The sequence below is a fragment of the Siphateles boraxobius genome, unplaced genomic scaffold (genome assembly GCF_051911475.1).
Source record: "Siphateles boraxobius isolate OS27281-9 unplaced genomic scaffold, OSU_SipBor_1 25, whole genome shotgun sequence".
NCBI lineage: Eukaryota > Metazoa > Chordata > Actinopteri > Cypriniformes > Leuciscidae > Siphateles > Siphateles boraxobius.
The window spans coordinates 15,920,241-16,064,419 of NW_027508866.1; the positions used below are offsets into that span (position 1 = coordinate 15,920,241).

Here is a 144,179-nt window from a genome sequence, read left to right on the forward strand (position 1 = left end):
AAGTGAAGTAAAAAGAATGATATTTGACTTTCAAATGTAGCGAAGTTAAAGTAAAAAGTTTCCAGAAAAAATAATAGGCTACTCAAGTAAACTAGAGATACTAAAAAAGCGTATTTAAGTACAGTAATCAAGTAAATGTACTTTGTTACTGTCCACCTCTGTCAATCCATCCATGTCTGTCTACTGTATCTATCCATCCATCCATCCATTCATGTCTGTCTATCTTTCTGTCAGTCAGTGGAAAAGTTAGCGTTAGTCGTGCATGAGAAGCTCAGGCAGGTCTACAGGGCATCCCCAGCTGCATGACGACAAGTCATGTCCAGCTCACACACACACACACACACACACACACACGGGGCGTCTGTAACGTTCATAATGTGTCAGCGATGGCAGGTTTCATATTGCAGTGCTGGTGGGAGGCGGTGAAGCGCGTGAACTGGTTCAAAAGTGTAGCAGGAGACAGACAGAACCAGCGCTGCTGCTGCACCAGATCCAGATCCAGCTGCAGCTGCGTGTGTAACTGGGCAGAGTTTCTTCACTACAACAAAGTTTGTCCAAAGGTAAGTTAAGGCGCCAACCAGAAATTCTACTTAGTAGCCTATTTAAAAATTTATTTACCACTGAATCGAATTCTGTTTTAAACTTCAAATGCTGCTATCGAAGTTGTTTTGGATGTCTTTATTAGGCTAATAACGAAATGTGATTATGATATCTGATATAGCCATGACTGGAATTATTTTAACCCCAATAATCGTTACAATAAAATGAACAATCGTTACAAATTTACAGTCATGCTCTTAGAAATGTAGCCTACTCGTTGTTCATGTTGGTTTCGGCATAGACTTTTGAAAATGCTTGTAATTCATGTAGGCTATGATTATAAAATTCTTAAGAGTAATCATCAAGTGATGAGGTAGGCCTTCTACAACTTTCCTTGCGCCTCAAATACAAATTATGAAAGCCTGTATGCATTTCCCCCCCAAAAATTTTTTTTTCAAAAATCAACAATGTTTTAGCTAAAAAGATCAAATCTCATTATTAGCTAAATTGCTTTAAAGCTTAGAAATATAAATAATGACACACACTAAAAATAGTCATAGTCAACAACGTTTTAACAATGATGTCATGAATCTAAGTGTGTTTTCCTGCTGCAGCGTGCTCACTGAAACGGCTGAGGCTGCATTGTTTGGACAGTGATTGACATCAGGTTACCGTAGTCTCTTTAAATTAATAAAGTGACTCAAAGCAGCCTTTACTCAATTATTTGGGAACAGAATCCCTAAGGGAATAAGTCAGAAAATGGGATATTGTGTTACGGGTAATTGTCCTGCTGGGTGGACTGATGAGGAGTGTGCTAAACTTTAATTCAGCCACTCATCTTAACATCATATCATGAAGATAAAAGGGAAACGCTTCCTTTTACAGTACGTTAACTTACGTGTACTTACAGTGTACTTACCTAAGAAAGTACTGGGTAATAATGCTTAATTTTACAGTGCGTTAACTTACTTGTACTTACCTAAGAAAGTACTGGGTAATATAAGGTAAGTACATGGGTTAGGATTAGGTTTAGGGGTAGGTTCAGGGTTAGTACCTAGTTATTACCCTGTTATTGTAATTACTATAATAAGTACATAGTATGTACATGGGGAACAGGACTGTAAAAGGAAGCATTACCGATAAAAGTTTAGTTAGCTTACTTCACACAAAGTGATACATGTATGGGAGTACACATATACACATATTGACTGTAGATGTCTATACTTCTATGACAATGCCCACTGTGGTTTTGTCAGTTTGATGTGTATGAATGAAGGAGGTTGTAATGCCATATGTGCTGTTGTCTCTAGAAACTAGAAACTTCCTGGAAACCATTTGGCATAGTTCTTGTTTGAATACTGAGCTGTCTTTTTTCAGTTCAGAATTAATGTGCATATACTGTATACTTTTAATGCAGTACATGCATTCCTTTGTTAGACATCAATAATGTCTGAATTATAGGTCTTATTCATACAAATTAAACCTCTAACTGACAGAGACGATTGGGATTTGGGATGATTGATGGAAAAGGTAGACACTAGACATCTGTCTGCTATAGCCTCAGGATTTGGGGAAGGGTGGACTGACATTGAGACAGAGTTCAGCATCGTCATACACATGCTCTGCATTAGTTAAGAAAAGACCTTTACCTCCCTTGTAGCCATTCATCCAATCAGTTTTTGTGGTCATTATACACTGAATTGAGTCTGCTGATATCCAGTTCACCAAATTAATCTGTCATGAATAATGTCCCAAATTGGTTCAGTAAATAAGGTTATTTTATTTTACATTGTTTGTGCTTTTTAATGCTCTCACAGGTCTCTGTGGAAGTTTAGCCATGGTGGTTTCTTCTGCATTGTACATCTTTAATCTGTTGGTCCTGGTTCAGACCCAATCTGAATCCCAGCAACCCAACATTCAACTCCGCCTAGCCGGTGATAAACGCAAGCATTACGAAGGTCGTCTAGAGGTCTTCTACAACAATGAATGGGGGACTGTCTGTGATGATGACTTCTCAATCGAAGCGGCTCATGTTGCGTGCAGGCAGCTTGGCTTCCTGGGCGCTGTGGCTTGGTCTCCATCTGCAAAGTTCGGACAAGGAGAAGGTAGGCAAGAATTACTCCAAAAACTCAGTCTGATCGCATATTATAAACGTATGGTCCATTGAAAGATCCACTACTTGCATATATTCTTGGATTACATTAGTAATCCATCATTTTTTAGTCATTAGTAGTAATTGATACCAATCAGACGAAAAAGTATGGAAACAAGATTCAACGTCAAGAGCAGACATAATCTCATCTCTCTGTCTAAAGAAACATGATTTGTTTCAATAAATCTGTCCAAAGATTGTAAATCAAACTCCAGAGTTCAGTGGGTGGTTATGATTGAGCCCTATGGAAGAATAACCACTGGCCTTCCACTTTTATTTCATTTTCCACTGAGTATGCAAAATCATATGCAGCATTTAATGCACAGTAAGAGGAAATCCTGGAAGGATAACTTTATATTGAAGCAATGGAAAATAGCTAAATCTAGACTGATTAGGTCGGTTAAAGATGGTTTACGAAGGAGGTTTTGCTGTGTCACTAGCAGCCTTTTTAAATTCATCATTTACTTAAAAGGTGCATGACATTTTTGAGAAATTTTAAAGAATGAATGGATACTGGGGCTTTTAAGCTTAAAAAAGCACCATAAAGGCATCATAAAAGTATTCATCTCAAGAACCCAATAAGTCCATTTCATGATGGAGTCATTCAGACTAGTTTTGTGAATCAGCAGATTCATTGAAAAGATCTAATTTAAAATAACTATTAATTTATCTTAGGCAGATGTCAAGATTTTAAGTGAACTTTTTAATGATTTTGGTCTGTTCATTGAACAAAGACTTTCAGAACACTTTAACAATATAGCACACAAGTTGTGTGAAGCACAACAAATGATTCCGTAATGGGGCTTTTTAATGATATTGTTTAAAAACTCACGTTTTGTGAAAGTCATACAGGTTTATAATTAGATCAGGTAGAATAAGAGAGTGAACTGTTCCTTTTAATGAATAGTTCACCAAAAAATGAACATTTTCCCTTAATCTACTCACCCTCATGCCATCCTAGGTGTATATGACTTTCTTCTTTCAGCTGAACACAATCATATCTATATTAAATAATATCCTGGCTCTTCCCAGCTTTGTAATGGCATTTAATAGTGTCCTAGTTTTGAAGCTCCAAAAAGCATCCATCCATCATAAAAGTAACCCATACGACTCCAGGGGGTTAATAAATAACTGAAGTGAAGCGATGGGTTTTTGTTTTTTATAGTCGGTGGTTTCCAGCAACGGCCACATGTGCGTTCAAGAGAGAGTCGAGTTCCGGTGGAAGGGTGACCTCTGACCCGATGTAGGACGTAGGCGCATCGTAAGCTTAGGAGAGAATTGATGAACGCGGAAGTGCGAAGTATAGAGCAGAGCAAAACAAAACGCTGGTCACGAATTAGTAGTCTAAAATGAGAAGTTTTAAAGAAAAACGTCTGAGGATTTCGATTTTAGAGAAGAGAAGCTATGTCATCATACGTCAGGTCAGAGATCACCCTTCCGCCAGAACTCGACTCTCTCATGAACGTGCGAACGGCCGTTGCCGAATGCCATTGATTATAGTTTATAAAGTTTTAAATATGGATAGTTTTCTTACAAAAACCGATCGCTTCGCTTCAGAAGGCCTTTATTAACCCACTGGAGTCGAATGGATTTTGAACATTTGCTGGTGATTGACAAAACCAACAATTGTTCTTTGTTCCACAGGTCGCATTTGGCTAGACAATGTCCATTGCACAGGAAGAGAAAAATCTTTAGCCGAATGCTCCTCGAATGGCTTTGGGATGTCGGACTGCAGGCACAGTGAGGATGTTGGGGTGGTGTGCAATCAGAAGCGCATTCCTGGCCACCGGTTCATCAGTACCATGAACAACAATGTTGAGGTACGTCGAATCCCTCTGGGCTCATGGAACATTATAATCATGGTACGGTAGTTTATTTACCTAACTGATGTTGACAGTGCTGAATCACTTGGATTTTACTGAAATGCAGTGCAGGTGTGAGTTCAGAGCTAATAAACTAAGCCTGTGGTAATTAGATTTGAAACAGACCAGATATGCCTTTGAAATGCCTTTTTAGGATGACAATATGCACCAAAGACCAAACTGTATCAACAAAACCACACTGTTTCCCATCAGAAGAATCAAGAATCCGTCCCAGAACCTTCCTCAAAAGCATTATTTCTTGGAGAAACAACCGTTGGCATATCCGGATATTCAGTTGAGTGGAGGTTCTGCTTCCCCCACTTTCCCTCATCATTTTATCTCTTGGATAAAGGGAAGTGAAGGTCTGCTACTACTGGTCACACATTCCTCTCCAAAGTTTGACGCGCTAGAATAGTTTTTTAGCATTCAATTCTCCTTTTATGACGTGCCAGCTGTCCACACACCCGTTTTCTTTGATGCAAAGGTCTGTGCCAGAATCATGATATTTGTATATTTGCCATGTTACTGTGGCAACCACAGTAAGCAGGTTTAAAGATGGACCTTTGAGAGCGATCAAAGAGCTCATGGTGTGCTTTTCCATTTCCACAACCCTGAGGTTTAATGACATTACCACATTGTGTGTCTCTCCCCTGATCCTTCCTGTCCCCGTGCCTCTCCCCCACTCTTTCGATGCCTTCTTTGGGAATGGCTGACTGATGGAAGGAATGAAAATAAAACAGAATCCCACCCGTCAAACTTGAATTCTTTAATTATGAGAAGCAAAAAGACTGCGTTGGTTAATAGTTTTCAATGAGGGACATTGTTGTTCTTGTCTGGCATTAAAAACACCAGCCGTCAGGTAGGGAACCTTCTCATATTTCCGGCTTTCAGAAGTCGTCATAGTTGGGTAAACTTATATAGTGGTGAATGGGATACGGCAACAAATATAACTTTTGTATTCCCATTTTCTCCAATAGCAACGACTTTCCAAAAGAGGGAAAAATTAAGGAAGATTGATTACAGCAGTCAGAAGAGAGAATGTCAAATTTGTCGTCACTCCCTCAGCTGTTGTATTAGAAAAATACAAAAATACTAATACTGGCCCACATCAGGACCATGTGGAATCCACATGTACCAGATGTGGGCCGGATCTGGGCCGGCACTATGTTGCTGTCTGGGGTGTTGTTAATCTGTTTTGTAATTTACCGCAAAGGTAATACATATAACACAAAGTGTGGCATTATAAATGTAAATAATTTTTTTTTTAGAATGAAAATATGAAAAACTTTGAGATGTTGATAACTGTGGAATCGTGTTTGTGAAAAAGGTTCCACTGGTGGTCACCTCAAATTTCTGTGATGTGACCAGTCAGGAGACAGTCTGTGAATGAATGTGAGAATTGGTAGGGGCTATCGTGACTTTTCCTGCGTCACATACCAGAACTCTGAGACACAGGCAGTCTCTGTGAACCTTGTATGAGTGGATTCTCAAACAGGGTGAACTGAACTGAGACAGACGCCCAGATTCCTCAGGCTTCCTTTCACAGCCAATGTTTTCATAAGCAAGAGTCCATCTTTTTGTGTATTTATTCTCATCAATGGACAATTTGATGTCAGAAATGACAAACAGTAGCAAAAACCTGCAGCCAAACAGTGCTAAATTCTTAGCGTGTCATGAGCAGTGGATTACGAGATCCTTCCACAAATATTATCCTTTGCCAAAACTGGAAAATTGCTAAATAAGGGTTTTTCTGTCAAATACATACAAACAACACTGTTTGAAAGTCTGTTTGCTTGTTTTATTTACCTTTCCTGGGTGTCAGCACAGCTAGCCAGTGTGTGCTCCACCCAGCAAGCATTACCTCTTAAAGGCCTTGTTTAAAGATCTAGGAGAAGATGACAGATAGAGAGTTTTACTCCGTTGCATCCAGCATGCTGCTATGATCATATTGGGTTATTATTTACATGTAAGGAGACACTCCATTACCCTAAAAACATGTATTGGTTAGCGTTAAACATGTAATGGTTTACCTTAAACATCAGTGTTAGCGTTATTTCAGAGCCCTAAGTGCAGTTCAGACAATATAGTTTACTAGCTGGGTTTAATGGCTTGTGAAACAGTTTAGAAAAGTCATTTAAAGACTGTTTAATTGGATGACCTCTAGCAAAAGCACAAAATACTTGATTTAATGAATGTCTTTCCAAGCTCATAGATTTATATTTTTCCTCAGAAGCACAGATATTTTTCACATTCACATTTTTGTGTTAATAAAGGCATTGGCTGAAATACTTCTCTAAAGACAACCACCCATAACAGTTTAAGAACATAGAAACATGCTAACAATCACTACTCGAGTGCGATCATTTCTTTTGGAATGATAAATCAAATATGTAACTGTTTATATCGTTTTCTTTTTCACAGTTTTCCCACTTGCCTCTGAAACATAAACAGATTTTATACTTACGACCACACGCTGCTGGACACTAATTTATTGTCTAAACTAATAAGAAAGACAAAAGGCAGGCTCTCAGAACAGACAGCAGGGGTAAAGGAATGAGTGAATGGTTTGTTTTGTATTCTTGTAAACATTTAGTGGAACAGAAGAACAGCTTATCGTAATCAAATGAATCGCCACCACACACAATCTGCCACAACACATGGAAACAATCGGGGTCCACAGAATGGTCACCAAAAGTTCAGAGCATGAAAGCTGTTTGCTTAGTTTGAGTAAATGGATTTGTTGCAATTAATCAGCTAATGATTATATAATTTATTTCCATGTTTGTCTATAGCAGATGTTTCCTACCAATACAAATTCACGTCCATGGCATATGCAGGACTAGCAGATGAAACCTCAGACAAAATTATGCAAACTATTCAAATTCATTAGATATTGAGTAGTACCTACTTTATTTTGTGGGGACAGTCAGCAGATGTTTAGCAGTCTTCAGGATAGAACATTGTAAGGTCATGTTCATAAGGCAAAAAGACAGGTCAGGACCTGAAGAAGATTTAATGCTTGTAATGGATTGCACTCTTCTTGTCATGGTGATTGATTTAAAAATATATAGGTCTATATATTCACCTACAGACAAAGCATGCTCTTAAGTCAACAAACCAGTGTTGATCTCAACCAGTTGTCTCAAGTACCTATAGTGAATCTACATGCTAAATGTAGCCTGAAGAGGTCAAAGTTCAGGATTTTCCACCAGGCTAAGAGGTGTTGGCTTTCTCTCACATTCCATTTTCAAACAAGAGTAGGAAACTCAAGCTTCTTCATGATTTCTAGACAATAAAAGCTGTGATATTCAAAACCAGGAAACCAGGATGTATAGGGAGGGTAGGTCAGTTGTGAGGTTAGGATGCCTTTAACATCAATTCTTTTGGAATAGCAAGCATAAGATGTACTGATTTAACTGAAATGGGTATCTTGAGAAAATCCTGAAACACACACCCTGAAAGCTCCTTACCAATGGTGTGTATTTGGGACCAGACTACATGTTTATCCAAACAAGGAATTTTGAATGATGTCAATTCACAATCTGACTTGCGATGCAGTCATAAATCACACCATGTGTGTTCATTTGCCCAGAGGAAAACTTGCCCCTTGACTGATCCTGATTTCTCCAAAGTTTATTTCTCCATATCTCACCTGATGGGGTTTGGGTTCCTTGCATGCCTTTGGCTCACTTGGCTGGGGTTTAAAAGACACTTTATTCAGAAATGTTATCAAATTGGCTGCACTGACATTGGATGAAAACAAAACTTGAACTGAATTGTGTTTTCTGCAGAGCAGCTTTATAGCTAAATTGACTTTGAATCGATGAATTTTTGCTACATTGATACTGCTATTGAACTGAGTTGAATCAACGTTGAACTGACTCAAGGTGAATCACAGCACTAATTGTCTTCGGTAAAGCCTCTTATAGCTGAACTGATGAACTTTACACAGTTTTTGAACTGAACTGAACCAACAACGCTGAATTGGCTTGAGTTGAATCACTACACAATTGTCTATTTAGAGCTATTTACAACAGAATTAGAATTTGTCTAATATTTGATGAAGTTTGCATCACTGCTTCTTGTATAAAGCACTATATAAATAAAGGTGACTTGACCTGACAATGGTAAGATTGGTGATTTTTGGAAAAAGTCATTATTTTGGCAATTCCATTTAGTGCCACTAGTGGCAAAGAAAATAGTCAAGACTCAAGAACGAGTCCAAATGCTCCTGAATCCATGACAAGACCATAAAAATATGGTTTTGGACTTGGAATTGAGTTATTTCAAGTCAAATCGATATTTCATGTATATTTATTTATTTATTTATTTGGTTAGTAGCAGTGTTGTAGTACTCAATATAGAAAGGGGAAACAACCAGTTAAATGATTGGTTTTCAGAGACATTAGTCAAATATACAGTTTATGGGTCATTCAAAAGTTTAAACAAAAATATTTGACCACAGAATATTGTCCAGTCAGAATTATGTACTCTATATAGTGACAAGATGTCTTGATGCATTGACTTTTAAGTGCATTTAGTTGTATTGCTGCCTTTAGTTTGTAATGTAAATGCTCATGCATTCTTCCTAAAACTCTTGTTGTCCCAGAACCCAATACTTTTTCTGACCAGTGTCTTTGTCCACAAACGGTTTAGATTTTCTCCCGTTTTTTTTGTGAAAAACCACCCTTGTGGGAAGGCTAAGCGAAGGTTGAACGTAAATATGCGTTTAGGGATCATGTTAAAATGGAGCGTTTCCTTGGAACCGACGTGTTCATGGGACCCCTTTGACCCTTTACTGCTCCCAAGAGTTCACCATTAGTTCTGTCATACTTTGTTTCTTGGTCACCCTCTCTTTTCTTTCATGCACAGATTCGTAAGTGGTGTCCTGACACAAAAATGACCCTGAAGACAAAAGACTGTCTGAAAATGGCATTCCTCGCAGACAGTTGTAGACAGGCTGGCTTTGCAGTGGTGGTGTGAATATGCGTTATGTGTTTGAGAGCGTCACTGATGACACATTGAGCTGTAGGAACTTCCTGCCTTTTTTTGGGGGGGGGGGGGGGGGGATTGTGTGTACATATGCTTGTCTTGTAACAGTAGAGAAAATCAAGATGTGTTTCATGTATCCCCTTTCTCTGGAATTACTTCAGCAAAACTCAATATATCAGCTGAATCCATCCATCCCTCACATTTTTCCCCCTTTATCCCTTTACTTCCTCAAAATGTGCCTAAATTCCTCTGTCCCCTTAAACGTTCACCACAAACCTGCACAATCAACAAGTATTTTCACTCCCAGTCCCTGGAACAGGCACGTGGAGGACCAACGTGAAACACGAGGCAGGAAGTGAATTAGAGAGGAGATTTTGACTACACGTCTGCACCAGACACCGTCACCTCTCTCTCGCCCACCTCGAGAAACCCTGCGGAGGAACATTAATGGCATGTAAATATTTTGATGTCTGGATTCCATTAATGTAAAAAGAAGGTGGTTCTGTCCCAGCTGGCACCTCAGTAACTGAGGAATGTCTGGATGACAAGGGGCTTCCTCCTCCTCATTTAGTCTTGCTGCTACCGTTTCCATCGCTTACATATGCTCTTATACGCAGTCAGATGTGGGAATGGTTTCTCACTTATTTGAATGACTGTAAGTGCGTATGTCTCAGACATACCGCTGTATATGAGCTGACAGACAGCATTTACAATCTCAAAGACCTCTTTGTTGGGTCTTATTACTACCAAAAAGCCACATGCCACGAAGGAAAGGTGACGTGATTTAATGAAATCTGTTTAGTCGTACACTTACTTTTAGATTATTAGCAGTGGGTTAGTCACTTCACAGTTCATTTAATCACTGTTGCATAAGCACTGTAGATGGCGAGGGGTTCGCTTCCCAAAGGAATGTACATATTGACAGAAAACGTATGCCTGTTTTGTTGTGTATAAAAGCACCTGTCAAATGTGAGAATGTAGATATCTGTAATGAGTCATGTTATTTGTGCATCTAATGAACATCTTTAAAAGGGGGTAGAACATTCGATAATCACCTTTAAAAGGTAGTGCTGTAGTGACATTTCAGAATAGGAAAAAATGCTTTGTATAAAAACACATTAGCTGCATCTGAAATCACATTCTGTCTAGTAGGTACTACATTTGATGAGCAACTTCCTTCACAGCTGTATGAAAAAAAAAGTTCTATATAATATGAATGTATGGAATGAATGAAATTTGGACCCACTACATTCGCCATGTTGTCATTGTCATGTGACTTAGTTCTTCAGTTGTGTCGTTTCACTGCCATTCACAAATCATCTTATGAATACTATGTATTCAGGCATACTACTCTTTTCAGATACTGTTTCTCACATACTATGTAGAGAAGTAGGCATAGTCAGATGCAGGGATTGAACAAATAGATTTGCTTTGACCTGAACTACAATGTTGATAGCTAATGGGTGTCTGGCACTAAATCAGTATTTTATTTATACTGTAATGTTTTTATTTATACAGTTTATTTATAAAGACATTTCATGTAAATTCAGTGTTTTACGGTGAAGGTCAAAGGGGGCAGTTTTCCTTTGAAACCTTAGATTTGAAGCCTTGATGGCTCCTGTCAAACTTGTCATGCTATCAGTCAGGGAGATTATAACATTGCCTTCATTGTTAGTCACTGCATGTCGGGCTTGGACCAGACATTCTTCAAGCTTCACAAGGCGCAAACTGTTGGTTCAAATGTTATGTACAGAGAAAATTCCCTGTTAGCTGATATTTTATCCCTTAAAAGGTGCTTGATATATCACCAAACTCCTGCATGGCATTTTGATTGGTAGGTTTACTACAGCTGGCGAAGGATTGTATATCTATATATAGATTTATAAACATTCCAACTGTATTTTTTTTATCAGTATGTTGAAAAAAACACAAATGTACCTGTCCTTCCATCGTAGATCAACCTCTGAAGTTTGACAAAGCCTGAGATTGATTAAGCAGGGCGTCTCTTTGGTGTAACAATGTGCTGTGGAAGGGTCTGGTTTATTTAGGCGGAGGTCACGCTATCGGGCAACAGGCGTGGACTCTTCCTCACATACGGCTGGATGACCCCGTCCCACACCCTCAGCTTCAACAGTCAGCTCTTTAGTTTCCTCCAGACTTCCAGGGCTTAAGAAAACAGGGATGTGTCTGACTTGAGAGCCCACTTCAACTCAACCCATTGGTCTGGCCTTTATATAGTAATATTTACATTTAACTCAGTTCTGCTCACTCTGCGTCTAGAGCATTTAAGTACATGTGAGGCCGCCACATTCCTTTGGTTTAATCCCGCTGGCCAACTTTCTCTCTCTCTTTTCTTTCATGCATACACATGCACATCAACACAAGCCTCAGTCTTCATCTTATATTTACTGTGGTCAGTTCAACATCCTGTAACCACCTCCTTGTTAATAGTACAACATTGCTGGTGGTTTTACACATCTAAAACATTCCTTTTAGTTGATATCACGGCAAACAGCCCTTGTGAGAACACGTGAGCTAGACAACACTGTAAAAAGTGATCACTTGACTTAAAGGGTTAGTTCACCCAAAAATGAAAATGATGTCATTAATGACTCACCCTCATGTCGCTCCAAGCCCGTAAGACCTCCGTTCATCTTCATCTAAGATATTTTAGATTTAGTCCGAGAGCTTTCTGTCCCTCCATTGAAAATGTATGAACGGTATACTGTCCTTGTCCAGAAAGGAAATAAAGACATCATCATAGTAGTCCATGTGACATCAGTGGGTTAGTTAGAATGTTTTGAAGCATCGGAAATACATTTTGGTCCAAAAATAACCAAAACTACGACTTTATTCAGCATTGTATTCTCTTCCGGTTCTGTTGTGAATCCGCGTTCACGAGTCCGCAATGACGCTGATGACGTAAGACACTGCTGACGTGTATCTGGTGCGTCCGTGTATTCGGGTTCAAATAAATATGGCTGGGCAAAAAAATGCAAGTCTTCCTCTGTGTGGAAATCCTTAGACATGTTTGTGAAGATTGTTTTGTTTCCAGCATGCGTCTCCCTCAGACTGTAAACGAAGCTCGGGCGCACCAGACACACGTCAGCAGCGTCTTACGTCAGCAGCGTCACTGAACGCGGATCCACAACAGAATCGGAAGACAATACAATGCTGAATAAAGTCCTAGTTTTTGTTATTTTTGGACCAAAATGTATTTCCGATGCTTCAAAACATTCTAACTAACCCACTGATGTCACATGGACTACTTTGATGATGTCTTTATTTCCTTTCTGGACAAGGACAGTATACCATAGATTTTCAATGGAGGGACAGAAAGCTCTCGGACTGAATCTAAAATATCTTAAACTGTGTTCTGAAGATGAACAGAGGTCTTACGGACTTTGAGCGACTTGGAGCGACATTTCATTTTTGGGTGAACTAACCCTTTAAGTAAATAAACTTCACCTGTAATTGAAAAGATTAAGTTATGTGGAATTGTCAAGTTCACATAATTAAATTTTTTCAATTACACATAATAATTTTAAGGCAACGGGTTTCCTCACTTTTTGTAAGTCAACTGATCACAGTGAAGGATGCTTTTGAATTATTATTTCTCCAAGCTATAACATTCCTGTAAATGAATGGATTGGATGATGGATGGATTGTTTCTTACTCTTCAGACTCTTGAAGAACGGGTGGAAGAAATCCGTATAAGACCTATATCGTCTCACCTCAAGCGCATCCCAGTCACAGAAGGCTATGTGGAACTGAAAGAACGGGGGAAATGGAGGCAGATCTGCGATGAGGAGTGGACCCCCTTTAACAGCCGAGTCGTCTGTGGAATGTACGGATTCCCCGGAGAGAAGAACTACAACAACAAAGTCTATAAGTAAGGATAAGTCCCCTCTGTTTTTGCTTTGTGTGTAAAATGGGCTTGAGCCAAACATGAATTAGAGGACATAATGAGAATTAAGTTTCATCTCCCTGTGAAAAAATATGAAAAGATTATTATGATACGAAAGAAGGTAAACACACAATTTCAAAAACATTGCTTGGAGAATTTAAGGTTTCCCCTAAAGTAACATTAACTTTGTAAAGTTACCATGCAAACATGCGCCAAGAGTTATTTCGTCCTCAGATGTGTGTGAACCCCTCCCGAAGTGAATCATGGCCAGATTGTTTCCCAACATAATTCTTGGCCATTTCCCATCTAGCAGAGAACATTGTGTTTCCTCTGTAACTCTGTGAAGAACATTTAACTGTAAAACTCCCTAAATTATAGTTTTGGTACCACATCTGTACACTAAAATACACTATTACATAAAAGTTTATAGCTAATGTCCTTATTTTTGTATACGTTTCCAAAAATGGAGCATTCCAGGAAATAAGCGTGTTCTGAATTTTTTTATTTTTATGTTTTCATGGGTTTATTTCTAAACTAAGCCATATACTAAAGAAAGTAATGACATGTGATATTTAAAGGTGAGGTATGTCTATGTTTGTTTGTTTTGGAATATTTCATAAAGATGCTGTGGTTAAGCCACTGGCAATGTGACCTCACTTTTCCTCAGTGGCAGTCCATGTATTTTAAGTAGGCCTATAATGTTATTCATGCCGTTGAGAAACCTATTTCACAATGAATAGGACACCCTATGGACATCATAAATTGCATTGCCTTACATCAGTCAGCGTATAGAACCAAAAAGAATATTGACACTTCAAAAAACACAAAAACAAAAGATTCTCACAAATTAAGCACTCTTGTGTTGAACCCAGAACATGCTGTACTCATTAAATGAATATTTAATGGCTTCCTAATCTGGAGGAAAGGAAACCTGCAGGCTTCACAGCTTGTTTGAATCCAGATTGCCTGATTTAGGATTTTCTCTGGACTGAAGAATCATGGGAAATGTCCTATTTTCTTGGGTTAGCACAACATTACTGCTACAGGCAATGTCTGATCACTATAATAATCCTAACAGATGTTCCTCTGAGTCATTGTTGTGATATCCTCCTAAACAAGAATGAATCACTGAAATATGTTTAATACTCCATAATTAATGATTATTTTATAGCACAAGTGAGGTTTCTCTGTGGCTTTGTTTTACAGATCACTGTCCATGCGTAAAAGAAAGAACTACTGGGGTTTCTCAGTGAACTGCACAGGAAATGAAGCCCACCTGTCCAGCTGTAAACTGGGAAAACCCCTGGGGCCCAAGAAGAATGGCACTTGTGGACGTGGCTTGCCTGTGGTGGTCAGCTGTGTGCCTGGAAGGGCTTTTGCCCCCTCATCCTCCACTGGGTTCCGCAAGGCCTACAGACCAGAGGTTGGTAGTGTAAAATTTGCATTTGCAGCTTTATGGTTTGAGAGGTTGTAGCTATTAGCACTGCTTGGCGCCAAAATAAGAAGTGATACATCTACAGAATCTTCTACAAATCTACAGTGTCATCAGCAATGGAAAAGTCATTTTTTAAAATGTATAATTTAGCGATCTCGTGTTTTGAGTGGCTGTACTAACTAGCACTGCTTTGCAACAAAGTAAGGAGTTATGCTGGAATAAAAATAGCTATAATCTACACTGTCATCATTAATAAGATCATGATTTTTTTTTTATTGTCTTTCATAAGGTGTTCTGGTAGCATTATTGAACTACTTTATAGTAGGCCTACTGTATATTACAGCCTTAGTGTTTGTAGAACATATCCAACCTGGAAAATAGTTATTCAATAGCTATGTTTCCATCTACCTATTTTTATGCAAATTTAACTCAGATATGCTCACTCTGCGTCTAGAGCATTTAGGTCCATGTGACGCCGCTGGCCAACTTTCTCTCTCTTTTCTTTCATGCACACACATGCACATCAACACATGCCAAAATTTAATTAGAAGCCTCAGTCTTCGTCTTATGTTTACTGCGGTCAGTTGAAACATATCAATTGAGGCGGATCATTTTTTATCTTATAAAAAAACATGCGCTTAAACTACGATGGAAACACATTTACCGAATAAATTCCTCAATGCGCATCAAAAAAGTCATGTGACTGCACGATAGGACATCATAACTGGACTAGACCAATCCCGTAGCACAGCATCTGAAATGCCTTTGCAAAGTCTGTCGTCAAAGTGGTTCGGTATAATTACATCCCATTACTGTCTTACACAACTTCGTTCCCAAACCGCAGCCATCCACCACTGAAAGCAAGATGATACAACCAGGTTTATTGCGTTTCATCTGCATAAGTAATTTATACGAAAAAGACCCACAGTGGCTTTTCCTACTGCAGTAAATTAAAAATTTCTTAGTGATATTTTGGCACCAGTTAATCAGGAAGGGACAATTTTGTTTTCTTCGTCTCACTGCATGGAAACGGTGCTTTATTCGCAAATGCTTTATGAGATATTCCAGTTTAGCGGATAAGTTAAATTCACAACTTTAGATGGAAACATAGCTATTGGCATGAACAACATTCAGAGCATAAAGTCAACATTAGCAGGCTCATGATTGTGGTGATAGCTATAGCGCTGTTTAGCAGTAAAGTAAGGAGTAAAAAATAGCTTTCCTAAGAATTTACACAGCATTGATATTATGAAGAAAAATTCACTTTGGAATCGGATTGTCTTCCATCAGCTGTTTCCCTGTAGCATTTTGTTCACAGACTTTTTGTTTGTACTTTTGCACACATGCAAATTAAATTAATTTTCCACTTTTTCCTTCTGTCTGTCTGTAGATGATTGTATGTTGAACTCTAGGGTTACACTCCCTCAGAGATGACTTGTGGTTGTGGAATGTTTGGCGAGTCTGTTTTTTCTCATCTATCGGCCTCTTGCTCACATTCCTGGAAAGAATCGCTTCTTCTTCCAATATCTTCCTGTGGATTATTATGTTCATTTAGCCTGGATGTCATAGAGACATTTGAAAAGTCATAATGTAGTACATTAAATCACGTTTCCTTTTGAATTAAAAGGAAATTACATAACATTCAAGCACGGCACCAGAGAGCTGAAGTGAGTGTGTTTATACTGGGGATGGGAAAAAAAATCAGGCTGAATCACGTGCATCAGATCCGTAGACGGAGAGAGCTAGACTGAACAAACACTGGTCACTGAGGTTGTCTGGATTGATCACCCCGCTAATTTACTCCCCGTCTGATTTCCCAGCAACCCCTGGTTCGTTTGCGGGGAGGTGCGAATATCGGTGAAGGGCGAGTGGAGGTGCTGAAGAATGGTATTTGGGGAACGGTCTGTGACGATAACTGGAACCTGAGGGCCGCTACAATCGTGTGTAGAGAGCTGGGCTTCGGGAGCGCCAAGGAGGCTCTCACTGGAGCGAAGTTAGGGCAAGGTTAGTATGTCTTCTCTTCCATAATATTATATCAGTGGTTCTAAAATGGTGGATCACGTGGAGGATTGGGAGTCGATCCTAAAACAAGCAGATTTTAGATTCCAAAGCATTTCGAATCAAAAGTCGAGTCCCATTACCTTGATTTCCAAACTACTACATGTCCCAGGAGAGCCTTAAGAATTAGTTGAGGGAATTTTTATTCATTCCATTGTCTCGATTGATTCAGTTCACCAAAATGACTCAGATTCGTTCACTGATTCATTTGGTGATTTTTTTACACCATTACACTAATAGGTGGTGATGAGTAAGTATCTTTTTGAGTATAATGTGTGATTCCTTTAATCATTCACTCAATAGATTCATTCAAAACCAGATTTGTTCAAATTTAAAATACAGAATGTATTCTTGGAATCTCCAAAAATTCTGAAAATCCGGATATAAATATAATGCATATATAATATAATGCATTCATAGCTTATATTTCACAACAGGCTCTCAGAAATCTCTAATATCTAAATTTTGGAAAGAAAATAATGATGTAAACCCATTAAGCAGGAAGCAACTATCAGTCAGTCACGCATTGTTATTTTCAAAACAACAGCATCTACGGCAGTCTCTGGCATTTACCAGAAATTCGTGGATCACCGTCCTTTATTACAGTGTCTTTGATCAGACGCTTGAGAGGCAGATGTGAAAATTTTTTGGCCAGGAGACTCATGCATAATGTAACATCTGTTCTCCAACTGCATGTGCAGATAGCTGCTCCTCAGCTGATGTTTGTATAGGTCCTTAGTTGATTTTAAAATCCATTTTCAGTGAATTTGCTGAGAGATAACATGAAATATTTACATGCAAGTTTGTTCACTTTTATTCCTATGCATATGCAAACACTGTAATTAAAGGGTTAGGTCAGCCAAAAATTCAGTCATTAATTACTCACCTTCTTGTTGTTCTAAACCCGTAAGACCTTCATTCATCTTCTGAACACAAATGAAGATATTTTTGATGAAATTCAAGAGATTTTTTACCACCCCATCGACTGCAACGTTATTACCACTTTCAAGGCCCAGAAAGTATGAGTATCACACCGACGTATGCGTGTGATGCTGAAGCAGGAGCCGGTCAATACCGAGCCTGCATTCTGACGTAGAAAGTTGCAGTGTGTTTACAATGTGAACAGCGTCAGAGACTTGAAACTCTGTAGGAAACATCCAACAGGGACAATATTTAGTGATGTATGGCAAAAATATCATTGAGAAAAGAATTCCAAGATGAGAACAATGCATTATTATTTGTCAAAGAGGGTTGTTTCAGGATTTATTGAATAATGCAGCCTACAAATTGTCAATCTTCAAATTTACTTCAGCCTTCATCTATGAAAACTACTTTAAAAAGGGTTCCCAAACTGTTTTGATTCTCGTTAAAATACATACTTCCCGATCAAATGTCTTTGTGTGGTATTTTAAGGCTGCATTTAGTCATGTTTTCAGAAATTGACAGTGAAGTTAACAACTCTTTGCTTATTCTAGTCTAAACAAATACAAAACTTCTGCAGCTATCCCAAAACATAATCTTAAAATCCATTTATGCACAGTTATTACTGTCATCAGATGTGGTCGGAAGAGAACATCAGATAAACAAAATTGTTTGCTTCATCTAATGAAAAAAAAAAAGTTTCATGTGACTCCAATGAGTGGCATTTGGTTCATAATTTTCAAGCTCCAAAGGGTGCTTTTGAGCAAGTCAATTCACCCTAGGTTACTTAAAGAATTGATTTGCATGAGTGCAATACATTTTTGTATTAAATGTGCAATATGTGTATCTGCTTGATTCTGCTTGGTCAGTAATTGTACCATTTAGTGGTCAAGTCTCAAGTCTAAAATGACTACCAAAAAATATATATATATGCTTTTTGTTATCTGTTGTTATGGACTATTTTAGCTGAAACTTTATCAAATTTTCCTTGTGCTTTTGACATATCATACTATAAAAATTATCCCGTAGGTTTCAGAACTCAAAACTTCCTTGTTAGTCCAAAAAAGCTTTTATTGTAATCAAGCCCAGCCCAGAGAACGACTCATTGTGGAATGTGCCTATAGATAGGTGAAAGACCGCCTCTGCAGAAGAAAATCATTGCATCTTTGGCCCCGCCCACTGGTGTGTTAGTGAGATGACGAGGAGAGAACAAAGATACAGGATCACTGGACTAAAAATAACATTAATTCCAAAGATCCTAATGCTAGGAATGTGTTTATTTATTTTTAACTATGTGAATGTCTCAGTTGAGCATTATTTATTTGTATTCAGTACATTTCACTGTGGATATTTGGTAAATCAGTCACAATTTCGGCACAGACTTTTTCAAAATGGACTCGATAGTAATGCGACAACATGTAAGTAAGTGTGTTCATTCTAATTCCTGATCTGTGACCAGTGATTTCTAATATGTAATGATTCATGTACAGTCAGATGGTCTTTGTCTATGTGTCAGTAAATCAAACCAGTGACTTAACGGTCAACTTCACATTGATGCTCTTAGTAGGTAAACTGTGATTAAATGATATGAAAGCGATCAAAGAGTGCGTCTTTACAATAGCTGGAGCTGTCAATCAAACAGCACAAGTTTATCAGTGTCTGAGTTCTGTACTCTTGCCACCGTTACAATCAATAAATCTCTTTTTTACATCATGTTTGCACTTTCTCACAGCAGACATGCCCCTTCAAACAGAGCGTTCAAATCGGAGGGCTAAAATCAGGGTTGGAAAAATGCCTCTTATTTCTAAATTGTGACAATTTTTGATGTAAAACAAATCATACTAACATTATAAATGCACCCCAGGAAACATTATAAAACAATAAAACAGTGCAGTTCATGTCCCCTTAAGATGATCCACAGATAAGACAATAAAATAATTTAAACTCAAATGTCCTGTCCATTAACACCCTATTTCATGTTTTCTTAGGAATGGGTCCGGTCCACATGAACGAGGTGGAGTGCTCTGGATTTGAGAAATCTCTCACTGACTGCTACTTCAATAATGATGCGCTGGGCTGCAGTCATGAGGAAGACGCTGCTGTACGCTGCAATTTACCTGCCATGGGTTTCCAGAAGAGGGTGAGGACTCTTAAACGTTTACTTCATATTCCGTCAATGTTCTAACAATAGTTAGAAATTCATGAATCAGAAAGGTTTTAAAGTGATGGATATTTTTGACTACAACAGATACGTCTAAGCGGAGGAAGAAACCCCTTAGAGGGACGTGTGGAAGTTCTCGCTGAGAAGAACGGTTCTCTTGTTTGGGGTACCGTTTGTAGTGAAAACTGGGGGATTATAGAGGCCATGGTGGTCTGCAGACAGCTGGGATTAGGCTTCGCCAACCATGCGTTTCAGGTAAATCTACATCACTCTCAAACCAAGCAGCTTTCTGTTGGTCAACACTTCAAAGTGTATGACAAACTTGAATCCATTGAATCCGTACACAAAATTCATGTTCACATGGAGTCCTTTCAAATTGTCCAGATTTCACACAAGAGAATTCATTGAACAATGGTAAATGTGACCGCAATTTGAGAGTTTTCCACACTCCAACCTTCTCATGAAGGTCCACCTTCAATAGTGTTTAACCATCAATATCCACACGGCATCGTTTGAGTCATCATGATTGGGTTCCATTGCATATGAGACTATTTTAGAGTGTTTGGTGTAGATGAAGAACTTTAATAAAGTCACACACCATGGCATGGAGCCAGTATGGCGTCCCCATTTCATCCACCAAAAGTTTGCTGGATGCCATAATCCTATTAAATCACATGTATTTAAAATCATAATTGAATGTGCATGTTAGATCACACAGACTTTCAAGATCTGAAATGGCAGGACTGGAGACAGATCATTAACAGCCCAGTGACAAACTCATGGTGATACAGGTCTGGAAACTATTATTGCATTAGAAACGCTATGGAAGGAATAGTTTGATGGGTGGTTTTATGAGTGGAAATTGGAAAACGCTTCTGCAGGGTAATGCCATGATTAAGTGTTATTATGATGATTGACTGAAATTTGCCACTAGCTGATGCATATGGCCGCATGTCAAGACATTATGGCCGTAATGGCTTCGACCTAGGGACACAAAGCAGTTAAATCTAATGTCACGCATTATCGTTCTTAGAGCATTCTAAAAAAAGGCTAGCGTTAATGATCAATGCAAGTTTATGCTTGTGTGGTGTTGATTTAACTGTTGCCCTGCTTAAAAATAAAAACCTTAAAGTAACACCAGGTAACTTTTGCTCTCGGGGTCCCCCTACAGTTGGGAAACAGTATTGTCCTCTACTACTGTCGTAAACTCTGTCATCGTGCATTTGTTGACAACCATGATAGCCCTAAACACTGTAGGAGGAGGTCACATGCAGGTGTTCTGCTTGCGTCGCGTGTGAAATGTCTTCATCCCAGGTACAGTGGCATATATTTCAGCATGTCATATGAATATAATTTCATGGGTTTTATTTTTTTTCAAACGACAAATGATCGCGATGATCACGTGCACAAGCCAGTGTCATTATAGTAGCCTAGTCTATTGGTTACCGTTTTACTGAATATATATGATACTTCAATGCAATGTTTGAGTGGTAGATAATAACCATATCGTCAATATTATAATATCAAGCTACCATAAATAAATCTGCAAATTTTACAAATCGATTGGCATTATAGCTTGAGGCAAGACAAATAATCATTACCTGATTCATGAAGATAAACGGAGGATAAGATAGCTTCCGTAACATAGTCAGGCAGACAAAAAAACACCCCAGACTACGGGGTGTCATTGGTTGTTGCGTTAAATGTTACCCAGATACAATAGTGCTATTTTCTGATTGGCTAACAACACCAGACGAACAACACCAGAGGTGACGCGCTTGAATTCATGCCTGTTCCACAGCGAGAGCGGCGTGGCCAGAGTTTTGGGCACTGCGGCATATTAAATATATTACAAATAGTTTTTCAGCGTGAGAAATACGTGTGGCGGGAGAGCATGACAAAAGACCGAAATTAGTGACTGTCACGCTCAATGCGTGACACTTGACAGCCCTGCGATTTTAAGGAAGTGGAGGTGGTGGTGGAAGTGCCATATATGCCGTAAAGCAGTAGAGTTTTGTAGTTCTCTTTGTTCGCCGGTTACTACCCGAAACCCGAAGTTTAAAAGTACGATTAAAAACGCTACAGACCAAGTTGTCATTCAACCTATTGTAAGTCGATGTACCATCACAAGAGACTTGGAAATATATTATGAAGGTTGAAAAGTTAGCTGGTGTTACTTTAAAGGGGTGGTTCAGAATTTTGAACATCGGACCTCATTTCCTAGTTCGCCTGGGTGTTATCCATCATTGAAGACAGTTTTCAAAAATGTTCATCCATTCCTTACAGTTGCATAGTTCGCCGGTGCTAGGCTTGCGTGAGTCAACGGTATCTGCTAGCCTGCCATTAAAAATAGTTTTACCCACTCCACAGTACACCAAAAGATAATACATTATAACGCCAGACTATCGATGTAAATGTCTGTTAAGAGAATAATGTTAGAAATCAAACTACTCTTTCATCTCAATGATCGCATTACATTACAGGAACTTGTTTCTCAGCAGCGGCGGAATTTTACTTGCTCCGGTTACTTGTACTGCACCGAAAAAACAGTTTTTAATGGCAGGCTAGCAGATACCATTGACTCGCGCTAGCCTAGCACCGGCAAACTATGCAACTGGAAGGACTGGATGAAAATTTTTGAAAACTGTCTCCACTGATAAATAACACCCAGGCTAACTTGGAAATGAGGTCCGATGTCCAAAATCCTAAACCACCCCTTTAAACCAGTTTAAACATTTTACTGGTCTTATTTGGTCTCCCAATCCAGTCAGACAGTCTATTTGCGGGTTCTAAAGGGTTTTTAGGCACATTTCAGTTGGGAGAACCCATCTAAATTAGCTAAGACCAGCTTAAACCAGCTTAGGCTGGTATAATTTTTTTATTTTGTAGCTAAATGTACTAGGTGAAGTTTGTCAACTACATACCTGCAAACTTAATCGCCGTTTTCTTGGTCAATTGGGTCATACGTGAATCGTGTAGAACCTGGGAGTTTTTTTTTTAGGGGGGGGGGGGTCTGGGGGGGGTGGTAGGCAAACGTAATGCAAGCGGAACGAAACTGCTCGTTATTAGTGAGATCTAGTGAGAAACATTCACATTTCTCCGTTATTAACGGATCAAACAGTACTGATGTGGAAACCAGGAAGAAACATTGTGCCATGAATTAACTATCCAGTGTCCACAGATCAGCAACATTCACCATGGATTAACTGTAGTAACACTAACTGCAACCATGGAAGTTTGGCAGGGATAGTAGGCTATAATGCCTTCAAGTAACATTATGTCGGTTTTATTTTGACATTATGAATACAATTGCTGCCCTCAAACTAATCTGAACTAAAATAAACATTTGTTTATAATTACTACAATATTACATTTCATTTTTTCCAAGGAGCTGTTTTGTTTTATATGCTCCTAAGAGTCAATTAGCTCCAGAATTGCTCAAAGTAAAAAAAATATCATACTTTATGATGTTAGTTTTAATTTAAAAAAAGAATGAAAAAAATGAAATCAAGGAAATGACCAAAAACCTAAAACCTGGTAAACAGTAATTTCTAACAACATAGGGCTATTTAGATAATCTGGTGAGCATGTTGTTTTAGGCTAATACACCTACAGCAAATTTCTGTTTAATAAAGCGCTCAGAAATGTGTCGTTTGCATATTAAAATCTCAAAAATTAAGATTTTTGGACCCCAATTAAGGATCATGTGACACTGAAGACTGGAGTAATGAGGCTGAAAATGCAGCTTTGATATCACAGGAAGAAATTACATTTTAAAATATATTAAAATAAAAAACATATTTTTAAATTGTAATAATATTTCACAATATTGCTGTTTTACTGTATTTTTGATCAAATAAATGCTGCTTTGATGAGCATACGAGACTTAAAAGCATACAAAAGAGATTTAAATTATGCATTAACTTAATAGTGAGGTTTGTACACTTTGACATGGTGTTGGTCACGTTTCCAGACTGTTACCAAAGCTCAGAAAGTGCAAGATACAACTTCCAGATGTCTGAGTGGCTATTAAACATGATTTGTCTGACAGTCTGTGACCGGTGGGTCTTTCCAGACAGCATGTGTGGAAGGTTTTCAACAATGCACATGGAAAGTCTGACAGAATGTGCCCACATTCCCCCTGCCCACGCTGGGAGTCCTGTAGGCTTATCTATCAGAGGAGGCTGTGACTCAGCCCTGGTCAGCCTAGGACACAACACATGGAAAACAGAACATAACACTGGATGATTTACTCATCACGAACATATGTTTGTGCAGTCATGAACACTGACAAAGACTTTCCCGATCTTGTGGGGTACGGGACGTCTTGTGTTTCAAACCTCTAAACTTATGCAACAGCTCTAATGAACAGCAATCTTGAGAGCAGATGCTCAGGAACATGCAGTCGTTCTGTAAAACGTGACTGAACAGCCCTCGTTTGGTGAGAAGGTGTAATTACACCCAGATATCCATCTTCAATATTCCGTTTCAAAACACTATCACGTTTCTTTCCGATGTCTTTTAAAAACAAAAAAATGCCTGAATCAATGACCAAATCAATTGTTTGTCAGTTCTTTTCAGTAAACTGATTGATTTGCCTCACAAACCGAACTGATTCTTTAACAAATTGCTTTCTTCCCTATTGTGACGTCATATCCGAGTGAAATGACTTCTCGAACAAGAAAAAATGTAGAGCGGGACTTGATTTTGTCCATGTTGAATTGATTGGATGGTCGGATGGTTGTGGTTTGCTATTGGTCAATATCATGTGAGTGACAGGTTGATCCCGCCCTTGCACCTGTAAACACATCATCAGAGAAGAGAAGAGATGCCATTGCAAGAGTAAGGGGAAGTTATTGTCATTGAAGATTATGAGGACACGAACATTCTTTTTTAATGTGATTTCATTGTGACTTTAAAATGAGAATGTGAATATATTGTGTGACTTAAATTTCCGCTATAATTCCTTTGATAATCTTACCGACTAATATTTATCACTTGTTTGTATAGGAGACGTGGTACTGGGCTGGAGATGCAAATGCAGACAATGTTGTGATGAGTGGGGTCAGATGCTCAGGAACTGAGATGAGTCTTCCTCAGTGTCTTCATCACGGCAAACACATCAACTGCCCGAAAGGAGGAGGACGCTTCGCCGCAGGGGTCTCCTGCTCTGATAGTGAGACAATCACTTCTTATTTTATTATCATTCTCTTAAGAATAGTGATTTAACTCCGTCTGTGTCGAGCTTGATGTAATAGTAGACTAAAAAGCAGCTCCAAAAGTAATTGTAGTTTCCCACAATGCAATGCACTCCACTTAACCTTTCATTTCCACTGTGAAAATTAATATTCAGTAATAAATTATTTGAAAATTGATGTTTAACACTTTCCCTGACACAGTTGCCAGCCACCACCAGCATTTTTCATAGTATAAAAAAATAATAATCATGGCCTCCAGAATATTTTGTTTTATGAATATCAGAACATATATCAAAAGAAATAAGTCTTTGATTTTAAACAAAAAAACATTTTATTATAGCTTCGTGCAGTATTTTTTATCAACACTTAAATGTGGGTAAGTTTCTTAAAAAATACTTCTGAGAGTGTAGCAGAAGAGAACACAAGCTTTAGGACATACTATCACGTCATACATCTTTAACAGTTGCTCCCCGATTGCTTACACGCATCCTGTCACACAAACTGCCCTGTCAATCATCCTGTCAAAGATAAAATCCTCCACATTTCATTTCCTACCGTATCGGAGAGAAATGCAGGAGCACTTTGATCTGCAGTCGCGGTCTTTCATGTGGAGAACTCCCCTTATATTAGGCTAATAATGATGTCAATGGCCAAACGGATCTTTATAAAAGTCCACATTGTTATTGCAGATAAAATATAACACGGATAACAATAAATAAATATTTTTCTATCAGGTTAAACTTTGTTTAGTCACTCAAACCTTCGCGCATATCCGCCATGTTTTGTAGTTTTTAACACTTTTTATTCATGTTTGTAGTTCCTCCTCCAAAGCGCAATGGGTTGTGGGCAATATTAGCCTTTAGAGTGAGCACGGATCCACACTTCGAAAATCCACCGGAAGTAGTCGACCATCTGGGGACTTATGGCATACTCTTTTCAACATACTATGCTTTGGGACACACTTATTTTAATCTTACATACTGTTTAGTATGGATAGTATGGACAGACGCAGGGTACTATGTGCATAAGCTTGTTTCTGCTTCTTCTCCTGTGTTTTGATCTGGAGATTAAGCACTCTTTCAAAAGTCAAAGTCAACAATGTGTTATAGCGCACCCAACAGTGAAAACACAGAAAGCAGTCAATGGCGGGGAAGTGTTGTTCTCATAAATGACAGAAAATTGCGTCAATGGTGGCATTTTTAAAAAATGTAATTTTGCTTTCATTTGTTCAAAATTTGTTGGTTGGTAAGATAAAAAAAAAAAAAAGAAATTAGTACTTTTATTCATCAAACATGCATTCAATTAATCAAAAGTGACAGTAAAGACATTTATGATCTTCCAAAAGATTTCTATTTCCAATAAATACTGTTATTCTGAACTTTCTAAAAAACAAAATTAGCTTTTTAAGAATAATCAAATAAATCCAGTCTTGGTGAGCATAAACGAAATCTTAAAAACCCCAATCTAAAAACATCTTACCGACCACAGACTTTTGAAAAGTAGTGTACTAACACTAAAATAGTGTACTACTGTGCCATATGTATTAAGCAGTATGCTAGTGTTCCATTCTGAACATGGCTAAACAGCTTTAATATGACAACTAAACAGCTTATATTTTGTGAAACTAAACATAAGATGCTAGATCTTCAGGACCAACTAAGCCCATCTGACCTGGTTGTCTAGACTGGTATGCATGTGGAATTTGCTCTGTCTGACCTCTGATCTCATCGCTCACAGCGGCTCCTGACCTGGTTCTAAATGCTCAGCTGGTGGAGCAGACCACCTATCTGGAGGACCGGCCCATGTACGCTCTAGAGTGCGCCCTAGAGGAGAACTGCCTGTCCAGCACAGCCAAAAAGAACGACCACAGCTCCTACCGCCGCCTGCTCCGATTCTCCTCCCAGATCCACAACGTCGGCCAAGCTGACTTCAGACCCAAAATGGGTTACCATGCCTGGACCTGGCACGAGTGTCACAGGCAAGTCCATAAACACCTTAGTAACCGACAAAGATACACACTAAGACTTCAACACATGATGCCAATACGGCGACGTTTAAAACTTCTAATCATTGTTTTGTTGTGTCTCTGCGTTCAGGCATTATCACAGCATGGAGGTTTTTACACATTATGACCTGCTGAGTCTGAACGGCACCAAGGTGGCGGAGGGTCACAAGGCCAGTTTCTGTCTAGAGGACACTCAATGTGACGAAGGTGAGAACTTCTTACGAGATGGTCCAAAAGCGCTAAAGTTACTCAGCACTAGTACAAAGGTGTGTTCACACCATGTCGTGATTACGGTAATTACAAGATTCTGACTTGTAAAAAGCGTTCACGTCCTCGTAGAACTGGTAATTACAACTTGTAAACTCTGAATTTTCAGAGAGTCTCTGACTTGTATCACATGACCACTGCAGATTGATAGTGTTGTAATAGAAAAACTTCAGTCTGAGTCCGAGGATGTGAACTGTTCTGAGTAGTCATGTGTTGTCGTCTCGTAATTACGTTTAATACAACATGGCGTGAATGCACCACAAGGCTTTTTTTTGATCCATCTGTTTTTATGAAATATCAAGTCGAGCCACATTTATTTATAGAGTAGGGGAGCACGGGGCACAACCTAACGCGAGGTTAAATGTAACGCGGACCTTTTACATAATTAGTCAGGATCAAGCGGGGTGTGTTTCCGCTCTTTTTCTCCTGCTGCCAGAAGACGATCTCCCGCGAATTTGTGGAAAGTTTTGATAAGATTTCGTGAAGATACTGGACAAAGAGTGTTTTGACACCATGCAAGTACATTTTTTCATCATAGGATTTTTTCGGTTTCTGAGTGTGGTGTGTACGTCACCAAATCTAACTTTATCTGACATTAATCACGGTCTTGTTGGCAATAACATGTAATTCAATTGCAATTACAATATTGATGATTTTATTTATTTATTTATTTATTTATTTATTTATTTATTTATTTATTGCAAAACTGTGCAGCCCTTTCCTATATCTCTATCCATGATATTGATCCATAACAGAATGATGATTGGATTAGGGATGGATGTATGGATATCTATCTATACAGATGCACAAACAATATCAAACTATACAGATACAATAGTACTGAATGATGTGTGTTTCACACAAGTGTTACAACTAACCCCTCTGTCTGTTACAATTAACCCCGCATACGGGGTAAGTTGTAACATTTCGACTTCTGTCACTTTTAGTGCAACTGTACGAAAATGGTAGGTCCTAGAAAAAGACTTTAAGTGTTCATTTGTAGCAGAGATGTGTATGTTGCTTGTGTAAAAAGAAAGATGAATCAAACTTAATTATTTTTTTAATAATTGAGCCAAAACCAAAATGTGTTAGGTTGTGCCCCGCTCTCCCCTACTTTATACATTACAGATTGTTTCAAAGCAGCTTCACAGCAATAAACAGAATCAATGATGCAAACGTCATCAAATTCAAATTCTGCTTTAAAGCTGCTCTAAAAAAGACAACAGTGTCATAAAGACAATTAAGGCGGTGTGTCCACCAAAGGCGGTGTGTCCACGCTAGACGCTCTGCTGAAAACGCCTAGCTGTGGGCGCTTGAGAGCGTTTTGGAAGCGCTGCGTTTTTTCAATTGAGACGCTTCGTTGCTATGATACAGAATATCCGCTGCACAGTTTACTTGTAACTGATTTCGTAGATAATTTGTTTCAAACTACAAATTTATTTTTCATCCATTTTGTTCGGTTAGCTCTGCTGTTGATGTCGTTGTTCAGAAAGAATGTTGTGACAGTTGGTCGTGTTGTATTTGTCCCGTCCCTCCTCCACTGTGATTGGACGGCTGTGTAAAAAGTAACAGTGATGAGCGCTGCGTTTTACCAAAAGTTGAACATTCTTCAACTCTGCGACCAGTAGAAAACGCAGAGTGCTCTGTGCTTCAGAGCAAAAACGCTCAGCACCTAGTTATGCTCATGGCGTTTAAAAAACGTGGCGCTCCCATTGAAAACAATTTGAAAAATACGCCAGCTGCGTGAAAAAACGCTTTGGTGGACACACGGCCTAGGTCAGTTCAGTGTTGATTCAGTTCAGTTCAATAACTGAAAAGTTCATCAATTATGAAACGAGTTCTATTCAGCCATAAACGGCTCTACAGAAGACGATAGTGTCGTTATTCAGCTTGAAGATCTAATTGGTTGTTTTCTTTGATCCAGGTATTCAGAAACGGTATCTTTGTGCCAACTTTGGTGAACAGGGCATCACTGTTGGCTGCTGGGACACCTACAGACATGACATTGATTGTCAGTGGATCGATATCACAGATGTGAAACCAGGAGACTATATTTTACAGGTACCGGTTTAACTGAAGTGAACTAAAAGTAAAAATCAGTTTTTTTTTTAACTAATATGACTCTGTCACACAGGTCGTAATCAATCCTAACTATGATGTAGCGGAATCGGATTATACCAACAATGTCATGAAGTGCAAGTGCCGCTATGATGGATACAGGATATGGACGTACAACTGTCATATAGGTGAGTTGGTTAGAAAAATACTGTATTGAATGTCTGCCAGAACAGTTTAACTCTTTCCCCGCCGTCGATGGAAATTTCCGTCATTTGTGAGACAACGCTACCCGCCATTGACGTAATTTTCCCGTTTTCACTGTTATACAGTAGGGGATGCTGACACATCTTCTGAAAGGGCACAGAATCTCCTGATCAAAACACTTGCGAAGAAGATGCATAAACAAGCGATATCGTATGTAATCATATGCATTTGTAAAATAATGCGATCACCAACATTAAACAGCATATAAATCAAAACGGCCTAATGTTACTGACTGAAATGTCGACCCAGGACGGGCTGCAGGACTGTGAAGCTGTGGGGGTGTTGATGGACTCGATCTACTCCATCTATGTTTAGATCAACGTTCTGAATCCCATCCAGATGTGCTTTGACAAAAACATGATTTTCTCAGCTTTTTTCTCAAAATGTTTTATTTTTATGAAACTTACCCATAATCAAGTGTTGATAAAAAAAAAGAATGCATGATATTTGATAATATTGCATGCTCAGATATTCAAACAACAAAAGTTTTCTGGGCGCCATCAAATTTTTGTGAAAATGGCGGTAGCTGGCAACTTTTTTTTTTATAAAAGCTTACGGGGAAAGAGTTAAAAGACGTTACAAGTTGTGATGGATGCTTTCGAACCAGTGACAAATCCAATTTCAGTCAACAAGGCTTGGTTACATCACCAGTTCCGACTTTGCCGCTAGAGTATGATGATCTCTGCGACCCCATAAACAGTGTCTGTATGGTTTTATCCTGATCTCGGATGAGTTTTATCTCTTATTATCTCTTATATAAGTCTCTTATTGGCCTGTTTAGCCAAGCCCTCCATAAAACAAGCAAAACAAGCCATGCAAATTAATAAAAGTACACATATCATACAGAATATTCCTATTTAATGGTATTAGATTATTTGTTAATTGCATTAATAGATTACACTTTCAATAAAACATTTGCATTTGTGTTTTTATGCATGTTTTTGTTACATTTACACTCGAAACAGTGAATTCATTTGCAAAGCAATCGGTTTAATTGATTCAAAGTTTCAAAAAGGTTTGTTTCTCCCATCAATAGTTAAAAGTAAATAATAATACCAGCTCCACCACTTTCCAGGTGGCTCGCGGAGTTCAGACATGGACGAATACCCTGGAATGAGCAACCAGTTGCACCTCAGATAGGAGACAGTGCGGAACGACAAAGGCTCTCATTGGAGGATGCTGCAGGCTGTCACTCAAGACTATTCAAATATGACTGACCACTAGAGAGACTCCAGTAGGCAGAGACCGCTGCTCTGTTACCCACCTCCAAATATAGACGCAGTCGCTAGGTTGAAGTACAGCTCATATATATCAATCTTGCTTTGTACAGAAACTATTTAAATTCTTAAAATGTACTGTACTTTTTTGCATTTCTGTGTTTAAGATGCTAGTTAAGTGTTGTAGTGGCTACAAACTTGTGCTTTAATGTTCGAACTTGGATCCTCCATAACGTTTTGATTCTTTGTGCATTACAACTTAAGGTAATCACAAAGCCTGCAGTTTCATGAACCTAACGCCACTTGCGGCTGTCAGACTCTTGTGGTTAATTCATCAAGCATGTCAAATAATTTATTGTGTTCAGTCAGGGATTATATTTTGTCAACTTTTATGTATGCAATGTGAAACTGTAAGAATTTATTGCAAATTTGTGAAACATCTACCCTCCGTTTTACGAGGGTACCTATGACCAGTTCAATGGTTTCCAAATATACTATGTGTTTATGGCTGAACAACACATTTGGTCAAACCATTGCATTGTTTTCTATAATTAAAGCAATTCATGTTTGTTACTTGGAGGATGGTGTTTTTTTATGTTAACCTGACAACCCATGTATTTCCAGTGCTAAAGTGTGGAAACAATTAGACTTGACACCAATCAAAAACCGTAACAACAAACATTTAATCAATATGTAAAAAACACGTTGAAGTATCAAACCATTTTAAAACATCATAGTGCAAATACAAATATAGTAACTGTAGAAACAAAATAACATGTAAATACAATTATTGATACACAGTGTGAATTTCTAATGATAACAGTCTGTTTGGACGTTATTTACAGTAATCATTAGATTCAATATTTTCAGGAAATCCAATCAAAACGCACTGATACTGATTCTGTCACATTCAACTCACCCTAAACAGCAACAGCATTTCACAAAAATAGCAAAAGAGCCTATTGGTAATTAAAATACGATTTAATGGGGGGGAAAAAATACTAAATTTTTTAAGCCTGGACTTGATGCTAAAAGATGCCAGACTTGTTACTATGGAGAAACAGAGCAAGAGAAAGCAAACAAGGCTGTTTTCCTGCTAAAAAAAAAAAAAAAAAAGAAAGGAAAAAAAAAGTAATTTGGGGAAAAACACTCACAAATGATCATTGAACTATTTCACTAAAATAGTAGAGAACTAAAAAAAAAAAAAAACACCTGGCAACTTGGAGACAACATATTTCATGCGTTTTAGTAGTAGTTGACAATGTCAGGAACATTTGTCATTTGAATGAATAAAAACAAGCCAGGAACTGGGGTAGATTTCTTCAGTTGAGGTCATTTCTTCAAGCCTCTGCTCAACCCCAGCGCTCTGGTCACCATCCTGCGAGCCACCTCTGTGTCAGTGCGGGGCCTTTCCTTCACCGGCTGAATGAACTCTAAGGGGACACAACATCATCATACTTGATAGTAATATACTGATTTTAACCATGCTCATTATGCGGATCAGTGTCATGATGTTTGTATCTATTCATTTTTAAAATACATACACGTTCAAAAAAAGCACAAGCGACATCTTTTATGATGAGATTATTTTTTTATTTCCAGATTAAAATTCATAGGTTTTTTTGTACCATGAAATGCAAGTCTGATGCAACCCATTTAAAAAAAGGCATTTTTCCCCCAAAAAATTCAGTTCTTTTGAAGTTTCTATTAATCAGAAAATCCTGAAAAAAATCATGGTTTTCCCAAAAATATTAGGCTGTATTCAACATTGATAATAATCAGAAATGTTTCTTGAACTGCAAATCATCATAATTATTAGACTGATCTCTGAAGGATCATGTGACACTGAAGACTGGAGAAATCATGCTGAAGATACAGCTTTGCATCACAGGAATAAATTACATTTTAATATACTGCATATTAAAATAGAAAACAATAATATTTCAAACATTACTGTTGATTTGTATTTTTGATTAAATAAATACATGGTCTTGGTGAGCATAAGAGACTTTCAAAATATAACAAATCATACCGACCCCAAACTTTTGAACAATTTTGTGTTTCACAACATAAAGGACAATTCCGGCCAAAAAAGAACCTGGGGTAAATAACACGGGTACCGAGTCGATCGTTCTCCGGGATGCGTTTTCGTGATAATCGAATGTACCCAGTTTTAACGTTAGTTTTAGTTTAACCAAAGATTAGCTCATAACGCTAGTGTATGGGGCATCGAATAAGTAAAAATAAAAATCGCTAGTTAATACCACTAACAAGGCTCAAAATAGCCCTACAGTAACATAGAAGCATAATGAGGGTCTCTACCTGCAAACCGAAGCATTGAGAACTTTGTAAGTGTACAGACAGTTTAATAAGGAGATACTTTATAAAGACAGTAAACTTCACATATACAGGCAGGAGCCAACTTTGGAAACCACGAACGGCGTGCTACGTGCTGGTCGATAGCTATGGTCACTTTGCTATGGTCGATAGTCACAGTTCAGCTCACGTAGCACGACGTTCCTGGTTCGACTGGTCGAGACATCCCAGCGAACGGTCGACTCGGTAACCATGTGTTATTTACTGTAGCCCTAGGTTCATTTTTGGCCGGAGTTGTCCTTAAAAATTAAAATTTCGTGAAATAGGTACAAAGGTTTTTTGTTTGTTTTTCTTGATCATGGACACACTAATATCTTCTAGCATAAAAATCACCATATTTCTGAAAGTTGTTTATTCAGTCTCTTAGCTTTCATACCTGCTCGTCTGGCTGCTTTCCACTTCGCTTTCTGACTCCCCTCTAGTAGCACGCGGGTTTTCAGAATCGGATGCTTAAGAGTGAGTGCCTGTGTGGCTGAAAAGAACCAAAAATGTGTCACTCAAACATAACAATACAAAGGATAATAATTCTTGACATATGAATGGAAAAAATACAGCCGAATGAAACAACACCTGCTGACTGACTGGAAAATATACCGAGAGCATGAGTGTTATCCACCCACTTGATCTTCATCCCCCCTTCACTGGAAACAGAAGTAGACCAGTGTCACATTTATGGATTTGTATTATTATTTCTCTCACATTATAAGGGTGACATATCACCTATAATCAGCAAAGGCATTAAGAAGGTCATCTGTTTTAAACAAGGCAGGGAAGTTGTAGATCTCAATGACGTGGCCGAACTCCTCTGGATCAAGCCAGATGTTTGTATAGGCTGGGAAATCATTGCAGGTGTTCAGTATGGTGATGTCCTCGCATTTGAGTTTGGCTTTGATCTGACCAAGACAGAATGAATGACAAAATGTGTGAAAACAAACAGAATAAAGATGATGGTAATTATGGTGAGAGATGCATTGGGTCTTTATGCAAATGACAAACCTCAAAGGGCCTGTTTACACCTGGTCACGTCATGTGTTGTTACTGATCGGATAGTTATCTGATTTGCTAAAACGGTTGCATTTACACTTGGTCACATAAATCGGTCCGCAAAACGAATATAAATCCAATACATTGAGTTCACTTCAATGTAAGAAACAGATATGAGCTGGATTTCAGACCGCAATAGGAGAGAAAGCGGCATCATATCTGTTCGCAATGCGTGTTGCAGTAGCGCTGTCAAATCTGGCTAACGGGAGCCCTATAACACTCTAACATGATTTTTTAAATATCTGGCTAACGGGAAGTTGTAGATCTCAATGACGTGGCCGAACTCCTCTGGATCAAGCCATATGTTTGCATAGGTGAGGAAATCATTGCAGGTGTTCAGTATGGTGATGTCCTCGCATTTGAGTTTGGCTTTGATCTGACCAAGAAATAGTAAAATTGAAAAAAATAATAAAAATAATAATAATAATAATAATAAAATATATATTTTTTTTTACTATTTTGGTAAAAGTATACATACAGTACTGGTCAAAAGTTTGTAAACATTCCTATTTTTAATGGTTTTGAAATATGTCTTTTATGCTTTTAAGCCTGCATTTATTTGATATAAAATACAGAAAAAAACAGTAATATTGTGAAATATTATTACAATTTAAAATAGTTAATGGTTTATAATTTCAATATACTTTAAAATAAAATGTATTTATGTGATGCAAAGCTGAATTATCATCAGCCAGTCTTGAGTGCAACATGATCCTTCAGAAATCATTCTAATATGCTGATTTATTATCAATGCTAGAAACAGTTGTGCTGCTTAATGTTTTTTTTGATAACCTGTGATTCTTTTTTCAGGATTCTTTGATGAATTAAATTTACAAAAAGAACAGAATTTGAATACACTACCGTTCAAAAGTTTGCGGTCAGTAATTTTTTTTTTTAAAGAAATGTATACTTTTCTTCAGCAAGGATGTGTAAAATTGATAAAAACTGATAATAAAGATCTATATAGTTAGAAAATATTTCTATTTTGAACTTTTTAACTTGTTTACACTTGTCCAGTTTCATCTGGAATGCATCTCAAGCCACCACTTGAAGTGGTTTGAGAGATATACAGTTTACATCTGATTGCATTAACATTAGAATGGGGCTAACAAATTCATGCAAGTACACACATGTTGTGAATTAGGTGGACATTTTTCATGAGAATTTGTGCTTTTAAATATGAATAATCCAAACAAGTATTAGTGTACGAGACGCATTAAGTTACAATACCTCAGAGAGCAAATATTCATCAAAGTGCTGTAGCTGGAGTGTCGCATCAGTGCGAAGGCCCGTGTTGTTGGCACAGTATTCATCTGCTTGGTCATCTAATGTTAAAGACGTGAAGAAAGACACAGTCTGGTCCCAGGCTGGAGGCCATGGAGAAGGCCCGGACCTTGAAAGCTGCACAAACTCCTGATCAGCCAGTGATTGGTCAGTGCTGTCCGCCTCTGTCTCCTTATTGGATGCAACAGCTTCCTTAGCAACGTCAGAGCTAGAATCCTCAGATGATTCCTCCAGATTCACCTTATGTCTCCTAGCGAGTGGAACATAAATAGCCTTTTCTGGCCGCCTGGCTCTTCTTCTGTTGCATTCGTCCTCCATTTCCCTGCCCCGACCGCTTGCTCGTTCATGGAAACTGCTCTCTGTATATCTATGATCCTCTTCTGGCAATCTGTCAGATGCACCACAATGATGAGACACCAAATCTCTGTGTGCACGTCACGTGACATTAGGTCTGGCAGCTTTACCTGAGGTCGGAATAGCATACTACGACTCTGCGGGCGCAGCCCTCACCCACAGAGAAGGTGCTGAGGTCGGGGAGATTGCCAGTGGTTTGGTGAATCAGGAAGCGAAGTCGGCTCGGGATAGGCGGGAAGAGTAGAACGCTACAATTGGGAAACATTAAAAGATAACAATATGGCAGATGTCTGTCTATAGATAGATAGATAAGACAGACAGACAGATAAGATAGATAGATAAATAGATAGATATGCACACAGTACTCTAATCATTACACCGATGATAAAATGTGTAGCCCATCTGAATTACATAGAAAATTGACTAACATACAATGCTATGTAGAAAGTCAGTCATCTAAAACAGCCACACAAACTAAGACTGATGAGAAAAAAAGGGAGACAACACAGACATGCACCAACATAAATTAGAAGGCTTATTAAAATACTCATGACCAGCCTTACAAGAATTAATAACATTTTATTTTAGTAACATGTTGTAGGTACTTTTCATAGAAAGTACTAGGTCTACAGATTGTACATTGGCGTAAAAGCATGGTATTGAAGAGCCATTAATGGTCTTAACTGTAAATATAGTGTTAACAAATGGCACAATTACAAGAATTATTATTATCATTATTAATAATAATTAATAATAGGACAAATACACATCTAGAGCTTTAACGTATGGACCTTCATGAACTATGGACCAAGCTAGCTAGTAAATTGAGAAGCACCTGACTGCAGCCTGCAGATTTGGGCGGGGGTGCACTTGGGGCCACAATGCATTTCATTGGTTAATGGCAAAGTGATGACGTCGATCGAGGCGGGGCCGCACCTGGCGCGGGGCTGCACGTCTCTACCCGTCAACATCTCTTCGTATTGGTTAGTTGCGCGAGATCATGATGTTGATTCTAGCGTGTTTTCATTTCCGCAGTTTATCGCTGCATGGTGAGTACAGGCAAGCTACTCTTTTTTTGTTCTAATTTTATTTACAATTTTTAATTCTGAAGTGGCGTTTAGTGTGATGTTAAAATGAAGTGGTGTAAAAATAAGATTGTGTAATTTTACTCACCATATCACACAAAATCATCGTAGGCCTAAGTACATATGTGTGTGTGTCCATATATAGTGTGGTTTTGGTGGGATTAGGGTATAGTGTTAAAACAAGGCCCTTAAAAAGAGATAGTGGCAAAACTGAACCAAGAGAAGAAAAATAGAATTTAAGAGTTAATAGTAACAATATACAAAGTTATATTGTAGGACATGAATAAATTGATTAAATGTATGTAAACCATTTTGTAATTATTGTTATTAATAAGTTATCATTTATTTAATTGAACATGAAACTACATTCAATAGTAATACAAATCCAACAAAACTCCTTGAAAGTAGGGCTTGTTTTATATATTGCATACTGTTGCTTATACTTATGCTGCTATACATTATACGCACTGTCCAATCCTTCTGCTGGAGGGGAACGGTCCTGTAGAGTTTAGCTCCAGCGCCAGTTAAACACACTTGAACCAGCCAATCAAGGTCTTACTAGACATAACTAGACACTTCCAGGCAGGTGTGTGGAGTCAAGTTGATCTAAACTCTGCAGGACAGTGGCCCTTCAGGAGTGAATTTGGACACCCCTGCACTAGAGTAATAAAATAATAAAACATGTTATACTAATTCTGATGTTCTATACTTCCTTCTCTTTGCAGATCATTGGCATTGTCATCCCCATTTATATTCCCTGTGTACCACTTTTGCTATTTTACTTTATACGATTTTTGTTTTGCTGTGTTAATTATTCTCTAACTCTTACTCTAGTCCTCCATCTCTCTCACCTATTTGTTGTTGTTGTTTACTTTATAACTCAGAGGCTCTTTTAAAAATGCACACAACTGTGTTAAGCAAGGGGGAGTGTGAGCAGAATTATGACGGCAGTAGTAAGTGCCCATTCTGCCAGTACACCAGCATGCCACAGCTGATGTATTACCACATCAAAAATCATTTTCTATCCTATCCTAATCTATTTATCCATCTATCTCTGTCTGCCTATCTATCTCTACCCGTCTGTCTGTGTCTGATAAACTGTATTACCTTCAAAACTTTCAGCTTGAAAACTACTTTGATCTTCAAACTGAAAACCTTCAAACTTCAAGCTTTTAAAACTATTTCAAACTTTTAGTATAGGCTTTGTCAAGCCAAATTAAAGTTTGTCTTGCAAGTTTATGTTGTTCATAAACAAAGTAAGTCTCTTAGGTACTTTACAGACAAAGCCAATAACACTCAAGCATATCTTGTCTAACATTTTGCTATAATATGTTTAAAATGTATAAAAAAGATATTCCTTGTATTCCTGTACATTCCTGGTGTTGTGAACTGGAGTGCATTTTCCAGACAATCTAGGCAAGAGTTCCAGGTGCCCTACTCGGTGACACTGTGCTTGCTCTGCACTGAAATATACAAGAGGAGTCCTGCATGGATTTTATTCCGAGAAGGAGGTTGAGTGCTATTTTTTCAATGATGGAGGGGAATTTCAGGCTGAGTAGAGTGTGTGTGAGTGTACGTGTGTGTGTGTGTGAGTGTACGTGTGTGTGTGTGTGTGTGTGTGTGTGTGTGTGTGTACGCGCGTGTATGTACGTACATGTGTGTGAGTGTACGTGTGTGTGTACGTGTGTGTGTGTGTATGTATGTACGGGTGTACAAATGTGTGTGTACGTACGCGCGCGCGCGTGTGTGTGTGTATGCATGTACGTATGTGTGTGTGCGTGCGCATGTACGTGCACGTACGTGTGTGTCTGTGTCGTGATTATCTATATGTGTGCACATCTCTTTACACATTTACTCTTGTTTTCAAATAAAAGTTATCACTGGTATGAGTTTGTTTTTTGAGTTGACATGCATTATATGGGATTGACAATGTACTGTATGTATTTGGTTTAACTTCAAATTCCTTTATTGGCATAAATGTTTTATAATAGCCTATATAATGTTTGTTTTATAATAGCCTACATAATGTATAACATTACTGTGCCACTAACCAATGAGAAGCGTGCAGCCCCGCCCTGATCGACGTCATCACTTTGCCACTAACCAATGAGAAGTGTTATGGGCGGGGCTGCGTAACCCCGCCCCGATCTGCAGGCTGCAGTCAGGTGCACTTGAGTAAATCAAGGTAGTTCATTTATGAACAAAATCTGTTCTGTTCTAAAGAAGATTGATATTAAGAAAAACCTGGCTTTCTGGCATTCAAAAAGACAACATAAATCATTAAGATCCTGGTGAAACGAAAACAACATCTGTAGAAGCATTTTCAATAGAAGAAAATGTAAGTTTGAAGTAAAGTTAAACAAATAAATAAATAAAACCTGAAAATGCTCCAGATATTTATAATATTAAATACTTAATATCCGTGTATGCTATGCAAGCAAAGAAATATGTTAATAAATAAATAATTGTAGTATTCAACTTTGCACGTGTGGGTTATAGGCAAGCTACCGAAATAATAAAATATCACGAGGGAAAATGTCCCAAGACCCTCCTAAAACCTAAAAAACTGCTTTCCTAATAATGTTGGTGAATATCATTCCCTTCATCAGATGTGTGATGAAGTTACCTTTTCAGCTCATTTTTCTGTTGAAATACGTCCAGCTCCTCAAGGACAGTATGGATAAACGCAGTCTCTTGTTTGGGGAGGAAACAGCCACTGGCGCCAGGAAGAGCCAGGGTGATGGAGGACGATCTCTATCCACAGAGACTAGATGCTTTCAGTCCGGATTTCATTACACTTAAGAAAAAAGAAACATAATAAAGAGCGGATCAGTTACTTAACGTTAAGTTACAGGTCAAACATCATGTAGCAGCTAACTTATAAGGTCGCTTACGTTCGTTGAGTCAAACTAAAGAGATCATTAATTCACCTAACGTTAAGTTACAACTGTACAGATCAAACTTAAAATGAAGGCACTTTAAACGTTATTGTATTGCTACTGGCTCAAGTATACGTAAAATACAAAAAAAACCTAAGTGTATTAGGGAAAGAGAATGATATAAACATCTGCTCGTGAATCTAACCGCGAAATTAAACTCATTTAACATTAGCAACTAGCTTAGCACACCAATCTCCTCCAATAATAACTAAGCGTTTCAAGACGAGACTGACTAATAACAAATAACAGTATGCCACCATTTAAAGAGACCTTTAAACACTATTAAATCCCAGTTAAAAACGACATCACAGGTCAGCCACAAACAGCCAAGTAATATGTAACACTGAATTCAACGGACACCTCTGACGTCATTAAGATTTTCGGTGTGAAGGCTTTTCGTCCCCTCTAGCGGTCAGGGGTGCAAAAACAATAGAGTTAATTTTTAAGTTACTATGAAATCAATTATTTTATAATGAAATATTGCAGTATTATTTTAAATGATTTTTTAAGTTCATGCACCCTCGTAATTTTTAAAGAAAATATCTTCCCTGATGACATGTTTACTGGCGTGAGGGCAGGGCAACCTTTCACTCACATGACATCACAGCAATAGCTAATCACAACCATCCAATCAATTCCCGATGGACAAAATCAAGTCCAGCTTAAGACTTTTTCTTGTTTTGTTTTTTTTCCAATTGAGAATATTATATAAACAAATAAGGAAGCAGTCACAGTAAAGAACAAATAAACAAAACAAAAAAAAGGTACAAAACAGGGGTATATATCAGAATAGATCACATATCAAAGGAAGAGATTGTTTTTAAAGCCTTCTTGTTACATGAGTTAAAGATAGTCCTGGACCTGCTTATGAAAGATCATTTAGCTGGGGTTTTGTTTTCAACATAATAATTGCAAAGTAATTAAAAAAATAATTTGAAGAAAACAATGTGGAATTAAGTTCCAGACAGAGGTTGGAATTTTGAGGTGTTTGACCTAATTCATTTTAAGAGTATTATTAAATGTACAAAAATCTAACATCGAGACCACAATTATGTTAAACAACTGATTTCTTGATATAATGTATTTCCCATACGATTGTCAATATTTATGATAACGTTTTCAAACATGGAGTTACTGAGCAGCGTATGACATGGCATTTTTTAATCAAAAGTAGTTCACATCTAAACATAAAAAATACATACTTTTCTTGTCCGAGAAGCAGTTTCACTCGGATATACGTCACTATAGAGAAGCCTTTCTTTATGCTAACTAACAAGGAATGTACCTCTGAATATAAAATAAATACAACTAAAATAAGTATTTGCAGACAATGGAATTTGTTCAAGAAAACACTATTTATTGTACGATACACAGTTTAAATAAGTGTCAAAAGATTTTCAAAAAAGACTATGATACAACACTGATAAAAAGATTTGCGCAAGAAACAGTTAGAGCTGACAGCAGTCTGAAATACAAGCTGGATATGCAATATTAAATGCAAACCATGCCTCTTAAGGATTTTATGGCATTTGTGTGTAATAAGGATTACATTGCAGACCCAAATAAAAGTACAGTAGTTCATTGGTAAATATAGTAAAATGTAGTGTTACAAAAGAAAACTATTTTTTTCAGAGGGGAATGGAACAATGTTATAAACTAAACTGATTATTACTTAAAATCATTAAATACAACAAATTGTAAATATCAGTCTCAAATATTCATGTACACATAACCAAAGTTTCTTCATGAATGTATTGACAGTTTTGACAAGCACATATTTGATCAGATTTCTCAATCAATTTTTTACTATGAGAACGCAGAGTCAACAACAATCCTAATAATCAAGATGCAACTGTTTTGAGACAGAACATTGTGCACTTAATCTATACTTCCCATTCAAGACAAGTATATACAGAAAACAGGAGACGGGAACAATGCAGAGAAATCAAATGCTGCAACAACAACAAAAAATTACATGGCACAACAGATTTAAAATAACTCAGATTAAGTAACACATTGGAAAGCTGCTAACTGAGGGAAAGCTGAATTGGAGAGTTTAAGATACATTATATAATCAGTCTCTCCCTCTGTCAAAAAAAAAAAAAAAAATTTTATGAATGATTCAACGGTCTGAAAATAAAGTTTTACTATCTACATTTAAAGCAATAGGGTTGTGATATCATGAGATGGAGAAGCAGGTTCTGAGTCCAGCAGGCCAATGATCTCGTTCCAAACATGATCCTGCAAGAAGAAATATAACATTGCATTATTTTAAGATTAACCAATGCACTTCCAAAAAATGGGATATCATAAAACAGAGTCCAGAAAAAAAAGTCTTAGTTCAGGTCAAAAAAGGACTTACCTTTGGTGTGTTTTATCTTGAACCAATACTTCTATCCTCAAAAATAGTGATCTCCACCTTTAAAAACTCAAGTTGAGGAAATAAAGTGCTGTAAAACTCTGAAAGGGTTTTTTTTCCCTGTGATACAGACATGGAAGTTGACTGGCTGCTCAGAAAATCGATGAAATATTCAGTTTTAGCAGCAAAAGACGTATAACTAAACTAAGGTTTTCCATGCCAAATAGTATTTGCATCAAACATTTCATTTCTTTTCCTCAAGCAAGACATCTTTATCTGATGTACACTACTGTTCAAAAGTTTGGGGTCAGTAAGATTTCGTAAAAGTCTCATGTTCACCATTTATTTGATCAAAAATACAATAAATACCGGAAAATTGTGAAATATTATTAATGTTTAAAATAACTGTTTTCTCTTTTAATATATTTTAAAATGTAATTTATTCAGTAGCCATCGTCACATGATCCTTCAGAAATCATTCTAATATGCTGATTTATTGCTCAAGAGTTCATATTTTGGTGGAAACGGTGATACTTTTTTCAAGATTCCTTGATAAATAAAAATTCCTTGTTTATTTGAAATTGAAATCTTTTGCAACATTATTAGTCCAAGGCAGTCACTTTTGATCAAACTAATCCATCCTTGCTAAATAAAAGTATTCATTTCTTACTGACCTCAAAATTTGAATGGTAGAGCAAGTTGCTAAATATTAAATGCTACCAGAATTCAATGACAATCCCACCAGGAAACAGAAAGACCTGCATGATGTTTCGATGTAGGAAAGGATACAACCCTGAGTCCCCTCTCTATAGGGTCAGTCAGGAGAAGCCCAAGGGGAGCAAAGATCTTCTCGTTCTGCTCCTGGATGTACTTGGCAATCTTTTTCAGCACCTGAACGAATTAGCATATTGTTGAAATCCATATCGACAATGTGATATTGATGATATCTACAGCCTACAAATCTATCGACTGACTTTCTCATAGTGGGTCTCCATGCAGAGGAAGATTGTGTACGCAGTGAGGCAGGCCAGACAGCCCTCCAGATATGACCGGCCGCCCAGCTTCTCCGCCTCTGCATAGAGATTATTCAGGGTCTGCATGGTCTCCTCAAACTGCTGCTTGTCAATCTGAGACGACAAAACAATGATCAGCATTCACACTCTGTGAGAGGTGTGAACAAGAAGTACAATCACAGCAGAACATTCAAATCTGCATTGAGAGAGCAGTTGTCATGTATAGTTAGGGAACAGCTTTTCAACCACACTGTATCATTATTTCTGGCTTACAATAACTCATATTATCACATAAGTACTGGGATAAAAGTTTGGATATAAACACTGATGTTTACGGTAGTGATCAAAAATAGAGTAAATCACATTTTGAAAGCAACTTGATGCTTCAAATAAAGATCAAATACATTGTTACACCAGTAGGTGGCGACAAGTGACTTAATGTATTTGTCAGTAGCTATGTTTCCATCCATCCATTTTTTTAATGTACATCTTAGGATATCGCATAATAATAAATAAAAAAAATGCTGGAGGGAAACGGCAAGATGCGCATAAATTCTGAAAAATGGGCATAAAACAATTATGCACTCAATGGAGGTGGATAAATGTTTTATTCGATAAGACGACAAGCTCATAAGCTACAATGCAAACCTAATAACCGAATAAATTCCTCAATGCAAAACAACAAAAACTCACGCAACTTTGCCTCAGTAGTGGATGTGATTGGATAACTAGTCTAAATAGTGGACTAATTTCATTGCACAGCATGTTGGTTTGGTCTGTTAAAATCATGTAGATTCACAAGGAGACTGTCTACATTAGTATTACACTGCCCATCGGCAAACCTCAAAAACAACTCATTTGAAGATTGGAGATGGTGGATTACAGTTGTCAGAATCAATCTGCCAATGCTTTGATATCATGATCTGTAAATACAGATTAATGGTTCCTTGTGTTTTGCTATGGATCTCTACACACCCTGCTCTCCAGCTCTGACGGGAACTTGGTCTGAAACTTGCAGATAGTGCCGGAAGCGTAGTCTCTCTGGATGAAAACCTTGGAAGCGACGGCTGCTTGCCGCAGGTCCTGCAAGCTGTGCGTCTGGACAGAAAACAAGAGGGTGGGTTGTTAAAAACACAGGAACTATTACATTTTAGCAGCCAAAGCTGAAAACTAAACTTACCTTTTCCATGTCAAAAGAATATGATTTCAATTTTATTTGTAAATATAGGTAAACTTTTTTCACCGAAGACATAGTTATCTTTAAAATACCATTTAAACGTTTTTGAAAGATATCTCTTATGCTCATCAAGCCTGCGTTTATTTGATCAAAAATACAGTAAAACATTAGTATTGTTTATTATTATTACAATTTCAGTTTTCTATTTGAATATATTTAAAAATGTAATTTATTCCTGTGATGACAAAGCTGAACTTTTTAGCATCATTACTCCAGTGGCACATGATCCTTCAGAAATTCTAATTTGATGCTAAAAATAACAATTCTTATTATTATCAAATTAATGAGCAATTAAAACCAGGAAATCATATCCATATACACAGAAACTACACACACAACGCCCTTATAGCACCATATTAAAATATGTTCAAATAACACGACTGAAATCTGACGACAACACGAAGCTCGCTATCAACATGACACCTGGTTTTATTTTTAAACGTGTATAGTGACAGTGAAACTGAGAATTTGAATTTTACGAAAGTTAATGATCGACGTAGAAATTGTCTTTGACGACCACTAGAGAAGCACTAACGTATCAAATAATGACGGTTTACAAAGACACGAATGTATTATCCGATTAGTCGGATGATAAAACGTTTATTATAACGTGTTATTTAAGACGTTAATCCTTGTTAGTGGACAAGAGGAAATTATAATAAAATATTGTTTTTATTAACATACCTCCGCCATGGTAGCTGCTGCTGCTCCTCTTCCTGTTACTCAACCTCCTGTCCTCCTCAAAATACAGTCCGGTAGGAACCTTTTGCTTTATTAATCAGTTCCGCTGCCACACCAATTCCCAACTAAGGGAGAGTTCCCCAAAAGTTTTGTTGCAATAAAAATATTATTAGCTCGTGTAGCAAAAGTAACACATTTTTTTTCATTCAAATTGGTCTACCTGCGCCTAGGATTTGAATTTGAGATCAATATAAAATGTTCAAATATAATTGTACAATAAAATTTTCAAATAGCTTTTATTTTATAATTTCTAAGACTGGAGTGATTTCTGACAGTGTTGTTAAAAAATAAGTATAGACCTAAATACATAACCATGAACCAACCTAAGATATAAGTTTAAAAGGCTACTTGATTGTTTACTTTTCTATAATATAAGCTATGATCCTCCTTTTATAAAAAATGTCTTTGTAATTTAGTTTTGCATGTAATTTAAATGTAAAACAGATGTTAGCTATCTCATCTAATGTTGTATTTGTTTGCCAGCAGGACACGTCCGAACATTTTGGAGAAGGGGACATTGTGTTCCTAAATAAGAAAGGAAACAGCCCAGTCCATCTTATTAAAAGTGAGCTGATGTTAATTCACGATAACACTCACTTTTATCACATTCATTTGTGATACTGAGCTATAGTAGAAAACTATATTAATGGCTAAAACAGTTATTTCCTTGTCTCCATCTGTCTTTTTACAACAGAGAAAAGTCTTTATGATTGAGAATACAAAGAATCACTCTTATTTTACAGCAGTGGTTCAGTCATCCTTGCATGATAAATGATTCATAAGGATCATTTATTCCTAAAGGTTCCCTTGGGACACCTGGGCCATTTTTCACCATCACTCAGTTCCTTTGAGACAGTATTGGATCATCTCACTTGTTGGAAATAAAAAAGCATGTGGCCTTAGAAAGTCTGTGAGATCTGTAAAACAATTTGTCAGATCATATTAGTAAAAATAGCATGTTGCCCATCTGAGGTTTTAATCTTATCAAGTTTATTGTATTGCACTTTATCTGCAGTTTATCAGCCAGGCAAAGGTGTTTGTTTAAAAGGTCGTTCGATTCACACGTGAGCTTTCTGAATTTAAAATGAGGGAACTCCAGCACATTAAGACCAGATTTGAAAAAAACATAAACTGTGTAGCATTTTGTTTTAAATCTATTTTGAATCTATCTATTTTGTTTTGGAATTCTTGCACCTCTATGTTATTTTAATTTAGTTAATTACAAGCTAGCATATTGCAAGTGATTGTCCTGTCCTATTTTGTCATAAATCCTTTAATCAGTGTGTAATTAATTTAATAATACGTTCAATATTAATTAAATATTAATTTATTTATGCTTTTATAATGTTACAAAAATCAACATTTACAGTATACACATCAAATTAATCAGGGTCAGTGTTATTTGAGTATAATCTATCTTTTAGTTTTTGTTAATATTTTTAATTATATTTTATATTTTCTGTTTTAATTTTAATTAACATGACTAAATAGTTTTGATTAAGTTTTAGTTTATTAGTTTTAGTTATTTTAATACATATTTTAAATGAAAATGAGAAATGTTGCTGTCATGATCACAGTGAATAAAGTCCACAGAAAAGAAGGTCAGATGAAGATTAATTAAAAAATAAAAGTATTTAATCAAACAAGCTCAGATAATCCGCAGGGTATGTACCAGTGTGTTCTAGTACAAACTCCAAACACAAATAATAACAACTCAGGCAGAGAAATAAGGGGCTAAAACTACTAGCAGGCTCTGTGCTATAATTACCATATAGTAACAGAGAGAGGTAAACATGAACAAAACACAGTAAATTAAGAATTTCAAACCAAAAGTCCATGATAGTGTTGCTTGACAAATAGTTGAATTGAAATAAGTTTATATCTATATATATATTTCAGTTAATGTTTGTTTATTTTATTTTATTCCAAGTAATGAAAATGTTTATGTTTTTAGTTATAACCCTGATCTGGATAAAATAATTTAGTTATTGGGTATTAACCAAATTTAAATGAGACAATACATCATCAATTCTACTTTCAAAGCGTGTTTTTGTTCTACCCTGATTCACTATGGTAAGCCTATTAAAAGTGAAAACATTATCATTTATGAATATTATCATTTATGAATAAAGCGTTTTCATCCAGTTAGTTGAAGAAAACAAAATCGTCACTTCCTGACAAACTGATCTCATGAAATGTCTCTCTATAGCAAGCATTGTAAAATGGAAGTTGTTACAATAGGAGAAGCCACGGCTATATTAATTTTTGTATAGCCTATAATAAATTACTTGGGTCTCAGGGTGTGGGGACGTTAGTATTAGTTAGTATTATACGAAACGCAATAAACCCGGTATTGCTTTCAATAAACATCTTGCTTTCAAAGGTGGATGCCTGCAACTAGATCGGTCCGCTGGTGGGTCTAGTTATGCCATCTCATCCACAAAGTCACATTAATTTTTTTTATGCGCATAGAGGAATTTATTTGGTAAATGTGTTTCCATCGTAGTTTATTCACACGTTTTCGTATCGGACAAAAAATGATCCGACTCACAGCTTGTGTCCCGTTATATCCGTAATAGAGAAAAGTTGCTCCAGCTACTTTAACACGTGTATGGTGTGGGAGTGGCATAGGTTAGTTGTCACAACGAGCCAGAACTGTTGACATGAAGCCAGCATGAAGCAGCTAAATCTCGAACCTCCGGGAATCGCCTGTTTAAAAAAAAAACAAAAAAAAAACGCTGAACACGGAGAGTCTGCTGACAAAAAGAGAAAGCGACATTCGTAATAAAACAAAAATCAACATCGGCTTGTCTTTTAACAGATGATGGCCAGATCTGAGGGATTTGAAATGTTGTGAACGCGACACGGAGATGGCGTTTTTTTTAGGCCTACTCAACAGTAAAGTTATTTTTTATTTCGAATTATTATTTAATAACCGGCTTTCGGTGCTGTGAAGTGAGCAGGTGTTTGCCACGTTTAACTAAATTGGAGAAATAACAGTTTTAAAATTGGATTTATCGACTACCATTCTGAACAAAAGTGTTAGCCCAAAACTATATGTAAGCCTATATCAAACTACAAATTAACACAATTCAGTCCTCAATCATTTCCTAGTGCTCTGCAACTTTATTTATCTTTCACCAATTCATTTTTCATGGGAACAGAAAATATGTTTATCTAGAGTGCTGTCTAAAATATCAGGAAAATATCTGATTCCTGCCAAGTCATGAGTGGAGACTTTCATAAATCTCTGAATGACTCCTATTTCTCCTTGCAATCTCTGAGATTCTTCCAACAGGTGGTCTCATTGGAGGGATATGTGGTCTGATACCACCAAAGATCTTCTCATGTGGAGTTTAGAGAGAAAAAAGGTGGGTGAACACATCCTAATGATAGATGTATTTTGGTGTAATTAAAACATCTTAACCCTCTGATCTTCTTGGGCTGACACTAGTGTTCTTTGGGGTCTCCAGAGTTCAGTTTACTCAACAAATGTTGAGTAAAGACATTAATAAACAGGGTAAAATTACATTTTAAAGTAAAAACAACAACAACTATTATTCTGTTACAAAATTACATGTTATTGTCTACCCCAGGCAACTAGGAATATGTGATTCATGCTTTTATCTCAACTCGTCTAGACTACTGTAATGCACTCTACGTTGGCGTTAACCAAACCTCCCTCACGCTTACAGTTAGTACAAAACTTGGCCGCTCGTCCTTTAACCGGAACTTGCAAGCATGAACACATTACACCAGTGCTGGCCTCGCTCCACTGGCTCCCGGTCCATTATAGAATACATTTTAAGATCTTATTGTTTGTTTTTAAGTCACTGAATGGGTTGGCACCTCATTGCATTTCAGACCTCTTAAAAGTCTACATAGACAGAAATGAAGTGGGTTGAGAGCCGTACAAAGTTTCATGCAGAGGTGGAAAGAGTAATAAAATATTCTACTCAAGTAAAAGTACTACTACTTCAATGAAATTTTACTTAAGTACAAGTAAAAGTACCGGTCTAAAAATCTACTCAAGTAAAAGTAAAAAGTAGCTCATTTAAAATTGACTCAGAGTAAAAGTTACTGAGTTACTTTTTTAACAGCGGGGGTGGGGTGGGGGACCCTCCCGTGTAGGGTTGTAATGGTATAAGATTTTCACAGTATGGTAACGTCTCAGAAAATATCACGGTTTACAGTATTAATCAATTGTTAAATAAACTGTATTATTAAATTATGGGTATTATTATTATTATCATCAGTTAAAATGACAGTTAAATTAATGAAAACAGGATTTTTTTTTGGTTGAACAAATGCTTTTATTATAACAAACTTGAAATAATTTGTTTGTTTATTAAAATTTCAATAAAACATGTCTAATCAATTAAATTTGATAATTAATAATGAATTAGATTAACAACTTATTTTTAACATTAATAATTTATTAAAATGTTTAAGAATAATATTGTCCTATGAAATGTATTTTATTCAGAAAATTAATGTTTCTTTTTATTAGGGGTGTAACGATATTCGAACCAAACCGAAGAACCGCGATACAGAACCCACGATTCGAATGGCGATACTCTCATGGCGTAGCGAACAAGCCCCGCCCTGCAAGCTACCCCGGCCCCGCCCAGCCCGGCTCATTGATTGGACCTGGAATCAGTGTTGCCAAGTCCGCTTATTATAAGCGTCTTTGGGCTTGTTTTTCTGTAAAGTCGCTTACAAATATTGGTAGTCGCGGGTCGCGTTTTTTTTTTGGGCTTGTTTCTAAAGTGTAGTTGCTTATTTGGGCTTGTTCTCAGCTCGTTGTCAAGCAGATATTTTCTATATGTTATTTAAACGTAGGAGTTTGTCTTGCCTGTTCCCTCTGTCTCTCCCCTTTCCCTATACACAGAGTTTTTTCCCCACCCACATCCTGCTTCTAATTGGCTCTGACCCAGATGGCAATAAGTACTGGCCAATCAGAGGCAGAGCAGGGCAATCGGTTTTTTTTCTGGTTAGGAAAACGTCAGTGAGTGACGTTTAAATGAAAATACGTGCGAGTCGCGACTGTCGCGACTGATGATGACTGGACTGTAGGAGAGTTTTTATATATAAATTATATTTTAGATATTATAGATATAGATATTATAGTTTAATATTGTTTAACCCTTTAACTGTCACTCCCCCTTTTATCGCATAGACATGAAAATCACTATTCAAACTTAAATGGTTGTAATTCAAGAATGCTTTCGAATATAGACCTATGGTTGGTCTTGTTTTAAAGAAGACATTTGCCAGATTAATGTTGAAATGAAGTATTATGAAGTTATGAAAGTGAAACAGAAAAAAAGTTATACAAGTTTGAGTTTATGAAAATGAACAATGTAAAAATATCATTATTTATATTTTATATAAAATATATATATTACAAAATATATTTTACTCTAAAACTGCCAGAAAATGTAAGCCAAAAATCTGAAGAAGTTGTGTTCCAAATTTTAGGTTGATATCTCAAAAAATGAGCTTTCAGTAAGATTTTATTTGGCCGCAGTACCAACATTTTTCACTAAATGGACAGCCAAGCTTCATCACAGAAGAAAAATAAACTACCGTGTGCACAGTTTTACAAAACTAGGCACAGTTTACCAATCTGTCCACATGGATGTAAATTGACAATCTGTACCCACAGTTTAAAACTATCTGTCACCACGGATTGTAACAGTAGCGGTAGCGCGGAGTAAACGCGAGTAAACGCGATCATCTCTTCCTCAGTTACAGAATAAACATGAATGGACACCTGAAGATATGTTGAAAAATACAGTATACTTACTGAAAGGCATCATAACTCGTGTAATCGCTCAATCAGTGTTTCATCAGCGCAAAGACGTCAATAAAACTGCATAGCTTGTCACTAGCATTATATTTACCTCAGCAGGCAAGTGATTAAGTGTCCACAACTTGTTGGTTCCTAGAGAAATGAACTCTTGCACTAAATAAATGCACAATATTATCCTATATATTATATTTTACTTAACCTGTTAATTATATCTTGATTATTTAAAGTACGTTTAAAATATCTTTAATGAAAATGTAAATTATTATATTTCAATAACAAATTAGAGTAAAGTTAATGCAAAAACTGACAAAGACACAATTTTCTCATTAAACCACTGTTTAATTTTTTTTTAGCTTTCTAAACCGAACCGAACCGAGACATCAAAACCGTGGGAAAACCGAACCGTCAGTTTTGTGTATCGTTACACCCCTACTTTTTATGATTTAATCCAAATATATTATCAAAAACGGTGGTAGGCTAATCAAATGTAAATTTAAACTTGTGTCCTTTTATTTTTTGGGGAAGCGCTGCAAAAAAAAGATTTACTAAATTAAACCATGGACAAAAAAAAATATTCCTATAAATAATGTTCAAATAAAATGTATTATTATTGTTATTATTATTATTATTTTGAGAAGTAGGCTACGTTCTACTGTATGCCTACAATAGTAATATATTTCTGTCATAATTTCTCCTAGTAAAACCGAACTTCTATTTTGACGGTTTGTGAAGACCTGTAATAGTGTATTTGACAATGGATTTTCTCAAATAAAATTATGAAAATGCTCATTAGGCGTTCTCTCAGAGCAGCTCTGGAAATGTTCATGTATTCATATCCTCAAATTGTTTGTGAGACGCTGAAAACACCATGAACGTCACGAGTACTTGAGTATGTAGTAGACAAACGCAGCTCAGCAGAACAAATAGGGTTAACTTATATATTTACTTGCAGTATTTTTGTGCTTAGCTTAATTATCCACAGATCATGTCGCGATTGGGTTTATTGCACAGTTCTACTTTCCATGTATTCATCCATCCATTATTTTGTATGTTTTACGTGACATCTGCATTAAGTGAATTCCATTTTCATGACTGGATTCTGGGATTCCCTTTGCATCACGTAAATCGGGACATACCTTTATCTGCAGGAGGGATGGTGTCCTATATCCTCTTTTTGCAGCCACTTTGCGTCCACATTTTTTGCAAATTGGATATCTATCCTCGAGGACAACCACGCTTTTTTTCTACTTTTCATACTGGCCATAATTCGCTTGGCGCTTAGCTTTCAGCTTCAGCTGGGTCTGCGTCACCTTTTTTGCGCGTTTGTTCGGGTTTGTTCTCCCGCCCTTCAATCAATTCAGTAGTTTCCGGAGTGTGTGATCCCCCCCCTTGTATTATTATTTTTTACTCAGTAACGGATATGATTTCAAATGTAGCGAAGTACAATACTTCAAAGAAAACGTACTTAAGTAAAAGTAAAAGTACAGATTTTAAAAACTACTTTAAAAAGTAGAAGTACACAAAAAAACTACTCAATTACGTAACGCGAGTAAATGTAATTCGTTACTTTCCACCTCTGGTTTCATGCCATTTGAACAAAGAGAATTATTTTTTTTTAAATCAGCAAACGTCTTTTGTGGGTAAAAAAAACCCCAATTACTAATTTGGCATCCCATAATAGCATGTCTGTTTTTATTCAACTATCACTTCATTATGTAGATTGTGAAATAATTCTGCTCTGTGTGGTTATGATAGCCACATGTAACTGCAGCAATGTGATAGAGAAAATGCACACACTGATGTTTGCAATGGCTGAAGTTAGTATTTGAGTAGAAATTCAGCATTAAAAGCAAACTAGATTCATTTCGAAAGCATCTGCATCCCAGTCCCAGAAACCGAGCCAAAAGTTGCAGATGCTTCATTGTAAACTTGTGTCTTTGTAGAAGAGGAGCCATCCAGCTTGCTTGGACCAACTTGACAAACACTTATAAATCAGGCTGTTGAACTTTTATAGAATTAGATCAGACATTTTACAGATGCACCACTGACACAGTCCATATACAGCCATCTTCACTTTCATTGTATTTGCCTGTTACACAAGAGCTTTTCAACCCAAACTGTTCGGATATCAGTTTTGCCATTGTTTCTTTTATAAATATATCTGACTGTATAGATTTGATTCATTTTTATTTCAGTTTTAGTTGTAGCTATTTTATCAGGGTAAATGGAAATGAGAAAGGCAACTGACTGAGATAAAGTAACTTTTTAAAATATTTTATTAAAGTAGCCTAAACTTTATTTTAATTTCAATACAAAATGCGTTTGTCTAGTTAGGCTACCCATAATAACCCTTTCACTCACACAACATATGAAGCAACAAAAATAAGATGAATAAATTTTGATTCATGCGCGTTTTAAGTGCGAAGAAGCTATAGCCATAACCTGCTCATTAAAAAGATTCGATTCAATAGAACGATTCGTTCGTGAATTGGGACAGTGATATTCAAGTTCTTTATATATAATAGGCTACTGGTATTAAGAGGGTGATCTATTGGCTATCTATTGCATTAAAACGACAAGCTAACTGTTGTATAATTTTGTTAATTCCGTTAGTCTGTTTTAGACGTTATAAGGGGTTAATAAAATAATTTATTTTCCTCTTGCCTGAAAAAAAATTGTCAGGCACGTTGAGCAATCTTCGCATTATGCTAAGCCGGCTGCATTCCTATTGGTTGTTTCGCCTTTCGCATTCATAACTGCTCTCCCGCTTCGCAAACGAACGGCAGCGCGCAACACTTCCATCAGGACTGAGGAGAACGAGGACGTCAAAGGAACCAGTTCATGCATAGATACTAGTGCAAATACATTCTTCTGAAATCTGAACAGTGGAACGCAGGTGGATATAATTGTTATCGATATTATACTTCTCCCTTGAGCCATGAAGAACCTTCTCCCCAAGCTGTGGGTCTTCATCGCTGCAGGTCTCTTCCTCCCTTTGCTCAATGCTGCCGAGTATGAGTACTACATCTCTACTACATCGGAAAGTTACCAGTGCATGGACATTCCCGAGGACCTGAGGTTGTGTTTTAACGTGGGTTACAATCAGATGCTGCTTCCAAATTTGCTGGAGCATGAAACTATAGCAGAGGTGAAGCAGCAAGCGGGCAGCTGGGTTCCTCTGGTGCACAAAGCCTGTCACCCCGGCACGCAAGTGTTCCTCTGCTCGCTCTTCGCCCCCGTGTGCCTCGAAAGACCCATATATCCGTGCCGCTGGCTTTGCGAGGCTGTCAGAGACAGTTGTACCCCTATTATGCAGTCGTTTGGGTTCCCTTGGCCTAAAATGCTCAACTGTGACAATTTTCCCGAGAGCGAGGTGTGCATCTCCATGAACAACACCAGCAGCGATGATATGAACAAATCCTCAGGTGTGCATTATACGTAGGCCTATTTGAATATATGTATATAGCCTATATATTTTGTCTAATATTCTTCCGAAACTATTGGGAATTTCTTTTGGCAGTGATGTTCCACAAAGAACCTCAGTGAGCAGTTTTTAAAAGAACATTTTAAAAAGCTACAGAACCTCTTTTATCACTATAAAGAACCTTTTGTGGAGTGTAACGATTATTGCATGAATGTTCAATTTTCTTCACGGAACCACAGATGCCAATGAAAAGAGCATACGATTTTTTTTTTATTTTTTTTTACATTTTGTTATTTTTCTACAACTATTCTAACATTTTAAAAAAATAGTATTATTAGAGAATCATGCTTCTGATGTGTTTGTGATGCATTTTAAACAAATACAGTTTCTAAAATGAGATTAATTTAGTAAGTTCTCACTCAACATACAATTAACATAGACTAAACTTAACATAGGATCATTTGAAAATGCTATATATATATATATAAAGAAATTGGCCAATACCACATCAATAATTATTTAAAGCCAATAACCGATATATTGGCTGATAAATCTAAATCCAAATTGTTAAATAATTTGAGGGCTGATTAAAAAATTAAAGTCTCACCATTAAAAGCCATTTCTTAAGCACAAAATAACAATGTTGTCATTATAATTTGATGTAGCCTATGACAGACCTGCACATGTTGCACTTATCTGTATTTTCCTTATTTAAAGTGATTTCAATCGATTCAAAACCGTCATGGTGAACAGTGTACATCTGAAGTGTCTCAGCTGAACGAAAAAATCCATTATTCATCGGCTTTATTATATCGGCCAAATTTTCTTATCGGCCGATACCATAACATTAAAAATGGACATGTCGGCAGATACGATATGGTGGCTGATATATCATGCATCCCTATTTTTAAGAGGTGTCAAAATCATAAGCTGCAGTGATAAAGAGGTTAATTGGATGGAAACAAAGAGGCTGATTTCTCTTGGTTTGTTATTTGGTCATTTGGAGACTCATAGTTCTTTTTCTCAAACTTATACACTTATAAACATAAACAAACTAACACATTGATGACGATGAATGTTTTTATTAAATGTTGTTAGGTTTCTGGTGTAAGATACTTTTACATTTACAAGCATTATTGCTTGCATATGGCAGGACATTTAGATTGAATCGTTTTTTTCTCCTTTTCTAGGTGTATGTCCACCATGTGACAATGAGATGAACTCAGACGCAATTCTGGAACACATGTGTGCCAGTGAATTTGGTAAAGAATCATTTATGTGTTGTATTAGTGTATAAAAAAGTTATGTAAAAAATATGAATACAATACATTCAAGATAAATAACATCTAAATGATAACCTCAATCAGTAAGATTTTCCTGTCAATTTGCTATAGTTAAAACATGAATTTATTGCCTTTGACTAGGAAAAACACCATGCAAGTAATATATGTTGTCTTTACCGACAAAAGAGAAATGAGAAAGTGGATGTGGCTGTATATTTTTCCTAACTACTATCAAGATGCTGATCTTACGGTTGAAAACAGACTACAAAGTCAAAAACTACTACTGTATGTTCATAACATTTTTGAAAATGAGGTATTTTATAGACTATCATGGAAATCTGGCTAAAACATATTGAAATACTTTTCAGATGTGAAGAGTTTTGGCATAGATCTTTACTAACATAACATGCACTGAAAACCAAATCTTTCTCCAAACACTTTAAAGCAGGCTGCTACTAATGCAAGTGATTTCAAAACACTTTATTGGCAAGAGCCTAATGACTTCAAGACACAAAATCTGATCGCCTGATTCCCACCATTGTGATTCCGTTCAGGTCCAGGGTTTTAGCCCACACATTTGTTTCCAATAATATTGTTGCCTGAAAAAAGTTTTTTTTCTAATATTACTGTCTGGATTTGCACTCTTTAAATCTATTTCTGAAACTTCTCTTGAAACTATTGTGTGTCCGGTATTGTTTACAGCTGAATTGGTCTTTTTTTGTTATTCCATTCCCGTTGTTTTGTTTTTAAATGCAACTTGACATGGTTAAACCTTCTTGTATATTTCATGTCTAGATTTTTTGTCGAACCACATATCCTTGACAGTGGATTATTAGATTTCGACCGCAAATGGAGATATTTTGGATTTATAAAAAGCATGTGATGTGGTCAGAATCCAGCAAGTCTCTTTTTTCAGGGTCTGAGATGTTGTCAAAGACAGGAAGCTTGCCGTTGGCAAGAATTTCACGGGACCTTTTATTTTTATGGCAAGCTATCAAGCACCGACCCAACAAAGGCTTTTTTCTAGTCATTATAGGATGACTGTATTTCAAGCCATGTGTCTCAACGCTGTAAAATGTGAAAATGAAAATGTGCAGCTGTTACCTTATTCAGGTAGCTATTTCTATCTGATCTGAAACTTAGCCTAAAAGTTACTTTTATTGTTTATAACCACATAAAGCACCTTTTTTAAAGTTTGTAAAGCACATTTTTACGTTACCTGTTTTTTTTTTCTACAGTGTGCTTGCGTTAAATGAATGCTTGTTTTATGTTGAAGGAATAACTGCAACACATAAATAACATTTGGAGAGATATCAATAGAAAACTTTATGTAGTTTGTATCGCTGGCTGTCTATTTTCTTTTTCCATCCACCGTACCAATGTGTTTAATGAAGTACATTCTCATTGATGAAAGTACACCATACAATGTGTTTTGTCAAAATAGAGCTCCAGGGAATAAGAACATTTCACAACTCACTGGATAATGGAGTGCCACACTCCTGCAGAGTTTATTTCTAAACCTGCTCCAACACATTCCTGTATACCTATAGTTTTCAAATAATCCTAAAGGACTTGATCCTGAAAGACAGGAGCTGAGTTTGACACCCTTGTTGTAGAGTTTAATAATTAGTACTTTAATATGATTCTGTTAGCCTGATTATGTGTTTGATTATGTTTAGTAGATGTTCTGTGTTTTTGGTAATGCTAAACATTTTTATCCACAATACATAAATGCAGAATGGGCAAATTCTGTCATAATGCCGTGTTTGAATAGCCAGTGATTTGAGGAGTGCCTCAGGGATCGGTTATACGACCCATTTAGTTTTAAAATTACTAACTGTAAAAGTTTAGGAGAAATTGTGCCATCTCTTTATTGATCTTGGTTGGATTTAAAATTTGATTCATACCCAAGAATCGTATCCTCACACATCCTGAACGATATTGCGATCACATGAACACATTGCACCATCCAGCTTTGCACAATTAGCACAGAATAGCATCTGAAAGACATAAACTAGAGAGTTCTTGGCTTAAAAACAGATGATGAAAAACAGCCAAGTGTTCAGCATCTCCATGGCAAAGAAATACAACAACGACCTTAAGCAAAAATACTTACAATTTTTCTATTTTCCATCAGTACTTGAATGTTTTAAATAAAGGTTTAAACTTGCTTAAGTGTTTTAGACATTACATAAATCTTAGATTTATTGATTATGCATTTAAACCTCCATAAACATTAATCACTTTTCTTTTTGTAGCAATCAAGGCGAAGATTAAGGAAGTCAAAATAGAGAACTTGGACCGAAAAATCATTCTACAGAAAAAGAGGAAGCATGTGAAGCTTGGAACTCTGACAAAGCAGGAACTAAAGAAGCTTGTTCTTTACCTGAAAAATGGAGCAGACTGTCCGTGTCAACAACTGGAAAACTTAGGGAGCACCTACTTAATCATGGGTCGTAGGGTGGGCACACAGTATATTTTGACAGGCATTCACAAGTGGGACAAATCTAGCAAAGAATTTAAGAAGGCCCTTAAAAAACTTAAAAGCCATAAATGTCCAACTTATGAGGCAGTGTTCAAGTGATTTTTGATAATTTGGTAACTAACCTTGTCATTATAGTATTAAAATACATTTTGCCTTACAGTATAGAAAGAAACCATTCCAACTAGTCAGTTTTATAAGAGTTTGCCTAATAAATGTCTGAATACATGCAAACAAGTGTAATTTAGTTCAAATTCAAAATGTTCTTGACCATTTCTAATCAATGCAAAATACAAAACAATATTCACAGTTATTTACATTTCATTATGCTGCAAGTCAGTTGAGTTTTGCTTTTGCAAACACTGCATTTCAATATATCTTGGCATTTTCAAGTTGGATTAATATCTATTCATACAATCTGTTAATAATGTTTGTGTTTTATAATATTCATCACAACTGTCAGTTATTACTAGCCTATTCAGTAAAATACATTATACATGCACCTTAAACAATAAAGCACTTTAAACTTTTTTGACAGTTTGTTTGGCTTGCATAGGATGCCAAAGTTAATCATGAAGTGTAAGGTATAGCATTTCTGAGGACTTGCACAATGCACTGTAATCATTCAACATTAAAACAGAAAATATTTTTAATATATTTGACTGCACTGGATTCTTTCTTAGATATTGTGCATTAGTGACTGCTGCTTTAAGGAGATATAAATCATTAATATATTAAAAAGACAAGTAGCAGTTGTGACCTGCCAAGTAGTCCAGATTTATAACAAAGCACATGCTGTGAAATAACTGCGTCATATTCACAACGAACTGAGATCAGATTATAGAAATATCAGACACCGCAAGTGTCCTGTTGTAAGCAAACAGCCAAAGTGTTTATCTTGTATAGACAGATCAGAGATATTTGTTTTGGATGGAGGGAGAGATTTAGAAATGTTTATCTCCCAGCTCTCCTGATGAAAGCTGGTATGAGCATTCGTACCATATGTGGACAGTTAATCATATATTTTTATGTCAAGGCCAAAATATATTGCAAATTATAAACGATAATAAATGATCTAAGAGGATTTTCTATAAATAAACAAACAAATAAATACTGTAAAAAAACAATGCTCTTGGAATTTAAACAATTTATGTAACCAAATTTTCACAGGCAACAACCTCCTTGTGCTTTCTGGAAAGAAAGTCAATCTAGACAGTTATTCCCAATTAATGGCTTAGAAAAGCAAAATAGAATATGCAAATCAAATGAAATCAAAAATTAAATGTTTTAGTCCATATTTTTTAAGGTCATCTATGCTAATGTAATTACTTCTGACAACTTTGACTTACACATTTCAAATTCACAGTCTTCATGGAAATTGGACCAAACATATTGATGACTCGTCTTGTACTACACAGTTTGGCCAATCAAATGCTTTCCAGAGAGAGAATGTCACTCCCCCTGATGACTAGCATGCCTACAAGTATACAAATCATGGTTAATGGCTGTGACGCAATCATGGTTATTCAAAGCTTTTTGATATACGTCAACTCAAGAAAAGAAAACTGCATGGTTTTTGACTGAGGACTTTTTCCCTGAGAAAACATTTGTGTTGTAATGCGTACCAATCAGTGTTCACCTTGATATGGTTTGAGAGCCCTTATTTGCTGCAGCTGAGCTGTGAAGCAGTAAGATCTGTTATCTACTATCATGGTCTAACATGCCTGGACTTCAAATAACCTAACTTTGCAGTAATGATGCATACTGCTCTTAAACAGTATCAAAATGCTCACTCACTTACATTCATCTGATTTCAGTTTACATTATTTCAGTAAAGCACTGCATATGTTATCAGAGGCATGCAGGATTCTAAGAAATTCAATGTCAGCAAATCAGAGCCGTTGAAAGATGTTGACCGGATACCTCTTGTAAGTGTAAGAGCACATTACTCTCAGTGATGCCATTGTGTAAATGTGTGCGTTTCATATTGCCTTTGGCACTACACTTGTTTACATTCCCAGCATCATAAAGTGTGCAACAGAGATAGCATTCAGATAGTGCAGGTGTTGACAACGTGCCTATGCCAATTAATCTGCCATGAAATCATTCTAGTCTGAACACACAGGTGCTGCTTTTAAAAAGCATAACACGGACATGTTTACGTGTGAAAAAATAAAGAGTGAAAAGCTTTTTAACTCGTAATTTCGCATATAATTATGCCTTTCTCATCATTTCACTTTTTATGTCATAATTATTACTTTTTTTTCTCAATTTACATAATTTCAATTTATGTCAATTACTTTTACGTTTTAATTAAGTTTTATCTCATTATTTTAACTTTTTGCCATAATTTAAATTTTTTAATCTCATAACTATGCCATCATTTTTGCATGACTTTTATGTGATGGAAATTGGCTTCTCAAAGAGTAAAATAAACTATTCAAAATTTTCAATTTTTATTGTGTGAACAATAAATAAATAAATAAATAAATAAATAAATAAATAAATAAATACAGTTGTAATCAAAATTATTTAACCCGCATTGCAAATCAGGTTTATTGGCAAAATGTACAGATATTCAGCTGTTTGCTATTAACAAATCAAACAATTATTTGAAATAGCTCAACACAACAAATGTTTCAAATGGTTCCCAAATTCAACAGCAGGTTCAGAAAAACCTTCGAGCGACTGGAAAAGACCTGCAGCAAGACTTGGTGGCAACTGACACTGAGGTTTCAGCTTGCACAGTAAGGCGCGTACTAAACGCATGCGGTTTCCATGCGTACACCACAACTGACCCAAAAATTTGGTCCCAATTTGCTCAAAGATCATATAAATAAGTCACTAGCGTTTTGGTATTTTGAGCGATGGAACAAAACTGGAACTTTTAAGCCCTGTGGATCAGCGGTATGTCTGGAGGAAGAAGAATGAAGCATTTGCTCGGTGATGCTCTGCAGCTGCTTTGCATCCTCTGGCACTGGAAACCTGCTGCGTGTGGAAGGCAAGATGGATTCATTGAAGTCTAAGGGAATTGTAGGAGAAAACGTATGCCGTCAGTGAGGAAGCTGAAGCTTGGGCGTCATTGGACCTTCCAACAGGACAATAATCATAAGCATATCTCAAAGGCTTGGTAGCAGAAGGTCTGGAAGATTCTACATTGGCCATGGCCCCATAAAAAATCTCTGGTGGGATTTGAAGAAGGCGGTTGGAGCACGCAAACCCAAGAATGTTACAGAACTGGTGGCCATTGCTCATGAGGAATAGGCTAAGATTCCTCTGAAACGCTGCCAGAAGCTGGTGCCTGGTCATACATCTCGTTTGCTGCAGGTCATAACAGCAAAGGGTGTTCTACTAAATACCAAAGATGCTTGTCATGAAGGGGTTGAATGACTTTGACTGCAGTAGTCATTAAAAGTTGCATTTTCAGTTGAATTTGGGGAATTTTAAACATTTGTTGTGTTGAGCTTAGCCAATTATTTTGTTTGATTTGTTCATTGCAAACAGCTGAATGTCTGTAAATTTTGCCAATAAACCTGATTTGCAATGGGGGTTGAATAATTTTGATTACAACTGTAAATAAAAAGTAATTTCCAATCAAGCTCTTTTTGTCAAATTATGCAAAAAAGGTGATTTTTTGGGGGGGTGTGTGTGTGTATCTGTGTATGTGTATTTAGGAGACATAAAATGCTTCAAACGGAGCTGACAAAAAATATATATATATATGTAATTTCTACCAAAATAATTTAAATCACAGAATGCTACATAATTTGAAATGAGTTTTTTCATGATTTAAAAAAAAAAAGACAATTCTCCAGTGATGGTTGTATATACCCTCTTGAATATTGTTACAAATGAATATAATAGTATTAATAACTTAAGTTAAATACAAGTTTTTGGACCTTCTAGAATGTCGTGTCCCATAGACTTGTAAGTGCCTTTTTGTGTGATTTTGTCTAAATTATTGTCTGTGGTAATCGACAGCATGCCAGAGATGTTGTCCATAGATCTTAACTTGCACTGAACCAGGAACATTCCTTTAAAACTGTTTAGTTACATTTGAGACCCCCACAACCTCGAGTTGAGTCAACCCATTATGAAATCATCTGCAGGGAACACGTTTCGAAAGAAAATCCATACATGGCAAGTGGCAAAAACCCGAGTGCGTGTAACCCCCAGGAGAAGTCGACCAATTCCAGCTCATGAAAAAGCATAGTGATGGTTTATCCAGGTTAAGCAAATAGCTGTGCTTTGTGCTCTGGGATGACATTGACTGCCAGACTCTATGGGATGATCATTAGAAGCAGCTGTTGGCTTTGCTGCTGCATATTTCCCAGCTTTATTGAATGAAAAAGACTTGCTCCTTTGCCTCCAGCCTTTAGAGGAGAAAAGAAGACTATTAAAAGCCATAAATAATATGATGCTCTCACAGGATAGCAACTAAGGTAAGATGGGCTCTACGGTAAACATACTTCCACATGGGGTTTGGGGGGAAGTTCTCAAACATACCAACTGCGAATTCTGCCAGATGGGATGCGTAGACTCTGAATATTGGTGCCATCATTGTTTCCAATTCAAAGTCCGCCAGTGTTATTGCGTGTTTATTTTAAGCAAGAATATTAGCATAAAAGTATCCAAACTGTGATCTGTTCGAGCAAAACCTCATCCATACAGATAAATCTGACTCACTTTGTTCAACTTCTCACAATTTTATCCAGGGCCGGCCAGAGGCATAAGCGAACTATAGCTGCATGCTTGGGGCCCCCTGGTACAATCGAGTTTAAATTCATATTATTATTATTTTTTTAGATGACTTAAACAAGTAAATGACATAAATGAAACATAAATGAAAGAATGAATATGAATTAATTAATGAATAATTCAAGACAAGAAAATTCTGATTTAATGATCAATATACCTGCCAACAACTGCTGCTGTGTCTGCCAGCGTTTAGGTCATGCGCATAATCTAGACACCTCGCGAGTGCATAGACAATTCGTGCGCAACTGCGCATAGTCACAGTATCGGTTTAAGTTGGAGAAAATAGCCGCAGGGGAACTTAACCTTCTAGGTGTAAGGGTAGCAGTTTGAATAAATAAAAAACATAGCAGTTTGAACTCTTCTCCACTTTATTATACCACACATCAGATCACTAACTCCAAAAACCCGCGACACTACAGTACCAAGTGCGCACGACCCAATCCTATCTACGGCAAGCCCCGAGGGGAAAAATAGATTGCATACACACATACAACGAGCGCCAGTACATCATTACCGGTATTATAGTAACAGACTTTGTTGGATTCTGTCATCTACAATCCAACAAAGTCTGTTACAATAATAATAATAAAAAAGATTTTGAGGACAGTTACACTGTATTGAGACAGTTGAGAAATAATAATAATATTTTTACAGTTTTCAACAATAATTGTCATCGTTGAACCCTTGCTCTTATTATGTTTCTGATTTCTCAGTTTTGTCATCATTTTAGCAAATAATTTATTTGATATGTTTTGAGACAGTTTGTTTTAAGAAGTCTCAAAGAGTGAGTAAAAGAGTAAAGTAAAAGTTAAAACTTTTTTAAGTAGGCATCTTTTTTTAAAGTATTTATTTTGTATTAATACATAACCTCACTGTATTCATTTATAAAGTATAATTATTGCATGACATTTGTGTCAATAATCGTCAAGCACAGGTGACTTTGCGTAGTGGGAGGGGGCCCCCAAATCAAATTCTGCTTAGGGCCCCCAAAAGGCTCGGACCGGCTCTGATTTTATCAAACAAATGGCCTTCCCGAGTTCTCCGGGTGGGAGTGAAGGAATGCTGTCTGATGTAGTATTTCTCAAAACTTTGGGTCCAAGAAATGTCCTAATAGAAGTAAATGACTCAAGAAGGGTTTATTTAGACATCTTCAAGAACATGATGTATCGATATTTGGTATTACTTCCCGATAATGTTCAGGGCTCAGACACACTCTCCCAGTTTAAATCTAGACTAAAGACACATCTGCAATTAGTTATAACAACTAAAAAATTGTTGAGATAACTTAAAGGAGCATTGCTTAGGTTCTGAAATTTCTAACCGTTACTGACATCAGTGGCCGTTAAAGAAACTGCAGCCAGTCTCATGCTCGTTCCCGGTGCGCACACTCGTAAACAATAAAAACAAAAACCACAAAAACAATAAAATAATATATTGCAAAATGGCCTGTAACTATGTCTTACCTTTGCAGTAAAAAGAAAGCCATCTCGGGTCTGTTTTTATACCCAGCGCTGACCGGAGCTCCCTCCAAGAATCCAAGAATCAAAAGCTGCTCCAATGTTGACTCTTGTCTTTGCCCGACGCCGGTCACTCTTCATCTTGGCCGCACTAGAAGAGGCTTTTTTTTTTTTAAATTACGAGGAGTTGCCGTGGGTGTCTGGATTGTACTGGAGGCTGGTCGCTTCTTTCCGTTCGCAGAGTCCATTTGATTCACGATACTGCTAGCGATTGCCGGATGTAAGCCCAAGTAGACGAGAACGCGCATGATGTCACATTTTGTGAATTTTCCCGCCAATTCGGACCCGACTCCTCCGCACACAATTGAGCCTACAGGCTGATAGAGGCAACCGTGGTTGACATTAAGGTGTCATTCTTTCTATTACATTATGGTTGGCTCATAAATGTACAAATGAAAACTCTATCTTAAAGATTTTTTTAAGTAAAAAGCTACGCAATGCTCCTTTAAATATCCAACTTAACTAACTAAAGTTAACCTCACTTAATATTTTAAGTCAAGCATGAACACATTTTTTTTAAAGTTGAAACAACACATTATTTATTTTTTAATGTTGAATTTTTAGTTGTGATAAATAATCACAGCAATTTTTTTTTTTTTTACAGTGTAGCCATTCACATGCATCTCATAACCTTGTACTCCAATTATATTAGATCAAATGCACATGGTTATCTTTGCTTCTTTTTGAACAGCCACAAATTCAATGCTGAATCAGATGCATTTAAATCTGGACAGCATGCATTTCAGTTTTAACATAACCAGGACAGATGATAACTGGCTTGGGTGTCATGGATCATGGATTTGGCAGAGATGGGAGTTGTAGACTTGATTTGCTCTTGCAAGTCTCGAGATACAGACCTGACCCCTACTGTGAGGGGAGAGCAGATTTTGGCAGGAGGGAAGGATTTCATAAATCAGCTGATGGCCTCTCATACCTCCGGGATATAAACACATCTTTTTCATATGTTTCGTTTATGACATTGACAAATTGAGAAAGGGTAAATCTGTGGAGTTGTATTACATTTAGCCACTAACAAGAGAAGTATAGATTTTCAGTTGAATACTTCATCTATTATTTTATTTCTTGCATTATTAGATTTGGTTTGGAGCCTGTCTGAGGAAAAGCTTCCTCCAGGATTTTTGCCCCCTCCTGATTTACCCATACTACAGTTTTGGCACTGCAAACTCCCTGATGATTGAGAGAGAAAAAAATACGGCTCTAAATCTCAAGTCCGTTCTTTCAACATGAGAAAATTATGAAAAACAGTTTGTTAACATTTATGACTGTCACTCAATAGGCACTCTTTTTTCCACAATCAAGGTCTGACCTTTATACTGAGACAGTTAGTGACTGTGATGCCTGTAGAAAGTATTATAAACATATCAACGCCTCAGAAGCGTCATATGACGTACGACAGCCGAATGTTTATCCAATGATAGGGTATATGTAAAACAATCAACTGATTTATGAAATACTCCACAGCTGCGTCCATCATCTCAATCCATGCACTTACACCAGATACCCAACAGAGGGAAGCACCTACTTTAATTTATTATTTTTTATGCAGCCTACCTGTTGAACTCTGCGACTTTGCAAAATGATGCTTTGTCAAATGTAAGGAAATGTTTTTGTATGAAGGTCTATAACAGATTTTGAGAAACAGGCTATTTTCAGGCTTATGCACTTGAACTTTATCATTTATATAATCTAATTATTGTAACGGGCATCTAAACAGGGTAAAAATAAAGAGGTAATATTGATCTATCTTTAAAAACGTGAGTTTATTTCAATATATTAAGACATACATATTCGATGGAGACATGAAGATGCTGCATATTAATGACCCTGATAAGAGACACTTCCAATCTGTTAATAGTCAAGCCTGCACATCTAATGAATCAATTCAATAAAGATACATTTATTTTCCTAATATGTCTGTGTTTAAAATTATTTAGATCACAGCCGTACTTTTTGCCAACTCTTTTACTGTGAATTCGGATATACTTCATTTGTTACATAGCCTACTGTTTTTTGCCTAAGTATGCGATTTCGGATGCAGTCCTAGAATAAATTAAAAGTAACGGTGGTTTTGGATTTTATACTGACACCTGTTGGCCTGGATGCATGAAGTTTGTTTGCAAACTGCCGCCCGTCTCAAACCGAAACTGTTTGTTTATATTTTGTTGTGTTACTTTTTTATCCGTTTTATCCTTCCATCTCCCTACATAATGAACATTGTTGGATTCAATCTCAACAGCACAATCAATAACAACTTGCTACAGAACATAAGCTTTGTAACGCATTTTAAATAACTCACGCGTTCTTCAAATGGTCAGCTCCTCACGGATTAACTGAATGACATTTCATTTTCTTTATTTGCACGTTGCCGATGTCTAGGGGAAGCAGCAGCCAATGAGCGCTCCGGGGGGCGGAGACTGAGCAGTCGACGAACATGGAGCTCACCGACACACAAAACACACACACACACACACACAGCACGCGCAGCATCACTTCACACACACTCTATGGACTGTATCAGCCCTCATCTGACCGTCTGTTCCGATCACCTGCATCGAGGATACAGTTTGGAATTACAAGTAAGCTTTAGTTCATTATGTTCATTATTTCTCATTCATCAAAATGCATGAACTTGCACAGGCGCAACTTTCTTAAATTTTTTTTAGTTTGAGTTTATTATTATCGTACTAGCCTCATACTAGCCTACTACTACGACTGCCATAATTACTACTAGCCTACTACAACTACTACTTACTATATACTAAATACGTTTTTAATGCTACTAAATCTAGAATGTCCTTATAAAGCTAAGCATTATTTTAACACCATAAATGTCAAGAAACTGATAAGGGGTCTTTATCTATATTGGATCACAAGTGTTGTTATTTTAAACAAATATGGTTTTATAAAATAATGTTTTTGGTTGCCTACATTAGGCTGTGTCAAATTGCTGAGTTCATATTTAAGTTGTAATTTTTAAGACATTAAGGCTACATGACCAAAAGTTCTGAATAATACAGGAATATACCTTTCATGTATAGAAACTAGAATATTGGTTTAATCTGGTTATTATGGCAATCATGTTTATGGTGCTTGCATAATCAGAATATGACCATATGTTTTCATTAATATCAGAATATTCTTGTTGATATAGCCTAAGTACAGTCACTGTCATCAATAGCATCATGATGCTGGTAATTTATCAACTGTCTTCTCCTCATCTCAGAAATGGTGGGTTTTGTAGGAATAATAAGAAAGCACCTGCTCTCCTGTGCCTCCTCTCAATTCTATATTTTTTCTCCTCACTTCATTCTCCATTATAATGTTCCAAATAATGGAAATTGCATTTTTTTCTCCCCTAACTTAAGGGAAATCAATATGTGGTTGTGGGGTACGCAAGGCAGGCAATCACTTTTCCACACTTGAAAGAAGAGCGTTATGCTCATCTGCTCAGGTCTTTGTTAGACGGAGCTTTTATTGACGTGATTAACTTTGACAGGAGAGACTCTGATAAGATCCATCTTTTCAGAAAACCACATCTGGCCAAATCATTCTTTCTAAAAAATTCTTATTAAATCTTATTCTTATCATTCTTATTAAAAAGCAAAATGCTTGCCTACTTTTTTCCTCTTGATCTTTTTTTTTTGTGTGTATTATATGTAGAATTAGAGTTATGTCAAGATCATTTGTAAGACATCTTTTAAGTTAGATTTCGGACATTTGGATTTCTAGACCGTCTTTGGAGTGACACCTGATGGATAGCTATGTATTGAGCAAGTTATTCACAGTTAGGTAAAGTCTCAAATACAGTATCTGATCAATCATGGTATATATACTTCCCAATTGATTTCTTAGCTGTTGTAATCCTAGTTGTAATCCTTCTAAATTAAAGGTTGAATTTCGGAGAAATTGCCAGTTGCTATTCTGAACTCCTTTTGACCCGCTGATTATCATTTAGAAGGGCTTTTGTAGTAACAGTTACTTCAGTTCAACCCATAATTCAGTGCTTTACTTTTGAGGAAGCAGATTATTATACAAATCTTTACTACAAAAATTCAATGCATAAGTGGGAATACATTTGTTTGCTTTTGAGAGAGGATAGATGGCTTTTTTGGGAAGTAATGATTGTGGAATATTGAGTGTAAAGTCATGGACTGCAGAATGCTGCAGGGTGTTATTTAGTTTTTGGGGGGCATCAGAGGGTCACAGACTTGCTTTCTGCCTGCAAACAATTTGTCTGTAATAGTTATGGGATACATAGTTGGTTTGAAGTTACCCCTAGGGTCAGGAAAAAGGGTTTGAAAACAACCATTATTTTATTTTTTATTCTTTTATCATTATTCAAATTTCAGTTGGCAATGCCCTTGAATCACAAATGAGCCCTAAGCAGTTGTTTGCTCAGATCTGGCCCCCCGAAGTTGAATCTAGAGCACCATAATATCTCCCATGACAACAATCTCAAAATGGATGTGAAGGAGTAAAGAGGCATCAGAGCATGTGAAAAACATGTAAACTGCAGAATTATAGGGTTGTTTGTTTTTTTAAAGCTGATTTTAAAGTAGGCCATTTTGTATGCCTTATTGTCTGTGTTCATACTTTTTTTTTATTATACAGTCTTAAAAATAAGGGTTCTTTATTGGCATCTGGTTCCATGAAGAACCTTTGAAGGTATCATGACATGGTTTTTCTTTGGGGTTCACTTATGTTAATATTTAACCCCTCTGTCTAATAATGATCCAGCTCCTTTAAGGCTGATCGCCAGTGGTGCAATAATATAAAACTATTTGTCAATGTTTTGCTCAAGAGGCAGTCATATGAAAATGTATTTGCCTGTGTGATGTCACCAATCCCACAAAATCCAAATGAGCTGTTTTTTGGTGCTCGGTTACAATGCTTTTTCTTATTATGAGGTGGGTGTTTTAATGAAACTTGCCGATGTTTTAATACAAAGATGTCAAAAGATCAAGAAAAATGTGATGATCCCTTTAACACGCAGGGAAACTTTTTATTGCACAAAAGGAACTTCAGACTAGAACATCAACAGCCTTTTGGAACCTTTATTTGTAAGAGTGTAGATACTTTCTAATTAATAAAAAATACACCTGCTGAATTTGTTAGTTCATCCAAAAAATGGAAAATTTGATCATCTTTCACTCACCCTCCAAACCTGAATGACTTTCTTTATTCTGCTCAACACAAAAGAAGATAGTTTAAAAATTTCTTTGTTCATTCAATGAAATTTAATGGGGTCCAATGTTATGCTGTTGGACCCCATTAAAGGGATAGATTTTTTTTCACCCAAAAATGAAAATTTGCTGTTAATTTACTCATCCTCAGGCCATCCAAGATGTAGGTGTGTTTTTGTCTTCAGTAGGTCAGTAAGGAAGATTTTTAGCTGAAACCGTAGTCCTTGGTGATTTACAAAATGTAAATCGATGGCTACCGTCACTTTAAGAGTAAAAAAAACCTATACAGGCAAAACAAAATTAATACAGGTGGCTCCTGATGATTCATTGAGGTCTTATGAAGTGCACAGATCAGTCTGTGCAAGAAACTGAACATTATTTACAACATTATTACCTGTCATCCACAGCCTCTGCACGTTCATGGGATAGTTCTCCCAAAAATGAAAATTTGCTGTTAATTACTGGCAAACGGTCCTGAGCGCGTTCACAGCAGTCTAGAGCGCAATCTTCCTGTTGCATAATGACGTATGCATGGAAGCTCAAACGTTGGGAATCTGTAAAAAGTCAATCTTCCCAATTGAGATCATGCAAGCGAACGCAATCACAATTTTTAATACAGGTTGCGGCATCCAGGATAAGCACAAGTACGTACCACTTTGATGAACAATACAACACGCTCATTGGGTGAACTATCCTTTTAACAAAACTAGCAGGAACACTCTTCAAAATATCTACTTTTGTGTTTCACAGAAGAAAGAAAGTAATAGAGGTTTGAATTTGAAATTATACAAGGATGAGTAAATGATGACATTTTGGATGAACTATCCCTTTAAGATCCCTGTCAGGTGCCAGGAGCTTTCCAAACGAGAGCATGGTTCAAATGGATGACCTCACCTCCTTGTGTCATTAAAATCTCTCCTTATTATGACCTACAATCATTTTGCAGTGTCTAGATTATTAAAGGTCAGTATTAAGTTGGCGTCAGATGGTCCCAGATCAGCACTAAAAAGATATCTTCTACAGTATGCCACTGCTTTCTCCTCCAGGCGTATATAGTTGTGAGTTGTTGCCTCTTTTGACATGGAGCAGTGCCAGATTTATCTCTTCTTTTGTCTGTCTCATTATACACCCCTCCTCTCCAACCTCCCTCTCCTTTTTCCAAAATCAAAATGTCACAGAATTCATCAGTTTGCACAAAGAATGTCACTCTACGATAAACCCAAAATGTCACAGCGATGAAATCTTGAATGATTGATGTCGGTGAGGTTATGAGTGTACACCGAATATTGTTTTATTATCCAATTAAGTGTTTATTTTCTCACTGTGATACTATTCAAAAGTTTGTGATAATGAGTTTAGGAAAGCAGAGATGGTCTCGCAAGACCTCAGACCTCATCTAGTTTGGAGTATTCCTAATGAATGTGTGAAACCAATAAAAATACTCACACTGATATTCCTCTACAGATGAAGTCTACGGAAGTGGATCCGGGGTTATTCACTGACAGCTACTGCAAAGTGTGCAGCGCTCAGCTTATCTCTGAGTCACAGAGAGTCGCCCACTATGAGGTGAGTAACACACACACTCACATTCACACAAAGCATAAACATTTACTGATAGCTGTTAATTTGATCCGCTGTCAATAGTTTTCTACGGTCTGCTGCGCACTTTCTAAAAGAGGGCAGATAAGTAGGCTAATTAGATTTTTGTAGCTAATATTCATATGCAATTAAAAAAGGGAATTTCAACCGCCATCAATCATAGTATGTAAATAAATTTTGTTTTTGATAATATCAAGCTAGAAATGTGAGGAGATTGATATAAAGCCCAGTGATGCCCCCATATGAAAAATCATAAATGAGATCAAAAGTGCATCTATATCTCAATTATTTCTCCCAGATAACAATGAGATTAAATGACAATCGACTGGAGATTTTGGTGCAAGTCTCCTCTTGATTTTTCTCTTGAGAAGTAGACTCTGGTAAGTTTGAATGGTAGTGTATATTTACATTTATACATAGAAATTAATTTGGTGGTCATTATTTATTTGCTAGGCTATGTTTAAATTATTTTAAATTTAAAGCACATTTAAATTAGTTATAGATCAACTGTGCTTTGGTAATAACCCCAATAAATCCACTTGAACCAGTACTGATGCAAGTCACGTGACAACCCAAATTGCCCTTTTTGCGTAAGCATATTAGTACATTTAAAAAGAAGTAATTGCTTTAGTTTATTTGCATCAGTTAACGCTTCGCTGATGCATAAACCACAGTGGGATGAGCCATTATCGGGACGCAAATGGATCACTAGAAGCTTTCTTTCTTCATAAAACTCTCCAGTTTTTTCCTCAGCAGCTCGCTATGGAGCCACATTATTGCTGGCAATTTCAGAGCTATTTCCAAGTCAGATAATTACATAGAATTGAATATCTGCATTTGTGATTTGTCAGCGGTTTGTCAGTGGTCAGTGAAATCTCAGTGGTTCTCTGAAACACCCAGCTGTTCCTCATTCGCTCCTTTCACCCAACACCATTTCACCAAACAACCTGAGGAATTAAATGTATAATGGCCTTTATATTGCACACCAATCATCCAGGCCCATGGGCCAGCTGGGGCTCCCTAATCTTGATATTTGATATGATATAGTTGTTTTCCCAAAATAGAGACTATTCTGCTTGAATACTAGCCCAGTGGTTTTTGTCTTTGCAGTCTTATCGGGTGCATCGGCCTGATTTGAAACCCAGAGAGTGGTTGATTTAGATGCATCATATTCTTTTTGCATCATATGTCATTACCTCAGCCATGAACAGATATTTCTTAATTATTGCCTCTTAAATTTGCATGTCGCTCTGGTCTCCTGAGGGAATGCAGCCATGTGGTCGACACTTGGGCTGGCTGAGAACCAGCTGTTAGCTTGTTATCCCAATCTAGAGTCTGGTCTCGTCTGTAATATAATGTCTCTCATGTTTAAATGATGAGGCTTTCAACATGAGAAGTTCAGGTTTTATCTGACCTTCTTGTTGCTTGGCTAGGTCATGCAGGACTGCTGTTGATTCATGGATCGGGGATGTTCTTGACTGAATGAAAGATTTCTAAAAGATATTTAGAGATTGCTATCACACTGGGTCACAGTTGTACAGGTAGATGAGGAATATGTTTCTTCAAACAAAGAGTTTGCGATTTTTATAACTTATTATCAGCATGATTAATAGGAGGTGACAGCAGTGACCACTCATTGTTTAAGTGGCTTTGGTTCTGAAAGAATTTTTTCCATTTATTTTCTCTTGCTGGTTTTACAGCTGCCAAAAAGATAGTTGCAACAAGACGGAAACCTTCACATACTCTAAATAAGCAACAATGGGTGCTTACTTATATAGAGGTTGTTTTTCTTGAATTTCCACAGCACACATTCATGGGGCAAAAGAAGAAACCATAAGACTTTGGGCTCAAACTTTGGAGTAGCTTAAATATCTATTGGTTTGATTTAATTTGAGGAGAACCAATTACCCACCCACCCTTTTCTCTCTCTCTACCTCTCTCTCTGTTCTTGTGGCTGTCTTTTCTTTTGTTCTATCTGTTTCATTGTTCACTGTTTGGGATTTTTAATCTGTTGTTTTCTAACTGACGTAGACTTCTTTTCAGCGTTATACCACTGTGTAACAAAGTTAGAAGTTGTGGGAAGGAGGATGCGGGAACCGGCGAACACTCAACAGACTTTGATACAAAAAATGAAACAAATACAAAACGAAAGTAAAAGACAGCAGCCCATCACAGACTGCTGTCACATATAACAAAATAAAACACAACATAAATCCTGGCGTCTCTCGTTCTTCACAGTCGTCGCTCCTCCTTTTATGCTTCCGCTCCTCCGTGAGAGACGAGACCGGTGCGTCGCCCAGGTGTCACTCATTATCAATCTCGCGCCATTCTCTCACGGCCCTCGGCCTCGTCCTGCTCGCCACACGCTGGTTTAAGTGTCAAGTGCAGCAAATGCGGCTCCACCAATCAGCATCAAGGACCGGAAATATCCTTTTTATAAATATCATTTGTATATAGTCTACTGTTCATAGTCATTTGTATACTTTGCTGCATTTTATTATGTCTTATTTGTTTGTTTTGTGTAGATCTGTCATATTATTTCATATGCTTCCTCATAAACTTGTTAAAAAAAGTATCAGTAAAATGTTTCAATTTCCTTATTATTTATGGGGCAATATGCAGTTTTTTATGGTAAAATATTGTTAAAATATGACAATAAGAAGTTTTTGTACAGGGAAAACTATGAAATATAAATTATAGAGGTATATTGGTTTAAAAATATTCAATTAACCAATACTCAATTCAATATTCAAATGTTCAATTAACCAAAAAATACAAATAAATAATAACTCAAATAGGCTGATATATATTAACTTTACATAATTTAATGGCATAAACAATTAGGTATGGAAAGTGCCATTCCAAAAAGAAAAGTTTGCAACAACTGTTTTTTACAGTATTTTTCCTTAAATTTCATTTTTACATTGTTACAGTGCTTATAAGCTGTTTTAGGTGGTAAGGAAGCTTGATAATGTCATTAGCAATGTTTTTATTTGAGTGTACAGTCACTGCTGGCATTTTTTTCTGACTTTTCTGATTGGTGCATCTTTCTTTGTGATTACTGTAATTTTTCAACTAAGCACATTCTACAAAAGCCTCGTGTTAGGTCTGTATTGGAAGGTTTGTATGTTATTGATAAAATTAATAAAAATGAGATAGAGTTACACTTACAAAACCCTTCACTTGTGCTCTAGCCATCAAATGTATCGTAGAACGTACTGCATGTTCCCCATTACGCCAGAGTAACACATCTGCTCAACAGCGCTTTTGCTTTTCTGTCTTTTTCCTCACAGAATTCAGAAAACAAACCCCTGAGTTGTAGGCTTGTTATTGTCAGCCGGTTGGTGCTATAATGAGGACGGTAGAAGTTTGCTGGAGACGAACGATGAGGCCGTGTGGTCATGCATTTAATGAGACTGATCCCAGTGTCGCCACCACCCCGCTGAGAAGAGCCTAGCTTACAAGAACAAACAAAGTCAACGCTATAGCCTTAGCAGCTTCGCTTATTATAAGAGAACAAACAGTTAGGATCAATGCCAAACATTTGTCAGAACCACCTAACTGGGGATGCTGTGGCATCTTTATGCAACCCGGGTAAATGCAGACACAATGTAAGTGATTCAGTTGATGTATTCAGTGTCAGATACCTAAAGCATTGCATCAAAGGGCTGAAATGATCAGATAAGCAAGAGGAGAAGGAACAGGTGGGGGAACGACTCAGGGCTGACTGATGGGATCAAGAGTATCCCAGGTCAATTAGCACCTCGCTGCTCTACATTGAAGCACCTCACAGTGGTGAAAATGTGCTCTAGCGAATGAGAACAGTGGAATATCAATGGATCAGACACAAGGTCTGCTTGACTAAATGCATAAAGTAGCATTTGCATAATGACTGAAACAGTTACTTTGAGGTTTAAATGGAACAGTGCAACCTAAAAAGTCATCATTTATTCCCCTCATGTCATTCTAAACCTGTATAAGCTTATTTCTTCTGTGGAACATAAATGGAGAAGTTAGCAGAAGATTCAAGCTGGTGTTATCCATAAAATCAAAATTAATATGAGTCTAAAAAGGTAACATTAAAGCATGTTGCGTCTTGAAGAAATGAACTGCTTATCTCAAGAAGCGTTTCAAATTACGTAATCAAATTGAAAATGTTACTAAATTTACTAAAAGTGTAAGTACAAAACACCATACATTTGAGGATACAAATATATACAGCTAAAAAAAATGAAAGGAAAAGAAAACATTTAGCAGAATGTTGTTTTCCATACAATTAAGTTGAATATGATCCAAAAAAGCATCATATTAGGGTTTTTCGAACTGGGATCTGGAGGAAATTTGAGGGGAAAAAGACTAAATGTTTTTTTTTAGGGCTCACAGTTTTTAGTTTCTAATAGACAATTCTTTAATTTCGTAAACAACACATTAAGTGGGTCTTTATACATGAGAACATACAGTGTATTTTATTTTATGAAGATATATCGAGTATGAGTTAATTGGACTACATTTATGATACTTTTATGCTGTTATTTTTGTCATTTACATTCATAAAAATTTCTTTAATGTCTGATGATTCATCTTTTTGCCTTTTAAATTTCCAAAAGTCCTTTGTCTTGCAGGCAACCTTACTGCAACAAACCGTTTTAGTTTATGGTGGCTTTTATGGAGATTCACTATTTTGGGGCAGATATCTCCCTGCTTGATAATGGATTGAAGAACCCTCTGTGAGAATGTCTCCTCTGGTGCCTTTTCACTGCTCATATGGTTGGGCATTCATCTGCTACACAACAATCAATACGGACCTTTATCCACCCACCAGAGTGATCATTCAGAGGGGCAGATCAAGCTTTGAGAAATGAAAGCAGTAGTCCATAATTTTGGTCCTGTAGCTCTGATGAGAATCGTTTGGGTCAGGTCTGACATTGCTTAGCTTGATAATCATTGGTGAGCTGTTTTTTGTCAACACTGGAATGAAACTGGCTACTTGTGAAACACTCTCTATCTCATTTTCTTGCAGAGTCGAAAGCATGCAAACAAAGTTCGCCTGTATTACATGTTACACCCAGTGGATGGTGGCTGCCCTGCAAAGAAACTTCGGACAGACAATGTAAGTGAAGAAATATGCCTACATATGGCTTTTTAATGTACATGCATTGGCACTTTGTTGCTATTTATGCTATTTGAATTTGTTAGATTGCAGGACAAAAAAGATACTAGCACCAATTCCAAGCCACTTTCCTTCAAAAAAATTGAAGTGGGCAGTTTCATTACTCCATTGAGGAACCCAGATGTAGCTACCAGGAAAACCAGTTTTATGTCCACAACATATTGATTGACATGGATGACCTGCTCGTCTAAGCCTATTACTTCTGCCCAGTCCCGCATTTCTCACATTTCAGGCTATCATTGGGGTTTAGTGATGTAGTGGATCTTTTAGAAGTACGAAGAATTACCCAATCCATTTTGTTACAACTTTCACATGACAAGCTGTCACTTCATGTCACACATGGCTTGTGAATGTCTGTGATTTGGACTGCTGAAGGTCTAGAGGTTTCATGACTGGTACAAACTAGTTGAGGTTTTGCTCATTTTGAATGGATATATTAGGCATATTTTTGCTAAATATGCAAAAAAAAAAATTTGTTCTTGAGTGACTTTTGAAGTGAATTACATTAAAAAAAAACATGCACAAATCTGTGACAGACTTACATGATTTGTTTCCTCTACAATACAATTAATTTTATTTTAAATAAAGACTTATTTTACAAAATTGTATTTATTTGTTGACAGGAACTTTTGCTTGTAGAACAAAGTCTGTTTCAGATTATAGTTTATTCAGGCCAACTCTGATTGACCTGAATATTGTTAATATAATATAATATAATATAATAATCTTAAACAATATTTGAGTCATGTCACACGAGTAGCCGTTCGATATCGCTCTATATAAGGATGGCTGTGATTCAGGCAGAGTGTCGTATGTAATCACAGCGTGCTGATATACAGCAATGTCGCATGGCTATGAGTGTTATATTGCGTTTATACAACGGCAGCACAAGTGTGTAAATTAAAAAGAAACTAGAGTGTCTTTAAAACCCTCCTTTGTACAGAACTACTTCCTTCAGCCACAGATTCAAATCTCAAGTTTACAGTTAGACATCAGTTAGAGCCTCCATTACTAATTCTAAAACGTCACTTTAGAGCTAGTAACGATGGAACACTGAGTCGCTTCATTGAAGCTCATTGTATTATGTAAAATAGAGTGTTATGAGAGAGAGAGATTAGGCCAATTCACACCACAAAGACATATGCCAACAAACAAGTTGGCCGTTTGATTTAGAATGTTATGAAATATAACTGTCATGTTCACACTGCCCCAGCAAACCCTAACCAACGCCGACAGGGGTAACACACTGATCTGACAAAACCCAACAAACGAGTTTGTTGCTGTTGGGCTGTGCGGTGTGAATTGGTATATAGACTAAGCTAGTGCATTACCTGCATCTAGCTGATATTTTTCAAGTCAATCTTATATTCATAATCACAAGATCAGTTTGAAAGTCTGCTGAGGAAAGCGATATCTTTGTCTTTTTCCTTTTAACTGTTAAGGGGATTTCCTACGACAGCGCTAGTCAATGCATTTGTAAGTTGCGTCTTATTGTTTACAACCTTGTTTCAGTCCCTTTTAAGTCTTTTGTTACTGATTCACTCATAAAGACAGTCTTGCTGCCATCTGATGGTGTAATAATGTAACTTTCACTGAAGTCGAAATCACAATCACTAACGGACCCTTTTTCAATACCAAATGCGGCATGCTATTTATATAAAATAATATTTATTGAAAAATAATACTTAACTAAACAACATTAGCCATCAAGTATAAGACATTTGTACAATAGGAAATAAACAAGCAACAGTTCAGTCAAAAGTACAAATGCAGCGCTAGTTATAGTACAAGATTTCAGTTAAAGGGGCATTCGGCAACTCTAGATATTTCTCCGCTGATTTTCACTTTTGTTGTCGCATGTTTTCTCAACGAGCTCCTCCTACAGCTGTGGGGCTTATATTTCACAACAATGTCGTAAAAAAAAACTCACTTGCGGCACCCTTCTCCCCCTTTCTACCGCTGCTCATGTGCATTTGTTATTATCGGAGCCGGCCAACTTTATCGTGTGGAGCTATGTCTACCGAGGTGGGTAGTACATCATACACATTGAGGGCAGCGTGTGTGTTTATGTCGAATTAAAATAAAGCAGTTCGTGTTTCTCGCTTGTTCTCGCTTCTCAAGAGACTTCCTTTTTCTAATATACCGGGACGTTAATCCACATGTTGCAAGGTTGGTTTTCCACCTAGGAACATTAGGGGGAGCGGGGAAAGTCACCATTCTCACCAGATCAGGTTATTAAACCATCCAAATGATTTCTAAACGGTTTTATTAAGCTGAAATAGTTGCCGAATGCCCCTTTAAATTAAAAATATAATGTTATGAAACGTAACTTTGCCCCTAATGAATTATATCTCATGTTTAAACACTATCTACATAAGAGCCAGCAGCATCTTCCCGAAGGCAGACCGAGATGACGCTGTTGTCTGCGTGTACATCAGCGCTGAGCGGCGGCTGACGGCCTGGAGCTCAATCTCCGAAAGCGTCTAAACAGATTGTAAAATAGGCACTATGATCTAAATGAGTTACATATTTGAGGTCTAAATAACTACATTCTCAGTTCTCACCTAAAATGACAACCGCCATGACAGTCGCCACAAGCAAGTGATACAAATGGTGAAACTGTTAAGGTGATACACAGGGCAACTTTTTGATCAATGTTGCTAGGCAATCTTGCCGAGCGATTGTTGCTTGGGATATATTACTCTCTGGATTGCCCAGCAACATTGCCCAAAAAGTTGCCCTGTGTATCATCACCTTTAAAGTGCTATTAGGAAAATATCGCACGACTGGAAAAGGCTCTCAGCCAATCAGATTCAAGAACCAGAAAGAACTGTTGTATAAAATATAATATAATATGACATAATATAAATGTAATATTTCATACGATTGACATACAGTCAGTCATTATTGGAGGACCACCATTATCAACCACTGTTATGGCATTTGAATTGGTCATATAGTTGAGATTAATATTCAAGAGACACAGTCATGGAGATCAGTTCAGAAAATATTACAAGCATTTTGAGGTAATGTTGGAAGCTGCTCCACATGGAAAAAGGGGTGTTGTAGGGTGCAGATGGCAAGACAGATTTTTCTTTTTTGTTTTGTAAAATGTAATCGTTGCTTGCACCTGTGTTTTACCCTAGTTCTTTCACCTTTTTTCATGTACTTAGCTCGACACTGTGACACATCCCCTGTGTGTGGTTGAATCAAGCTCAAGCTCAAGCCTAACTGTGTAGCTCTGGAAAACATTTGTGGTGACCTTTTCTTGAGATATATAAGCATAGCATTTTAACCTTGCTTACACTGAATTAGCATTAGATAAGAAGACTATTTTAATTCAAAATAACAAAATAAAGTGACACACTTATAAAGCTTCTATTGTATTTCTTTGGTTTATCTCACTCTAACTCATAATGTGAGTTAGAGACAGGTTTGTTTTCTCTTGTCACTGCCAGCAATATTAAAGAATTAGCTTGAAATTAAAAGAGATGCTTCTCTCCTGTGCAGACGTGATGAATGTTTCCAATCAAGGTCAATATCTAAATGGACATTGACGGTTTGAGCTGGAGATTGGTGAGGTCTTTTCCCTCGGGAGAGTAAATAAAGACATTATGGCGTGTCAGGAGAGGAATAACAAGAACAGAATGAGTGGACACCGATCAATGCCCCGTGAAGGGAAGACAGACCTCAGTTCAAGCTCAAGGGCTATAGAACAATTAAAGCTCAGAAAGTCAATCAGGTTCTCATTATTTAATGCTTAATGGAAAATTTCATGAAAGAAAAAAATTGCAGTTCACTCACCATCATGTCATTTTTCCGTGGAATAAAGGAAAAAATTTAGATTTAGATTTTTTTACCACAAATGACAGCTTATGGATTGTTTTAAGATACTTTTATGGTGCTTTTGGTATTTGTTGTTTTTTGGGGTCCTTTTTTAAGTTTGACAGACATGGTCACTATAAACTGTTGTTATATTGCAAAAATTGCATACCGATTCTTCAAACACTACTTTTGTATTATAAAAAATAACAGTATACAGGTTTGAAATGACATGATTGTTTGTAAAAATTACATAAATATTCCGTAAAGACTGGAATATTTCTTTACTAACCTCTGCTCTTAGTTTTTTATTTATTGCACGTCATTGACCAAGCAATTCCACTTTCTTAGTGCCCAGGATATTGACCATTGATTTATATATTGATCTGAAGAGCAGATGTACCTGTAAACAGTGAATAAAGCAATAGCTCAGCAGTAATGCTGGAGAGTAGCTAACGAAACTTATTGTGACACCAATTTTGATTTAGTGTGATTTAGGCTTATGTATGAAACAAAATTCACCGAATCGAGTCACTGTGAAGAAAATAAATGGCATTTTAGATGTTGTTTTTATTACAAAACATTTAGCTGCTGTCTACTGCTATGTTTTTTCTTGTATAATCACACACACACACACGCGTACACACACACACACACACGCGCACACACACACACACACACACACACACACACACACACACACACACACACACACACACACACACACACACACACACACACACACACACACACACACACACACACACACACACACACAGACAGACAGACAGACAGACAGACAGATAGATAGATAGATAGATAGATAGACAGACAGACAGACAGACAGACAGACAGACAGACAGACAGACAGACAGACAGACAAATAGATAGATAGATGGATAGATAGATAGATAGATAGATAGATAGATAGATAGATAGATAGATAGATAGATAGATAGATAGATAGATAGATAGATAGATAGATAGATAGATAGATAGATAGATAGATAGATACTTTTTCAAATAGTACTTTGACTGTACTTTAAACAACAATGAGCTTTTACCGAAAGTTTCAAAAATGTCAAATGTTAAGAGCCAAATTTCAGTCAAGATGAGAAACTCAGAGTGGTTACATCAGTGCAGGAATTCGAATATATGCTATACCGTTTTTAGAAGTTTTTAAATTACTTCTCCACAGCGCGACCCACATCTGCCAATTTGACAGACAAATTTCATATCTTCCTCTTAAAGTTATGATATAACACATTTGCTTCATAAATCATTCTGTTCTCCAGTATTATTAGCTGAAGATGATAAATGGTCCTGGTTAAAGGATATCAGAGTACATGTCTGTCTCTGTGTCGTCCCAGGGCAGTGCGGAGGGAGACGTGGACAAGAACAAGTGCTGCACGCTGTGCAATATGTCATTCACTTCAGCGGTGGTGGCCCAGTCACACTACCAGGGCAAGATCCATGCCAAGAGACTGAGGCTACTGCTGGGGGAACCACCTGCCATCACATCTAAAGGTAGGAGCTGGGGGTCTAAGATCAGCTCCACACTGACTAGATCACCATATTTATGAAGGCCAAGCTGTTCCTGGATCAGTATTCATGTTCAAATGAGTTTTACACCCATATGACGTCTTAAGCAGTCAGCGGGGAAGTGGCCTGTTTAGCCATGGACAGACTCTGAATATTAGATAATGAGGCAATTTGTTCTTGAGAATGAGTTCATTATTATTAATGCTCAAGTTATTATGCAAAACCCCCTTGTAATCGCAACGCAGTGCACTGAAAGCTACTTAGAAACCTTAACAACTGTTTAACAGTCTCACAGAGCCATTAATCGAACCCAACTGCATAGTAACGCACAGTTTCACAGAAGACCTTAGCAAGTGTATAGCAACCACCCACAACACCCCAGCAACAACATATCAATACAAAGTTTCTCAGATCTTAGCAACCGCATAGCAATACACTAAAAACTAATAGAGTGCAACAGTCGGGTTCCGGAAGTAAAAACTCCATTCATTTTCTCCATAAGGAAACTGATTTTGAATGATAACTTTTAAACCCTTAAAGACAGCCTTACTCTGAGCTACGAGGTTGCTCAGATGGTTATCCATGGTATTTGGCTGTCAGCCCGTATTATTTCAGCTTATTTTTTAAAATAATCGTGTTTAACAGTAGAATTGTTTTTAACAGTAAAAAACTACATTACCCATGATACTGTACAGAAAGTTGCACCAATCAGTGAGTCGAAAAAAGCAACATGTAGACAACAAGACTGATAGATAGATAGATAGATAGATAGATAGATAGATAGATAGATAGATAGATAGATAGATAGATAGATAGATAGACAGATATATAGATAGACATACAGACAGACAGACAAAAAGATAGACAGACAAAAAAGCAAGTAAAAAAAAAAAGCAGCGTGTGCCAAAAGGTCTCTTTAGCTCCGCCCACTCTCATGAAGCACTGCGAATGACAATCAAAAGTTTGTGGGGAAAAAAATGAATAATAATACAAGAATACTTCTGGATCTAGCACACACATTTTCAGAAAATGTAACAATAACTAAATTAATATTAAAGTTGACAAGTGAGTTTCACAAGTTTGCAGTATATCAGGACTCGGATGTCCTATTTTCCATTCACCCAAATGTGAGGGCATTAGGCATATCAGAGGTTTGTGTTCTCGAGACTGTTGCTTGTAGCATGTTTATGATAAGAGCAGGGACTTTAGCAGGAACAACACATCACTGACTCACTTAGCATGCATAATTTCGCGTGGCCAAGATACCTGAGGGTGCGAAATGACCCAAAAAAGAAAAAAATGGAAAGAGCTCAGAAAACAATCCAGAATGACTGCTGGATATGCAGAAACAGATGAAGTAGGAGTGTACTGCCATTTCTCATTGATAAAAGACAGGAATCTCTTGATGTTGTTGTGTTTTATCCAAAGTGTCCATCCCATGCAACACAGTATATCAGGTTAAATCCATTCACAAGACTTGATTTGACATTTTCTGCACAAAAAGTGAGCTTTGCCTGTTTAATCATCCACATCAGGTGGCAATCCTATGTCCAATCTCTTAGAAAGTAATAGTGCACCTCTCATCAACAAGTCTCATGATTTAATGTGATTTTATGTCCACAGCACAAATGGTGCGGGACGAGTTACGTGCATGCTGACTTTTTAAAGTGTTTGTTCAAATAGCAAGCCTCACTAAGCAACACCATTAAAAACTATTAGTACATAATAGGGTTCATGAAACTGTCCTTTTGTTGTTTGTTCAGCAGTTATAGTAGAGGCTCAGCATTATTCAGTTACATTTGGGCGGTTGCTATACGGCTGCTTCCGCCGTCATAAAGGTCTTACTACATGATGATGATTTTTCTGGTCGGAATTTGTTATGTTTTACATATGTGGCGAAAAATGCAAATTTTGAGGCAGTTATGTTTATTTTTGAAAACATGTTTCTAATAAGTAACTAGCATTTGGGGTTTGACTGTGTGGAGTTGACGTTGCATGACAAAACGTCCAAGTATATTTAACACAGACCTTACACTGAAACCCCCCATTTTAAAACCCTGTAGGAAAATCTCGAGGGAACCAGTGGAGAATTAGACTTCCGGGTTTTGACGTCACTCCTGCACCACTCTATAATGATAAGGTGTAGATGAAATGGTCATTGTCAAGGATGAGGATATCATTTTATTAAATTACCATTGAGCGTCATTGCCATTATCAAACCGGTCCACTGCAGATCTACACAATGTAGATCTGCAGTTAATTACTGTAACGCTAGTTTGAACAAGATATTATCAAAGCTACAAATGGTAACACATAAAATTGTTGATCTTTTGCACCTGCACCCCTTTCCCATAAACAGACATAATGTCATAAGAAACAGGTACAAAACCGTTCAAAAGCCAATAAGATTTTGCAATTGCGAGTTATAAAGTCTGAAGTGTGAGATATAAACTTGCAATTGCAAGTGAAAAAAATCAGAATTGCATGTTTTTTCTCGCAATTGCGAGTTTACATCTCGCAAATCTGACTTTTTTTCTTGCAATTCTGACTTTATTTCTTGCAATTGCGAGTTTACATCTCGCAAATCTGACTTTATTTCTTGCAATTCTGACTTTATTTCTTGCAATTGCGAGTTTGTATCACGCAATTCTGGGAAAAAAGTCAGAATTGTGAGATAAAAAGTCACAATTATCTTTCAAATTGTTTAATTCCATGGCGGAAACAAGCTTCCATACTGTTCTCTATTTGAATAATTTTAATGAATTTTCAGGATTATTACTCCAGTCTTCAGTGTCACATGATCCTTCAGATATCAGTCTAACTGATTTGCTGCTCAAGAAACATTTCTGACTATTATCAACGTTGGAAACAGTTGTGCTGCTTCATGAAACAGTGATGCATTTTTTCCCCCATGATTTTTGGATTTAAAATAGAAATGTCAAAAGAACAGCATTGAAGTTGAAATCTTTTGTAACATTATGTCTTTACTGTCGCATTTGATCAATACAATGTATAATTGCTGTATACATTTTTTAATTAGTTTGATTAGTACATCCAGAAAACATGTAAATGGCAGAGAAATGTTTAAATAATACGAAATTCTGCAGTTCTCATTCTCCATTTGTTATGCCGATAACATAATTAGCAATTTAAACATTTGTATATTAAATTGTGAAAAATTTAATTTTTCACTTGTGGTCTCAGACCACTGTTCATTGTCACTGTAGCGTTTCATATCACACTCTGATTATGTGTTATAATGAAAACAACCTTCCATTCAAACACCTCAGGGAACCTGAGACGGAAAGAAGAAGAAAAAAAGGGAAAAGAGTTATTTTGACACCTTCTATAAATACACCTGTAGAGCTGCCAGAATCTACCCAGATATCCATTTGAAAAACAGGAGAAGAGCCAAGACACCCCATTTGTGCCATCCACCGTTCCTATTTTCTACATGTTATGACACGGGATAGCTGTCAGTGTAGTCTTATGTTTACCGTTTACTATAACTGAGCATAATTAGCATCTTCTTAGCTTTTTAATAAAAATGCACTTCTTTAAAACAAACAGAGAAAACAGAAGCTTACACCTGCTAGTGCGAGACAAATGACCGCCCGTATGTTCATGAAACAAATTCATCATATTAGTGTCATGCGATTCAGAATGCACCTTATTAAGTTGCAGCCAGAGGGGACATTCTGTGTTTCTAATTTGCGGCCTTTACCCATGAAATATTTCAAACTGACATGAGACTGTGCCCTATGTCTTGACAGGTGAGACAGACCGCAAGCAAAAAATGTCAATAGAATCACATATGCATGTCTCCGAAATTCTAATATGCGTTATTAATGCTATCACACACCTGCTGTTGTTGCTCCGATATTAGTAAATAAAATGAGAAATGGATTTAACATTTTTAACTGTAATGCTGGCTGTTATCTTGTGTTGGTATGTTGCAAATGATTTAAACTACAAATATGTTTTGTTTATTTTTCTTTTGTTGCAAAAATGTCATCCCTGCAGGACTCTATTAATAAATAGTTTTATCAACAAATATACAGTATGTATATGTTATGTATATATACACAGTTGTGGTCACAGTATTGGCACCCCTGGTAAATGATCAAAGATGGCTATAAACATAAAACTGCATTGTTTATCCTTTTGATCTTGCATTCAAAAAATTGGCAAAAATCTAACCTTTCATTGAAGTAAAATAATTGATAGTAGGGGGGGAAATATAAAAACTATTAAAAAAATTAATGTTTTTCTTCAAAACACTTTGGCCATAATTATTGGCACCCTTTTATTAAATACTTTTTACAAACTCCTTTTGCCAAGATAACAGCTCTGAGTTTTCTCCTATAATGCCTGATGAGTTTGGAGATCAGAGACTATTCCTCCATACAGAATCTCTAATTATTATTAATAATTATTGCCCTGATGATGGAAATGGGGATTTTCAAATCTTGAACTATTTTCTTAAATACACTTTCTATTTTGTGATGCTCAACAATCTTTTGCTGCACATCAGAACTATATTCTTTGGTTTTACTCATTGTGATGGATGATTAAGGGAATTTGGCTTTTGTGTTTCCTCATATTTATACTCCTGTGAAACAAAAAGTCACAGCTAGACAATTTCATGTTTCTAGTCACCCTGGTGTGCTACACATTTTTAAATTTTAATGGTAATATACTTCAGAGATATTTTATAAATGTTCATAAATATTCTAGGGCTGTCAAAATTGTGGCCAGTGTGTTTTGGAGATTTTTTAAAATTTCTTATTGTGACTTACCCCGCAATTTCAATTCTTTTACTTCAATTAAAGGTTAGATTTTTGCTATTTTTTTTATATAAAAGATCATAAGGATAAACAATGCAGATTTATTTTTACAGCCATCTTTGATCATATTTACCAGGGATGCCAATAATTCTGACCACAATTGTGTATCTCCTGTATGAGTGCTAAGGCTCAGTTTCTCTCTCACTCATGGAGTTTTGTTAAAGGACAAGTTCGGTATTTTACACTTAAAGCCCTCTTTTAAGATCGTTTCTGATTAAATAGAACGGTTAAGATTGAAATGTGGATAAATGCTGCTGTCCCGAGAATTTTCAGTTTCTTTGGCACTGGAACAATCATTCATAAAACGCATTAAACTTTAGTTTACAAAGACGTGAAACTCACCGAGTGGTCTGGGGTGTTCACTGATATGCTCACACAGAAATCGCTGCAGATGCTTTCCAACAGGTTTTATCGTAGTTTTTGTCCAACTCCATTGACTTGTATTGGATGTTCTGTGAGGTACATTATTACGCCGCTGCTGGAAATGGAAATAGGGTTGTTTGTATTCTTTCTGTAGTTATGTAGTCGCGGTATCGTAGGCTACGCTATCCAAACATTGGCAAAGGTGCATTATCGCCACCAACTGGGCTGGAGTGGAAATGGGTCCACAGTTTTACAACGAATGGTAAAACACCTGTTGGAAAGCATCATTGGTAGCGATTTTTGTGTGAGCATATCAGTGAACACCCCAGTAAAATACCGAACTTGTCCTTTAACATAAATAGTCTTTATCTGTAGCCTGTTATTGAACAGAGCGCCAAGTATACTAAGTCTGTTTTGCCCTCTTGCAGAGGTGACAGCCAGTTCAGATCATATGGTGACTGAAGATTCCCCGGGAAGTCCTTCCGTACACGGCAGGCTCTCACACCGCTACTGCCAGATGTGCAAGGCCTGGTTCAACAACCCCGGCATGGCTAGACAGCACTATGAAGGCAAGAAGCACAAAAAAAATGCAGCCCAAGCTAACCTCCTCGCACAGCTGGGTAAAAGTCTGGAGGATGGAGATGAACTGAACGGTATGTTCTGAGAGGAACAGACAAAGCATGGATTTAAAGGGATCGTTCACCCAAAAGTGAAAATTCTGTCATCAGTTATTGTCCCTCATGTTGTTCCAAACATGGTTTTCTTCTATGGAACACAAAAGAATCTGGAGCTTTAAAAAGGATACAAAATACCATTCAACTATTTAAAAAGTGGCCTATGCCACTTTGTGTGCGCTATATTCCAAGTCTTTTGAAGCAATTCAATAGCTTTGTGTAATGAACCAATCAAAACAAAGGTTTTTTTAGTTGGATCTTTTTTTTTGTAAATCGTTGGGCTTAATTATTCGTTTACTGACTTACCTGGTCGGTAAATTTCCAGTTGAATTTTCAAAATTTCAGTCTGTTCATCACACAAAGCTATCGTATTACTTCAGAAGACTTGGAACATAGCGTGCAAGTCATATGCACCAGTTTTATGATTTGCACTCTTTTTAAGCTTAAAAGCTGAAATTGTATTTCATGTAAGGGTGACTTATTTTATTTTTCTGTGGAAGAATGAAATCCAACATTTTCATTCTGGGCTGAACTGTCTCTTTAAAAAAGTACATTCAACTGTAATGATGTTTGTTTTCATCAGTCTGTTGTAATGGCTCATGAATAACCCCGTCGTAAATGCCAACATTTAAGCACAGATATCATCTTAGCATTGACCATCCACTGTTTTACAGGTCTCAGTAGAGGCATTTTAATGGTCTTAGAGTCTTTTACCAAGCAGGCATTTCATTAACGATTTGCATTATTCAGCAGATAGCTAAAGAGTTTTCGTACGAGGCAGTTATCAATAGGTAATTAATGGCACGGCAAAGAGTCTCCCCGAGCACAAGATCTTTGCTCGCCAAACAAACCGTCAATGGCTGAAGTTGCAGACAGCAAAGCCACCTCGTTGGTGAGTTGACGCGCAGAGGGACGAGAACCATTTCGTGGGAGGTGTTTACCAGCTGCCATTTAGCCAAATGTTGGATTTAGATTCATATTGAAGTGTCCTGTCCCTCACGTCACGCTTGTGACTCATAAATATGACTCATTGCTGCAGTTTTCATTAAGGCTTCCCAGTACTGCACTCTCGGGATTGAAAACACTATTTTTGTGGCGTGCTTGTTATAGTGTGGTGAGTTTAAAATATTAGTCTTCTATAAACGTAGACTAGAATAGTATTTGACATGCTAGTTCTACTCACAAGCAATTGTCTGTTTTAAAGCCGTTAGTGGTGCTAACAGCAGGGGCCTGAATCAATACTAAATAATAACGGAATCCCATTTTATAGCGTTTCAATCTGACTTCCCACCTCACAGGAAGCCAGCAACTGATTTTTCGAGCTTCACATAAGCTTATAATTTACTGGTCTGTCCTAGTTAGAGGCGGAGAACAGATTTGGTGTAGGAAGACAGAGCTGTGGGAGGATACGGCTTATCAGTGTATTTCACGGCCCCTTCTGTTATGTTTTTAATCATTGCAAATCTGGACAATGCCGAAGAAAAGCTGAGGCAGTTTGGTTCCAAAGATGAGGGCAACGTAATCTACGGCTTTGATTGAATATAGATCTGTGGTAAATGGTATTGATGAGGCTCCTAGATGAGCCTCCATTCATTATCTGGCCTGATCGCTCAGATACTCGGATAAAGAAGATTCCTCTTGTTTAAACAGAGGAGGTTATTGCTTTGTGGCATGTGCAAGGGTCATGTGGCACATGCAAGGGTCATTTAACACCACCCATCTCCCCATAGTAAATCGCATCACGTGCTAAATGTTTCCACGTGTATAGGCATGCTCTTTAAATATATGAGTCATGTTTGGACATAAGCTTATTTTCATGTGTGATGGAGGCATATATATATATGATTTCATGCATAACCTGTTTACTGGAGCATGGATGCCTTCATTTTGTGCCTTTATATATGAATGAATGTCACAGAAACAAGTCCACGTGATATTTTATACCAAAAAACAAAAGAAATGGTTGTATATTTTATTATTACATTAATATTATATTTTCCATAAAGAAATGTATATCTATTTGTAGAACCATTAGGAATTTCTTTGCATTCTAACATTATTACTTTGATAATTAAGCATTTTTGTTTTAGTCTCATTAGTTGCAATGGTTATTTTCAATAGTATATATTGTAAGGATCTATAATTTAGGGTACATTTCAGATCATCCAAAAAGTGTAAATACAATATGCTTTCTCAATAAAACAATGATTGGTTTCAGTTTATATGTTTTATCAGTGTAACTTATCTGCTAGTTGGCAAGCTAAATCATAAAAAAAATCCCCATTTAAATATAATTACAAAGAAAAACTGTTTTAAATTGTTTAAAAATGATATGTTTCTGATATGTAAATAGTGTGAAAATGTCTTATTTTCTTTAATTTTAGAGTGAAATTTTACCAAGACCATTATGGTATTGCATTATGGTAATATATATATATATATTTTTTTTTAATTAATACCAATGTGCTTTATTCGGGCTGTATGCTAAGTTACCTCATGTAATTCATGTACTGTGAAGAGATGGCCATATGCTCATGATTCGAGCTGTCTGTTGGCGTTTGTCTAAATAAGTTATTATATTTACCCTGAGAGAAGGTCATTTGCTGTTGGTTTGTATGAAACAGCATAGTTAGTTCTAGTCTAATAGATGTGTATGTATTTATGTATGCTCTTAGGCCCGAAGCGGAGTCACACATGTGAGGTTTGCAGTGTTACGCTCAACTCCGTGGCACAATATCACGCACATCTGCAGGGCTCCAAACACCAGAACAAGTGAGTTTCAGCCATTGCATCTCATCTTGAACAAAAAAAAAAAAAAGACAAGAATCAAAGGTAAACCTGCAGTGAACCTCATAATGTTAATGTGACAGAAAATACATCTCTACAGTAATATCAAAACGCACATTTTATTAAAGCATAATAAGACTAGGCGAATAAGCTCGGCTAATGATTCAGTGACTCACTCATAACACTCAAAAAGACAATCACTGTAGCCAATCTGATGCCTCGATTGTAGTCTTGAGGTTTCTTCTGAGAACAAACATGTCACAATATTCTACATTTAAATAATTACTGAAATTACTGAGATGAAAGAATTTTTATCTCACAATTCAGACTTTTTTCTCAGAATTGTATGATATAAATTTGCAATTGCAAGTTATAAAGTAAACATTTCGATATATAAACTAACAATTGCGAGTTATAAAGTCAGAATTGCGTGATATAAAAAATTGAGTAATATAAACTCAGTCTTTTTTATCATAACTGGACATTATAACTCGCAATTGCGAGTTTATATCCTAATTATGAGAAAAAAGTCAGAATTGCAAGAAAAGAAGTCAGAATTGCGAGAAAAAAGTCAGAATTGCGAATTCTGAGAAGTAACCTCGCAATTGTAAGAAAAAAAAAGTGAGATAAAAAGTCCCAATTATCTTTTGTTTTATTATTTGATGGAAACAAGCTTCCATACCCGACACGTACACACAAAAAAAGGGACGAGGCCTAGCTGAGTTGCAATAGTAGTGTGTTGAAACTGGCGGTTATGGTAAGGGACGTGACATTTCTGAAAGACTCTCGAATGAGTTGATCAATTACAACACACTGTTCCAGCCAACCAATCAGAGCACCTTTTCGGATGGAGGGGCTTCATAGAGACGGGAACTAAACAGAGTGTTACAGACAGACTGGGAAAAGAGATGCTGCAATAATTCCTATTAGTATACCCCAAAAACAAAATCAAGACTTTGTAAAAGGGCATAATACTGTCAGTCCTCTTCAATTGCTGAGAAGCAAAATCTCCACCACGGAAAATGTTCAGCATTCAGAGACGTCATAATATTTGCATTACTGAATTGTGATTTTGGTCTTGGCTTGTATATATGTAACCATTTATAATACTGTTATTTTATTGTAGTACAAGCACTAGTATTCAAATCTAGTTACTATTGTTATTAATTATACTGACATGTATTCGTTGTAATGCGGACACTGTAAAATGCTACAATATGGAAGTGCTCGAAACCAGTACTCATAACAGCAGACACAAGGTGTTAACTTGCATTGTGTTCATGCGAGAGAAGTTAATGGAGTGTTGTATACACGATCAATATCTGCTCTGAATCAATATTCCGCCTGACTGGACCATGTCCTCGCGGTACCGTACAGGCCACAGTTTCCATGGGAAGGCTGCATCGGAGCAGGCAAGGCAAGGTCAGCGCATAGCGTGCTGGGATCCGTGGAATGTTAATTAGGTAGAGATGAAGGAGAAGGAACGTGAGATGCATGATGGGAACTGGCAGGCGTGTCCAAGCTGTCACAGAGTGGCACGCAGCGGAATTTTTCCACCCTCTCTCCTTGCGTGATGTGTTCATAAGCATGCAGAAGAAGAAGCTGCGATGAGCGTACACAAGGACGGCCCTCAACAAATGGGACCCTGAGGCACATTAAAGGAGCTAATGTTTTAATGCGGCTGAATCTTGAGAGAGAGGCTTTAGGGGAAAATAATACTTATCATCAACACTAATACTACTAAACTTTTTTATGTAGCTTCAGTCTTCATGTCGGTTACATTGTACTTAATGATTTGATCCATTGTAATTAAAATCATACACCCTATTGGTGTCCCTCAGGGTTCAATTTTAGGCCCCATTTTTTAGCATTTATATATTTCCCCTTGGATTGCTCTTAAGATCACTCAGGCTTAATTATCGATTCTATGCAGATAGTCAGATATATATATATATATATATATATATATATATATATATTTACTCTAAGTCTGGTAAAAACTTGGATATTATTATTATAAACAAACAAAAATAACCATGTCAACTGTTGTAGATTCATCTCAAAGACTCAAATCTTTTGAATCAATTCACACAAAAATGTATTGTTGGTTTAGTTATCTTTCTGCAGGTTAAACAGTCATGCTAGTTCATATTAGGGGACAAGTGACTGTTTTTCCATGTTATGATCGAGTCATTGAAACAATTCACCTGATTTGTTAAAACCGACTTTAAACATACACTATTGGTCAAATGTTTAGAAGAATTAAGATTTTTTCTGTTTGAAAAAAAGTCACTTATGCTGAACAAGGCTGCATTAATCTGATCAAAAATACAGTAAAAACAGTAGTATTTAATATATTAAAAATGCATTTTTTTCTGTGATGCAAAGGTGAATTTTCAGCATCATTACTCCAGTCTTCAGTGTCACACGATCCTTCAGAAATCATTCTAATATGATGATTTGCTGCTCAAAGAACATTTATTATTCTCAATGTTGAAAACAGTTGTAGTGTACGTTTCCACAAAAATGTTAAGCAGCAAAAACTGTTACAATATTTTATTAAAATGTTATCACATTACTTTTTAAGCATTACATTTTTCCTTGGATGTTGTCTCTTATACTTTATATATCTCTTATTTGTGACTACGGTTGGGAAAGCGATCACTCGTGCACGCAGGGCTTGAAATGGAAGCTTATGCGTATGTTCAGTAAGCATGTTTAGTCATGGGTGCTTAGACACTCCCTTTGAACTACTCACCTCAGTAAACACTGCTAAACAGATCAGGGGATTTGGTTGTTCGCCACCAACATTTCATGCTTTTTGTGTTGTCCCAGTTTGTTCATCTTTGAATCCCCATTCCATTAACCTTACAAACACATTTAAACTAATCATTTGACTGGGTGCAAGGAGTCACAAAAGGTCCGGAGGCCGGTGTCCGAATCTCTGGAACTCGGCTCAATTGAGCGTTTGCTGCCGGATTTGGAAATTCATTGGCGGATCAATGCGAGAACAATGAGTGTCGCTGCTGGAGTTCTGTTTGGGTCACTAATCACACACCCTTAATCAGTGTTAATGAAATTACTAATGAATGAAACTACTAATGAAAGTGTTTTTTTTTAGTTCACACAAAGCACATAAAAATACTGCAAGATGTTAACGTACAAACTATGCAAAACATAACTATTTTATGAGGTAGTGATTTTCTATGAATTTGTGGTTTGTACGGAAACTTATGATTTTTTAATTGGCCACCATTTCGCAAAACGTATAATAATTACTAATTGCCATGAGAGTGCATTGCTTAAACTGAAGCGTTTTTGTATAGCGGGTCAATTAGCTAAACAAAGCGAATCCAAGATTAAGCAGGTACACAAAATAATTTTTATCTTCACAAAATTATACACTGTAAAAAATTATATGATAAATAAGTTATGACTACATGTTTTTATATTACTTTAACTTATCACAATAACTTATAAGTTATACAAGATTCAACTCAAAGTCAGTTTAATGCAATCTAAGTTGAAATGACTTAAACATACAAGTTGATTGTACTTAATTTAAGGCAGCAACTTTTTTTTACAGTTTACAAACGCACAAGTGAACTTGAACTAAGTACTAGTCAGAATGTCACATTGTAAATATGCTAATAAATAAAATGTTAAGATTTTACAATATTATATTACATTAGTGTACTTAATGTATTTGATTGATGCATTGGTACATATTTAAATGTATAAAGCCTATAATGTTTAAATATTTGCTTACATTTTAAACTTTCTTGTACTCTAAAATGTTATTTTTGTTTACTAAAATTATCGGCTTTTGTTTAACCATTCTCGCCGAACGGTAAGGAATGGTTCCAGTTATATTTTTGAGCTTGGTTCAGGATGGCACGATTACAAAACATTCTCACCTATAGGCCGGATCGCCACAGAATGGAACGGTTAAAACCCCTTAACTGTCACGATCCCGTATACGGGATATCTAACTTTACTTCGCTATATTACTATTAAATCCTAATCTAATTACGACAAACTATGTATCGTTGGAAAGGTCTAAGACTTCTAAATAGATATTTTAGCGCTGTTTTTTTCTTACAAATTATGTTTGAACAGTAATATATGAATTTATGACAAGAGTGCGCCTCAAAAAATCGACGTCATTACAGGAGTTTCGGACCTTTGTCACAAAAAGTCGACGCACAGACTTTTAATAATTGAAACTTTGTTTTTTAATGCTAAAAGTTCATAATAAAACATAATCTAGTATTTGTCAATAAAAAAAGATAAAATTATATTTTAAAAAGTAAAGTAAGAAGTCCTCTAAAAAGTATAATATATATTATATATATATAGGTATCATTTGAAAGCTTACGAACTCAGAATTCCTCCTGTGAAAACCGTTTTGAAATTGGATGTTGCGTTACCATAGAAACGGTATTTTTTTATTAGGCCCCTCCCCTTTTGGGCATCATCTTTCATAATTTATTATCAAAACCTTTTCTAATATTGACAAAACACATATTGTCAGAAAGGTCTGAGTCTCAAGGTTCCATATTTAGTGACAGAAGTGATATTTGGATAGAAATTTATGAATTTGTTACAGCAGATTGCCATACAATTAAATTCAATGGAATGCAATGGCACCCGGTGGCTATTTTTGGTACTACGCCTAAACAAAATCTCATGGGAACTTCAATTTTTGTGATATCAACTTGAAATTTGGAACACAACTTGGTTAGATATATAGCTTTCATTTTATAGTAATTTTATAGTACAATTTTTTTTGTAAAATATTTATTTTAGATTAAAAATATATATTAATAAAGTATATTTGATTTACTGTAAATGATAACTTCCATAACTTTTTCATACTTTAATTTATTGAAGTGCTTTCACTTCAGTAATAATCTGCTGATTGTTTTCTTTAAAAAAAGACCAAACTTAGGTCTGTATTCCAAAGCATTCTTGAATTACCACCATTTAAGTTTGTATAGTGCATTTTAATGTCAATTATTAAAAGGGGGGTGACAGCTAAGATTAAGCAACAAAAAAACATTTTGGACCGACGGTAGAAAAGTGACTTTAGAAGGCTATTTAGCCAGTAAATTGGACTAAAAGTAATGATGAAAAATGTAATGCATGTCAAGGCGATAAATAAAAAATACAAATGACTAAAATGAAAAAGAATATATACATATATATAAAAAAACATTAAGTAAAGCAAAGGCATGACAGGCAAATCTGTTTCGATTTCCCTCTTAGCATGAAGAACAAATGAAGTTTTATGGAGCATCTCTACTCCTGAAACTGAGGATCATTCTGTGGAAGTCAAGGCAGGTTCTGCCCCTCCGTCTCAGACGAATGACAGCGATATCTGCTCATATTCTCTTGATCCATTGTGTTTATGACAGTGGTATGGACACTACCAGTGCAGATAGAGACATGTTGATAATGGATTACTATGAACCACAGTGCATTTTGCTAAATTAATAAAGGCATGTAGAATGGGCACAATTTTTGTTTTATTTAAATGTGTTGTGTTAAATAAATTATTTTGATTGTTATATTGTGTTTATATTTTAATTTAAATGTACATGTAAGAAATATACATTTTGTATTAGAGTGAAAATGTCAATCAAATATCCACTGAAGATGTATTATATTTCCTTGTTTTATTTTGTACATAAAATCTGAGGGAATTGTTATCTAATGATATTAAAATGAGACATTTTGAAGCTGAATTTAATCAGATTCACAAACGTAATGGACCGAAGTACAGTTTTAAGTCATCTTTCTTTGAAATCTTCATTATTTCAACAAGACTTTACAGTGATTTGTGTTGCTCTAAATGTTCAGCAAAAGCTTTTTCTTCTCAAAATGGATTGGAAATAAACTATTTACCCAAGAGATCTCTACAGGCATTATTGAGATGAAAAGGGTGATATTATATGCTGTCATGCTATACTTTACTGAGATGTTAGTGCTTTTCACAAAGGACTGATTTCCATTTGTGCACTGTTCCAATTAAAAGAGACACAATCTAATTAAATGACAACAACTTGAAAAAAGCATTATTTATTAAAATATTGCATCCTAGAGAATAAAACAGTTCTGACACAAATAAGTTGAGTGATTCTGTTTATTATGTTACAACATGAAGCTTGAATTCAAACATTATCAAGTTGAATGCTCGACTTAAGAGTGTTGTGATGCTAATTCACACTTATTTAGGAAGTGTTGTTTTTGTACTGGAATGACAGGCAAACAACAGAAGCCATGAAACTCCTATAAATCACAGCTCAGTGTTCCCCAAAGGCCTTTTTTCTTACAATGCTTTTCATTCTGCAAATGATGTATGTGTGGTAAGAAACCCCATAGGGCTTTAAAGATAAAAGGACCGACGTTTCATTCTTTAAAAATGAAATGGATTGCAAGTGATTCCCAACAGACAGTGGCTGGATCTCTGAAGGGCCCGGAGGATTTCCTTTGTATTACAGATCCGATGACTGTTCCCTGATTTCCTACTGTTGATGCTCAAAAAGCATCTCAAAATAACCATTTTAGCAGGTTTTATCATGCGATGAGGTAATCAGTTACTTAAATATTAAAACATGCAGCTTTGGTTAACAAAATAAGCCAGTTTAAACATTGTGGTTTAATGAAGTTGTTCTGTTGCAAACATATACAACGCAACTGTTCCATTTCTGTGCTCAGCTCATTATGCATCTCTGCACTACCATGATTGATTATTCAAATATATGCAAATAGCACAGCAAGGGCCACTGATAATGTATTCATAACTTTTACCTTTTAAATAATAGCATATAGAGTGGGTTTGCAAGAGAAAAATGTCATGTGACAGAAGCCAAAATTGTTCTGTCATATATGAATGAGCAATGGAATTGTGTAATTTTGCTGTAAACATGTTCTGTAATTGCGATTAAGAACAGTAGAGTAATCTTGCTGATTCCAGCACTTTTGCTCTTGCGATGTAAATAGTTTGTTCGGTTTCAGTGTTTACTCACATGACAGGAAGTCCAAACATCATCAAGCACCGTGTCGCATGATAATCAGATAATCCCAAAGGATTCATGTTTGTTCTGCTGCTTTTTCAAGTGTGTCTAGCTTTGATTTCTTGAGATGAACTGGCTGCCTCTTCAATTTCACCATTGCAAATTGCAATGGTAAAAAAACAAGTCACTAAATAGAGGGCCACTGTGTCATCATTTGTTACAAAGATCCGAGGGCACGCTTGTAAATTTGTTTGTTTTTACTCATTCCCGGAGAATTCCAGAGTTCTTTGAGGGTAAAATTCTTCCATATGTTGGCAGCTGTAAGCTGGACCGTTTCATTGGTTTGAGGGCTGTGGTTACTTTGTTTTCATTGGCTCTGAGTCAATTCAAAAGCTGAACTAGACTAACTGAAGAACGGACTGAAACAAAACGCCCATCAGGACTGATGGATGGAGGACGTTTTCACATATAAGGGACAGCTCACCCAAAAATAGTTTATTCACCCATGTGTTGTTCCAAACCTGAATGACTTTCTTTTCTCTGTGGAACATAAAAGAGGATACTGTATTTGGTGAGAATTTTTTGCATTGTTTCAGTGTTTTTTTATCCATACAGTGGAGGTAAAAAAAGAAAAAAGTCTGATTACAAACATCTTTCTTTTGTGTTCTGCAGAAGAAGGAATGTCAGGTTTGGAGCAACACAAGTGCGAGTAAAAGAATTTTAATTGTGGGTGAACAATCCCTTTAAAGAATTACAGACAGACAGACAGACAGATAGATAGACACACAGACAGACAGACAGACACAGACAGATAGATAGACAGACAGATAGATGTACAGATAGATAGTACAGACAGATATAGATAGACAGATAGATAGATATACACATACAGACAGATAGATAGATAGATAGAAAGATAGACGTACAGATAGATAAACAGACAGATAAATAGATAGACAAATAAATAGAGACGTAGATAAATAGATAAACAGATAGATAGATAGATAGATAGATAGATGTACAGACAGATATTTTATTATAAAAGCTTTTCATTAAAAAGGTACATTACATGAATACATAACATAACATACTACAGGTACTTTAAAACACAAAAGGTGCAATTCCTTTATTGTCCAGAAGGGGGAGTCACCTGCACAGTTTTGTACAAAATGACCTTGATATAGAGTCAATCTGCTTGATCTGTTTTACTTGACTGTACTAACATTACTGACATTTAAGTATACTTTAGATCTAACTATGAGAATATACTTGAAGGAAACTAGTCCCCAGGAATTACTTCATATTATCTCTGGAATATTTATTGTGATTTTTACCTTTCTAAAATGTGGTGTCATGAGCACACAAGTATGTAGCCTATGCAGCTTTACATTTTCATAAGTATTGATTTTCAATTACAAAAGGTGAAAAATAAGTTTGTAAGCAGCACTTTAAATATGATATGAGGACAGCACACCAGCTTCAGACTGAACTTTAATCAGCAGAACACATGACACAGTTTCAGTGTTTATCACGGCCTGGTGTGACCTACAGAGATCCATGCTGAGAGTAAACACAAGGGAGGGACACTTTTACCACAACATGCCTGTGTAAATGAAAACATTTAAAGAGGTTGTGAATTTTTTTTAAAGGACACCAGGTAATAGTTACTGAACAGAACTCAACAGTTATCATCAAGCAGCCTAAATATATTATTTATAAATATATTTTATTTCATAAACAGAACTAAGTAAATCAGACAGGATTAAGAGGATGAATAATATTCCCTCAAAGTCTATCTCTGAGGCATTTTTCCATCTTATACTGAAACACGTCAACATTTGGTCTGACATTTGATTTCCGAGGAATAGTTTAGTCCTCATGTGCATTGAGGACAGTCTGACCCCATGAAAGGATCTACTGTATTATATTTCTGTATCTACTGTATTATATTTCTGTATTATTGCATTTTATAAGTTTATATTTTGATAATATTGTGTCATTTGTGTCAGTCTATTGAAAATGTGATTAACCAGATTATTTATTTTAAATGAATTGGTCATACTTTATAATAGGCGTCTTTTATGTGCTTACATTAAAATGTATTTCATAAAACATGTACACTAGTTACACAATAAGTGCATTATATAAAATGATTAAATGTTATTGTAGTTAAAGACACTTAATATAAAATGGGACTGATGAATTTGAGTGTGTGAGTGTTCACTGTGACTCACACTGAACAGCACAGCCCACACACTGATGAAAAGATCACTAATAAATGACACAACTCTTGGCTGAAATTGAACTTCCCCTCTCTTATAAATCCACAACTGTTCATCTGGAATCTCTACGATTGTTTGCAGCAAGCAACAAGAAGAAAATACCCACTAAAACAACAACATCATCATCATCAACATATATTTAATAATAATAATAATAATCATTATACATTTAATGTATTATATTTAATCAGGTTAAATATAAATACTATAATATTAGTACATTATACAATAATAATAAATGATTTTAACAATAATAAACAACTTTATTTCTATTAATAATTATAATCTATTATCATTATTAATATTAAATACATACTATAAATTACATTTGATGCATATCAAATGTGTAAATATATATGCAATAATAAATATTGTAAAATAATAGACATTTATTTCTATTAATAACAAACAACAACCATAATCAACATAATAATAATGATTTCCATTACACGAGACTAGGTGTTAAAACTTCATGCTGATTTGTACTCGGCTTTCGCCAAGATAATCACCAACTAAGACGTAGCTTTACAGTAACCTATGCTTCTCCATCCATTTACGCTTCTTTCCTTCTGGTGACGTGAATCTCCTTCTGTCTGGTGTTAATACAGTGTATTGCGCGTCAGCACACACAACGGCTGCAACCACAGTGCGGTCCCCCCATAACAACCCTCTGGATTGAGCGGAGTAGGGAACATCTCTAGGGTCTTCAAGTGGGCACCTTCCGTCCTCAGTGTTTCGTCGACTAGCCCACGACACCTCAAGAGGGCTCGACAGTGACTCTGGCGTCCCAGAGTCACCCCCCTCCGTCCCCCACTCAACTCTGCCCAGCTTACTGACCTCTACATCCCTCCTGCTGCTGAGACCTAACCACAATCTCACAATCTCTCCGCAACCCAACCATACGCGCCAACCCGTTTGACTAAGGCTGTCGAGCCCCACTGGTGCGTAAATATGCAGTTTCAGTGGCAACGGTTCCGTATGGCATACCACCTACCGCAAAACACAATATCTGCCCAACCACCCGTCATTCACGCAATATACACAGGAACGTAATGACTGTAAATACTATACAACCTATACAAATAAACCAACAGACTCTTCAAGTTTTCAAGTAATCTACAAAACCGTAGCATGGCGGCCTGTACACAGCCGGCTAGAATCTTTCCGTCTCAACCACAGCCAGTTGCTGCTCCTTTCTGCTGCTTCAAAGAAGTTCTTTACTGTGCGACGCAACTCTTGACCACTGAATCCGACGTCTCTGAGGAACCGGGTTGTAGAGTGTGCCACAAAACCTTGACAACCCACTTCCACTGGATAAACCCGGACTCTCCATCCTCGCTGTTCTGCTTCAATGGCCAGATGAGCATACCGCAGTTTCTTCCTCTCATATGCCTCATCTACCGCATCCTCCCATGGCACTGTTAACTCTATCAGTTGAACACTGCGTGCTGATCCAGACCACAAAACAATACCTGGTCGTAGGTTAGTGGTGGCAATCTCAGGTGGAAAAATAAGCCGTTGATCAAGATCAGCCAGTATTTTCCAGTCCCTAGCAGCTTCCAGTTGTCCTGGGCGAGAATTGGTGTTAGCACCTTTTCTTGGTGGTTGCTCGCCTGGGCGGAGGAATATTTTCTTCTGTGTGTAATGTTTTGCTAGAACAGGCGGCAACTTATTGGTCATACTACGCTTGCCTTCCAATGCTAAAGCCAAACATCGCAATACTTGTTCATGGCGCCAAGTAAACCGACCTTGGCTAAGAGCCACCTTACATCCTGTCAAAATGTGCCTTAATGTGGCAGGTGATGAACACAAAGGACAAGAGGGATCCTCTCCATCCCAGAGGTTGAGGTTCTGCGGTGATGGGAGAACATCATATGTTGACCTAATAAGGAAACTGATCCTACTCTCTTCCATTGACCAAAGGTCTTGCCAGCCCATTTTGCGTTGTTCCACACTCTCCCATCTCATCCACTCTCCCTGCTTGGCCTGGGAAATGGCCTTTATACATCTCATTCTCTCCTCCTGCTTTCGCACCTCGTTGACTACCAGCTTCCTCCTTTGAGCTGGGCCTGCCTTGTGCCATTTAGGAGGAGCTAAACTCAGCCCAAAACCCCCTCTTCCATGCTGTACCTGTCCCACGATATCCCCAATTTGAAGGTCAGCCTTTGCCTCTACTACAGATTTCTTTGCTGACCACTTTCTACCAGTTTTTACCACAGGTTCTGCCTCCCTTACACATTTGTCTCGTGACTCTGCTAAAGTCATTTCCAGTCTGACCTTGGCGCACTTAAACTCCTCGGTTAAAGCAGAGACTGGCAGCTGCAATACTCCTGGAGCAGGGCTCGAATTTCGGTGCGGGATTGCGGGTATTGCGCATCATTTTAATCATTCCCGCAGGTCTTGTGTTTATAATGCGGGAAATTCCCGCAAACATTCATTCAATCTAGCATGTAGGCCTATGAGTGAATTTAACCTAACAGATTATAAGATCAAATCAGTCATTTTAAAACTTTCTGCGAGACGCATTTTCACAAACAGCGTGAGTGATTCTGCAAATGCCGCGTCTTCTCTCCCTCTCAAAATGTGTTGCACAAGGCAAGCCAATCGCGCTGCAGCTGCAGGCGGTGATTCTAGACTCTCGCGTTTCAGGAGTCGGGACATTTGATGGAAAGGTCACTTCAAATTCAAATTCAAAGTTTTATTGCCATTTGCACAGGTACGTTACAGTACAGGTACATTGGAATTCTTGTGCGTTTCTCAGAGTCAGGTTTTAGATTTAAAAAGAATACATATATACATATACACACACACACATCCTAAGGTAGAGCAAAGAGCAACAAAACATTTTAAAAAAAATGCAAAAACTGGATATAAATAACCTTCCTAAATAGATACACATTGTAATAAATAGTAATAATATTGCACGTAAAAAAGAGATACTCTGAATAGAATTAAATACTCTTACACTAATCATTACAGTGTTTAAAAACATGGAATGGGGTACTTTTTGCCCTCCTTAATGTCCTGTGCCACTAGCCTAACAGTGGCCGGAAAGAAGCTGTTAAACAGACGGGCCTTGTGGGTACTAAAGCTCACAGGCCTGCGGTGTCTCAGGTTATAGCCCGAGTCCACCCAATTAAACAAAGGATAAGCTGGGTGGTGTTTGTCCTTAAGGATGCTCTGTGCTTTCCTTCTACAGCGCTGGGTGTATATAGTGTCCATGGAGGGGAGGTTAGAGCCGATGACCCTCTCTGCAGTTTTAATGACCCGTTGCAGTGATTTCCTCTCAGCCAGGGTGGTGTTACCACACCACACTGTGATACCACTGGTGAGGATACTTTCAACAAGGCTTCTGTAGACATGGGTTAAAGGTTGACATTTAAGTCCGGCCTTCTTCAGTACTCTGATAAAATACAGCCTCTGCTGGGCTCTTTTCACTGTTGCCACAGTGTTTTTAGTCCAGCTGAGGTTTTCTGAAATATGAAGTCGAAGGAACTTATAGCTGTCAGTCCGCTCCACCTCAATCCCCTTAATGGTGAGAGGCTGTAGGAGGGGGGCTCTCCTCCTAAAATCCAGAATGAGTTCCTTTGTTTTATTGATGTTCAGAACGAGATCATTGTCCTCTCCATAGACAGTGACCTTGTGAACCATGTCCCTGTATGATGACTCATCACCCTCTCTGATGAGACCAAGGACAGTCGTATCATCTGCATACTTAATGATGATATTATTATTGTCCGAGTTGTTAACACAGTCATATGTGTACAGTGAAAAGAGTGTAGGGCTGAGGCAGCAGCCCTGTGGGGCTCCTGTGCTCACTGTAAGCTCAGCTGAGACATTCTTTCCCATCCTCACCACCTGTGGCCTGTCTGTGAGGAAATCTGTTATCCAATTACAAGTAGTCGTTGGTACTCCCAGTTCTGTCAGCTTACCGGTCAGCTTCATCGGCCGGATCGTATTAAAGGCGGAGCTGTAATCCAGAAACAATAGCCGTACATATGTGTTATGAGTGTCCAGGTGCTGCAGAATATAGTGAAGTGCCAGTGCCACCGCATCATCCACTGACCTATTCGAGCGGTAGGCAAACTGAAGAGGGTCTACTGTGTCTGGAACCACAGAATTGATATGTTGAAGGACCAGCCTCTCCATACACTTCATGGCAACCGATGTGAGCGCCACTGGTCTAAAATCATTCATTGTCATTGTGTTTGTTATTTTCGGAACCGGCACTATAATAGAGGACTTAAAAATACGTGGGACTGTTTCTTGGAGGAGTGTTAAAAATGTCCGTATACACCTCCGCCAGCTGTTCAGCACAAACTTTAAGAACTCTTGGGGCCACACCATCGGGTCCCACAGCCTTACGGGGGTTCACCTTCCTCAGAGCTTTAAGGACCTGTGAGTGCGTCACCTGCAGTACAGTCTCCTCTGAGTTATAGGGGACTTTTAAGGGTGTGTCTCTGTTGTTTTGGTCGAATCTGGCATAGAACTTGTTAAGGTTGTCAGGTAGAGAGGGATCTTGAGTCACAGTTCTATTTGCATCTTTCCTGTAATTGGTGACTGACTGGATTCCTTGCCACATCCTTCTGGTGTTATTTTCCCTATAACAGTTCTCGAGTCTCTGGGTATATGCCCTCTTGGCGGCCCTGATGGATTTTTGGAGCTCATATCTGGCATGCTTATACTCCATAATGTCTCCTGATTTAAAGCATGCCAGATATGAGCTTGAACTTGCACAATCGGGCCATTTCATCGTCACTAATGTTTATAATTTGTGCGTCTTTTTAAGTCTTACCCATTTAAACATTTAAGCGATTTTAAACCGTATAACAAACAGCTCGTGAGTAACAAAACTGAGTTATTTTTCGCGAATTATAGCGCATTAACGGTCAAAAGCACACAACATTGTCTTAATTCCGGTCTTGGGGAGTATCCTCTCAAACACAATCGGTTATGTCTTAAAAAAATAATACAAAAAGAAAATGCATGTGACACTATAATGAAAACAGTATGGGCCGTTCACGTTACGTCTTTTGCGCGCTCATCCTTTACTGAAACATCTTCGTCTTCATGGAGAACATGGCTCATGATTGCTTAGCAACAGGGAGCCCTTTTTAAAAGAGGAGAAAGTGGCGCGGACTGCGCTTTACACGCAACATGTGAACGTGGATCCATGCACTAGCTCTTAAAGTGAGAGTAGCCTAAAATGTGTCTGTCATTATTGTATATAAAGCAACAAAAGATATCATTAATTTTAAAGAATCAGGATTAATATCCTATGTATTCAAATTATACAGGACTAAAAGACTATTCCGTGTTATTTTACATTTGATTACTTTTTTCCGTTTCTGTAGTATTTCTGAATACTAGTGTTATTAGACCTAAACTTTTCTCTTTATTTCATGTATTTATTTGTGCTACTTTTTTCAATTTAATTCAAAGATTGAAATCAAGCTTTCTTTTGTTGTGTAAACTATAAAAAAATGACCCCAAAAACACAAATACAATGAGTGAGCAAACATTTAGCAAATCCCCCCAATAAGAATAACCTAAAGGGGGATTTCCCCTCTATTTTCCAAAACGAAATTCAGGCCCTGCTCCTTTACTATAAAGTCCCACTCTGCTGAGGCAGCGTGGAACTCCCAACCATTTCCTGATGTATGAACTTATTAATGCTTCCAGCTTATCCACTGTTGTCAAAGAAACCTCATACACAGTCAGTGGCCACAGCAACCTTGGCAGTAGACCAAACTGAAAGCACCAGAGTTTCAGTTTGCCTGGTAGAGCACAGCTGTTTATGCTCTTCAACCCTTCCACTGCTTGTCATCTAACTTCTCCCACTCGAACTGTGTCCTTTAGATCCCATCATACCATCTCCCTAGACTCTTCACTGGCTTCTGAGAAACTGTTGGTATTGCCTCACCATTAATGAAGAATGTTTTATCTACTACCTTGCCTTTAATTATTGAGATGCTCCTTGATTTAATAATAATCATAGTAATAACAATTATGCCTAAATATATTATATATTAATGTATTATATTTAATGAATGTTAAATATACATATATTAAATGTTTAAATATAAATACTATAATATTAATACATAATACTAATTTAACAATAATAAAACAACTTAATTTCTATTAATAATAATGATGTATTACATACTGATTTAGTACGTTATTAAATATATATCAAATGTGTAAATATAAACACAACAACAATAATAATAAATAAATAAACCTGTATTGTTGTTTACACAAGACTTTACTGCCCCAGTCACTGATGCTATACCTGAAAGCTTCCTTAGCTTCAAAACACTTCAATGTTGTTCAGTCTGTAAAAAAAAAAAAAAAATAAAGAAAAAAAAAAAGAAGCATTTTGAGTCAGACTCAATGAGACAGTTGGATTAGATTCAGGGTAATGTGATCCTTTGTTTGACCATAAATAAACCGCCATTGTTGTGATAATAGAGAGAGAAAAAAATCTGAGCTTTTAACTTCATTGAGTCCGCCCTTCAGTAAATATTAGTTTTGGTCCCTACACATAGTAAAACAGTGTTGCATTAGTGTCATAAAATAAAACACGATTGTGATGTGAGAAGTGTCCACTGTATACCAACAGACTTCTTGAAACCCGGTTAAAATTGGTATTTTTAGCTCATCTGATATTTATCCCTTTGCAAAAACAACTTCATATTTCTGACCCATAATGACATCCGCCTTTCAGAGCGCACAAACTGGATCAAACTAGAAGAAACTGGCTCTTACTGATGGATAACGGACTGTCAACATCAGAAAACACCCTTATCTCAGTGAACAGACATAATTAGTTCCATGACATCTGTGACTGCTGATTTAGCGTGAATCATTGGCTGAAACGATTTCTAGCATCAAAAAGTTTACTCACCATAAAACATTACTATCTCTTCGGGCCTAAGACTATTGTTAATATTTAATCTGGATTTAAGCCGTGTAATGAGTGGATCAGAATCATTCTTTCTTTTCATAAAGTCTTTTGAACAGTATACCAGCACATGATGTTTTGATGGTGGGGCAATCTGAATTTTATGCATATGAAATTTGGATTTTTAATGTTTATTGTTTCATGTTAGTTCACAGGGCATTAACTAATGTTATCAAATAAAACTTTATATATATATATATATTTATATAAAGTTATATATATATATAAACATTTTAGGTGCACAGTGCATCCTGTGTTGATGACGTCAAATTGTCGTGAGCTACTGGCGCTACCTGTTGCTATTTTTACCACAACACAACTCGGAAAATAAAATACTGATACGATTCCACATTGTGTGGTTTTCGGTTGTAATTTTCAGTCGAAGGGCAACAAGAGAAGCAATGTCTTCACTGCTATGCCATCCTGGCAGGATGTAAACATGCTGACGCTTGTCATGACAATGCAGCCACTGAAGGAGAAAGTTAAAGCTTATTCGCGGAGGAACCTGACGATTCGTCAGTTTCAATGCAGTCTGTAAAAGTGAGCCGTACCATGCAGTGGAAAAGCGGCATAAGTGTACAGTTATTGATGCAGCAACACAGACAATCGTCAGGTTCCTCCCCGAATAAGCTTGAAAGCAGCGAAGACTTAAATTGTTTCAGATGTTGCCCTTCAACTGAAAATTATACAAACTGTAATCTCTAACTTCCGCTAACTGTTTTACGCGCGTTCACGACAGACTGGCGTTCCAGCATATGGCGTAGGACGCAGGCATAGCGCAAATTCTGGTAACGAACACGGAAGTGCAGGGGATAGAGCAAAACAAAACACTGGTTGCTATATTAGAACTCTAAGGGGCCTTTCAGGGCGTTTTCACACCTGAAAGTCCGCACCAAGGTCCGAACCAAAGTCTTTGTATCTTGCTGCCGCAGTTTCTTTATCTTCAGGTGCAGGCATTGCTCTCCCGTCCTCTCATACCCTCTCTCTCTCTCATCCTCTCTGAAAATATTTGGAAACTGTCTGCATTTTTGTGCGTTTTTTCCAGTTGACTTCTTATGTCATCAGACCATAAAACCTCTTCTCCTCCTCTCCCCATGTGCTACCACGGCTCATTTTTCCTGCCACCACCTTTTTTTTCGGCTATGAGGGAACCACCGGAACTTCCTGTAAAAGGTCTGAAAGTCCGAACCATACAGAAATGCTTTCACACTAACCAAACCTTTGTTCAGTTTGATCCGGACCGAGACCTCTTTTCATCAGACCAAATTTCATCTGTTTGGTCCGGACCGTGAAAGGGCCCTCACACCTACCTTGTTTGGTCTGGATTTTCTGACTTTTCAGTTTGATCCAAATCAAAATTACAGGTGTGAAACCTCCCCCAGACCACGGTCCGGACCAAACAGACGGAATTTGGTCCTGTGAAAAGAGGTAGTCTCGGCCCGGATGAAACTGAACAAAAGTTTGGTTCGTTTCTAGTGTGAAAGCATTTTCTGTATGGTTCGACTTTCAGACCATTTACAGGAAGTTCCGGTGGATCTCGCGGGATTGCTTGCAGTCTTCTGCTTTCTTGCCGGCGACGATAAAATGTTCGCACAACGAGGACGTTCATTTGGCGAATTTGAACTAGCCTCGAGTATAGTTGGTGCTGCAGGTAGTAATGCTGTAATAATAACAGTATAGTGGCAATGATATGCGTCTGTTCATTCATTCTTGTCAAAGTTTTTTTGATTTTTTATTCTTGTCAAAGTTACCCGCTGAAATGACAACAGGCTGACGTCAGACGCACGTCCGTTTACAAACCAATCAATGTCTAGATGCAGCCCACATAGATGATGACGACAGGACGCAAGTATGTCATTAGTGCGCTTACATAATTGCAATATGAAACCAAACTAAAACTTACCGAATGTATAAAATGTATCAAAACATGAACTTCGGACCATGGTGCGGACTTTCAGGTGTGAAAACGCCCTCAAACGAACTTGGTTCTCACGAGAACTAGCATATTCTCTCCGGAGCGTCCTACTCTGGAACGCCAGTCTCTCGTAACGCACATACGACAGTTAGCGGAAGTTAGAGAATACAGTTTGTAAAGTTTTAAGTATGGATATTTTTCTTACACAAACACATCGCTTTGCTTCAGAAGGCCTTTATTAACCCCCCGGAGCCTTGTGGAGCACTTTTATGGACTTCAAACACGAAACGGCCATATACTGCCATTATAAAGCTTGGAAGAGCCAGGACATATTTTAATATAACTCTGATTGTATTTGTCTGAAAGAAGCATGTCATACCGACTTGAGGGTGAGTAAATCATGCGCTAATTTTCTTTTCTTTCTTTTTTTTTAACTATCCCTTTAACTCTACAATGAGTAAACCCACTTCATCAGCTAATTACTCTTCAACAGCGATGCCATATAAATAGAAAATATAGAAATATAGCTTAGCAAAAACTGAAGTTCAAACACAAAATTCTAAAGATGGATGCAGCTATCTGGCGCTTTAGGTCTTCTTTATGGAAGTCCACACTACACACATTTATTTTATTTACCAGAGCTTGACCAAAATTATTTTTCAAATGTTTTACATCACCCTATCATGATTAGCCTGAAACTGTTAAAAACTGAGTTTGATTTTCTACATTTAATGACATCCAAAAGGCTCCGAAAACCAATTACCCTGAAATGAGTGGATTTTGCCTGCGAATTTTCAAAGAGCAAGGGCATGCCACAGCACCTTATAGTTTTATAAGATTATAACTCAATACTTAATATAGACTGAAAAATAGGCTATGACCTACTTCAATGCTATTATAGGCTATTTTTGACATTTAATGTGATGTCACAAACTTCATCCTGAAGATAGGCCTACTCGTTCCATATTATAGGCTATGCTGTGAGATAATCTTCTTTCAATAATTGATTATAGTAGGCCAGCTACTGAGCTATTTTCTATAAACAAGTTGTGTACGGCTTTAACATGGAGTTAATGCATGACAAAATAGCCTACAGTCCTTTTGTTTAACTTACACTAAATTTAAAAGATGGAGCTAAACACTATTTTGAAACCACCCATTCACTGAACTAAATGCTCGTTTTAGCAATATAATAGACAGGCATATTTACACATTTACCTGACAGTGTTGACTCATAAAGTGGCAAGGGAAATAAATTTAAAAAAGGAATACTCATGAGATTATCAAAACAATTTTATTAAAACAATTTTTTTTAAAGTAGACTGTAACATCGCAATAGACATTGCTGACACAATCTCTTCATAATCAAATTTCGCCCGTGGCATCAGTCCATACTTCAGATGTTCTGCATGGTGCGTCAAGAAGGGTGTCTTCAGGCTCAAACTTCGTCGCTCTGGATCAGTTCTTTATTTTCACAGCACACCAACATGACTCTGGCAGGAGGACACCATCTCAAGTTCAGCACTAACTTACACCAGACTCCAGCATGTGTGCCGAGTCCTCACGGTCTTTTCATCTGTGCACACATGCACAGCTTCCCGAAGAAAACTTCCCTCAACGAAACTTCAACGACTGACGCGTCAGTCCAGTAATAAGCATAAATTTGTCCTTCTTGTCCTGCTGAAGAGCCATAAGCGCTTTGGAGATTCCCTCAGGATCCTGGTACAGCGTGAGGATGCTCCTGGCTCTCTCCATCGCCTTCAGGTCTCCTGCTTTCTCGAAGAGTTTCACCAAAACGTCCTGGTTGATGTTCTCGAAGATGTTCGGCGACGCTTTCTTGCGGTGCGCCGTGTCGAATTTGACGTCTCTGGCGGGACTGACGCGACGCGAGTCTGAAGACGCGTATAAAGACATGTTGTTGGATAGAAAAGACAGTTTTCGAGATGTCCTGTGTCTGTTAGCAGCGTTTATGCTCTCAGTGACTCCAGCATTGAACAGCCTTTTTTATAGGGGACTGACTGACTGAGCCAGAATTCCCTTTAGAGGTGACGTCACATGGACGGTTAGTGAACGCCCAACTTTAGCCTCTGTTCTCAGCTGGCGACGCGGTGAGGGAAACTGCTCTGAAGCAAAGATTAGCTTAAGAAGAACTCATTAACTGGCTTACTGTAAGCGAAATATTTCTTTTCATTTCAGCTCAACTTTGTTTAACAGATTTTCTATAGGCCTAGCTAAATTGGTTTATGACAGTAGGCTAAATTCTGCTACAGCCACAATGGAATAGCAATGTAGCCTATTTCCTCACAAGGATAACGTTAGTGCCACCAATGATGACATGCAGTTATTTATTTATTTGCAAGAATTTATAGTAGTATAATTCGGCCTACATATTAATATATCCTACTATAATTGTGTTATAATTTGTGTTGCTGCTGGGTAGATTTACTAACCAATTTAATTGTAGTCGGTTACGGAATCCAAATTATAGGCTTACATGACAAAAATTGTAGTTAGTAACGTAATCCATTACATTACAGGTTTAAAGTAATATATTTAATAGGAATATTGATGTAGGCCTTAAAATACAAAGAGAAGTCAAATATATTCCTTTTTTATATATATCATCAACAACATGAAGTGCATTAAATATTACATTGTCAGGGTTTCCCAAACTGGCATTCATGAAGGAACTGTAGGGGATTCGGGAGTTTAATGAAAAGCTATTAAGTAGCCTAGCCTATAATTAAATCATTAAAATGTAAAATTTAAATAATAGCCTACATTTTAAAATAAAAACAGATCAAAACAAAACACTACCCTACTAAAAAAGATAGAAAAATGTTATTTGTTATTAACCAACATTAGAGAACGTGAACCTAATTTTATTGATTATTATTATTTTTAATGACCTTTTATTACTGAGTGTCTATTTAGCTACATCAAATAGAGGTGCAGGTATGACATCAATTTGTAGGCCAAAACTCACGAGTTAGCATTTTAGCACTTCCTCCCGAAGTCTATGGGTTTTTTAAAATGGGATTTTGGCTAAATGGCTGAAATAAGGTCTGTGGTCAACACAAGCTCAAGACACTTTCACATTTTATTCTACAACACAAAATACATCACTTACCCAATTTTTTATGGTGTAATGTGTCTTGAAAAAGGCGGTAGCTAACAAATGGCAAAATGGGACTATAAAGACTGTCGAGGAGATTAAACGTCATCACAGCGAACAGGTAAACTCAGTCCACATCATTATGCGTATAATTGTGCTCTTATAAATTATTCTAACTCAAACGTTCTGGGAAAATGTTTTTTTAGATAAAAGAGTTGTCGGTATTAGTGATGGTGATGGTTGAAGTCGAGCGACCGTGGTGTAGTTATAGTTTATAGCAGGGGCGTCACTAGGATTTTTATTTTAGGGGGGCTAAGCCCCCAATGATGGTAGGCTATGTTTTTTTTTTATTATAAAAAAAAGGTAACACTTTAGTTTAGGATCTGATGCTTTAGGTAGGGTTTTATAATCACTGTGGTCCCAAATGTGAGGTAGGGCAGATAGGGGGGTTCTGGGTTTCCCCGAATACATTTTGATTTCTCTGATCTACATATTTTAAGATGTTTTTGAAGACCAAAAAAAATGGATAACAGGCAGCTGATTATTTTTCTCTCCTCATCAGCATCACACTCTTTTTCTCTTTGTTTTTCTCTTTTCCTGTCTCTTCCCCTCCTAAAGCTGAGCTTTGACTGATATAGGCTTTTCATTTTTTTCTGTCAGTGAAGAAAGTAACATAGGGTCAACTGATAGGTTGATTTTGCCTATGAATCATTTTCTCATTTATTTACTGAAAGCTACTAAAGCTAGGTAACTAAGTTTATTAAATGCATTCACAATATGTAGGCTACACATTCATTATTGCTCGTATATGCCTCAGGGCTCTAGACGGGGCTTTATAATCAAAGAGGTCCTAAATTTGAGGTTGGTAGGTAAAAAATTTTTTATTTCTCTGATATGTGCATTTCAAAACGTTTTTAATACCAAAAAAAGGATAAGAAATAGCTTTAAAACCATGTCAGTGGGCAGTAGATTATTTGTCAATACCTGCTCTTTCCTCATCTCCATCACTCTTTCTTTTTTTCTCAGTCTCTTCATCCCTTTCTCCTCCCCCCCTAAAGCTAAGCTTTTTTAATTTACTAAAGGCTACAATTTGTATTATATTCTCAATATGTACACATTCACTTTTAATCTTGTGCCTAACATGATGAAAACGGCTTTGTTAATGTTTCTTGTCCCCTCAGTAAATTATTACATTAGTCACGTATTTTTGAACTGAAAATAGGCCTAACTTATGTAACGTTATATATAGGCCTATTTTACGTTCAAAATGGCGGAATTAGACAAAACTACAGGTCCTTCTCAAAAAATTAGAATATTGTGATAAAGTTCATTATTTTCCATAATGTAATGATAAAAATTAAACTTTCATATATTTTAGATTGATTGAACACCAACTGAAATATTTCAGGTCTTTTATTGTTTTAATACTGATGATTTTGGCATACAGCTCATGAAAACCCAAAATTCCTATCTCAAAAAATTAGCATTAATGGTATTAAACATTAATTAATTTTTTTTTTTTTAGAAATGATCATTTAAAAGTGAAAAATTAGTTATGGAGAATCAATTATGAATAACTTATCGCCATTGTGAGAATAACATGTAATATAAAAAAAAATAGCAATAAAAAAGTAATATAATATAATTACAAGTACTAATTTTTTAAATCAGACTACGTAATCCAGATTACATGATGTAATCAATTACCAGCACAGTTTATATCTTAATATTATATAGGCTTCCTATTGTAAAAAAAAAGGAAAGATTAATAATGTCTAAACTGTAAACGATGAGAGTTATTATAATTATTAATGATTATCTAAATTATGGATAGGTTATGGAATACTCTAAAGAATATAAGCATAACTCAAGTTTTTACTTTTGAGAAGTTGTAAGCATCTCCAGTGTATTTTGTCATACTATCTGTTTTATTGATGATGAGGGGACACAGAGGGTGAGACCACTTGCGTAGTTCAGATGATTTCATCTGTACAAGTAACATTTAAATGTTTTATGTCATCTGGGAAGTACCTGCATGACATTCACCTTCAATTTTTTTGAAAATGACAAGTGTTGTTTAAAATTTCAGTGAAAACTTTAAATATTTTAGCACTTGTCTTCCTCCTGTAGGACATTACGTAGTAAACAAGCTGTTTCATTGGGCAGAATGCTAGATCTCATCGACGGTGCTGGTTTGGGAATGAAGAACAACATGCAACTCTCTCATTTTATGAGATAATGTTCAGAAATAAGAACTGATTGTTCTTTCCGCATGACAGTACTTGTTCCATGCGTGCATTATAGTGCATGTGCCATGAAACGAGTACACCATGCCATGAACGCATTTTAAGAAAGGCTTATATGAATTTAGGACCTTATAAATTAAAAAAAGTGTTAAAATGTATCAATTTGTAGTTAACAAAATAAAAATACAGTAAAAACCTGCTAATTGTAAGTGAAAAATTCTATATTTCAATTAGGCCTATACTTAATTTAACAATTAATTTGGGAGTATATCAAAGTGTAAAAAATGTTATTTTAAAAGACTTGTATGGTAAAAAACAAAATATATATGGCTGAAATTGTATTTATAATAAGTAAAATCAATGACAGTGTACAGTCACCAAAATAACCCTATATGGTCACCATATATATATAAATATTGTTCACCAATATACTGCATACGTATAGATACTGTGTATATATTTATATATCATATATATTCATGGAATTAATCTTAATTACAGTTTTAGAGGATTAAAATGACAGAATACGGATAGATATCATTCAATGTCTAAATGTAGTCGTCTAAAAAACTTTGATTAAATTGCTAAGTCTAAAGGAAGTCTTAAATTAAAAAAGCATTCTTTATAGCCTTTATTGGGTTGTTTGTTTTCAGTTACTATAAATTAACAAAAAAAATCAATCGTTGCACAATATTATTCCAGTTATGAATTACACCCTAACCGATGGATAAAAGAACAGCCTATTCCTGAAAAAAAGCAAAACAGCCTGTACTTTTGCTAGCTAGTGTAATCAAATTCCATAATCAGTGTTTGTATTTAGCTCCCACAAGCCACCAGTCATTTCTCTATGATGGGAAAGGGAAGGGTCTACTATAAATACATGTACATGCATATTTCAATGGCAAATGTGTGCTCTTACGCTGATACTCAACATTTCTGAGGAAACAGAACACATGAAGCTATTTTTATTATAGACTAGTGTGGTGCTATCGTCAGAGGGGAACAGCTGGGAACACTATCTGGGATCAAAGAAGGCCATTAGGTTCTTTATAGTGTAGTCTATTGGCTCCAGTAGTACAACAGTAGTGTAACATCCGGCGCTGAATGCACGTGCAAACTCAAAATTTTATATTCAAAGCAAAACTACATGATTAAAGTCATCTAAATTGTACTGCTCCTTCAATGAAAGGAAGGATCACGTCACATTGACTTCCCATTTGCACATACGCAACTGATTGTATTGTTAGAGGCTCTTATGTTGATTACAGTCTCAGTTATTCGCTGCTTATAATGTGGCTGACAACCATCAACAGGAGGACTCTGTTATGAAGCACGACAACAGTAACTAACAGTGACTCTCTGTTCTCTTCCTTTACATGCCTTTCCTCTACAGTCACCCATTAAGAAGTAGTCCTGGCTGGAAAAACTGTTTCTATGTCCATACCACATCCATTCTATTTTCAGACTTTTTTTGTATTCTTTTTTACTTTTAATTTAATTTTTATGCCCTCTTAGAAATAATAGCCTACATTTTGTGTCTACCTCACTTGGTTTAGCATAATTAAACACTGTCACAACACGGTCTGACTCATTCGAACTCGATGCGCACACAGGTAGTGGTTTGAGAACAGCGCTCTCTAGTGGCTGAAAATAGAGGGGTCACATTTACTGATATTTGTAGGTGATCGTCTCCTCTGACCGGGACTACTATCAAGTTTGTCTTTGACTTTTCAGACAATAAAGATAAGAATGAAACGGTCTCTTCTTTACTCCAGTTGATGCGTTTTCCAATCATCCTTTAGCATTTTCTCAGTACAAACGGGAGGTTTGCGAGCCTATGCAGCTCTCTTACGGTCTCTAGAATACGTTGGCATACAGAGGAGTTAATCGTCGACTCAGTGACTGCAAGGTGCCCCGGTCCTGTGGCTGCAAAACAAGACGCAAGTCAAGTAGTTTGGAAATGGCCATATAACCCTTCCCAGATTGATGGCAGCAACATAGCGTCTTTAAGATCATTGCTGGTGTCTTTCCTCCATGGCAGTGTTTTAACACACACCTGAAGGCTCCAGACCAGCAAAAACCTCTGCTTTTGTAGAGTTGATCACACTTGCTGATGATCAATAAATCGAAGACATTTGCTAATCAGCTCCTGACTGCTACTTATCCTCGTAATTCCTATGGAAGCTGTAAGGGTGCTAGTTTGTTGCACATAGCTTCTCCATTTTGGCCTAGTTTTTGTTAAAAAAAAAAAGAAAGAAAACGAGACACTGTGTAAATATGTCGTGTGTTGTTGTTCATTTGAAGTTATATTTTCCTAATTTTAAATCAGTCAAGAACCATGTGATTTTTTTTATGTCCTGATCCTATAGAATTGTCTATATTTTCACATGATTGTATATTTGAGTGAAACGGCTTCCCGGACATGAAAATAAAAGACCGGCACTTGATTATGACGTCATTTCCATCCAGAACTGCCGGGGGTCAAACACAAACAACGTAAACTCTATGCTCACTATGCGGAGACAGAACGCCAGTTTGCCAAGCAAATTATTTATGTATTATCGTGTGTTCTTGACGTGGGAGATGTGACTCACGCCATACAGTTTGGTTTTGCAACATCCATTCTCCAGATAATGCAGAAGCAGTACAGGCGAGTAACTTGAGCATGGGAAACTGCAGTCACGTGAGGACATGATCAATGTAAATAGGATTATTAATGCGATATTGCCATTAAAAAATTAAAAAACGTCTTGACAAATTACTTGTCCATGGAAAATCATGCTTTGTCTCTGGACACAAATACGAGAACACAAGTATATAAAAATTTATTTTTGCCTTCAGTTGAATCGACAAATGACTCGAACACTATAGTGAACAACAGTTTCTAAATAGAGTTGAATAAAAAAGAAAAACAAAAAGAAAAGAAAAAAGAAAAGAGAACACATTTGATAGGATTCTTTCAGCTGCTGTTGTTGCCATGGATTCCTGCTACGACTCAATATAAGAGGAACACAATGGAAAAGGAAAACGCAGGGTTTTGTGCTGATCAAGGTTAGGCTACTTCATCAAGAAAAGTCAGAATTAACCTTATCTACAAGCCCTGGCAAAAATTATGGAATCACCACACTTAGATGATGTACATCAACCTTTTTTAAAACTTTATAGCAAATAAATCAAAGATAAGACAAAATAAGTTTTGTTCAGTAGCTTAACATTCTGGCTTCATTAAACATACCTCACACATATTCAATTACATTTTTGGTAAAACTATTTTACAGAGTCATTGTTACGTCACATGTACCCACTACAGTATTAACAGTAAATTATGCATAATTAAGCAATTAACCCTAATCCTAAACCTATAGTAGGCTACATGTTGCTAATTAGCATTAGTCAGTACTTGATTGTTTAATTAAACTGTAACAAGGACACTATAAAATAAATTGTAACCAATTTTTTATTAATGGTATGGGGGTTCCACTAGAGGAAAAAAGTATGGAATCACTCAACGTTGAGGAAAAAATTAGATTCAAAGTTTTTGAAAACGATACTGTTATCGTCTCTGTGTAAACCACAAAAACACGAATTTGTGAAAACGGTTAGGCAACCTCATAAGGTCTATAGGCACATTGTTTCTTTACAAGGTGACATCGCCATGTCCTGGCCTGTCATGAATAATACAGCTTTTTTAAGTGGTTTTCGCGGATCCGTGTGACCGGGATCATTTTGACAATGTCTCAGTGCACACAAAAAACAGGAAGAAAAAACTTTTATCGTTTTTAGTACATCATTGTCATGTAAATGTAATAAAAGTGCTAATTACTTAGCAGTTAAAAGAACAGAAGAAAACAAGGTTAGAGTGGGCTAAATGAAACAAAGATGACTGCCTGAAGAAATCTAAATTTCCTGCTCATTATGAAATGGGGTTGCATGTCAGCAGTGACCTAATGGAAAGTTCGGATCATTTAACTGGATCTTTGAAAATAATCAAATCATATAATTTCATCAGAATATAATTAAAATGTTACATCTTAATAGCCAAATCCCCCAACACATCAACTTACGCTACGTGGATCACATTTAGAATACAAAAGAAAAGAAAAAAACTGCAAGACCAAGGCCACATAATGAGAAACAGAACTGACTAAGGCACTGCGTATCTGGGTCTTCAGGCTTTGTAGTCTTTTCGTTTACCTCACCTCCCGATCTGAGTCGATCGTTTGTCCCGTGACATCTTCATAAGATGAGCTATGCAGTCGGTACCGGATACAGAAATGATTAGTTCACCTCTCGAGTCTTCGTGTTCGGTCTTTTCTGTCACGTATCTGTATGTTGTTGTTATATGAAGATATCTTTGCATTATCAAAGTTATTTTCCTCATCATATGTATAAGGTTTGACGCATTACCAACTCTTAATTACCACATTTAATGTTATGGAAAAAATAACCTTAACCTCCTGAGACCCTGCGACCTCATATGAGGACATCACATTTTTGGTTGTGTGCAGCATAATACTTAATTCTGTGTAACTGAAACATGTTTTTCACAAACGAGACTTACACTGCCAGCTGGTGGGGTCAGAAGAGAAAAAAATTTCACATAAATAATTTAAAGATGGCGGAGAACACAGGTCACATGTCACGCAGCCACTCCAGACCAAAACGTCCGCAAGATAAAAAATCTAAAAACATTTCATTGTTGATTCTTGTTAAGTTATGCATAGAAGAGTTGTATGATTAAAATGGCATTCACATTTGACAAACTTTTGTAACAATAAAGATTTACTATGCTGCTAAAGTTGATGTCCACATATGAGGACAATGGGACTTAGCTTTGTTGAAATTGTATAAGATGTTAGCAAAAAAAAAAAAAAATTGTAGTTGCATTGAGCTTCGTGACGCACACTGGCTCACTCACTCGAGCGCGCGCACACACACACTCAACGGGGCTTCAGTTCACTCACGATCGCGCGCGCGCGCACACACACAGACACACACACATACACACACACACACTCTCTGTCTCTCTCTCTCTTGCTCGTCGCTCGCTCGCGACACACACACACACACAAACACACACACACACACACACACACACACACACACACACACACACACACACACACTCACTTTGCTCACTCACACACACACACACACACTCTCTCTCGCTCATTCACTCGCGATCGCGCGCGCACACACACACTCTCTCTTGCTCGATCGCGATCACACACACACACAGGATATGAATTGTTGATATCAACAATTCAATTGTTGATATCAACAATTACATTTTTGATATCAGCAATTTAATTATTGAAATCAACAATAGAATTCTTGATATCAACAATTGAATTATTGATATCAACAATTGAATTGATGATATCAAGAATTGATTTCTTACTAGTACAAATATAATTTTTGATATCAATAATTACATTGTTAGGCTACTAGTAAAAATGCGAATTCCTGATTTCAATAATTCAATTGTCACTAGTTTATGGCAAGCCGTTTTAGCTTAAATTGTACACAGCCTTACTCATCGTAATTACGTTTTTACTGGTAAGAATTCAATTAGAGAGCTCTACAATTCAATTCTTACTAGTAACAATTACGATTAGAGAGCTCTCTAATTCGATTTTTACTAGTAAGAATGTAATTGCAGAGCTCTTTAATTCAATTACAGAGCTCTGCAATTGCATTCTTACTAGTAAGAATTCAATTAGAGAGCTCTTTAATGCAATTCTTACTAGTAGGAATTCAATTAGAGAGCTCTACAATTCAATTCTTACTAGTAACAATTACAATTAGAGAGCTCTTTAATGCAATTATTACTAGTAAAAACTCATATTCATTAGATGCAAAACGGATTACACCCATTTCCTACTTTTCAAAATAAAAGTCATATTAGGCGTGGTTAGAAGTTTTATACATACATACATATAGGCCTTTGCATTCATATATATATATATATATATATTGCATTCGGCTACTGTTACATTATGAAGACTGTAACTAGGGTGACCAGACGTCACGAAAAATTCGGGACAAACCCGAAATCTATGCTGTTGCCCAGTCCGGCCCTAATTATCCCGCAAATTATATGGGATAAGCAGTGGCGTAACTTTGCTTTGAAAAGTGGTGGGGACACCGCACAACTCGTTTTGCTATTTTGTTTATTTAATTAATAACCGAATTTACTAGGGGACTGAGTTCACTCTTAAAAATAAAGGTTCCAAAATAGGGGTCATAGAAGAACCATTTTGGTTCCCAAGAAACCTTTTAGTGAATCGTTCTAAAAAAAAACATTTTTTGAGATGATTTGGCCGATCATTCCACCTAGTGTCAGTTCAGAAATTCAAAAGTAAATTTTTTATTAACTTTGAGAAAGGTTTGTGTAAGATAAATAATCATTCTGTTAAATTTAATGTAATGGTTCTTTATCTGCATCATTGACTCCATAAAGAACCATTTTGTTCAACAAAAGTTTATTTATAGTGGAAAAAGGTTCTTTAGATTATTAATATGTTCAAAAAATGGTTCTTTTTAGAACGATTCACTAAAAGGTTTTTTGGGAACCAAAATGGTTCTTCTATGACCCCTATTTTGGAATCTTTATTTTTAAGAGTGTTCAGAGTTGGAAATACACTTAATTTTCACTTTGATGTAGGCCTACATACATGCATGTATCACATTCACAAATATGTCTATAAGCAAAACGTAACATTCAAAACACATCTTTGGTACCATTAGCCTAATAAATATATCAAAATACGCAAGATCAATATATACGCCAGATGAATAAACATGAGGCACGATTATCATAATGAGATGGCACTGAATAGTGAGCTCTCTTTTCCAATTATTACTTGTAAGAATTACAATTAGAGAGCTCTACAATTGAATTGTTACTAGTAAGAATTACAATTAGAGAGCTCTCTAATCGAATTGTTACTAGTAAGAACACAATTACAGAGCTCTCTAATTGTAATTCTTACTAGTAACAATTCAATTAGAGAGCTCTGCAATTGAGTTGTTACTAGTAAGAATTGGATTAGAGAGCTCTCTAATTCAGTTTTTACTAGTAACAATTGCATTAGAGAGCTCTCTAATTGAATTCTTACTAGTAAGAATGCAATTGCAGAGCTCTGTAATTGAATTAAAGAGCTCTGCAATTACATTCTTACTAGTAAAATTGAATTAGAGAGCTCTCTAATTGTAATTGTTACTAGTAAAATTGAATTAGAGAGCTCTCTAATTGAATTCTTACTAGTAAAAACGTAATTACGACGAGTAAGGCGGTGTACAATTTAAGCTAAAACGGCTTGCCATATTGCAGAGCTCTCTAATTTAATTACAGAGCTCTGCAATTATACATATCTTTAATTTGTTTTTTTACTAGTAACAATTCAATTATAGAGCTCTGTAATTAAAAATGAATGGAAGTCAATGGAGACATATGACTAGTAATAATTGAATTAGAGAGCTCTCCAATTGTATTTTTACTAGTAAAAATGTAATTACGACGAGTAAGGCTGTGTACAATTTAAGCTAAAACGGCTTGCCATAGTTTTTACTATAAGAATTGTATTTCTGATATGTGAAATTGGAATTTCAACTAGTAAAAAATCAATTCTTGATATCAACAATTGATTTTGAATGGCAGCCTATGGAGACTTTTCACAAGTGAAAATACAATTACAGATATCAAGAATTATAGTTTTTACTAGTTGAAATTCAGTTGCTGATATCAAGAATTATAATTTTAACTAGTGAAAATTTAATTGTGGATATCAAGAATTAGCATTGTTACTAGTGGAAATGTAATTTCTGATATCAAAAATTGCCATTGTTACTAGTGGAAATCTAATTCCTGATATCAATAACTATTATTTTAACTAGTGAAAATTGAATTGTTGATATCAAGAATTCATATCCTGAAAATGAATAAAAGTTAAAACGGCTTGCCATAAACCCCAAAAAGCTAGAATAAATTTAAATGTACGCCAAACCAAAACTCAGGTCTCAGGAGGATAAAGTTAAGATAGACCCACTGTCCTTTCATGAGGACATCATTTTATGCAAAAACTACTTCCTGTACAAAAACAAATTTTAGTTATTATACTTATTAGGTCCTACTTATACCAAATAGCAAGAAAAATTATAAAATGCACACCAGGCAAACTCTAGGGTCTCAGGAGGTTAATGACAGGAATTTAAAAAAGTATAAATTGTAAGAAATAAAAAATGACTTGAAACCAGAAACGCATAATGTGAACTGTAAGAGTTGACTACGCGCTTGTTTGGAAAAAGTTTGGGAATTATTTCTGTTTTCAATTCAGCGGTCATATCACGTGACAAAAGACCGAACGACTCTTGGGAGGTGAACTACCGGTAATCATTTCTACACTAATGCAAGTGAGACAGCAGGTGGAGCTGTTTACACGTTTTTCTCGTATGAAATGCTCAGATCAGGCTTGATTGTTTGAAGTACTGTAAATTACACCATGCTTTTTCTGCTAAGCATTTTTTGGACTCTTTATTAATTAAATGTAATTGTGTGCGCACCATATAATCTGCATGAAACAGCAACAGTGTGACGATATTCTAAAAATTTGCACACAAAAGCATGATCTCATTCTTAAAACATTTTTAAAAGCTTCATCAAAGTCAAGCTACAGCCTTAAAATTAAAGTACACCTTTAAAATTTGTTCAGTAATAGTCAAATAAAAAAGTCGGGCACTAGATAATGCAGAGGGATGGAATTTAATGCTACATTTAATGCTATACAAGTCAAACTCTTAGAATATGGTTCTATTGTAAGATACACCAGAAACAAACAGCCATGCTGTAGGATGAGCTTTCAGAAGGATTCTTAAGACAACAGCCTTGACAAAGACAGTCCAAGATAAAGAGAATTAAATCACAAAGAACAGCCAAAAGTAGCCACGCCAGTATGTGTGGGTGGTCAATAATGCTCTGCAAACCCTTTACGCCACAATGGGCAATTGCAAGAATCCAACTGTTTAGCTGCTGAGCACACACACACACACACATATCAAATAGAAACCAACCTTCTTTTGACAAAAAGTAACGTGCACAGAATCCAGTCATTCAAAAATAAAAACAGGAAAATATATATATTTACACTGTCGTTCTAAAGTTTGGGGCCAGTGTGATTGTTATTTTATTTAGCAAAGATGCATTAAATTGATCAAAAGGGACGGTAAACACATATATGTTACAAAAGATTTCTAATAAATGCTGTTGTACAAGAACTTTATATATCGTCGAAGAATCCTAAAAGATGATGCATCATGGTTTCCACAAAAATATTAAGCAGCACAACCGTTTTCAACATTAATGCTCAAGAAACATTTATTTTTATCATCAAAGCAGCATATTAAACGGATTTTTGAAGGATCACGTGACACTGAAGAAATATTGCGGAAAATTCAGCTTTGAAACGCAGGAATGAATTACAAATCTTAAAATAAAGAGTTATTTTCAATTGTAATGTTACAATATTACTGTATTTTCATCAAATAAATGCAGTCTAAAAGAGACTTCTTTTAAAACATTAAAAAGTCTTACTGCAAGCTTTTGAACAGTAGTATATTTATATACTGTATCCCATATGTGCTTTCAAATGATAAACTTCCTGCAGTTATTATACACTCACAGGATGAATTATTTAAAGGTGCGGTCAGCAATTTCAGAAAGGGTAGCAATAGCGAGCTAGCTTTGAAAGCATAAGCTCCCACCCTCCCTTCAGAGCGTCTCCAAAGCCACACCTCCTCCAAAACATGAAGAACTGTAAAAGGCAGCGGCTGTTTGTGGCTCTCGGTGATTGTCTGTCTACAACTCTGCATAGCCTTATGAAATGAGTATGACGTGTGCGTGGAGGTATGGAAATGCAAGGTGACAGGCAGACCGAATGCAATGATTGGACATCTTTTGGTCCTCCTGACACTTCAACTTCTATTATTGATTGCTATCAGGATGTGAAGAGAGTTTCAACCAGTATAACAAAAATTAAAAAAAAATGCCTACCCTACCTATAAGATGCTTAAGTTGTACATACAGTAAACAAAGATCAGTTGAATAACATTGGAAAGCACAGAACATCCTTAGGGACACACACCACCCAGCTTATGCTCTGTTTAAGTGGGTGGACACAGAGTACAATCTGAGACACCGCAGGCCTGTGAGCATCAGCACTCACAAGGCCCGTCTGTTTAATAGCTACTTTCCAGCCACTGTTAGATTAGTGGCACAGGACATTAAGGAGGGTAAGAAGTACCCCAATTCCATGTTTTTAATCCAGGTGCATTATCATTGTTATAACTTGTGCAATATTCTTAATCTATTTTATCTTTTAATAAGTGTACTTATTTAAATTATAAAGTATTTGTACATAGTTTCTTTTTTTTGTTGCACTTTTAAAATGTTTGCTGCACCTTACTCTCCCTTAAAATTTTATTTAAAAAAAGCTGACTCTGAGAAACGCACAAGAATTCCAATGTACCTGTACTGTAACGTACCTGCAAATGGCAATAAACTTAAACTTAATGTACACTGAACAAAATTATAAATGCTACACTTTTGTTTTTGCCCCCATTTTTCATGAGCTGAACTCAAAGATCTAAGACTTTTTCTATGTACAAAAAGGCCTATTTCTCTCAAATATTGTTCACAAATCTGTGTTAGTGAGCACTCCTCCTTTGCCGAGATAATCCATCCACCTCACAGGTGTGGCATATCAAGATGCTGATTAGACAGCATTATTATTGCACAGGTGTGCTTTAGGCTGGCCACAATTAAAGACCACTCTAAAATGTGCAGTTTTATCACACAGCACAATGCCACAGATGTCACTAGTTTTGAGGGAGCGTGCAATTTGCATACTGACTGCAGGAATGTCCAACAGAGCTGTTTTCCCGTTAATTAAATGTTCATTTCTCTACCATAAGCTGTCTCCAAAGAGAATTTGGCAGTACATCCAAACGGCCTCACAACCGCAGACCACGTGTAACCACACCAACCCAGGATCTCCACATCCAGTATCTTCACCTCCAAGATCATCTGAGACCAGCCACCCTGACAGCTGCTGCAACAATCGGTTTGCATAACCAAAGAAATTCTGCACAAACTCTCAGAAACCGTCTCAGGGAAGCTCATCTGCATGCTCGTCGTCCTCATCGGGGTCTCGACCTGACTGTAGTTCGTCGTCGTAAACCGACTGGAGTGGGCAAATGCTCACATTCGATGGTGTCTGGCACTTTGGAGAGGTGTTCTCTTCGCGGATGAATGGTATGGGCAGGCGTATATGGTCAACGAACACAGGTGCATTTTATTGATGGCATTTTGAATGTACACAATTCCCGAAAGCTGAAAACATCCCAGTTCTTGCATGGCCAGGATACTCACCGGACATGTCAGCCATTGAGCATGTTTGGGATGCTCTGGATCGGCGAATACGACAGCGTGTTCCAGGTCCTGCCAATATCCAGCAACTTCGCACAGCCATTGAAGAGGAGTGGACCAACATTCCACAGGCCACAATCAACAACCTAATCAGATGCAAAGGAGATGTGTTGCACTGCGTGAGGCAAATGGTGGTCACAATGAATGGTTGACTGACTGACTGACTGGTTTTCGGACCCCCCAATACAGTAAAAACTACACATTTTAGAGTGGCCTTTTATTGTGGCCAGCCTAAGGCGCACCTGTGCAATAATCATGCTGTCTAATCAGCATCTTGATATGCCACACCTGTGAGGTGGATGGATTATCTCGGTAGGCCTTTTGTGTACATTGAAAAAGTCTTAGATCTTTGAGGTCAGCTCATGAAAAATGGAGGCAAAAACAAAAGTGTTGCGGTTATAATTTTGTTAAGTGTAGATTGAATGTAACCAGTTTTTAATAATATCGCTCTAATATGTGGACGTCTTCTCTCACTTCCTGAAATGTTTCTTCTATTCAATTCTTCTACTAGCTTACCACCATTGTGGGTTGTATTGTTTTACTCATCTTCCTGTAAATTGGGGGAACTAATGTGGGCAGTATTGAATGTTACCACATTACATGACCATGTCCTTTACAGTAGCAAAAGAGAAAATGTTTGTGTTTACTTTTTCTTGATTTACTGAAGAGAACACAAGTGATGCTCGCCTCCACAATGCTAGGGAGAACTGTGGACAGACATGAAAGCTGGAAAAGATTTTTAAAAGCATCCGTTGTCATCAGATTACAAAGGCATTATTACAGATAAATGATCCCTCAGATTAAATACTGCACATGATGACTGTATTTCATCTATTGGATTAGATAATCTCATTTCTCATTGAGCATAATGGATGAGACTGGCTTATATTAAATAAGCCAGTTTGTTGTTAGTACAATAGCATCTATACAGGGACAATGTGCTTTCAGAGGATTATTAAAAAATGAGCTTGTGAAGCCAATCACATCAACGACAAAAACAAAAACAAACAAAAAAACAGCAATCCTGATAGTAACTAGCTTGGATAACCACTCCAATCCAACTACATACAGAAAGCGATTTAGGGCCCAAGCCTTGAAAAGTCGGCTATCGCGCGATAGTCTTGCTTTTTTCTTATCAGTGCAAAAGAAACTCAAAATACTCTGTTAATTTTGATCTTACATATTAAGTGTTGTACATCATTAGATCCTGATAAGTGTCTTTTTTTTGTGGATACTCACAATAAAAACAAAGTGTTGTGCTTTTCGCAAAATAAAGAAAAATAAACATGATGCGCGTTTTGCTTTTACTCTGTGAGTGAAGTCCATTCTGAAACGCGTCCGAAGATTAACTGTAACTTAGGGGTTACTTGTCATACAGGCACGAGTGTTTTTCCATAATGAAGCTTGAACTCTCTTCTTTTAAATGAATTAATTTATATAAAAAAAACAAATATTCTCAGTTTATGTAATCTGTATGAAAAGAGAAAGATGTCAGTATTTTTCTTTCCAGCTCATTATACTGTGAAGTGTGACCCTGCCCCTGCAACACCTCACAATTTAATAAGAGGGCGCTCTCCACTTGAGATACTCGCTTGAGTTTCTTACAGTCCCCCCGCAGTAGCAGTTCTGACTTATTTGGGGCCCTAGGTGAAATAAGACATTCTGATTGGTTGATAACTTCTGGCAACATTAAATCCTGTATCCATCTTATTTTGGAACACTGAATGAACCTATTTTATCTGAATGTGCAAGACTTTCAATTCATTAACTGCTATAGACAAACAACTTGAAGAAAAACAAAAGGCATTAAAAGGTAAAACTATTTGTGCTACAAGCCAGTGCGTTTCATTATAATAAATAATAATACTATAAAAAATAAGACTACAAATAACAGTTTGCAATATCAAACAGTATAACAGACTTTCATCAATGCACAAATCAGTTGTGGTAAACAGAAGCTCAAGCATTTTTGTTTAATGTGCGAGAACTAATGAGGTTCATTCTCGTGTTACACAGCATGTTTGAGCTTCCGCAAGAACCAATAAGGTTCTCGCATGTCAAGCAGGTTCGGTTGAGCTTCTGTTTATGTTCACTGATCATCAATGTTTATGTGAATAGAAGACTAAATTCAATCTGTTCATCATATAAAGCGAACGAGTCTCTTCAGAAAATTTGGACTAAACCACTCAATTCATATGATTAGTTTTACAAACTTTTTGAAGCGTCAAAGTGGTAATTGCATGGCTGCCAATGGAGGAACAATCACTCAGATTTAATTAAAAAGTCTTGAATAAGTTTAAACTATCCCTTTAAAACTCATCTTTGATAATCCAAGACATACATTTTTTTTTTTTAAACAACTGAAAATTTCTTCATCCCTTAAAATAGCCTCGCTTCATTTAGTATACGCGGACCATGAATATGCAAACTAGTCCCTGCCTCCACTCACTCACACCACCTGATCCACCTGGCCGACAGTAGTAAACGCTACACAATGCCTAGCAAATGGAAATATTGGTTTAATTCAATTATATATTTTTGAACCAGAAATTAAAGCATTTTAAAACATCACAATAAAAACTTGATTTCACCCCAGGGGGCCTTTAAATAACGCTCATATTCACAAGCATTTAAGAGAAATCAACAGGATGGATGTACAGATCAATGTCACTCACCCTTTGTAATAAAGAATAAATTCAACTGCTACATCAGGATCATCATCATTATACATCATCGATGATGATCTCACCCTCCTGATGCTATGCAAATGAAGGAAAGAGGAAAATGACCTAATTAACTGAATTTCTTTATACTAGAAACTGCTCAAATGAAGGTCAAAAAGGTCTGTGAAGAAAACTTGCTGTATGAATGACTGTAATTGTGTAATCCTTCAGAGAGAGTAACGGGAAAGCTCGTTTTTGACAGGACTGCTGAACAAATAGACTGGATTGCATAATATTAAGCAATCCAGTAAAAATGTATCTGATAACCTCCCCACATTCAGCAGCAGACTCCGTCTACGTACATTTTCGATCCAGAAAGGTGTGGTAGTACTTTATAGGCTCAGTTACACTTAAATAATACATTATCATATTTATGTTGGTTTTCAACCTCACATGAAGAGAGCTTTATTAAGTACTAATTAAAAACTGTGTATAATTACAATCATATTTGGGTTGAGCAGTTACAACTAATAACTAGTTATCTAATTTATTGTAAAGTCATGCGAGTGGTTTGTTTTTCCTGCAGGATTTTCAATGTATGCTCCACGTGATCTGCTGACTGATAATGGAAAACTGACATTCATCCCTTTAGCACTTCTTGAAATTATTCAGGTTGGTCGGGAACGAGCAGGCTTTAAAATGGCATTGAATATGTGAATAGAAATATTCTGTGGTGCAACAAATACTATTTCAAGGGCCTGCTTCAGTTCAAGGCCCTTCAATAAAACAAAAGCATGCTTTTATTTTGTGTTCAGCTGCATCCTTCACATGAATCTAGTCTAAAAACACCATTCAACAAGACCTTCGGATTTGAAAACTGAGGTTTTCAAATAACAAAACCCATGTTCAGGGTATAACACAACATGGACGGACTATTTTATGTTGCTGCCGATGATTAATATTAATGCATAGATGTATTATCAAGCTTTTCGATATTTTATTAACTACGACTAAATATAAATGTTTTCAAAAAATACATCTTACTGCACTGTAAAAAGCGATCAGTTGACAACTTAAAAAAGAGGGGAAACCAGTTGCAATAAAATTAAGTAAAAAAACTTTATGCGTAATTGAACAAATTAAGTTATGTGAACTTGACAATTCCACAACTTATTTTTTTCAATTGCGCATGGTTTATTTACTAAATTAAGGTTACCGGTTTCCTCACTTTTTTAAGGCAAGTCAACTTACCACTTTTTACATTTATATACCAATAACATTAATATTTTGAATTAGCATTTATATTTTCAATTTTAATTCTTGTGTCAATTGCTTGTCAATTATTCGTTTTATAAATCTATATTTTTATTTAGCTTCATTTTTATTCCAGTTTTAGTTATTTTAGTGCTTCAACTTAAACCATTTTTTTATTTTAGTTAAGTGCCAAGGCAACACTTATTTTATTATTACTTGAGCAAGTTTTTCATCTAATGTTTATATTTTAGCTTTATTTCAATTAACGAAAAAGGATTTCGTTTGGAAAAAAGTTTTAGCCAACAATGTCTTAGTGTGCATTCAAGTTTTACACAATCTCAGCCTTAATCGGCATGTGCTTGTGTGTTGGCTGTGTTCAGACAGGTAACTGCACCTCAAGCAGAGAATGTTGAAAATGTGAGTGTCGTAATCATAGGAAACCTTGACGAGCACAGACATGGATAAAGAAGAGAAAATGACAAAGGGAGTCTCACAAAACACTAGTTTGCCATCAATCAGGAGCTCAAATTGTAAAAGCAGATGCAGTAAGAAGAATCTGGAAAGACAATTCAACGCAGACAAATAAAGAAACAACACCAGGTTTTTTTCCCCCAACATTTTTTGTATTTCATTTTACTTTCATTTTTAATGGAGCGATACATCAACATAATTCGAGATTTATAGAGGCCTCGCAATACAAGTACTTGACACAAACTCCTCCTTGCCCTCTTTTAATAGCTATTAAGAAAAAAAAGATCTTAAACATTTTTAGTAGATTCTGCAAGATATGTTTGGAATTTGCAACAGAAGCCCTCCTATAACGGGGTCAGTGGTCCGAACGCCCCAATTCCTCTCCCGTATGAAACAAAACCCTGCCCCTTCCACCCCAAACCCCTGACTGTCTCACACCAGACATCCCCTTTTAAATTAAACATGAAGGAAACTAAAACTAAATAGTTTGCAGAGGCTCATAACATAAAACAAAGACTTGAAGAGACAAACACTTAAAAAGAGGACTCGAAAAGGTGGTCATGGGGTCATGATGATCTTTTGGTACCTGTTTAAGGATGTAGGCCTCCCTCATATCGGTTTTATGTCGCAAAGAGTAAAGCGTTAACAGGTGTTTTTTTTGTCTTTTCTTTACATGACTGCATCGCCGATTTGAGCACCCACCTCTTAAGCGAATGCATAGGCAATGATCATATACAATCAGCAGTAGTTTTTTGTCAATGATCAAAAGCCATATATTACATTAAAACACTGATTTTTCTTTGGATGAAATTTACTTTAAATACAGTTATGTTAACATGTAGGTTTACGCTAGTCAAGTCTCGTATTACGATGCGCCATGAAAACGGAGTATTGCGCAAGGCATACAGAACCTGAACTGCTTGCAGCGTTAAATTAAGCAAAAAATGTGCGAGCGACTGCCTCAATGCCTGCACATAGAACTCTCGCTATAATTATTAGCATGGCACATGACCTCAAACGTTTAGCGTACAGGAAGTCAGAGTCTTTGCGCAGCGAAATCTCCATTCGCCGGATTTTATGCAATGATAACGGTACAGTGTAGAAAAGGAAAAAAAAAAGCAGAAAACAAAAGGTCTGAAAAGACGATGTGGTAAACAGTTCTTGCAAAACCTGTCCTTCTCAAAACACTCAGTATAGTAAAAGCAATCAAAATAACATTGTTTTACTTTAGGTAAAAGCAAAAGATGAGGCTTTAGTCAATCATATGCGTGGAAAATGGTCCACTAGAGAATACAGGCGTTTAGAAGAGCGTTCTGCTCAGCTCGCTGAAGATACTTACAAGTTTGTTGATGCAAACCTTTATAGGTACAAAAATTAGACAAATTGAAAAACAATTAAATAGGGTTTAATGTTAAAAACATCCAACTGGTGGGCTACAATGGTTTTGTAGAAACAGAAAATAAAAAAAGGCAAGCGAGACTTTTCGGTTTAACTTATTTCATTTAGCCGAAATGAGACAGGATGTAAGGCATGTATGCTCCTTTTTCTGAGATGCTTAACGTTTCACCTCATCCAATCACATTTAACATATACATTATGGGCGGCAAGAAAAATGTGTGTAAAATCATGGCAGTTAAACCGTGCCTTTTACCACTATGGTTCTAACAAAATGCATCTAAAAGTGTTCGAAATTATGGCAGAGGCCGATAAAAGCGTGACTGACTACGAATCGAAGGGAAAAACTAAAGAAAAAAAACAAGCTCCTCCAACCATCTTGCGAGATGGCTTTTGCTTTTTTCGCCTTATTGATTACAAATCAGTATAGTAATTTCAGTTATGAACAGGAAAAAGAAAACAAATGAAACGAAGTAAACATTACATTTGGTTGAGGGAACACTTGAATGTACATGTACATATAAATGTGTCAACACTTGTTATTAATGCACTCCCCATAGCTATAATTGGCATTATGAAGTTATTTTTTCACATCGTTTCAATAAAACTTTTTTTTTGTTTTGCATCAACAATTATCATACTTGCTTTGGGTATTCACAAATAAGCATTCTATAGAATTATGCCGGCCAAAAAATTCCTTTGCCAAGCGCACAAACAACGATAACGTAATTCTGCCGAGCAAGTCTTGGTTTAAAAAAAAAAGAAAAAAAAAAGTCTGTAATGTCTATAAATCTAATTTATAAACGTAAATTTACAAAATGGATTTTTTTTTGTGTTTGTTTTTTTTAAACTACTGAATCTAAGATGACCTTACACCACCCCAATGCTATGTCTATATATATATATTCTGTTTATGTACACATGTAATATTCATCACGTATGTATTCATTCATCTTAATTTTTCCACCATTACAGATCTTACATTTCTTATCATCTATATCAATAAATAAATAAGAACCATGGTTTGTTTTTCACTACGCCCTCTTCATGGTATTGTGCGAGTCTCCCCAAAATGGTCCTGGAGAGTTTTGCATGTAGGGGGCATCACCTCTACCAAAAAGAGAAAGAATGAGAGGAAAACAGAGGGAAAACGAAAAAAAAAGAGAGACAAAAAGGAAAGGATGAGGGAGAGCGCTAGGTAGCTTCTGGGTTACTACGCCTGTGCGTTGGTGCCGTTCTTGTCGGGGGAATTGGCTGCGTTGATGGAGTTGGCAGTGCCGTCTGGCTGCACGCTGTCCCTGCGCGGAGGCATTCGCTCGTTTATCCGGTCCAGTCCACGTGCTTCTTCGAAGCTTTGGATCTTGTGTTGAGGGTTGAAGCCTTGGATGGCTGGAAGTATGGAAGAACGAAGTTAGATAATGCTTATGAAGTGACATACAACAATGACAATGTGTGCTTTCGTTTTAGGCATTACTGGTATCCTTGTGCATATTACCGAGTCAGTTTACAGATTACACTAGCTTTAAGATTAAATAAGCTGCGTTCATACCCCATGTCGTCATTACATCATCAACACCATCAATGCCAAAATTAATCTTTAGGGGACTGGTGGTACAGCGATCATGTGGTACAAGTCGGATCTCTCAGAAAAAGAAAAAAGTCTACAAGTTGTAATTACAAGTTTTAAAATGACCTGAACACTTTTTACAAGTCGGCATCTCGTAATTACGGGAATTATGACATGGGGTGATTGCACCGTAAGATTTGAGACTAGATTTTCAAAACATCCCAAATGGGCTGTACAGTTATCTTTCAAACTGATAAAAATTATTGGAAATTAAACTGAAATTGCGATATGGGTTTTTAAAATGTAAATGCTGCGATTGAATTAAATAAATGTACGATGTGTTTCAGAGTGAAGTGTGTCTTTCACATGCAAACAGCTCAGTTCACAGGAAATGCCACACAAATTTGGCTCTGAGCTTGGGTTGCTTATAACGTGCATTTGGGAACGCAACATGCACCAGCCATCTTACCAAATTTGTAATGAGAAGCGCTTATAAACCAGCTATGCAGGCTTCCTACGGTTTTCCGCCAAAATAAAAGCTTGGTGGTTAAATGTTTGAAAATGAAGTAAGGGATAAATACTATTGTAATTTTACAGTGATAAATCACAATAGCAACATTCATTATTTTGGTTAAAAAAATTTTTTTGTAATAATAATAATAATAATAATTATTACTACTACTATTTTATATGCACAGCAAACCTGGAGCTTTAAAAAAAAAAAAACTTTGCAATTAATTGCAATTAGTCTAAGCATGCAGTCCTACATTAACTTATTAGACATGAACATTTCCAGTCACTAAAGTCGCATGACTACTAAGAGAGGGCTGTTCTTCCCCAAAAAGTACCCAAAAAAGGTTGATGAAAAAGCTAAAACCAAGCATGAAAAACGTTGAGGGCATACAGTAAGGATACGACTAGTTCAGATAGCATTCACCAGAAAAAAGCTGATGTACCCACGTCAAGCCTGACATTAAAGGCAAAAACAGGCCTAGATTTGAGTTGAGTTTATCTGTGAGTTCTTTGGTCAGGAAGTGAAACTGATAAAAACAAAGATTCAGTCTCATGCTGTGGTCTGCTCACACCCCTGCCTCTGGCTTCCCCCTTTAAACAGCTGTGACTGAAGCGCTGGCGTTCACAATTGAGAGACTTTTTGAAACGTCCTCTCTCAACGGGCAGATCTACCAAAGTTTATCCTGGGACAAAGAGATAGTTTACCCAAAAATAGAAATACAGTCATCATTTGTGTAATTTTTATCCGTTTTGTGGCGCAGAAATTACATGTCACCTTTAAATGCAAAAAAAGACGAAATGCAACAAAACAACACAAAGGAACAACAAACAAATATCTCAACGTGCAAATCAAACTAAATTGCTAGCTTTATAAGTAACAAGCATGTGAACTACATACTCACAAATAAATAATGATATTTGTGACTACAAAAGGACGAAATGCACACGAACGACAGACAGTAAATCACAGGGGGAGGGTAACAGACAGACAACACTAAGAAGGTTTCACAGATGTCTTGCATACCTTGTGCTTCCTCTGCTTCTATGGTGGCTGTGTAAGCATGAGTAGTAGTGCCATGCCCAAAACGAACGGGGAAAGAAAGTGAGTCAAGTTATCAATGCAATCACAAGTACATTCAAACCCCCTCCCTGTTGCCCATTCATTCATCTTCCCCTCCCAACATCAGCCCAAACGCTTCACATGCCAAAGGAAGAAACCTAAAAGCGGTTAGTTTAGCTGCGTCATCCAGAACATAAACAGATTTCAAAACTAGTTTTTACTTGGTGAGGTTTGTTTTTGAGAATCCATGCTTTTGAACCTGAGACGCAAGGCCTTCTGAACGACTCTTGACATGGACAGAGTCTATTTTTACAGCTGAAGGTATACAATAGCCAAACAAGGAGAGGCTTTCGCCGTAAATACGCCATGCACTGTCCTGTATATGTATGGAGACAGTTTATTTGTGGCCTTCACAGGAAGATGAGAGACGAGGCAGCTTTGAGCGATGTGTTGTTTTATTTCTATTTTCAGCTTCTGAAGAATCCTTTTATTTACATCCCCTCCCCCAGTGCACCATCTACACGTTACAATCACAAGGCGGTGTTGTATTATATTGTGCCTTGACGTTTGACCAATAGAGCAAGGCCTTTCAAAATGAAATGCCATAGACTCCTAAATATGAAGAGTCTTTCAGTGCATTTTCCACTAATAAATACCCTTTTATACTATGACTGCATGGAAAATATTTTTCTTTTTCTTTGATATATATTGTGAAATGAAATGAAAACAATTTCACCAGATGACTTGAATAGATCTATTTGAAAAGAACGAATCATTCAAAAATGATTTAGGTTATTTTGTAGGGGAGATGATAATCTGCATAGAAAATAAATTACATGTAGGGATGCGATGCAATATTCTGTTAGCCATGATGGTTTTGAATTGCTTTAAAATATGATTTAAATGACTTAAAGGAAAATACAGTTAAGTGCAAAATGTGCAGCGCAAGTCTGTCATATGGGCAACATAAAATTATAATGAGAACATTATAATTATGTGCTTGGGACATGGCTTTTAATGGCGAGACTTGTTTTTGTAATCAGGCTCTCAAAAATTAAATGCATTTGAATTTAGATTTATCGGCTTTCAAATATAAAGAATTATCGGTATCGGCCAAAATTTTAACATCTGTGCATCCCTAATTACATGCATAGATCAATACAACAGAACAAAAATACAAATGTTTTATATTTTTCAGTTAAGTCTAACTATTCATATACAGAAATTGAATCAAATGTAAATTACACTACATAGTCTAACAAATATTAATTATATTTAATTTATACATTGAGGCTACAAAAGTGATTTTCCCTGTCTTTGTTTGATTAACAGCAGCCGGTTTATTCGGATGCTGTCTTCAATATAATGGTACACTTCCGTTTTCTTTTTCAATTGTTTACGTTTACACTGCGTTTACAAGGACAGTCGCCAAGTAGGGTATTTTGACGTGTATGTGTCTGTTTAAGCACAAAAAGACGAGAAAGAGACCTGAATTCTGTGTTTGCATGCTGTCTGCGCACAGAAAACAATGCACAAGCTCCAAATTGAATTCTTTTTCACGTGTTCTTGTGCTTATTCGTTTTAAACTCATTTGAATGTATAAACTGAGGCCTTAAATAGCCTCATACTTTCACTCTGTGATGGTTAAACTTTAAAATTCATATGCAAATCACATACATTCTGAACCAGGCGGGGCTGGTGCGTACGGATCACGGATCAACTACGATCCCAACATACTTGACACCACACATCCTGCCATGTGACAGCACTTATTTGAAAAAATATTTTTTAAAGTCTATGCTTTAGAAAACAAAACCATTTAAAATGAGCAGTTTTGGCAGAAAGGTGGCCTAGGAGTTTCATAGGAGTGCAGTGCTCAGACATGTTAAGCTATTGTGCCCATATGGGAAGCAAGCCAATTTATTCACCCTAACAAACAAAAGTGTTTTGAGCATGTGAAATTAGTCACTGTGATATCAGTGTGTTTCCAAGTGAGTGAGTGGTGTTTAGCACATTGCTATGATGTTTCTAGGAAGGGCAACTAGTTTCATCAAAAATAAACCTGACCATGTTAATGTGGCTGTGAGTAGGAGGGCAGCAGGATGCAGCAGGCTGGTGAGTTTTTACATTAAAGGCCAGGAGAGGAAGCGTGGCACACCGACAGGCGCTGGCTAAATTGGGTCATATTGCGTCATAGTCATAAGCTCACAGGAGCCCCTCTCACTGTGAAAGCATCACCCGCAGCAGCTCCTTGGCACTCGCTATGATCTCAGCGGTGCTTGGAAGTTTTTTAGGTCCCTGTCAGGGCAGGAAATCTGAAACGTGTTGATTGAAATCCCCTTCACGACCAAACCCTTCTAAAATCTTCCCCCTCTCTAAACGATATCACTTTCGATGATGGGTGTGTTGCACCGTGAGAGAGGCAGAGCTGCCGGGCAAGGCGGTGACAGCAACAGGGTGAGAGAGAGTTATAGACAGAAAGACTGAGAAAGAAAGAGCGTAACAGGAGCAGGGGGTTGGTGGAGAGCCGGTTACACCCTCCACAACACCCCTCAATAAGGCCAGGAGCAAGACTTACCGCTCTGTAGAGTCTGTCTGCCTCCTGAAAGGACACCCAGAGGCAACGTCCCAGTAGGGGTCAAGCCCTTTAACTGCAACACACTCTCGTTCTCCTCTCTGAAAATACAGATTTTCTGTATTTACATCAATTACTAATAAAAGGGTTCACAAAGACAAAGGGTTTTGAAATGTGCAAAGCTCTCATTGTATTCACCAAGGTTTCATGTGGACTTTAATTATTTATTTATGAAAATTGTATAAGGTATTAATGGTATTAATTCATCGACTCGAAATTGTCATGTGGTCCAACCAGTAAAAATAAATAAATAAAAATTAAGACTTATTGACCATGACACAGTCATGAGTTTTTCCAAATAAATAAAAAAATTTCCCTAATTTTTACAGAACACACTGTAAAAATGCTACAGTAAAAACATGTTCATTGATCAAATGTAAGTTAGCTTACCATAAATAGTGAAAAACTGTAAACGGTTTAACATCGCATTATGCGTAATTTTAATGTAAAAAAAAAAGGATATTCTCTACTCAACTTTCAGAATTCTCTACTTAACATCACATTTGATGAAAGTGTTTTATAAATGATTTTGTTTCTGCTTATTTTTGTTGTCAGTAATCTACATTTAGTGTGCTTATGTACATTTATTTTAGATTTTATTACATACATTTTGTTATTTAGTTATTAAAGGGGTAGTTCACCCAAAAATGAAAATTCTGTCAGTATTTACTCGCCCTCATGTTGTTCCAACCCCGTAAGACCTTCGTTCATCTTCGGAACACGAATTAAGATATTTTTGATGAAATCTGAGAGCTGGATCACTCCCGTATAGACTTCTTAAGGGATTGAATCTTGCCAGCGCCGAAAAGTTATTAAAGACATTGTTAAAATAGTCAATCTTAAGTTTATCAAACGACGAGAGTACTTTTTGTGCGCAAAAACAAACAAAAATAACGACTTTATTTCAACTATTAATTTCCTTCTCTGTGGGCCTCGAGTCAGTTCACTAGTATAACAGGTTAAGCTTCTGTTGTTGTACGTCACACGCATCACCCACATGACCAGCGTCGGCCAATAGTGAGCCTACGTGTGACGTAGCTCTACGCTATTACACTACGTTAACTGACTATAGGCCCACAGAGAAGGAAATGAATAGTTGAAATAAAGTCGTTATTTTTGTTTGTTTTTGCGAACAAAAAGTATTCTCGTCGCTTGATAAACTTAAGATTGAGCCACTGTAGTCACTTGGACTAATTTAACGATGTCTTTAATAACTTTTCGGGGCTGGCAAGTTTCAATCCCTTAGAAGCCTATGGAGGAGTATGGAGGAGTGATCCAGCTCTCAGATTTCATCAAAAATATCTTAATTCATGTTCAGAAGATGAACGAAGGTCTTACGAGATTGGAACAACATGAGGGTGAGTAAATACTGACAGAATTTTCATTTTTGGGTGAACTATCCCTTTAATTGCATTATTTTATTTTACCGTTTTACTGCGTTTTACCCTGATGGTGTTTTGTCTTTGTGTGTGTGACCCTGTACAGCATCTACAGCACACCCCTCACATTTCAGCAAAAAATTTAGTATATCTTCTCAACGGACAATCCTATAGAAATTAAACTTGGATAGATTTTTAGAGTAGTCAATGTGCTGCTTGTATATTGTATATTTACTGTCCTCTGAAAATAACTCAACATACAGTCATTATTGTCAAAATAGCTGGCAACAAAAGAGAGTACACCTTAAGTGAACATGTCAAAACTGTCCAAAGTGTCAAATTTTGTGTGAGCACCATTTGTTATCTAGCACTGCCTTAATTCTCCTAGGCATGGAGTTCACCAGAGCTGCACAGGTTGTTGCTGGGATCCTCTTCCACTCCTCCATAATAACATCACGGAGTTGCTGGATGTTAGACACATGGTGCTTCTCCACCTTCAGCTTGAGGACGCCCCACAGGTGCTCAATAGGGTTCAGGTCTGGAGACATACTTGGCCACTCCATCACCTTCAGCTTCCTCAGCAAGGCAGTTGTCATCTTGGCGGTGTGTTTGGGGTCGTTATGCCGTTCGGCCCAATTTCTGAAGGGAGCGCATCATGTTCTGCTTCAGAATGTCACAGTATGTGTTGGAATCCATGTTTCCCTAATTGAAGTTTCCCCAGTACCAGCAGCACTCATGCAGCCCCAGACCATGATGCTACCACCACCATACTCGACTGTAGGCCAGACACAATGTTCTTGGTACTCCTTACCAGGGCATCGCCACACATTCTGGACACCATCTACGGCCATGCAAACCGACTTGTTGCAGTTTGCGGTGTATGGTCTGAGCACTAACAAGCTGACCTTCCACTTCTGCAACCTCTCAACTATGCTGGCAGCACTTATGTGTCTGTTTCTTGACGCCAGCTTCTGCACCTGACGCACAGCACGAGGACTCGACTTCTTTGATTGATCCTCGCGAGGCCTGTTCCGAGTGGAACCCGTATTGGAAAACCTCTGTATGACCCTGGCCTGTACTGTAACTTAATTTCAGGGTGTAATTAATCTTCTTATAGCGTAGGCCATCTTTGTGGAGAGCAACAATTCTAATTCTCAAACCCTTCGAGAGTTATTTGCCATGAGGTGCCATGTTGAAAATCCAGTGGTCAGTATGAGAGAATTGTACTCAAAGCACAAATTTTTAACTGCTCTAATAAAAGATACACAAATTAATATGGTCCTGTCAAGGAGACAAAAACATGAACATGATCAATAGGACATGTGGCTTTGCATGGTTAAACGACGTACAGCTATTATCACTTAGGGTGTACTCACTTTTATTGCCAGGTATTTTGACAATAATGACTGTATGTTGAGTTATTTTCAGAGGACAGTAAATATATACTACTATTTAAGAAGCACATTGACTACTCTAAAATATATCCAACTTTAATTTCCATAGTATTGTCCCTTGAGAAGATATACTAAAATGTTTGCTGAAATGTGAGGTATGATATTGAACTGACCATGTTTTATGGTCAGGTTGCTACAATGAACCAATTCATCATGAGGTTTTATATTGTGCCACCTGTATTATTGTTGTGGTTATCAGTGTTTTTTTAAGGCAAAAATACAGATTTTAGTAGTTAAAGTAGGTATGTATTAAATAATATATATATATATACAGGCATCATGTAAAGCTGGAAACAGTCACAGTATTTTTTTTTCTGGCAATCACAGCTGCAAGTTTTTTTTTTGCTGTTAGTATAACAGGATATATTTTACAGTGGGAAACATCTCTGTTGTGCAGAAAGGAGTGTGTCCGTGTCAAATTCCTGGCCATGAGGGATTTGTATGTGAAGTGTGTATATTCACCTAAGAACAGAGAAAACTCTGGCCATCTTGCCAATGGCACGAATCTTATTTCGGATCACCTCCTTGCGGACTGCCGGGGTGCCACCTGCCACAAACGGGGAGGGATAGAGGAAAACAAAAATAGAGAGAAAGAAGGTTAGAGTCCAGTTTCATTGATAGCACATGGGGACAAATTTGCTTTATATCCGTCTACTTAAAATTAGTTCATAAAATTTACAAGACAAAGTTTTATCCAGAAAAAAATTTATAAAGTAAAGAGGTAAATAAACATCATTACCTGCAAAGTGCAAGCTAGTCCTAAATTGATGGCTAGAGTCATAAATACTGCAGATAAAATGAGGCATTACAGCCTGAATCCCATTAGGAATAAATAAACCCCATTTCAAAACTCATAGGCTCACAGACACACAGAGGAAGTGTGTCAGGCCAAGTTAAAATTATGCACCATTCAAAAAAAAAAAAAAAAGGACAAATCAAATGGGCATCAAGAACAGTAAATGGGACACTGTATTCCTTCATGACAGCTCCTCGGATGTGTGCTCAGAATGGGTTCATCTGGTTTCATTACAGCAAGAGAGGCATCACTGTACTTCATGGGTCTTACATTAAAGGGTTAGTTCACCCAAAAATGAAAATTATGTCATTAATGACTCACCCTCATGTCGTTCCAAGCCCGTAAGACTTCCGTTCATCTTCGGAACACAGTTTAAGATATTTTAGATTCAGTCCGAGAGCTTTTTGTCCCTCCATTCAAAATCTATGTATGGTATACTGTCCTTGTCCAGAAAGGCAATAAAGACATCATCAAAGTAGTCCACGTGACCTCAGGGGGTTACTTAGAATTTTTTGAAGCATCGAAAATACATTTTGTTCCAAAAATAACAAAAACAATGACTTTATTCAGCATTGTATTCTCTTCCGGTTTTGTTGTCAATCCGCGTTCACGAGGCCAGTGACGCTGCTGACGTAAGACGCTGCTGACGTGTATCTGGTGCGTCCGTGTATTCAGGCTCAAATAAACATGTCTGGTTAAAAAAAATGCAAGTCTTCCCCTGTGTCGAAATCCTTAGACATGTTTGCAAAGATTGTTTTGTTTACAGCGTGCGTCTCCCTCAGACTGTAAACGAAGCTCGGACGCACCAGACACACGTCAGCAGCGTCTTACGCCAGCGGACTCATGAAAGCGGATTGACAACAGAACCGTAAGAGAATACAATGCTGAATAAAGTCGTCGTTTTTGTTATTTTTGGAACAAAATGTATTTTCGATGCTTCAAAAAATTATAAGTAACCCACTGAGGTCACATGGACTACTTTGATGATGTCTTTATTGCCTTTCTGGACAAGGACAGTATACCGTACATAGATTTTCAATAGAGGGACAAAAAGCTCTCGGACTGAATCTAAAATATCTTAAACTGTGTTCCGAAGATGAACGGAGGTCTTACGGGCTTGGAACGACATGAGGGTGAGTCATTAATGACATCATTTTAATTTTTGGGTGAACTAACCCTTTAAGAGCAGCATTTCATTTCGAATCACTGACATGATTGAATGGAGACCCAGTTGAGGTAGTTTTTGAAAACGTTTAGGGCGATGCATGTTTAGCTAGAAGGTTTGTAATAATTTTGATAATTTAAAAAATAAACAAAAAGAACATGCTTTGAAGGCATTCATGATGTACAAACTGAGCACAGTCTATGTACTTCCTGTCTCTGCAGTGTTATATGCATCAAACAGCTAAAACAATAAAGCAGGATGCCCATTTAATCACACAACGCAGAACACGAAGTTCATATTTAAAGCAACTTTCACACGAGAATATAGTGTCCTAAATAGAATATATGGGTTATTCACGGAGGACTAATGCACACTAATCAGAGAACTATTATTTGATGAGATGAGGGGCATGCGGATATATATTTAACAGAGCTGAAATCCATTTGAGGAGAAAAAAGAAAGGGAAGAAAGGAGACATTTTAATGCGAGAAGGCTAATGGGGCACACTTTTTGTTACATTTAAATTCAAGCAAATGTTGATTACATTATTATTGCTGAGTGGAAAGTAAAAAATCGTACTAAATATTTTTATGATATACAAAAATCTTTCAGTCTGGGGTGAGTAATTATTATTTTTTTTTAGCAAGGATGCATTAAATGATCAAAAGTGACAGACATTATTAATATTACAAAAGTTCATATTTTAAATAAATGTTGTTCTTTTGAACTTTCTGTTTTATATTAATGACATTAGGCAATCATTACAGTTTTCTTAAAGGAAAAACAGATAATTTTAGAATTAGCATTAAAAATAATTGTTTTTTACTTTGTTTGTCAAAATATTTAAACTTTATATTAGTTAAGGAGTCGTTTTTGCTGTGGTATCGAAATTGGAATCAATAATTGTTAAATTTCACTGGTATCTAAAATATTAAATAACCTTTTATGTATTTTGTGGAGGGGCAAGTAAAAATCTGAACCAGTTTTTAAAAATCTTTAGCAATCTTTGATCCCTGATCCCTCACCTCTAAAAAGAAGTGGTATTCATTTAAACTGAATTTATTTGGAGTAAAATAAATAAATAAAAAAGCTACAGTGCAGTAAAACAGCTTTACATGTTCTTACCTTCACATGTGTCGTCTCCCTCTGACATAAGCTCATCATCTGAGCAGATGTTTAACACGTTGACCAGCATCTCTGTTACTGAAGGCACATGAGAGAAGACATTACATAGACCAACATATGCTCTCTGAACCAAAAATTGGCATACTTCTATTTATTACACGCTTAGGCTCTAATACTACATACATGATATGATTCATAGTGTTCAACATAATGTCTATTGCCATTTTGTACAGATATGTATTTGCTTTATCCATCGCTTAGTTAGCAGATGTTTTGTCTAAATGTTTCCTTGAGGATCAATAAAGTAAACCATCAGAACTGAAAAATCGTATAACTCTTTTTTAAAACCACATCCCATAATTCTGCAAATGCACTTCTGATAAGTGTCAAAATCAAAGAGACTAAGCTGTTCCCATTTGCTATTTACCTTTCTCCCCGACGAAGGGCAGTGACCACGTGAACACATCCATGAAGTTGGGCAGCCAGTATGGGTGAGGGGAGCAATTGAACTGCCGAATGTTCATAACGTTGTTCTCGTATTTCAACACAGCAGCTTATGGGGTGAAAGGACAAAAAAATCTGAAAGTATGTTCTGATTTTGTGAGACTTAATTTTTAATTAATTTTGAAAAAGAGATTTTTTTTTTGTGACATTTTCATTTCAGCAAAACTGGCTTACCTTGAGAAATTGCATAAGGCTAGAAATTAAACTGCACACCATGATAGCACAGGCTCAAAAGCTTTCGAGTTCTTACCTTTATTGTTATACACATCTAAGTAGTTTGGTGCAGAGAAGATTGTGATTAATGAGGGGAAGCCTGTCGTCTGACTTTTTCTGTACATTCGATACCTAAGAAGGTCAGTGAAATGGGACCGAAATTGTCAGCAGTTCATTTAGAAAGAGCTGTTAAAATTGAA

At 36.8% G+C, this 144,179-nt stretch overlaps 7 protein-coding genes across 8 annotated transcripts in view; 3 read left to right on the top strand and 4 right to left on the bottom strand.

The window, feature by feature from the left end:
- Window positions 1-251: 251 nt before the first annotated feature.
- Window positions 252-31,610, top strand: loxl2a (lysyl oxidase-like 2a). The gene is made up of 14 exons (XM_077242922.1): window positions 252-560; window positions 2,358-2,645; window positions 4,337-4,512; window positions 13,230-13,438; window positions 14,660-14,876; window positions 16,709-16,892; window positions 19,856-20,007; window positions 20,116-20,283; window positions 25,039-25,204; window positions 26,964-27,204; window positions 27,323-27,438; window positions 29,423-29,559; window positions 29,633-29,744; window positions 30,896-31,610. The coding sequence occupies exons 2-14, from the start codon at window positions 2,378-2,380 to the stop codon at window positions 30,958-30,960; spliced, it is 2,211 nt and encodes a 736-aa protein (XP_077099037.1). The 5' UTR covers window positions 252-560; window positions 2,358-2,377; the 3' UTR covers window positions 30,961-31,610.
- Window positions 31,611-31,701: 91 nt separating this feature from the next.
- Window positions 31,702-40,506, bottom strand: r3hcc1 (R3H domain and coiled-coil containing 1). The gene is made up of 8 exons (XM_077242923.1): window positions 40,390-40,506; window positions 39,807-39,977; window positions 36,206-36,343; window positions 35,688-36,129; window positions 34,134-34,306; window positions 33,984-34,054; window positions 33,790-33,885; window positions 31,702-32,470 (listed from the first exon to the last, which is right to left on the bottom strand). The coding sequence occupies exons 4-8, from the start codon at window positions 36,057-36,059 to the stop codon at window positions 32,370-32,372; spliced, it is 813 nt and encodes a 270-aa protein (XP_077099038.1). The 5' UTR covers window positions 36,060-36,129; window positions 36,206-36,343; window positions 39,807-39,977; window positions 40,390-40,506; the 3' UTR covers window positions 31,702-32,369.
- Window positions 40,507-41,455: 949 nt separating this feature from the next.
- golga7 (golgin A7) lies at window positions 41,456-45,484 on the bottom strand. Its single transcript, XM_077242924.1, has 6 exons — window positions 45,413-45,484; window positions 44,467-44,589; window positions 43,453-43,605; window positions 43,268-43,369; window positions 42,482-42,538; window positions 41,456-42,360 (listed from the first exon to the last, which is right to left on the bottom strand). The coding sequence occupies exons 1-5, from the start codon at window positions 45,419-45,421 to the stop codon at window positions 42,494-42,496; spliced, it is 432 nt and encodes a 143-aa protein (XP_077099039.1). The 5' UTR covers window positions 45,422-45,484; the 3' UTR covers window positions 41,456-42,360; window positions 42,482-42,493.
- Window positions 45,485-54,011: 8,527 nt separating this feature from the next.
- On the top strand, window positions 54,012-59,128 carry sfrp1b (secreted frizzled-related protein 1b). Its single transcript, XM_077242925.1, has 4 exons — window positions 54,012-54,136; window positions 54,169-54,709; window positions 55,899-55,970; window positions 58,250-59,128. The coding sequence occupies exons 2-4, from the start codon at window positions 54,223-54,225 to the stop codon at window positions 58,573-58,575; spliced, it is 885 nt and encodes a 294-aa protein (XP_077099040.1). The 5' UTR covers window positions 54,012-54,136; window positions 54,169-54,222; the 3' UTR covers window positions 58,576-59,128.
- Window positions 59,129-67,174: 8,046 nt separating this feature from the next.
- On the top strand, window positions 67,175-96,251 carry zmat4b (zinc finger, matrin-type 4b). The gene is made up of 7 exons (XM_077242005.1): window positions 67,175-67,345; window positions 71,417-71,518; window positions 76,572-76,661; window positions 81,914-82,070; window positions 87,724-87,948; window positions 90,645-90,741; window positions 96,025-96,251. The coding sequence occupies exons 1-7, from the start codon at window positions 67,274-67,276 to the stop codon at window positions 96,038-96,040; spliced, it is 759 nt and encodes a 252-aa protein (XP_077098120.1). The 5' UTR covers window positions 67,175-67,273; the 3' UTR covers window positions 96,041-96,251.
- A 13,963-nt stretch (window positions 96,252-110,214) lies between these two features.
- tcimb (transcriptional and immune response regulator b) lies at window positions 110,215-111,041 on the bottom strand. Its single transcript, XM_077242926.1, has one exon. It carries the CDS (start codon window positions 110,851-110,853, stop codon window positions 110,554-110,556), a length of 300 nt encoding a protein of 99 aa, XP_077099041.1. The 5' UTR covers window positions 110,854-111,041; the 3' UTR covers window positions 110,215-110,553.
- A 19,925-nt stretch (window positions 111,042-130,966) lies between these two features.
- The window catches only part of ppp3ccb (protein phosphatase 3, catalytic subunit, gamma isozyme, b), a 34,532-nt gene continuing 21,319 nt past the window's right edge, over window positions 130,967-144,179 (bottom strand). Inside the window, exons 8-14 of one of the 2 annotated variants that reach the window (XM_077242927.1) lie at window positions 144,017-144,111; window positions 143,690-143,815; window positions 143,263-143,340; window positions 140,639-140,723; window positions 137,287-137,384; window positions 134,673-134,699; window positions 130,967-132,957 (exon numbers count right to left, since the gene is read on the bottom strand). In XM_077242927.1, the coding sequence (XP_077099042.1) occupies window positions 132,782-132,957; window positions 134,673-134,699; window positions 137,287-137,384; window positions 140,639-140,723; window positions 143,263-143,340; window positions 143,690-143,815; window positions 144,017-144,111 (685 nt within the window). In that variant the 3' untranslated portion in view covers window positions 130,967-132,781. The remainder of the gene's footprint in view (window positions 132,958-134,672; window positions 134,700-137,286; window positions 137,385-140,638; window positions 140,724-143,262; window positions 143,341-143,689; window positions 143,816-144,016; window positions 144,112-144,179) is intronic. The other variant, XM_077242928.1, reaches the window with a different exon arrangement.

What these genes read in the sequence shown, in the direction of transcription:
- loxl2a (XM_077242922.1), top strand. Translation starts at nt 2,378, where the DNA reads ATGGTGGTTTCTTCTGCATTGTACATCTTTAATCTGTTGGTCCTGGTT. An exon ending in ACCTGGCACGAGTGTCACAG is followed by an intron (nt 27,205 to 27,322) that starts GCAAGTCCATAA and finishes CTCTGCGTTCAG; the next exon opens with GCATTATCACAGCATGGAGG. An exon ending in GGACACTCAATGTGACGAAG is followed by an intron (nt 27,439 to 29,422) that starts GTGAGAACTTCT and finishes TCTTTGATCCAG; the next exon opens with GTATTCAGAAACGGTATCTT.
- r3hcc1 (XM_077242923.1), bottom strand. Translation starts at nt 36,059, where the DNA reads ATGGAGGACGAATGCAACAGAAGAAGAGCCAGGCGGCCAGAAAAGGCT. An exon ending in ATGAATATTTGCTCTCTGAG is followed by an intron (nt 34,307 to 35,687) that starts GTATTGTAACTT and finishes TGTCTTGGTCAG; the next exon opens with ATCAAAGCCAAACTCAAATG. An exon ending in ATTTTCCAGTCAGTCAGCAG is followed by an intron (nt 33,886 to 33,983) that starts GTGTTGTTTCAT and finishes GGTTCTTTTCAG; the next exon opens with CCACACAGGCACTCACTCTT.
- golga7 (XM_077242924.1), bottom strand. An exon ending in TGGAGACCCACTATGAGAAA is followed by an intron (nt 43,370 to 43,452) that starts GTCAGTCGATAG and finishes TAATTCGTTCAG; the next exon opens with GTGCTGAAAAAGATTGCCAA. An exon ending in TAGAGAGGGGACTCAGGGTT is followed by an intron (nt 42,539 to 43,267) that starts GTATCCTTTCCT and finishes GAGTTTTTAAAG; the next exon opens with GTGGAGATCACTATTTTTGA.
- sfrp1b (XM_077242925.1), top strand. Translation starts at nt 54,223, where the DNA reads ATGAAGAACCTTCTCCCCAAGCTGTGGGTCTTCATCGCTGCAGGTCTC. An exon ending in TGATATGAACAAATCCTCAG is followed by an intron (nt 54,710 to 55,898) that starts GTGTGCATTATA and finishes CTCCTTTTCTAG; the next exon opens with GTGTATGTCCACCATGTGAC. An exon ending in CATGTGTGCCAGTGAATTTG is followed by an intron (nt 55,971 to 58,249) that starts GTAAAGAATCAT and finishes TTCTTTTTGTAG; the next exon opens with CAATCAAGGCGAAGATTAAG.
- zmat4b (XM_077242005.1), top strand. Translation starts at nt 67,274, where the DNA reads ATGGACTGTATCAGCCCTCATCTGACCGTCTGTTCCGATCACCTGCAT. An exon ending in AGAGAGTCGCCCACTATGAG is followed by an intron (nt 71,519 to 76,571) that starts GTGAGTAACACA and finishes ATTTTCTTGCAG; the next exon opens with AGTCGAAAGCATGCAAACAA. An exon ending in AGAAACTTCGGACAGACAAT is followed by an intron (nt 76,662 to 81,913) that starts GTAAGTGAAGAA and finishes GTGTCGTCCCAG; the next exon opens with GGCAGTGCGGAGGGAGACGT.
- tcimb (XM_077242926.1), bottom strand. Translation starts at nt 110,853, where the DNA reads ATGTCTTTATACGCGTCTTCAGACTCGCGTCGCGTCAGTCCCGCCAGA.